A 144,179-nucleotide genomic window follows, 5' to 3' on the forward strand; every position below is an offset into this window, starting at 1 on the left:
GCATAATTATTAAATTTGCTTACAGGAACTAGTCATCAGGACACCTCTGCTTGGTTGTAGTTCCAATGCCATGTACCATTAACCCCGGTCTAGAAAGCCCAGAATAACGGTCGAGAAGATTCGTCGTGCTGATAGGCCATGGCCCTTCGAGGCTGTTGCGCCATGGTTTCTTTTATGTACGATTAACATGATTGATAGACTTCTACTTTTTAAATGGACAACCCTGACATAAGTGTATAATGTCGTAGTTTAAATTATTTCATTCTGATTCTCCCTCAATAAGGCATTTATTTGGTGAGTTTTGAATAACTCCTATAATATACCGTATATTTTAAATTCTACAAATATCAAACAATTGGTGCAGGCATAGACGATTTTCAATTGGAATTTCCTATAAATTTTAGCACCACGTTCTGGAAGGGATTACCATCATAAAACTGGAATGTAGAATACAATGCACAATGGCATTTTGAGTGAGGTTTACAAAATGGAAACTTCTCATCTGTACACGTGTTAGTGTTTTAAACTAAACTAACATTCAGCTATGTTCAAACACTTTTCAAAAATAAATAATTTCATAGAAATAATGTTAAAATACAATATTCTCCAACATAATCACACTTTACCCTGATTAATGTACGCAGTCTTGTTTCCACAAAGGAATGACATTTGTTTGACGATACCTTATCATCTCGAAATAGGAATACATTTGCAGTACTGTATATTAGAGTTCAGTATCACCAATGGGAAATATACAGCTTTTTCGGCATAGGCAGGTTATTTATTTATAATAATAATAACAATAATAATATCCTTACAACAACTATCGGTTTTATGAGACGCTGGGAAGCCAAAATTTTGTTCTGAAAAAAAGTTCTTCAAAGTACCAGTAAATCTACAGAAATTAATCTCTGCATATAAGCACTCTTAATTGCAGGTCGGCTACCCCGAGATTCAATTTTTCAATATAGAACTCGTTAGGGGAGCGTTTAACCAACTGAAATATACACCTAGTTAGGTTATTTATCCCCTCCGTTCGATCGCGCAATGCTCATTTCTGTTTTCAAGTAGCTGTGACTGAACTGAATTGTCGTTGGGTTAAGAAACAGAACTCTTTGCGTTGTTGTGAACTAAGAAATACATATTGTTAGAGATCAATGGCTATCAAACAGCCACTTTCAGTGTTGTGTCCTACAGGTGAACACAACGCTCAGCTCTATTTTCAAGTATCTGTGTACTGAGTAGCAGTAATGGCGTATGCCCTCCGGAGAGGCCTGATTAAGTCTTTCAAGTTGATGGCCTTGGGCAACCTGCGTGCCTGTGAGGATGGGTCCCTACATAGAATGGAATCTAATGGTGGAGACAGTACAAACATCCCATCCTCAAGCGAGAGGAATTAACCAATGCTGGTTAAAATCCCTGACGGGAATCAAACTCGGAAACCCTTGGACCAAAGACCAACTTGCTAACCAGATACCCACGGAGCCAGACTATGGATTGAGTAGTCGTTAGGCTAAGAAATAGAATGTCTCCCCATCTTTCCTTTACAGTGTTGTGAACACACACACACATTGCTAGAGATTAACTGTGGAATAATGGCTTGCACACAGCCGCTTTCAATTCAGCCCTCGCCCTTTACCAACTTCATTCTAAATATAAAGCGCGGCCAACGACGCGACAGGTTAAACTGAATTATGAAACATATGATACACACGAACAAAATAATATAATATTCAGCCGCTTTGTTTTCAACAGCATTGCCATGCAGCTTTCTCGAATTAGAGGGTGCCCAGAAGATCAGTCATACTAACAATTTTAACAATCTCAAATGCCCTGACTGGGAATGGAACAAAAAACTGTTTAGAGAGTATATATGGAGGATTACACAGAGCTGACAAAGAGCCATGACCAAGAAGTACGGTGTGTATATATACAGTAAACCACGAGCGGTTCTATGGAACAGTGTACAAAGGTGGTGTTCATATCTCCGGTAATGATAAGAAAATAAAGGACATGCAAGCAGAGAAATTCTTGGAATACGTACTGCGCCCGCGAATAACTTGTTCAGCGAAACCTGGATTATCTGTAGATAGTAGATGTTCGAATGTGTTCTGGAGAACAGCGCGAAGGTGAGTACGCTCTTTATTCCTATCCTCGTCCTAGCTTGAGAGTTACTTCGTTGGAACACTTTATAATAAAGTTATTTTCTCTCAAGAGAATTTAAATACCCGATTCAGTTCGTGGTTAAAATTCAGATTCTCTGCAGACCAAAATGAACTTAAACGTAAAATATTGCTCTTCTATCAAGTGTTTTATGAGTATAACCACAGTGGAAAAATTAAATTACATGATTTAGGATGTTCTTAAATATGCCAAGTGTGTTATACTTCGGGAATGAGATCTCAAAATTGATGAAAATGTTCCTCTAAACTAACGCGCGATCCACAGCAACAACAACAATAATTCCTAAATGCAATGCGGTTTTCTTTTCATCTATTTATATGCCAAGTGTATATGACGATCCCACCTGCGCGAAGGAACAATCCTGCATATTCTTAAGTAAATAACAAAAAGGTCATGTAGGTTCGGAATGTAATTAAGGTTGGTTCATTACGGCGTAAAATTTATCAAAAATATCTTGGCAAATACCTCTTGGTAAAAATATACCTTAATTCAAAGACTATGCATGTTCCGGTCAAACTAAGTCCTTGCTAAATTTACGCCAGACTCAGATATTACTGTTAACAAAGGGGAAATGATTGCGTGGTAGTCTTTCAGAATTTCCTAACTATGACATCAGTTCCAAAGGAAGAGCTTCGTGACTACACTCATAACCCTCACAAGATCCTTTCCACTCGTTAGAAATATCAACAGTAATCGTTATGTTGGTCATATCCTGAGAATTCGTGAACGAGTCAGTTAATCCAAGGTGTTACCGAGCAAAAATGTGCATTTATTAAGATTATACAGTACAGTATATAGTCCCTCCATCAAGCAAGAGCATGCGGTTATTCATTCAAGTAATGATCACACACAACGTTGCTTAATTTCATAGATCACATGAGACTCGTCCTTCAATACACCGTGAACAATTGTGGTTGGTATAGGAAAACAGAAGATAAAAGTGGACCACATGTTGGACACAAACAAAATAAACTTCGTGCCGTATCACTTACGGACAAATCGAATCATTCGATTATTTAACTGAACTTAGAAATAGGTAGATACTTTTTCGGTCTTGTTAAAAAGTGTACCTTCCAACAAATTGACAAGGTAGATATGCCTACTTATCTCCCTACTATTCACAGAGGAAATGGAATCAAATATAAGTAACAAATTAAGCACAAACCAATAAATCATACTTTGTCAGAATGGTACTTTACGGAAAATTAATATATTTTGGCGATCGTTCCTTTCTCAGAATCAACTAACTTTTAAGACTTTCAGTGGAAACCGTAACATTGTGTGTTTAACTTACAGTCATTCTACCTGTGCATTTTACTAAGAATTCTTGTGGTTGAGCCGGTACGTCTTTTAACAAAACCGGCGTGAAGGTGTATCGTAAACGTTGAATAAAAAAACCATTAGTTGATTGCCCGCTCCATGGCTAAATGGCTAGCCTGCTCGCCTTTGGTCTAGGGGGATTCCGCGTTCGATTCCCGGCCGGGGTGGTGATTTTAAACTTAATTGGTTAATTCGTCTGGCTCGGGTGCTGGGTGTTTCTAATGTATTCAATATTATAAATCATATTAGGCAAGATCCCATCCTCACAGACATGCAGGTCGCCTACAGACCGTCTACTAGGGAAAGACCTGTGCCAAGCATTTCCGAGGCCATACGCCATTATTATTAGCTCGTTGAACTATAATCGTAGACGGTTACAAACACTGAAAAGTCCGTGTTTTTAGATATAAATAGATTTATTTTCATTCGTGACCTAAAATTAATAGGAGTATTTGCAAATTCGTCCAGATCTTCGTCCTATTTTCAGTCCTGTTGAGGTCATAACCAATTTAATTTACACAGCCAGTTTGTGTGTTCGTTTACAATTTATTCAGAAAATTCGAGCCAGATACTGCTAATCTTACTTTAAACTTAACTAATTAAACAACTTCGAATGAAATACATCCCCAGATCTTTTTCATGTGTATATTTTGTTGTTGTTATAGGTTTATCTGAGTAATTTATCACATTAATTTACCGAGCCAATTCATCATCCTGCCATCTTCAATTTTATATTGCGGAATTTTTACTTTATTTTATGAATCTACTGTATTTTACTGGATACAAAAGCGAAGACTCCCACTATCTTCTCCAGCCTCTTATAGTACGGATATATTTCTTTACAACAAACAAATCATTAAAAGGCAAATATTCTACATTTTATTCCAGAGGTTTAGTATTTGAGCTCGAAGACAGATATGATGTGCTACAGAGAAGTATGCCCAGCTTTCAGCGCTTTCGGTTGATAATATTTTAATTGGAGGTGTACTCAGAATGTGCTTTAAGTTGAGTCAATAGAAGAAAATTAAAGAAAATAGAGACTGGATGTAATGTAGAAGATTCTTTAGGAATTTGTATTTTCACACTGACAGTCATTTGTAGCCCATCTCTGATCAGGATTTTGATGACTAGAGGAATACACGGTACCTTGACCGCAAAATTTCTGTCACAGTCTTATGGTTCTCAGTATCTGCACAGTGATGGATTCTCAAATGTTAGTGTCTAAAGATACATCAGCCTTGAAATATTGTTCAAATGAAACTGAAGGAATTTGTTAAAGTGTTGTAGACTCTCTTATCGCCGAACAAATACTTGTCACCTCCTTATAGACCGTTCATATGTATTGTGGTACATTTAACATGATTTCAAAACCAAATCTTCCTCAAATTTTGTGACAAAACCTGTAATACTTATGAACAAAGGTGAGAAAAGTTGGACGCCCTCGAGACTAGAACCTACGCGTTCCCGGCTCTTTTAGGCGTAAGAGAAGCCACCCTCCCTTAGTACAACCATCACTTCAGAAAATCACTTTGTCAAGTCAATGAGAACGTCATTAGATCAAGGCGACGTTTCAAACACAGACTGCACCTGATTCGAGGGCGACCATCTTTCGATCTTACCTTCACTTGAAACGATATCTTTTAGAGTCGTTTATAGTATTTATTGTTGGACATAAAGCCAAATAGCTTACAGTCTCGTTAAAATTCGATATCGAAAAATAAATTATCGATTTAGACGTTTTCTTCTTTATGTTCAGTTTCATCACTATTTAAGTGTCCCATTCCCTGTGATCCACTGATTTAGGGATGAAGACTTGCTCGCAAGCGAACTATTTCTACAGTCATCGATGCTGTAGGGTCGCTCCTGAGAGCATTTTCAACTGTTACCACAAGTTGTGAAAGTGGTTGGTCTACGGCGTGACGTCTTCTGGAGGTGGTATTGTGAGGTTGGCAGTGATCATACGCGGTTGTTTCGTCCTCCATCTCCGACGAGACAGGGCGTAGAGCACACAGCCCGTTACAAGGGCTAGCACAGGCAGACCATACATTAGTATGAGCTGGAAGGCTCTCGCGCTGAACGTAATGTGGTAGAACATTCGTTGGAGGTAGTACGGCATGTCGTCCAGACCCTGAGAAAATACAAAATTCACATCACTTATTAGTTTTATTTTTTACAATTTGCTTTACGTCGCACCGACACAGATAAGTCTTATGGCGACGATGGGATAGGAAAGGCCTAGGAGTGGGAAGGAAGTGACCGTGTCCTTAATTAAGGTACAGCACCAGGATTTACGTGGTGTGAAAATGACAAGCCACCGGAAAACCGTCTTCAGGGCTGTCGACAGTGGGGTTCGAACCCACTATCTCTTGAATTCAAGCTAATAGACGTGACCCAAACCTCATAGCAACTTGCTCGGTAAATCACATATCTGTGAAGGAAGTCTTTTCCAAGATTGCTACTCTTTTAACGACCTCAATGACTATACTAACCACCTTCCACTCCCTGCACGTAAATACACTGCAAACTTAAACCTTCTCAAGCAAGCAAGAAAGCTTAGTTTCACGTGGCTGTTAATATCGTGATCGCAGCCGTGGGACGTCCAGTTTTACATGCAATTCTCACGCATTGACCGGGATACGGACCGACATTGTTCTGTTATGTGTTGCTCCCTAATTAAATAGTTCCTAGTATTGTTCCTTAACGTGAGGTAAACTCGGTCCACTCAGACGCCGCACTCCGTATGACCGGAAATTATGTTCCACAATAAATACCTTGTCTTCTGTTGTGAGATCCGTAAGTGTAGAAGTCAATATAACATTGGATTCACATTATATACATAGTGGTCGGAAACACAGTGAACCGTGTATATGAGCGTTAGAGGGATGTATCAGTGTTCTCCGGGCTTGTAGGCCATGGTCCAGGATGGTCCCGACGTTTCACCGAAGACTGCGTTCGGCATTGTCAAGGGTTCCGACTGACTCCGATGGCAGCGAAGTTGTCAGTGGAATGAAGTGACAGACAGACCACGCGTCTCAACGGATATGTGGGCGGAGCCCAGATCCTTTGAGCGAATTTAGCCCATCGACCTTTCGGTCTTGAGTGCTGCTTTCGACAATTAGGATATGGACAGAATGGTTGTGGGATGGTGGTGGTAACTTTGTAAGAGATCGAATTGGTCAGAGTGTGACGTACACCCCGAAGGGTAAGAAAAAGTGGCCGTGGATCACTGATGACAGAGTCTAAGGATATCATAGTTACCCAAAATGGGAGTGAGCAGGTTGGTCATAACGGCTCAAAGCCTATGTAAGTAGAGTAAGGGAGGTGGTCATCCATCCAATCGGTGACCACGCCCAATGTTGCTTAACTGTCAGTGAGATTTAGGAAGTTGTTGTAGCGTTCAGAAGAAAAAGAGGAGGATGTAGTGAGGGAGGAGAGTTGGCGAGGCAAAATTCTTGGCGGGATTATACTTGGATGGTGAGTTAGTGAATATTAGTGGGGGATAATTGGCTACAGGGTCTCGGCTACTCGATCGACCGAGGGGACTATATTGGAAGCAGGGGAGGGTTGATGGAGTGATTGGGGGCATGACACCCCATGAGGTTAGGGGGCCGAGCAGGCAGGCCTCCGACGACTGCCAGCCAGCAGGGCAGCCGACGGAAAACCCACCCGAAAGGGGTTCCCCGGTCCAGGGGGCCATGAATTGCTCTAGGGTACCAAGGTAAGTCTCCTCATCACGATTCCATTGGTAGTCGGCTCACGACCACACTCGAGGGTCTCCGAATCCTCAGGATACCATGGGAGAGGGGGATGAGCCCCCTCATCAGGGATCCTTTAGTAGTCGGCCCACGAGTCCATTCGAGGGCCTCCGAATCCTCAGGATACCATGGGAGAGCGGGGGTGAGCCCCCTCATCAGGGTTCCTTTGGTATTCAGCCCACGAGTCCATTCGAGGGCCTCCGAACCCTCAGGATACCATGGAGAGAGGGGTGGAATAACAGGGCATGAGCCCCTAGGCCGGGTGCGGAAAGGGGGGGATAGGAGGGAGCGTAGGACACATGGGTGAAACGCGCTTGGCGGACCAGACAGGATGGCAAACTGGTGCCTGAGTCGCGACAGGGGTAGTTTTTTGTAATTCCACCTCATTATATAGTGCAGGCTACGGTACGCTGCTCGCCTAATAATCCGCAATGCTGTGGGGGCGGTTGGCGGTTGGCTGTTCTTCGGCCAATGGTTGAAGCATTAAGGAGCCCGATGTACATCGACCTGCTTTGGCGGAGACAGACAACTGATCATCCGTTGCTTTTTCTGTTCTGCTTCGACCATCGTGTCCTTCAGGATTTAAGGATTTCAGGACTGGAAACCAGCTTTGTTTACCCTTCAGATTCCTGCTGCCGGTGTGCTTCAGGATTTCAATGGCCTCAGTGAAACGTCGGCAGCATCACATGCTCCTTAACCACGGCCTACAAGCCCGAAAAACACTGCTATGATTGTAGAGCCGGCCGTGAAAGCCTCAATTGCTATGTGTTAGAGGATTGGTCATACTGGTAAATAATTTGTTAAAATAATGCGAGAATCCTATGATGGTAGTGTAGTAAGTGAAATCGATCCAAGTGCAGCAAAGTTGGGGCAATGAGTTCACCGTTGCGATCAAATGTATTATGTATGAAAGAAGTGAGCAATCGGACGAAATCATCATCTTACATCAGTTCGTTTTCAAATTGACTCTGCCTTCCGGTAATGAAAGTTGAGTCGACTCATGATATCTTAATCATTATTTGTAAGTAACAGACGTGAAAGTAGTGAGAATGATTTCTGGTTTAAAAATGAGAGAACAATGGCAGAAGGGACTTGGAATGAGGAGCTAAGACTAAGATAAGGATGAATTCGATGAATGAAGCTTTGTGTGTAAACCGGCTTTATGAAGGCATGTGATGCGAACGGATGACGATAGGTTACCTAAGAGAATAATGGATTCGACCATAGAGGGTAAGAGAATTATAGGGAGACAAAGAGGACGATGGTTTTATACGGGTCTCAAAGTCGAGGATTGGGGAAGCACTTAGATCATTCACAAGGGTTTCCTTGCAGCCTGAATGCTGAAAGACATATTATATCTACAAGTGATAAAGTACTTACGATAGAAGCCCACGCTATGGGTAAGATGATGCCGTCTTCGAAGGCGTCCAGATGTTGGATACCCGATGCCTTTCGGACCATGATATTAATCTGAACTCGGCTCTGTCCCGCAAGTGGCACTCCAAGTTTCTACATACAACAGAAAGAAAGCTGGGTGAGTTTAAGAACATGAAGATGTAAAAGGTAACAAAATAGCAGTGTGATAAGTTGTTGTATGGGATCTCATAAATTCAGTCCCAAGCACCCTTATCAAACATGAATTTGCCCCCGGCGGTCACATGAATTCGCCCCGGGATTTCCCATTTCAACACATGAATTTAACCCTAGCCATCATGACAGAAGCATTGTTGCGATTTCCAACAGGCTTGGTGGGACGTAAGAAATATTATTTTAAGAACTATGGTATTTTCACTTTAAGAGCCAAAGTTCATAGCTCTCCAAACTAGTGCCCTATTCCAAGTAAAAAAAAGAGTACATTTAAGGCCAGAAAAAACTCCCAACTTCATTAAATAGCTTCTAACAAATGAGGGAGGAAGAGGGTGAGACCTAAATTCTTGGTGTAAAGAGTTGGACTTTAATTTCCGGCCTTTCAAATTCTACAGTTACAATAGTCAAAGAACAAGAATAATTTGTAAAGCAGCAGGAAGATAACTACAGTATTACTCACCGGATGCATGTCCACGTAAGAGTCATGTAGTTCAGGATCTGGTTTCAGACCATCAACAGCTTCCAGTAAGATCGGATCTCCAAGGTAGAAGTGTGGGAAGGATACCATGATAGGCGCATCTAGGAACAAACACAAAGACTCGTTGATAATTTTCTTGAAATTCCTTTCATGCAAAATCACTTACCATTACTACAATTGCAGGGCCTAAGAACGTCATGATCATCAGTCCCTTGAAAGTTTTCTTTAGTTTGCTATTACAGTAGGGTCTAATATCTGTACTAGCGTGCTATCAAATTACAGCAAAGCAGTTGTGATCAACGGTATTTTATAAGATAGCTTCCTGGGCGAAGCTATCTTTACATCGTCTGCCATCAGACCAACTTTACTCTACGGGAGCGTAGGCTGGGTGGACTTAGGAAATCTTGTCCACAAGTTCGGAGGAACGGACATGAAAGTAGCGAGGGGATAAATGCTAAGTTAGGAATGAATGGATGAAGTTACACGTATAAACCGGTTTTAGTGGTGGGATTAAAAGAGGCGAATGCAGGTGAATGCAGACGAATATATTATATATATTAAAATGTATTATTATTATGATTATTATTATTGAACGTGCGGTTACGGTCGCGCAGTTGTGAGCTTGCATTCGGGGGGTGGAGGGTTCGAATTCCGCCATCGACAGCCCTGAAGATGGTTTTCCGTGGTATCCTATTTTTCACGCCTTAATTAAGGCGACGGACACTACATTCCATCTTTTCCGTCGCCGAAAATCTTCGATGAGTTAACGCGACGTAAACCAGTACCAAAATAATAATAATAATAATAATAATAATAATAATAATAATAATAATAATAATAATAATAATAATCATCATCATAGTAATGATAGAAAGGTATAGCCTCAGCTACCAGGTCATACATAGGCTGTGTAAAGTGGCATCAGCTAGGCGGCCTGTGTCCCAATTTCGACGTTCCATTTGTGCAGCCATCTCGCAACGAAATGGGATTCAGCTGGACGGTTACTGAGTTAATTGGGTTAGGTAAACTTGGAGTGGGAACAATAATGACACAGAGTCCCAAGATGTTTGTCTACTCTTTAAAAATTCGCCTCTTGTTCGAGATCATATCTATGACGTTGGGATCAAGAGTCGACACCCAATCGCTGATCAACCGTGACAGCTTGTAACAATAACACTGAGAAGAAGAAAAATAATCTGAATAAATGTGATCAAAGGTAGGGTGTGGTAATGCTTTCTTGAGACATGAAATATTCATTCACAGATTTGAAAGAAAGTGTTTTGCATGTGAAAATAATCGAAAATGACTTATATTACTGTTGAATCCATAGTTTTCGGGGTTTCTGAGATGAATAGTGGCACTCCAGATGATATTTAAGTCCAAGTTCAGCATGAAGGGTCATAAGGGGTGAAACAAGAAAATGTCCAAAATGACCGAGTTTATGTATGTATGTTCCAGCATAGCTCTCGACCAAACTTGGTACACATATTACTTACTGTCTGTAGCAAAATACTATGGGAGTAGCACCCCTACGACCAATGTTCGTGTCGAATCGTCGAATCCATATTTTTCGGGGTCACTGAGATGAATTGCGATGCTCTGGATGCCTTTAATCCAGGTTCAGCCTCCATCGGCATGCGGGTCAGAAGGGGTGAGGACGAAAATGTACAAAATGACCAAGATTAGTATTGAATTCACCGTTTTCAGGTTAGCTAGGCTGATTGACGACAGTCCCAATGAGAGCTGGAATCATGTACATAATATTTACACTGACTGAGCAAATGTCATGGGATAGCGGAACACTGATGCGCAGGTGTGTTGTCTGAGCACCACACGCCTCCTGTGCCAGCGGCAGTTGTATAGGAGACCTGGAACGTCGTCGTGAGCTGACACCGTTCGAACGGGGTATGGTGGTCGGTGCCCGACGGATGGAAAGTGTGATTTCGGAAGAAGTGCGGGAATTCGCCTTCGCACGATCAACCGTGTCCAGGGTGTATCGTGAATGGTTGAATGCGGGTGTCACCGTCCACAACAGACGAACGACCGGCCGTCCGACCACCCTCGATGACCGTGGCCGGTGACATCTGAGACGGATTGTCAATAGTGACAGACGGGCAACCGTGCAACAAATCACGGCTCAATTCAGCCGTGCTAGACATGTCTCCCAGTGGACAATCCGTAGGAACATGGGTTCTATGGGGTATGGGAGCCGGCGCAGCACACGGGTGCCACTGTTAACTCAATGGCATCGGGCACAACGACGCGCATTTGTCGCCAGTTACCAGGGATGGACAATGGAACAATGGCGTAACGTGATATGGTCGGACCAATCACGATTTCAATTGCACCATGCCGATGGGAGGCACCGTGTATGGCGCAGACCACATGAAGCGATGGATCCCGCCTGCCTCGAAAGTGTGGTCTGGGGCGCTGGTGTCTCTGTTATGGTCTGGGGTGCATTTTCGTGGTATGGAATGGGCTCCCTAGTTGTTCTAGAAGAGACTTTGAACGGTACACGGTATGTTCAGCTGCTCGGAGACTATCTGCACCCATTTTTGGCCTTCCAGCGCCCAGCCGGTTCTGCGGTGTTTCAAGATGATGACGCGCCGCCACATCGCTCCCACGTCGGCCGGGAATGGTTCGAGGAACATGCAGCGGAGATCCAACGACTGCCATGGCCACCCAGGAGCCCCGATATGAACCCTATCGGGCATATCTGAGATGTCCTGGAACGCAGGCTCCGTGCCATGGATCCTGCACCCACGGACAGACCAGCATTGGCGGCCGTTCTGCAAACGATTTGTTGTCAACTGCGTCCAGAGGACTACCAGGGACTTGTCGACTCACTTCCACGGAGTCTCACTGCAGTTCGCAGAGCCAGAAGAGGCTCCTCACGCTATTAGGTGACTATCCCATGACATTTGCTAAGTCAGTGTATAACGCGACGTGTAAATATATGCATTAATCACTAGGATCAACTACTTCCCAAGCAATCTGAGCTGCCACAAGAACGAAGTTCCACTCGAAACAAAATAATCTAATACTTTAAATTAAACCCACAACAATAACTCTAAAGCTACAAAATAGTTTCCTAAAACGGACCGAGTTGCTGCGCGCTTTGGTTCACGTAACTGTCAACTTGCATTCGGGAGATAGTGGGTTCGAACTCTACTGTCGGCAGCTCTGAAGGTGGATTTCCGTGGTTTCCTATTACCACACAAGGGAAATTCTGGGGTTGTGCCTTAATTAAGGCCACCGTAACTTCCTTCCCACTCCTAACCCTTTCCTATCCCATCGTCGCCATAAGACCTATCTGTGTCAGTGCGACGTAAAATAAATTATAAAAAAATAAGTTAATATAATATCAGTCGACATCACAATAAACAAATCCACATAAATTCACTTCACACACAATTAATAGGTAATACAAATCCGAAAATGAGACGTTTAAAATGTTACCCGGGCAGCCCATGGAGCAATTTTATATCAAGACGCGGGTCCTCTGGTTAATATTAATACACAATATACTAAGCAATAATCAAGCAAGAATAGTGGCACAACGCTAGCGTTCGAAGCGGAAGCTGACCGAACTATCACTTCCGCTTCGAACGCTAGCGTTGTGCTACGTCCTGGGGACCATCTGGTGGTGAATGAACGTACCATTTCCATTTCTACCACCGCCTCCTATAGGAGGATCGAGACGGCGGTGATTTCTACTTCTATTATAACGTTCCAAATTCAAACGTGTCATTGTTTAAGAAGCCTTTCTCGTGGACAGTCGAGAATTCTTCTGAGGACGCAGAGCACAGTTTTCTGCGAAACGTCAAGAATTTCACCTTATTTTCTTGACACGGCACAAGCCCAAAAGTCTATACAATATCATGTCTGTAAGTACGGGCCGTGAAAGCATTAATGACATTTTTTAGTTATGGCATGCACCATGTGCAAAGGGAATCACTATTTTGATCTACAAAACTGTCATGCATAAGTATAACTCCTTTCTTACTTGCGAAAAATCACGAATGTCGTGATACCACTTCAGCATACTGATCATCGTCAGTCAAGAATATTGAAACTTCTTAGTTGTGAATTATTTGATTGAAACTCTGTGAAAATTTGATGTAATATATGCTAAATTTTATCATGTAGAAATACCTGTTAATGTCAGATTTGATCTGGTGTCTTAGACTTTTAAACTTTGCTTTCTTGAAAACGTTCATTTCAGAGTTGTGTCACTATTCTCACGGAGGTGTGAAATCACCTATCCGATAATGAGTTACAATCAACATGATATGTTACTATTCACGTCCAACTGAAGTCACACAATACAAAATACTTCTATAGCAACGGGAAACTACCTCACTCCTCATTTCCCTAGTATTCCTCTTCAGTGACGCCTAGGCTATCTATGACAGCTGTTGGCGGAACTGTGGGGATCAAACCAGCCTTCGGGATGAATACCCAACATACATATATTGAGAAACAGTCTACTAATATTAGTTTAGCAACGTCGTGGACACGGAACATCAATGACTGATAATTATACTCACTGAAAGCACAAGGTGAGGCGTTGAAGACCCCAGAAGGTGGACAAGACTCGAGATGTGGATGGCAGTAGCAAGCATTTTCTGGGTTCTTGTCAGGATGATCGAATACATTCCGTGGCTGATGGAAACGAAGTGTGGGAATGTCATCGTACACCTACAAGTAACACAAATATAGTCCTGTAAGGCCATCCATATAATATTTAGGATCGAGACTTTCTCTCATCCATTCATATCCATGAACACTAAAACCAAATTGTAACCCTATATTGTTCTCTGTGACATATTTTTCACAGAAAGTAATAATAATGTTGCTGATTTCAAATTACAACTTTTGAATTTCATGTAGGTCCCGTATTGAAATTATAATGTACAGAGATTCAATTCTTATAAAATAATTATATTAATAGATCCACCAATTCAACACTTATCGTGTTGATTATAATAAAAGTTCCTTAAAACACTAGGACATGTTTCAGCCTATAATATTTGGCCATCTTCACCTGTAATCAGAATTAGTAACTCGTGTCCTCATCCCGAGGTGGTGCAGCTCTTTTCAGGCACACCCCCATCGGAGGTGAGCTGCATGTACCATTTCAACCACATACCAGCACTCCTGCCATTCTTAAATTTCTGACAGTACCGGGAATCGAACTCGGGCCCCCAAGGACGGCAGCTAATAACACTAACCGTTACGCTACGGAGGCGGACGTAATCAGAATTGATCTAAACACTTTAAAAAGTGAAATAATTAAAAGATGCATATAAATAACAAACATACTAGGCCTGCACATTGATTTTGCAACAAAAAAAGAGCGTTCAGGTTTTACTGCATTTATTTACTCATTTTATTGCAAAAATCAATGAGTAGTTTCAATATGTTTATTTTTTATATGCATCTTTGTAATGACATTTCCCCTAAGTATTTAGATCAATTTTGATTACAGCTGAAGATATTCAAATGATAGGCCGAAAGAACGTTTATTATAATAATGTTATTGGATTTACGCCCCACTAACTACTTTTACGATTTTAGGAGACGCCGAGGTGCCGGAATTTAGTCCCGCAGAAGTTCTCACGTGCCAGTAAATCTACCGACATAAGACTGACGTATTTGAGCACCTTCAAATACCACCGGACTGAGCCAGGGTCGAACCTGCCAAATTGGGGTCAGAAGGCCAGCGCCTCAACCGCCTGAGCCAGTCAGTCCGGTGAACTTTTATTATAATCAAAACGATAAGTATTGAATAGCTGGACCTATCAATAAAATCATTTTATAAGAATTGAATCTCTGTACATGATTTCAAATTTTTAAATTAACATAGAAACACATATAGCATTTATTGGTTAAAAGAAAGCCTTGAAAATGAAATGGTGTATGGCTTTTAGTGCCGGGAGTGTCCGAGGACAAGTTCGGCTCGCCAAATGCAGGTCTTTCGATTTGACACCCGTAGGCAATCTCCGCGTCGTGATTAGGTTGAAATAATGATGAAGACGTCATATACACCCAGCCCCCGTGCCAGCGAAATTAATCAGTTAAGGTTAAATTTCCCAACCCTGCCGGGAATCGAACCAGAGACCCTGTGACCAAAGGCCAGGACGCTAACCATTTAGCCATGGAGCCGGACAAAGAAAGCCTTTGTTCAAGTTAACAGAAATAGAATGTCATGGACAATGTCTTTCAACAAATCATAGACAGTTTATATCATCATCATCATCTGTTTACCCTCCAGGTTCGGTTTTTCCCTCGGACTGAGCGAGGGATCCCACCTCTACCGCCTCAAGGGCAGTGTCCTGGAGCTTCAGACTCTTGGTCGGGGGATACAACTGGGGAGTATGACCAGTACCTCGCCCAGGCGGCCTCACCTGCTATGCTGAACAGGGGCCTTGTGGAGGGATGGGAAGATTGGAAGGGATAGGCAAGGAAGAGGGAAGGAAGCGGCCGTGGCCTTAAGTTAGGTACCATCCCGGCATTTGCCTGGAGGAGAAGTGGGAAACCACGGAAAACCACTTCGAGGATGGCTGAGGTGGGAATCGAACCCACCTCTACTCAGTTGACCTCCCGAGGCTGAGTGGACCCCGTTCCAGCCCTCGTACCACTTTTCAAATTTCGTGGCAGAGCCGGGAATCGAACCCGGACCTCCGGGGGTGGCAGCTAATCACGCTAACCACTACACCACAGAGGCGGCGACAGTTTATATAACATGCACAATTCCAACCTTGTCTCAATAAAACTAGGTATGCAACAGACATAACGGAACCTAATTAGCAGAGTTGTGGACCTTAATCTCGGTTATTTATGATCTATATGCATACCGTAATAGAAGAATGCAGACAGACAAGACATGATTCCTTACAAATTTACAGGAAAATTAGACAGCTAGATGCCATATTGTTTGCCGATGATTTAGCATTGTTGGCAACATCGGGGAAAAAAGCGCGAAGATCTGTACTCAGTATTCTTTAAGCCTCTTCAAAATTCAAAATACATCAGGGGACACGTTTACTGTATTAAACCTTCTTAACCTACATGGCCTACAAGTAAAACATTCTGAAATAATTCTAGAAATCCCTAACATGTCTCATACTATATATCGGTACCATCAAGTAATTAGTAGGATTAACCCAAAAGTGAAGTTAAAAATTTATTTTTTCCATAAGATGCTACTTACGGTTATGCGACAAGTTTCAGAGGATAGTAAGAGAGATTAGTGGTGGCGGTAATTGTGGTTTTGAGAGGAAGTAGATCTGAGAAGTCACCCTCTCTTAACAATCAGAGGAAGACATGGAAGAGGTTCGACATTTTGAAGGATGAAGTTTGCTGGCAAAATATAAAGTGAAGGGCCTCAAAGAGTAGGAGCATAAAATATTCTTTAGGCTTCGCAAAATTAATAGAATCGCAGACAGAAGAGAACAATAGTTTACCAACGGAGGTCAATTAGAAAATATGAAAGTGAGGAGCCCGGCACAAGGAAGTAGAAGTCAATAACAGACATAGCAAGAATCCCCATGGTTGCCAACCCACGCTACCAAGCTAAGAGCCTCTGAATATAAGAGAATAAGCTGATGTTATATGAAGTATTTTAAATAAAAATCAAATTTTACGTATAGCACAGTGTTGATAGTCTGGGTTAACTGAAGGTATTGTTTCCGTGTAGAGCAATTATCTTACTCTGTCCTTGAACCGCGCGACAAGGCGATACTAAATGTGTGAGTGGTAGAGGCCAGTGTAATAACAATGCAAATTTGTTTAACGTTCCCTCATTGCTCTAGGTTCTGGGAGACGCCAGGGTTGATGAGATGATTATGATAAATCCATTTTGAAGAGATTATACACCCACCTAACAAATTACTCATTTCATCATGATTCAGCCCTAGCGTCACACAGTTTTTAAAAATTTAACGAATCTTCTATTATCCGCAGAATTCCACCCTATTGATCGGATATTCGAAAGTTTATTGTATTTTAATTACCTGTCCTCATCCTTACGCTTCACTCTTCCTACAAACAGATCGATAGCACTCTTCAGTCAGGAATATGATGACCTAACGTTATAGCAATTTAAACGAAACTAAATTTCGAACAAGATTACTCAGTAATTCAGTACTTGGCCACTGAACTGTCAACCCAGTTCTCGTTGTTAGACCTATGCCAGAACTCTGCTCTTACAAAACAAGCAAGTGAGCTGAATTGTTACGTAATACTTTATATCGTGCAGAAACAGAATTGGAGTGAATAAGAAATGATTAATAGACTCACCAATGCCAGCACGTTCAATAAAATCCTGAATTCCCAACGAGCTAGAAAGAGGACTATAGAGTGGCTATTGGACCGCCATATTTGAATCTACTTGAAAGCCACGTCCGCCATATTGTAAGCGACCAAATCGAGTGGGCTTGTGACGAAGCAAGTACAGAGGCTGCGGGAATAAATACCATTTCACAGTTTTCTTTATTAGGGAAGCACTCAAAGATGCGCAATGTCTGTTTAAAAGGACATTAAAAAATACAAGATACAGGCTACGTACTTACATATTGTATAAAGAAAGAAAATTAGCGCATTTCCACTAGTCCGAATTACAAAACAAATCACAAGACATTGCCAAAAATTTAGACCCACTTACAGGGAATGAAAATATAGAACAGAAAACCTTGAGCAAAGCAATATAACAACATCGAGAAATAATTCATATAACTTTAATAATAATAATAATAATAATAATAATAATAATAATAATAATAATAATAATAATAATAATAATAATAATAAATTCTGATATCTTTCCATTTACCTGGAATTGGCATTTTGTATGGATTTAGCCTAATTTTACCACCGGATGCCCTTCCTGACGACGCCAACCCTAGGTGGAGTGATGTATTTACTATTGCGTGCTTCTGTAGTGGTTTGTAGAATGTTCTGTTGTGTGTAGATGAAGAAGGTTATCCAGTCCCGGATCCAGAGGAATTAACTGTCGACTACCAGGTTAAAATGCTCAACCCGGTCGAATCTGGTGCCCTCTGAACCAAAGGCCAGCATGCTGATCATTCAGCCAAGAAGCCGGACACTAAACAACTTGGCAGGTTAGATCCTGGCTCAGTACGATAGTATTTAGGTGCTCAAATCCCTCAGAACTCCTGCGGGACAACATTCCGGCACCTCGGCTTATCCGAAAAAGTAGTTAGTAGGGCGTAAAACTAATAATAATTTACGAAAAATAAGTATTCTAGAGCCGTGGGGTACAAGGTTTGAAGTGAACAATGGTGTAATAAAGTATCCCTTAATAATAATAATAATAATAATAATAATAATAATAATAATAATAATAATAATAATAATAATAATAATAATAATAAAATAAGAATTTGTAGGATAAACAATTTGAAATAATTGCTAAAAAAGAGAACAGTTCTTCTTGTGATAATGATCTTAAATCACATAAGTTAACTTTCCTGAATAATTCACTTCGATTATCTTTGGAAGAAGATTATGGTAACGCCGATTTTTTATTTGCCTTATGTAGCACCCACTCAGACACGCCTTATAGCTACGATGGAATAGGAAAAGGCTAGGACTGCGAAGGAAGTGTCAGTGGCATTAAGGCACAGCAGCCCCCGTATTTGCCTGATGTGAAAATGGGAACCACGGAAAACCAGCTATCAGTGCTGTCGGCAGTGGGATTAGAACTCACTATATCCCGAATGCAAGCTAAGAGCTATATACCGCGAACCACGTAGCCAACTCGATCAGTAGTAGTGGTGATGTAGGACTGAAAGTCCTCATATTACTCCGTATCGTTGGCAAAGGGGATGAGGTGACTAGGAAATTCTAAATATTGTAGGTGTGGCGCTGGACAGCAGGCGTCTTGTAACATCGTTGTTCACTTTATATTTATTTTCAAAATGCTGGGGAAATGTGCTCTGTAGGATACAATGTAATAATAAATAGTGGTATTGGTTTTTCGTCCTACCGACTACTTATTACGGTTTTCGGAGAAGCTGAAGTGCCGGAGATTTGCCCCGGTGGAGTTCCCTTACGGGCCGGTAAATCTACTGACACAAAGGTAACCTATCTGAGCACCTTCAAATACCAAATACAAGAAAATAAAAGTAGGCCTAATGTACACGTGCTGGATTGTGCTACACAGGCAACGTAATTCTGCTAATCGCCCAAAACTGTGTACTTTAGTAAAAAAAGAATCTTATCTAAAATATGATATTTATTCTTCGTGTTTTCTCTACAATTTATGCAATTGCATGCCACACACGTAGAGAGCATATTTTCTTCGATCTAATCTATTAGAAGTATCGCACTGTATGCGGAGAAATTATATGAATGGCGCTTAAACTATGGAGTCGCTATTTCGCCTTGGCACCACCCAGAGCACTGTAGCAGCCATGTTAGCCACTCTATAGTCCTCTTTCTAGCTCGTTGTGAATTCCATACACCTACCAATCGACTATTATGTAAAGCATTAGTGACGAACTTTGTCTTGACTCAATTTTTAACTGGTCATGGAAAATTTAAATCGTATTTAGAACGCGTTAAACTTAATGTTTCAGACGGCTGCTTAATCTTTTGTGGATCAGTTCAGACAGTGCATCATTTGATTTTTGAGTGTCCAGTATTTGAAATGGGAAGATATTTTTTGCAATGTCACCTGAATGGTTGTAATCTGGAATTTTGTAAACTACTGTATAATGTGCTCAAGAGACAATGTTGTAATGTGCAGTTTCTCACATTCTTTAACAAAAATGTTTGTAAACTAAATTAATAAGAACATCTCTTTGTTGTGATTCTAAACTATAACCCTAATATACCTATGGTAAAATAGGGTTCCTGTATTTTTGGATACTAAATTAATTAATTAAGTAAATACACCTACCAAGAAACACAATATTCAATGCTATAAAGTAAGAAATGGACAGAAAAACTTTACAGATTTGAAAACAAGGTTTCCAGTCCTGCCAATGAAAATGGTACTTGGAGAATAAAGAATAACCGAGAACCAAGAATAATCTCCACCAAACTCGATATTGTAGCAATTCCAATATTAAGGGGACTGCGTTGGATAATTAATTCATTGGGGATAGGCTAATCTACCAGCCTAGGAGTATCCCAAATAATAATAGTCGGAAGCTCTAGTGCTCTCTCTGTTAGTACGGCAGGAAATGATCGTACGCTCATTCCGAGAATGAAATCACATTGGAGAATAAATTCTCAAAGTAATAATTAGTTTTAATTAACGTAAAACATGTACTGTCAGTTCTATACCCGAAGGCTGGTTAGATCCCCAAAATTTCCACCATCAGTTGTTCCTAAAAGGATGTTATGGGAAGATCAGGAATAAGCTAGTTCCCTGTTACTTTCCTGCCTGGGACAGAAAGCGATATTATATATCTGCCAATTTCATCTAAATAGATATACTGGTAGACTCTAAAAGATATTTTCAAGCTAAATTATCACGGAGGTTGTCTACTCATACATCAGGCACTTAACACCGGCATGTGAAAAATCATGCATAACAATACTTAAAGGTGGTGGTGCCACCGTATCGTGACGTCCTGGAAGTGCCCAGTTCCATATCATGTGTGATCTGACACCTCGAGAAGTGTTAACACCGTCTATGCTGGTCGTGAATTATCGTCATCGTCTTTCAAACGGGACATGGCAGTGGGGGCCAGATGGATGGAACATCCTATTGTGCGGACATTTAACATTCCTCGATAGATGGTGTAACGTGTGTATCGCGAACGTCTCATGGAAGTCGTTACCACCAACATTGAACAACGCAATGACGACCACAGATTTATACTGATCGCGATTAGCAGCGTCTGGCTAGAATTGTCGGTGGTAACAGGCAAGCCACACAGGCTCAAATCAATTCATATTCAATGCAGGAGGTACCAAACACACATCCAGCAGGTCAGTGCAGAGTTCTTTAATGTCAGTAGGATAGGGGAGCAGAAGACACACACAACTGCCTTCGTTACCACCACTATACAAAGCACATTGTGTCACCAGGGTGCGTGAAGTTGCTAATTGGATCCTGGAGGACTGGCGACGTGTACCTTGGGCCGAAGAGTAATTGTTTCAGTAATTTCAAGCTGACAGTAGGGTTCGGATATGGCACAAGTCCCATGAATCCATACAACCCAGTTGTCAACAAGACACCAACCTGGCGATATCTCCGTAATGGTGCGGGGTGTGTTCACTTAGTATGGGTTGGATCCGCTGATCCATCTGAACAGTAACTGCTACGACGAACTGCTTGGTGACCACTTGCATCGCTTCACGGAGTTCATGTACCACTACAAGGATGAGATACTCCTGCAGGATAGCGAACCATGTTATCGGGCCCATATTGTCCAGAAGTTCGAGGAGCGTTCTGGAGAGTTTCAACTACTGCTGCAGCCACCTCGTTCGCCTGATATGAACCCTGTCAAGCATTTATGGGACGTGGTGGTGAGGTCCATTCACACCCAAGACGCTGTACCTATAAATAGCAGGAAACTGTGGATATCTATCCAAACGGTACGGGTCAGAATCTATCCACAGGTTTTTCTTCCACTTGCAGAATCGATGTCACGAGTTGCTGCTCTTGACCGAGCTAGAGGAGGGTCTACACGATACGAGATCTCTACCCCATGACTCTTCGCATTTCAGTGCATGGTGTCGAAATCGGAGACAAACAAACAAGGGAAAATTTGGTTTAGACCTGACAGATTTCAATTACAATCAGTGAATGATCAATATTAACATATCCTAAATTTCATAGTAATAATTACTTTGCCGAAAAATGAACGGTACTGTTCTTAATTAATTGCTGAAAACTTGCTGGCGCCTCGGAGCTGTTAGCTGGTGATGATGTAGAATGACCTTGGGCATGTACTGCAGAAATATACTGAGAGTTGTATTTTAAGCTCACATAAAACACACTATAGCGAAAATGAAAATGTGATAATACAAAGAAAAGTTCACGCTCTACAAACCTATTTTACTAACTAGCACAGTATATGAATATATCAAAATATTAGGGGTTTTAATATTTCTGTATCGTTTGTAATGAAAGCTACAAATATTGTGAAGTATGAAATATTGTTAATCTGTATAAAAACAAGCATTGTAATAATATTTTACTAGCAATAATGAGGAAACTCTTGTATTCCTGTTCAGATTACTCATCTTTCCATGCTATGGACAGCCTATGTAACAACATTCTTATGTCTTAACTGATCATCCTATCAAGTGTCGTTAAGATCGGTCCAGTCCAAATCCAACAGTTTTAATACAGGTCAATGAACGAGACAAATTTATTCTAGCCCATACCACAAGACACACTACACAGAGATGGAAAAACTCTGTTAAGGAAACTGCTGACAGCAAAACTTCCAGATGGTAAGAGACCATCAGGACGACCAGAAAGTGGAATCTGATCCAGGAACAGTTTGGGGTAGACAAGGAGAGGCATACAATCCAACACATCGGAGGCAAATATTGAATGAGACCAGGGACCAATTGAGGTCCACATGACTACATCATGCTGATAGTGGTAGTGTTGTTGGTGTTTATGATGATTGTGATGACAAAGGAGGGGATCTCCAGTTTTACATGGAATTCAAACTACGGTAATGTGACACTTCATTTCATAAATCCCACTTGCACGGCCGGAATTTGAACTTCAGCCGCGCTGGTGATAAATCCGTGATGATACCACTCAACTTCAGCCGAACCACCCCCCCCCCCTCCCACCAAAATTGTAATGAGATGCCCGGTTTAGGTCCGGCCAGGAATAGAATCCAGGACCCTTGGACCAAAAGTCGGCATGCTAACCAGTTAGCCTAGAAGCCAACAAGGAAATGTGAGGGTTGCTTACCGTGGTGTGCTCCTTGAAGACAAGAGGGAATCGTCTACACATTTCCTGATTGTAGATATGGAGAGTGGAGTTGGTGTTCACGAGGTGGGGTGGAAACATGACTCCTTCAGTACCATCAATACGATTGCATTCGTCTGAGTTCCAGAAGTCTATTCTCTCCCGGCCATTGTAGCTGCTGATCACTCCCAGCTGAGTGATGTCAAACTGTCCACTGTTGATTGTCACTCGCTTCGATGAAGTGCCATTCCTCTGAAACATCAATACCAATATTATCACATTTTTTACAAGTTGCTCTACGTCGCACCGACACAGATAGGTCTTATGGCGACGAAGGTATAGGAAAGGGCTAGGAGTGGGAAGGAAGCGGGCGTGGCTTTAATTAATATACAGTCCCAGTATTTGCCTGGTGTGAAAATGGAAACCACGGAAAACTATATCCAGGGCTATCGATAGTGGGGTTCGAACCCACTATCTCCCGAATGCAAGCTCACAGCCGGGCGTCCCTAATCGCATGGCCAACTCGCTCGGTACTATAAGAAAAGAAGAAACGATAAATAGATAGTGTCCGCGGTGTTATCCGATGTGTTGATGGCATGCAACGTCTTCTTACTAGGCGGGGAGGTGCATGAGTTGAAATGAATAAATTAAATTAAACACACTTCAAAACTTAAATCTCGTCGTATATCGACTTCTGGGATTTCAAACCCAAGGGGCTCTTAAATTTGGGGCGTGAGTTGGCGACCACGAGTCCTTTAGCTGGATCCTGCCATTGCTTCCACTTGCTTGTGCTACCATCCTCACTTTCATCTATCCTATCCGATCTCCTTTGGTGAACTCTTGTCCTATTCAGACTCTGATTTTATTAGAGCATTCGAGCCCTAGGGAGTCGTTCATTTTCACGCCCTTTGTGGCCCTTCCTTTCTTCGGCCGGTACCTTCATTTTTCGAAGTGTCGGACCCCTTCCTTTTCTTCCTCTGATTAGTGTTTATAGAGGATGGTTGCCTAGTTGTACTTCCTCTTGAAACAATAATCATCACCATTTTAGGGACTTCGATATCGTATTCGAACTTCCATCAGCATTACAGGTGGCGCCGCCATCGCCGCCAATATCCATTACTTGCACATTTGTAGTAGGCGCTGACTCAGCTGTCGTTTTTAGTTTCTGTCTGTTACACCATCAGCCCGAAGGCTGGTTGGATCTTCAGGTGGCATCATCAAAGATTATGCAGTTATAGGGTAGTCACAAAAACCTATAACAGCGTCAAAATGAGGCGTACTAAGCAGGATGAGAAGTGAGGTAGTTTGCCATTGCTTCCTCGCTGGACCAGGAAGTGCTATAATAGCTCGACTGACCCTATGAGTAGCACATTTCATAACACTCAGACGCCCTATTTGTGCTCTGAATGTCGTTATTCAGCACCACCCGTACCTCCAGTTGTATTTATTTACTCGAGTCAGAAGCATACAATTGAACTTTTTTGATTTGGTTTTACATTACAATTTAGTAACAATATAATAGAAGGAATTTTACACGTATATGCCAAAATGGTATTAAATAGTCTTTGCCCAGAAGCGAGCAACTGCGACTGCATTTCCTTGTGCCTTGAGCAAATCCTCCTCACTGCAAGAATCAGTAACTTCCATATTGTCCGAGCCATGAATAAGACTGAAACTTCGGTGAAAGCTACATTTTGTTCCGGCCTGGGGCCGGAGATAGATGAAAAGGTACTACATCCATCAAGAAATGGCAACAGGTGGTTGAAGTTTCTATCACTCCCTAAATTTTCTACAACTTTCCATGGATGGTTCCTAGATGCTATTTTACTGTGTAGCCTCTTTCTGTATGCATTCACTTTCTTATTACAGGCGTATTTAGACATTTTTTCCTGAAATATGCAACTTAAGCATCTCAATTTTTAACCATGAAATTCAGTGTGATTCGTGATTTTATTTAGAACGATTTAAATGTTTTAATGTGAACCCACTCGCGCACTTTACGTCGAGCTACAGTAATTTTACCCTCGCGGTCACACGTGATTTATGTCCATACATGGTGGCCATCTTCCTTTGTATGGTGACGTCATCTATTCCAGAATGGCCGTTTATTTTCCTCAATTTTGAATGGCATATGACCTGATCGAATATCTCTTACACTATCGGAGTTATAAAGACTTGTTTGGTACATACAATTTTGTTGCTTCACCACCCCCATTCGTACCGATTTATATGATGTTGCACTTCAAAATATACCTTCTTGTGTTAAAGTTCCCGTTTAATCATCAAGAAAATCCCTTTTCGCGGCCCTATATCTTATTATTATTATTATTATTATTATTATTATTATTATTATTATTATTATTATTATTATTATTATTATTGTTGTTGTTGTTGTTGTTGTTGTTGTTGTTGTTTCGTTTCATCCTCTTTGCGATACGTTGAATCAATCACTTCTTTGTGAGTTGTTCCTTTCTTAGTGCCCAGTATTTATTCATTCCTTCTGATCTTCGTTTCCTCTCTTCTTCCGAAATAACAGGCTTGGCTTTTAGTGTCGATTTGACTTGGAACCTTATATTTTCATCTTTAGTTATTACTTTAGTTCTCGATAGAATAGTGAATTTGTTGTCATTTTTTAATTCTACTATGTCTTTTTCCGTTTCTTTAAACCAGTTGGGTTTTGTTTTGCGGTTACGTAAGAGGTCAAAGATTTTTTGGTTAATCTATTAGAATTCATTCTGAGAAGATGACCGTAAAAATTTATCCTACATTATCTCATAGTATCTGAGAGTTTTTCAATTTTCTTGTAGAGCGTCTCATTCTTTATGCATGTTATCTTATTGTCCTGAAATTTTGGTCCTATGCTCTTTCTTAAAATTGTCTCTTCTTTTAGCTCGAGTTTCTTCATCTGGCCTTTGAAGTTCATTGTGTTTCTGCTGGGTATAGTGCTTCTGGTTTAATCATTGTTCTATAATGTTTGATTTTTGACCCCCATGAAAGAGATTTCTTGTTGTATGTATCTCTTGTTAGTTATTTACGATTGGTTTACTCAATAGGCTTCAGTAGGTGTACTTACCAGAATTATTTTATTTATTTATTTATTTATTTATTTATTTTATTTATTTATTTATTCAATAAGTCTTTACAAAGTTATTCTCCCCTTTTTTTTTTAGACTCTAAGTTATAGGGAATGAACGAGTCAAAAGCAGGTTAAATATATAATGTAACATAATAAGAAGCGGAACCGTCAACTTGGTCCTTAACACAAAATAGCAACTCTTAAATCACGGCAATCGGCAAAGTTACCAGAATTATTTGTTAAGATCAGTATGTACACCACTCTCAGTAGCGTAGCCAGGATCGAGCGATAAGAGGGAGGGGTTATAGTTACAAAATAATGAGAGAACATAATGAAGGTGCTTGTGTGTGTGTGTGTGTGTGTGTGTGTGTGTGTGTGTGTGTGTGTGTGTGTGTGTGTGTGTGTGTGGTGCGCGCATGCATGAGTGTTATTATAGGAACACTGATATAAGTAAATTATGTTCATATCCAGATTACAGTACCGGTACACAACAAAATCTTACATTAAAATACAGAACCAGAAAAATATGATCAAAATCAACAGTTTTGCAACGAATGGTATGTTAAAATTACAATCTAAAATCCAACTTTCGAGGATCCTTAGAAAATAGATTCATGAGATCTGTTGATATTAAAATTATGTTTCTGTGGATGTTCAATGAGTCGACTTTCACTGGTTTATTGTCAATTTATGATTATTTTCTTTTTCTAAAGTTAAATTGGGGTGGGGTCTAACCCCTAGTAACTCATGATCCCTTGGCTACGGCCCTGAACCCTCTTTTGTGATTTTCTGATAGATTTCTTTTTTTTTTTGCTAGTGGCTTTACGTCGCACCGACACAGATAGGTCTTAATGGCGACGATTGGATAGGAAAGGCCTACGAGTGGGAAGGAAGCGGACGTAGTCTTAATAAGGTACAGCCCCAGCATTTGCCTGATGTGAAAATGGGAAACTACGGAAAACTATCTTCAGGGCTGCCGACAGTGGGATTCGAACCCAGTATCTCCCGGATGCAAACTTACAGCTGCGCGCCTCTAACAACGCGGCCAACTCGCCCGGTCTCTGATAGAAATACAAAGTGCCTAAAATTATTTAAAACCGGACTTATTTGGTGATACTAAGATCCTTATCTCTTCAACAGCTAGTAATTATTCAATCACGAGAAGAATGAAATCGAATTGTTAATAATACATTATGATGATGATAGTAGTTACCGTCACGAAGAGGCCAAAGCGGTCGTAAGGTATTTCTTCTTTGAGAGCCAGCACGGTACGTCCCACAGTGAAAAGAGGGTCGTTGTAGCCCCACAGGAGATCCTTGATGTTCACCGTCACGAAGGGCTTGGCCTGGATGGTGTTGAGGAGGGCTGCAAGGCTCAGCTTCACCAAATAAAACTGGTCCTTCATGGTGGAGACTGCACTCTGCAACACGATTTATAAACAAGTCAGCGGAATGCACGTTATTTAAGGAGACAAAGAAGGCAGCGCAGCAGTACTACTGAGTAAACCAGACATGACAATTCAGGGGATCTCCGTTATATACCCTTCACTTTAATGGTACCCTACTCAATTTTTACTCAACAATCAGCCCCTAGTACGTGATAACTGACATACTTGTTTCAATAACATGACACTGAAGAGCTATTAAGAGAGATAATCATGGTCAAGTGATAGACGAACGAGAAGGCTACTTACAATGAGGGGAATGTTGGGCACAACAACTTCATCCAATTCAGAACCGATGCTCTTCTCCGGTACGAACTCGTAACTCCGACTCTCTTGGAATGAAATCGTACTATTTTTATTGAACACCACGTTGACCTTCTCTAGCTTCTCTCTAAAACAGAAAACAGGGAAAATGTTAACTACATGACACTCTAAACTGATATAATCAGCCTATTCTTGTTTTTTTTTTTTTTTTTTTTTTTTTTTTTTGCTAGTTGCTTTACGTCGCGCCGACACAGATAGGTCTTATGGCGACGATGGGACAGTGAAGGGCTAGGAGTGGGAAGGAAGCAGCCGTGGCCTCAATTAAGGTACAGCCCCAGCATTTGCCTGGTGTGAAAATGGGAAACCACGGAAAACCATCTTCAGGGCTGCCGACAGTGGGGTTCGAACCTACTATTTCCCGAATACTGGATACTGGCCGCACTTAAGCGACTGCAGCTATCGAGCTCGGTATATTCTTGGTCTAAGTCACTAAAGTTCATTCTATCAACTTCCCAACGACTGACGACATTATTTCATATCTGTCAGCTGAGTGACCCAGACAGTAGAAGCGGTTCTGACGGGTTCAATCCCAGCTCAGTTCGGTGATATTTGAAGGTGTTCAAATACTTCAGCTTCGTGTCGGTAGATTTACTGCCATGTAAAAAATTCTCGGCGGGCAAAATGTTGGCAGATTGGCGTTTCCCAAAACCAGAAAAGGCGTTATTGGGACGTAAAACCAATATTATTACTATTTCTTACCTGAAAAATTTTAAATGCAAAGTTATTTTTACGGACTTCAAATGAGGAGTATCTGTTCAAAACGTGCTGTTCCCACTTCAAACAAAAATCGGTATTTCGTCCAAATGCTTTTCAGTTGAATACTGTCGAATACCATGAGCAATCCAAACCAAACAACATGTAATTAGTTAAAAGTAATACCATTCCCGATCACGGGTATGTTCCATGTGCCTTTTATTGTACGTCCCTTGCGTTTCCCGACAACTTCCTTATGGTGGAAATAGCACCTTTTGGCCGATGACCTTAGATGTTAGGCCCCGTTAAACAACAAGCATCATCCTCATCAAGCAATAGCAGGCACTCCTCAAAGGCTCGCAAATACATTAAGATAGATTATTCAACGATCTTCGACAAAAGGTAAAACAAACAAATAAAATAAATAAATAAATAAATAAATAAATAAATAAATAAATAAATAAATAAATAAATAAATAAATAAATAAATAAATAAATAAATAAATAAATAAATAAATAAATAAATAAATAATATCCATCAACAAACATTCATTTATAACACGACTCTCGTTTTAAGATTTCGATATAGCAGCTAGCTGAAAGTGAATTATTCTAGAACAGAGGAAATCAATTCTAAGCGACCAGTACTCGATACAAAACCAAAGTCATCTCCCTACAGGCCATGAAGGCCCTTGGAGGGGTGGAAGGTAAAGGCTTCCACCATCCGTAACCTCCGCACTTGATGGGGTAGAGTGGTTAGCTCTACGCCCGGCCGCCTTTGCCCGTAGGAATTACCCTGGTACTCATTTTTGGTGTAGGCTGATTGAACCTCAGGGCCATATGCACCTCCGGAAGTGGAAATCTCATTTCTTAAATTTTACGACTTCCTGACGGGGATTCGAACCCACGTCCTTCCGGGCGAACCGAGCACGCCTTTACCGCCTCGGACAGGCAGGGCATTTTATCCACGTCCGGGTGTCGTATTCATCTTAATACACATCTTCATTTTCTTACAGCCAACATACTACCAATCATCACAGAAGTACACTATATTCAATATATATCCCTCCACATACAGTTTTCGTCGGGAAGGGTTTCCGGCCGTAAATCTGGGCTTAATACGCACACATAGTGCCGATACAGATAAATGGGGAAAAGACGAAGAGGAGGAGGAGGAGGAGGAGGAGGAGGAGGAGGGGGAGGAGGAGGAAGAATTTCCTATAAAAGCTTTTCTCGTTTTCTTTCTAAATGTCCTAAATACGATGAGTTCTGTTACACAAGTTTTGTACGAGAATTCCCTGTCTGACAAATAACTTTGGTGTCTGACCGTCACCGGAACTGTGTAATATTTAACTGGAAGTGCAACATTCATTTTATTGATATTAATATCACTTCCAGCTCAGTCAAAGGGAATGTTACGTTGTAGAACAGTGCTAGAGTAAAGAGAAGATAATTAGACACTTAAAAGACGGCTGCTACTGTTTAAAGAGTAATTATTGCGGGGTCAAGTGCACCATTTTGAGAGGGCCACTGTTGATCTGGGTCGCTCAGCCGTATCTTCTCCACTACTTTATGGGCAGTGTTATCAGAAAACCTGATAGAGCGGCAACCAGGCACAGAAACCAGCTCAGCGGGCTGCCTAACTCTAAGGCGAACGTAATTTCTACTTCGTCTTCTACACCGTTTACGAGCATCTGGACGTGAAACTTGCATGTTCCACGGCCCATTCGTAGGTTTGTATCTAAACAACTATTTGTTCCCCAAGACTACCAAATGTGTATCAGCTATTAACGTAAATTAGGAAAAAATGTGTGAATAATATCAACTGTCTATTTCCCTTACTTCATCAATAGCGATATAAATTGCAACAAATCACATTAAGAAATTAACATTTTTGCTTCAACTTCGTTTAATTTTCATGGCAAGATATCATTCTATGCGTTATAATTCTTCTTGTACAAGTTAATAACACTAGTACCTACAATGAGGACTTACAAGTACCCGGATATTTCCTATCGCCTCGTATGCCGTGAAAATATGGAATAATAAGAGCAAAATCGAACTATTTCCCCTGTTAAAATGGTCCCTCAACAATAAAATACAATCTGCAGGAATGCCGACAGTGTACTCCCAAATTCTTGCCACAAGAACATTACTTACATGTAAGTGTAAGGGCCTATCTCTTCCACTCGGGCTTTCTCCTCTCCTGCTAGAAAACTCTCCATGTTGGTGTAGTTAAAGATGTACACTCTAAGGACTGGCTGTACTGGAGGCTTCCTCCACCACTCGAACGCTTGTGAGTTGTTCTTCAGGACCAAATTCTGAAAGAGTAAATTAATTGCCGCTTAGAATGTTGTCTTACATCGATAAAGATATAACACTTGAGAAGTCGAGGAGGATAATATAATAATGTTACTGCTTCCACATACAGAATGATATTCGATGTAAAAAGAAAGAAAATAGTAACCAACCTTAGGTTGAATTTTGGGTCGTTACATGTATGATTGTGAATCATGTTCTCTTGCAAGAATTGCTCTGATTTCAAGCCTTAGAACTTCTAAACATAGTTTATAGTTCCAGAATAACCCCCGCTGCGGATCAGTGGTATAATGCAGGCCTCTGGATCCAAAGATCGCGGGTTCAAACCCGGCAGAGGTTGTCGAATATTTGAAAGGATGGAAATATTCCATTCGGCTCTCCATGTCGTACGATGTCATCATGTAAAATATCTGTTGACACCCTGGTGCTTACTCGAGAAAATTAATTAAAATTCAGCCATAGATTGCCCAACAGAGATCCGTTTCTCTACCTTTCGGCAGAGTAGAAATTGAAATTGTTACGCAGGCAGCCTTAATTGCGTCAGATCAAAACGCCTGCACTTGGTAGCTATGGCCATATTATTATTATTATTATTATTATTATTATTATTATTATTAGTATTATTTAGTAATACTAATGCCAGTCCTGCGTGTTCTATTCCCGGCTAGGCCAGGGATTCTTGCCTGGATCTGAGGGCTGGTTCGAGGTCCACTCAGCCTATGTGATTACAATTGAGGAGCTATCTGACGGTAAGATGGCGACCCCGGCCTAGAAAGCTGAGAATAACAGCCGAGAGGATCCATAGTGCTGACCACACGACACCTCATAATCTGCAGGCCCTTAGCGGTCACTTGGTAGGCCATGGCCCTTCGGAACTGTTGCGCCATGGGGTTTGGGTTAATAGTAGTAATACAGTAGTTCCAGTATACAGTACCTACTGTCGACAGCCCTGAAGATTGTTTTCCGTGGTTTCTCATTTCCACACCAGGCAAATGCTGGGGCTGTGCCTTCATTAAGGCCGCTCCCTTCCCACTCCTAGGCCTTTCCTATCCCATCGTCGCCATGAGACCTATCTCTGTCGGTGCGACGTAAAGCAACTTGTAAGAAATAGTACTACAGTAAGTACAGGTCCAATTCGAAATATACCGAGTCTCTCAAATATATCGAATGGTCACATATTTTGCGTGTGCAATACTACAGTGGCGGATGTAGCATCACCGTAAAATTGTTTATAATACTGCTGCATGCTGTCCTTGATAATATGCAATATGATATTGCTAATCAAGACCTTTTGTTTCCTTTTTCGTAAATGATAATGCTCGTAACTGTGCATCGTGCATTTCTGGAAGACATGTGTATAGTGTGTATACAAATTCCTAATACACACTATGAGATATTTTAGAGGAGACCAAGTAGAAAACATTTTGAATAAGAACTTGTGTCTGGGAACGTACTGCTTCCCTGCTACACCAACATTCGCTTAAATATCCCGCGTCTGCTGCCTTTATGTACGTCGTTGCTGCAGTGCTTCACTGAAAAACAATGCAGCTGTTGCTCTAACGTAACAATACATCACATTGATTCACAATTCTCTAATTGTTAAGAAATCAGATAAAGTAGACTTGGTAATAATAGGAGAATACGTAGTTCCCCATGGTATGTCACCGAATTAAAGAATATATGATTGAATATACAGTAAACATATCATGGTATAATCGAATTCTCTGACACTATTTTCATTAATAGTGTAATTATAGTAATATCTATGAATAAGAAACCCTATTCCACAAGTAGCAAGCGTTTTAAATGGGTATAATTTTATTTTATACATTCGTAATTCCTGTAGACATTAAAATTGAAAATATAATAGTTAATGGAATTATTAAGTTACTTTTGTTGAATTGGCATACCTGAATATGTAAAAATCAAATTTACTGCATGGACAACTGTCTTCCATTGCAGAAGACTGAGCAAAAAATAGTTAAAACTCTTATCTTGGTTATCGATATTTAGAAACATGAACTGTGAATGAGCTCTTGTGAATTTACAAATATATGTGATCATTGACCACCAATGCTTATTCTCATGCTGTTTTTGAAATATGTGTCAAAATATTTGAAGGTATTTTCATTATTTCATAAAAAGAATGAGCATTTCACTTTCTTTTCTTAACATAGTTCATATTCAAAACACAGTGCCCAACTTAAGGATATGTTTTGCATGGTGGATAAGGCTGCACCCATGACACAAGTAATTAAGAATATCACCTGTCCATTATACACAAGGCCATCAAGAATGGTGGCAATGGTCTTTTAATACGTACCTCATGTATAGATGACTGAAAAATGTTAGTTCCCCAGAGGAAACCTGTTCCAATTAGACTGAACACGAACGTGAAGATCAGAAGTATATAACCTGAAACAACAAGAAATGACAATAAAAGTGATTATCCATTATTAAATCGAATAAATAGTTTCAAATATTCATTATACACTGAGTGGCCAAAAGTCGTGAGAAGGGGTGTCCCACTAGAAAATGTGCCGTGTATGACCCCTGAGCGTTGCTGCTAGCTGTGGCATAGCTGAACAGTCTCTTACATACACCAGTGTCGTGAAGATGTCAACACGTCGCGAGTTAACCGACTTTGAACGTGGGATGATCATCGGCTCACGGCGCATGGGTCATAGCATTACGGAAATTACACACGAATACGGGTTTCCGAGGTCAACAGTGTCGAGGGTGGATCTTCAATATCGCAGAAAGAATGTTACCACCTGCATAAACCGCCGCACGGGAAGACCACAGGTGTTTAACGAACGGGCATCACATCGCCTCCACAGAACCATACTGGGCGCTTGATGGGCTACTACGAGTCAGATCACCCCCCCCCAGTTGAATATTGGAAGTCAGGAATCCATTTCTACCAGAATTGTAAGAAGGCAACTGCACCACATCGGCTTCACCTACTCATGTCCCGTTGCTGACACCTCGACACAGAGCTCAACGACGTGCATGGGTCTGCGAACATCAGAAATGGACCATGGAACAGTGGCGGTGTGTGGTATGGTCCGATCAATCCCATTTCCAGTTGTATCGAGCTAATGGGCGCGTGAGAGTATGGCGTATGCCCCATGAAGCTATGGATCCTCCGTGTCAACAAGGTTGTCTCCAGGCGTGAGGTGGCTCAGTTCTGGCCTGGGCGGCGTTCTCACGGTCGCAATTAGGCTCCATTGTCCGGCTGCTGGGAGCACTGACAGGTGCACGTTATGTGGACATTCTTTAAGACCATTTGCATCCGTTTCTGGCCCTAGAGTACCCTGTTGGAGATGCCATGTTTCAACAGGACAATGTGCCATGTCACTACTCTGTGGTGGCACGCAGGTGTTTGGAGGAGCACGACTATGGATTGGCCCTCCAGATCCCCCGATCATAATCCAATCGAGCATTTATGGGATGCTGTCGATGGTGTGCGCGCTCCATGACTACACAAGACCAATTATGGTTAGCAGTGCAAGATGCGTGGTTCCAGTTCTCTTCAGAACGATTTCAACACCTTATAGAGTCGATGCCTCGCCGTATTGCTGTCATTTCGAGAGCTCGCGGAAGATCAACTCCTTATTAACATCACATTCAGTGTCTTCGCATGACTTTTGACCACTTAGTGTCTATGCATAAAGAAATTCTCCAGAATGTGAATGTCCCTAACGTGTACTCTCGTACAGTCTACTATGACGTCCAAGTGACACGTTATGATAATTCTCCTCCTTTACTTCTGTCCATCAGGCCTAGGAAATATATCATGGAAAGTCCACTCCACCGTGGGAATCGTACGTCTGAGTGGTTTAATCCAGTGCCATGGATAATTTTAGACACTCTCCCTCCTCCTGAAAGTGTGCTTTCCTCTCATTGTTCTCACTGCTGAGATATTACATTTTTCAATTAGAATTAAGAGCAATTATTTCAGTGGTATTCCGGAAATAATAGGCTACTGCAATACACACACACACATTCGTGCATCCAGCACGTTATGTGGACAATCTTTCAGACTATTTCCATCCCATCTAATTACTAATTAAATAATTAGATATCATTCACAAACAGGAAACACACGGAACTGTTGACAACCATGTTTTATGCCTCTAAACATCAATATCGAAGTGTCTAGATCAGGGCCTCTCAAACGCCCAAAATCGCACGCGTGCAAATCGAGGCACAGAGACTCCGTGCACAGTGCATCGGTCCGACTCAGCTCTACTCGGTTTGACTCGGATGGTGTAGTGTGCTGAGAGCGACGAAGCATTCGGTGATAGACGGCTTGTTTGTCAGTGAAATAGATAAGCGCAAGACAACAACATAATAATCGAGCAACCTGTTTCGAAGAAAGCAAAAACTTCCGAAAGTCCATTTCAACCGAACTGGGAACTTTCATATTTTTTGTCAGTCGTGACGATAAAGGCAAATGCTTAATCCGTGGGACAATAATTATGTGATAAGTTAATCAAATAGAACTCTTTTCCAATACAAAGGCTTTGTTCAAATTCTACGAGAATTTGTGGAAGGAAGATTTTCCTAAGCTGCATCGAGAAGCAGCTAAGATTATGTCTACGTTTTGTTCCATATGCATATGTGAAAGGTATTTTTTCCTGTTTTGACTTGTACGAAAACTAGATGGCGTACGAGTAAGCCTATTTCTAATTGTAATTTAAAGAAATGCTGTCAGCCGGTTCCTTGTTCCAGGCATAACTGATATCGTTGCAAAGATAAACGAAAAGAGCTAGAGAAGATAAATTGTCTGCTGAAACCAAATTGAAAGAAGAGTGTTTGAACACCATTAAAATTGTCCCATACAACAGTGTCACCGCTCACCGCACATAAACATTTCGCAGTGAGGGGAGAATCAGCGGGGAACGTGCAGAAGGCGAAGAGAGGCCGAAAGGGTGAGACAGGTGTAGGGGAAGTGGAGTGAGGGTTTGCACTCTGATCAACCTAGTGAAGTCGTGTCCTGCACCTTGCGCCGTGCAGTGCACGGGCGCATGCACCCTGAGTGGCCCTGGTCTAGATAATTGGAATAAGTGTATAGATTTGTCCTATTCTCATCAACACCCATCTTTTCTCAGCCCCCGAGGATTTCGTTTCTACTTCCCAGCTTCATCGAGACATTGTGCACCAACACTCATTGAAGGGCGCTTCAGTTTCGACATGGGACATTTAGTACAATAAGAACACCGAATATAAGCGGGGAATGGAAGAGACTGAGTTCATGTATTTCTTTTACAGATCGAGTAGGCTGCGCGGTACAGTTCGCGCAGTCGTAAGCTTGCATTGGGAAGATGGTTTCCCCGTGGTTTCCCACTTTCACATCAAAAAATGCTGGGATGTACCTTAATTAAGGCCACGGCTGCCTTCTTCCCAGTCTTAGCTGTTTCCTACCCCACCTCCGCTGAATACGTATGTGAGTTAGGGTGACGTTGAATCACTAGCACAAAATGTATTCCTTTCATCTTCCATTATTTCTTCGCTTCACTTGATCTGCTGCTTGATTGTTCTTCTCAATTATGAAAAGTTTACTTGCCAAGCCATTCGAAACAGGTTTCATGTCTTATAAATGCGCAATGAGCAGAAAGAATAAAAATTAACAAAATAACAAACATCGCGTCTTACAAATCCGAACTGAAAATTATATTTAGAATCTCGAGAGTCTAAGTTGCTTTTAGGACTTGTTATGGACTAAATGGGGGCGTAGAGCTAACCACTCTACCCCAACAAGTGCCGAGGTCACGGGTAGCGGAAGCTTTCCCGGGGCCTTCACGGCTTGAACAGAGATGACTTTGCTTTTATTGACTAAATGGCATGATATAGACGTAAATTATCACACAAAACCAGTAAAATAAGGTAATCGAACCTGGTTGTGTGAACACACCTTTCGGTGGAATGTTGTTTCTACGTATTTGGGGAATATTAAACAGCTTCCACTTGTTTTTGGAAACCAGTTTAAGAAGGAGCTTAATGTTATAATCAAGGGCAACTGCTACGCAAAACTGTCGATTAGTAATTAAACGTTCAGAAGAAGGGAAGGGTCTTAAGTTCGCCATATTCAAGACATCGCTGTTCATTCTCATGGCTTTACATATGCTGTTACTGTAGATGATGTACGACAGTAAACATGGTAGCCAGAAGTATTATGGTTTGGAAATGAAGAAAGTATAGAATAGCAAATTCTATTACCATGGGACATGCTTTGAATGACATCAGCTAACAACAACAACAACAACAACAACAACAACAACAACAACAACAACAACAGGGATCTGCTCCTTGAGGGGAGGCGGGTTTATGAATCTTTAGAAAGAGAAATAAGACTCAGCGTCTGAGACTGGAAAGGTTCGAGTCTCGTATGCCTGCTTGCTTGAAGACAGTGGAATCTTGACGTCATCGGATGGGAGACGGGCAGATGGTACGCCAACTTTTCTGTCACATGCTGGACTTTTGTAGTGCAGTAGTGATAGCGTTTCAGTGGTGCAATTGTTTTAGTTGTTTTGTAAATATATAGCAGCGTACAGTGTTATTATCACATTCTCTTAATTTCAAGAGATTAATTATCAGCATTGTTTAAAAATAATGATAGGCCTACACTATTAATATTTACCTTAAAAGTTGATTGTATTAATAAAAAAAAACCAAACCCCATGGCACTACAGCCCTTGAAGGGCCATGGCCTACCAAGCGACCGCTGCTCAGCCCGAAGGCCTGCAGATTACGAGGTGTCGTGGGGTCAGCACGACGAATCCTCTCGGCCGTTATTCTTGGTTTTCTAGACCGGGACCGCTATCTCACCGTCAGATAGCTCCTCAATTCTAATCACGTAAGCTGAGTGGACCTCGAACCAGCCCTCAGGTCCAGGTAAAAATCCCTGACCTGGCCGGGAATCGAACCCGGGGGCCTCCGGGTGAGAGGCAGGCACGCTACCCCTACACCACGGGGCCGGCGATTGCATTAATAATATGTGTTATTATTGTATGCATGTATGTATATATGTATGTATGTATGTCCAACCTTGTCCCGTTTCTCTACGGGATCATGTATGAAGTGAGATGAATCTTCGTAGCGAGTTTTTGCGACCGAATGCCCTTCCTGACGTCAACCTCATCAAAGGAGTTAATGAGATGAAATGAATAGCGTGATGTATGGTATATAATAATAAATTATTAATCAAATTAATAATACTGTACCCTGATAGAAAATAAGTTCAATCAAATGTAAAATAGTTATATTAGTTCATTGATCATTTAACTATCAACATAAAAATTTGTCTACGTGACTAGTTAAAAGACAACAAACTCTTTTTAAAAATCTAATTTATTCTGACCATGCCGTCACGCTACATCACTGATACTTACAACGCATTCACACAAAAATCACAAAAAATACAAAATATGCCTTATAACATCCCTTTACAAGAAGCATAGCGGAGTCACAAAGGGTTAAATAATTTGTAGAGACAAACTCCACTGAGCGTGCACTAGACGTCACCAAAGAGCGATTAATTCTTTGTTGACATTCCCTGCGTTCTGATGAATGGAAAAGAAACCAGCGATAAAGAGCTTTGAATGCAGGGTGACGTCATTGGGAGTCTCACGACCACACGTCGAAGCACAGTACGACCTCCGTAATGTACATAGGATACAATTAGCAGAGCAGCTGGTGGAGATAAGAGCGACTTTGCACCTTGACGGTTGCATGTATCCATCTATATATTTTCGCTTAAGAAACAATACCGCGTATCTGACTATGCTCTTCGTATCCATTATTTTCCCTAAGTCTGGTCACGCCTCCTAGCCACATATGGATATGCAGTCTATCAGAACAATTTTCCTTTTTTTAAGTTGCGTTACGTTGCACCGACACAGATCTTATGGCAACGATGGGATAGGAAATGGCAAGGAATGGGAAGAAAGCGGTCGTGGCGTTAGTTAAGGTACAGTACCAGCAAATGCCTGCTGTGAAAATTGCAAACCACGGAAAATCATTTTCAGGGCTGCCGACAGTGGGTTTCGAACCCACTATCTCCCGAATGAAAGCTCACAGCTGCACGACCCTAACCGCACCGCTACTCCCTCGGTAGAAAAATTTTCGTTGTGTTCATTTTCCTAATAATAATGCTATTTGCTTTACGGTTTTCCGAGACGCCGAGATGCCGGAATTTAGTCCCGCAGGAGTTCTTTTACTTGCCATTAAATCTACCGACACGAGGCAGACGTATTTGAGCACCTTCAAATACCACCGGACTGAGCCAGGATCGAACCTGCCAAGTTGGGGTCAGAAAGCCAGCGCCTCAACCATCTGAGCCACTCAGCCCGGCGTTCATTTTCCTATGCTGATGTGGGGAAACGAACCTTACTGTACCGTGCTGTAGGAATGTATGTTTGCATGACGAAACTGTGCACCCCTATAGTACAATTCATTTAAGGTTCATTTTCCTTTATACATAAGCAAAGGAAAATGAACACAACGAAAATTGATCTGGCGGATAGCATATCCGTGGTTGGGAGGGGTGGCCAGTCTTAAGTAAAATAATGGATAGGAAGAGCATTGTCAGATACGTAGCATTGATATAGGCCTATTCCCAAATCTATATATTAAATTTTTTATGAAAACTAAAGTCAGTCAGTACGGCCATTCTATCCCGTCGATTTCCTACATTTTTAAACTGAAAGGTATTCATGCACAGATATGTCGTCAGGTACTATAAATCACTTAACATCCGCCTTCCTCAAATTATTTGATTTATCAATGTTCTGTCTCTTTGAAGCAATTATATCTTTGGTTCTAATTGAGGTACTCAGTTCGTTTTGGTCTAAAAACACTCAGTGGATCAAGTGCTTTCTTTTGAGGTAATAACTACTTAAATTGGTAGATTCTGAGAAAAGTTATGAGTACATTTGTCTCCATGGCGAAGATCTTTGAAGGACTTTTTAACAGTTCGGCGCGTAGTGTTGTTCCAAGGAACGTTTAATTCAATTTCCTTGTGTGATGTACTTTCAAGTGTTTTATTGACATTATATTACTGTATATTGTATTACCACAACAGATCACGTGTTTTATTTCATTAACTCGAAACTTCCCAAATACTCCGTGAGGATAGTAACGAACAACACCATACTTTGTACATTGCGGGCGGAGCCTGAGGGATACTGCTAGTTCTTTCATAAATTGAACCTTACTTGGTGCAAGACGATTCAATGCGGCGTTATTCAACTGAAAGGTTGTGTACGTAAGTTGATTATTTTGTTTTATGTTTTACACGAAGGTAACAAGAGAGATTGCTGATGTACAGATGGGAACAATGGCAGGAGGGTACTCGGAATGAGGAGATAAAGATTAAGTTAGAAATGTGCTCACTGGAAGAAGCTGTGAATATAAAGCTGTTTCCGTGTTGGGGTCATGTGAGACTGATGAAGGAGGATTGGTTACTTGGGAGAATAACAGACTCGGCCATGGAGAGTAAGAGAAGAAAAGGGAGACTAAGACGACGATGATTACACTCAGATGTTAACTATTTTTAGACATAAGAAGTAGAGAACTAAACGAAGCCATGGAACTGGTTGCAAATAGAGTATTGTAGAGGCACATTAATCTTAAAATCTGCTTTACTTCGCATTAACACAGATAGGTCTTATGGTGACGATGGAATATGAAAGGTCTAGGAGTGGAAAAGAACCGTCCGTAGCCTTAATTAAGCTACAGCTCTAGCATTTGCCTGGTGTGAAAATGGGAAACTACGGGAAAAAATCTTTAGGGCTGCTGACAGTAAGTTTCGAATCCATTATCTCCCGAATGCAAGCTCATAGTTATACGCCCCTACCCACACAGCCAACTCGCTCGGTCATATAGTTAATGCACAGAAGTTTGCAGACTAAATGCTGGAAGACATTAATAATCTATAATGAGGATCTCTGTGGTTACTTATGTAATGTTATGTAAGTGTGTAGGTACGTAAGATATCATTAAATTATTCTACTTTAGCCACTCCTTTCTTTTCTAAGTTCTTCGTGGTCATTTTAAAAGATACCATTACGTATGTAATTCACATTCTTGTTTAGCTTTATACTACTTCATTATCATCATGAGCACAAAATATGATGCAATTCTCATTTAACTTTGTCGAAATTTGATTATTGATTTCGAAATTAAGAGATTTCAAATACTGTAGATTAATTTAATACGAATTTTTATATGAGGAATTAAGCCAACAAAGCAATATTTTTAAAACTGTGAAGAGTGAAATGAAAATGAAATGGCGTATGGCTTTTAGAGCCGGGAGTGTCCGAGGACATGTTCGGCTCGCCAGGTGTAGGTCCTTCGATTTGACGTCCGTAGGCGACCTGCGCGTTTTGATGAGGATGAAATGATGATGGAGACGACTCATACACCCAGCCCCCGTGTCAGAGAAATTAACCAATGGTGGTTAAAACTCCCGATCCTGCCGGGAATCGAACCCGGGAACCCTGTGACCAAAGGCTAGCGCGCTAACCAGTTAGGAATGAAGTCGGGCATTGTGAAAAGTGATAATTCACGTTTCGGCTTATTTAAACAAAATTTGCAAGAGAGATTAAAACATTCTTCTAATAAAATATTTACAATTTGCATTAACTTGTGAGTTTATATAACGAGAGAAAATTGGTACAGAGTATCGCTACGAGTGTCTAAATGTGACGTAAAAGTTGGTAAATACAGAATTAAGATAGTGAAAATTGTTGAACAATAGAACATATCTCCCCTAAAAGTGCAAGATTTTTAATTTTGTGTAATTATGTCAGAAATAATTTTCTAAATTAATTCCAGTAATTTTATACCAATTAGGCCTGAAGGAAATTATCCATTCTTTTACAGGCTTACCAGCAGGCCGCAGAGTTAACAAAAACGAAGAAATATAAACGTATGATAATTCAAAGGATGCGATAGTGAACATGTAAACGAACACAAGAGATTGGTGGAATTGGTTATTATATCAAGAACACATCAACCACGTCGAAGTGGAGTAGGTAATGTCATCTTCGTACTGGCCATGAAGTCCCATGGAGGAATGGAAGTTAAAGATATTCATATCTAATTTACTCAAGTGACCTCACCACCGAAGTTGGTTCAAACTCACAATATCATACACTGAGTTCATTCCTAACTTAACCATTATCTCCTCACTGCGAGTACCTTCCTGCCATTGTTCCCACCCGTTAGTGCCAGTAATTATTCTCGCAACTTTCATGTCTGTTACTTCTAGCTTATGAACAAGATGCCCTGAGTAAATTCAACTTTCACTACCGTATAGCAAAGTCGGTCTGAAAACAGACCATTGTAAAGATAATTTCGTCTGAGAGCTCGTTTCCTTCTTGCTAAATCTCAACTGCGAGCTTAATGTATTAGCTTTCCTACATCTGGACTCGATTTTACTTACTATAACACCATAAGGGATAAATACTCGTCCTAATTACTAAAACTGATTTACTTGTTTGGGTATCGTGTTTCCCTGCCATCATATCTCTTAGGGGTAATCCTAACTTATATTACTTTCAACTTGTAAATGTCCGACTCGTTGGCTGAATGGTCAGCGTACTGGCCTTCCGTTCAGAGGGTCCCGGGTTCGATTCCCGGCCGGGTCGGGGATTTTAACCTTAATTGGTTAATTCCAATGGCCCGGGGGCTGGGTGTTTGTACTGTCCCCAACATCCCTGCAACTCACACACCACACATAACACTATCATCCACCACAATAACACGCAGTTTCCTACACATGGCAGATGCCGCCCACCCTCTTTGGAGGGTCTGCCTTACAAGGGCTGCACTCGGCTAGAAATAGCCACACGAAATTATTATTAACTTGAAAATAGTAATTTTCGTATCACACTCGTTGCATTTCTTTTCAAGTGCCAAGATTGTAGATTCAAGCTTTCACTAGGCCCTAACACCAATTCGTCGAACAGCTTGCTACATTTCCATCCACCTGGATCTCCCTTGGGATTTTATTTAGAAGACACTTATGAAAAGTTAAAATAATTTCGTTCGATTTGGAGACTGATCATACACCGAAAACGAGCACTACTTGGGGACTGATGCATTAACTGCAAGGAAGAATTGGAACATGGTCACCAGAAGTTACTGAGAAAATAGACTTTGACTCCTTCAAGTAGATTCCATGAACTTGCTGTGAACGAACGCCGGTGAGTGTTATGATCAAGGCCAAGACATCAGCCTCAATCATACTTGAGTCTGACCTTTGTTGTGTCATATGCGCCTCTCCGTGAGCTCAATCTTGGCACATGTCATCTGTAACCAACACCACAAATGTTCTTTAATTACTCAACCTACAATTCATCACATTTCCGACCAAATATATCACCTTTTATAAAACTTACCACAGAAATCATCAGAATGAGTCTGAGGAAGTAGGCGTGTGTTCGATTCACCCGGAAAGACATGGGTTCGATTACCCGTTAAAAAACAAGGAATTTAGAAACGAGCTATATGGCCGAAAGGTTTGCTCAGCCTTCAACAGAAGTGAGTACAGGCTTAATTCCTGGAGACAAAGGTGGCTGGGTATAGACCTAACCGCTCTATTCCACCGGTACCCAGGTTATGAATAGTGGAGTCCCTTATCTTCCACTCAATCAAGGCCCTTCATAGCCTGTAAGAATATGGCTTTAACTTTGCTTTAAGCTTTCTACATCGCATTTCATCGTTTAGTAAATGCATAGGAAGGCGCTGAAGTCTGGAGTGGATGCAGAAAATGACGACCAACATCACAATTAGTAGTCTACAATTCACAAATCCCAGAGACCATAATCGTGGGTTGAAATTCTCAACTTTGACTATGAATCTTTTTCTGGTTCGTGAAAAAGATCACATAGCAATGAACGCAAGTATAAATAAAATACTAGGCATAATGATGTTCAAGTTTTGCTTCTATATAATATATCAATCAGTGAAAAATAATATTATTTTTATTATTGCTGATATGATGATGGTTCGGATAATGGGAATTGTTCTACTTATTCATGTCCTTTTCTTCTTGTTTCTGATGATGGACTTAGTCTTATTCTAGACCTTCAGCTTGATCTAAATTCTATTATTACACTATTATTCTCACATGTTAATCTTGAGAATATTCCTATTGCTGATCTTTACTTTATCGATCGTAATTTGACCTGGTTTCTGTTGGTTTTGATCTTGATATTACTAGTGTCCTTATTCTTTGCAATTAATTTACTGTTCAAGTATTTATTGCTGAACAAACAGTCCTCCGTCCAATACATGTTATTATTCACATCAGGTTATAAATTAAAATTAAATAATTAAAATAATTAGAATAAGTAAAATAAATTAAATTCTATATCCACATGGGCCTTGAACAACTCCTTCTCGGAAATTAATTTACTGTTAGCTTATTCTCTTCCTTGGTTTATCTGTTTTTGTTGCCTCTATTTATCTTGTTCACGTACATTTTGGTCTTTGCGTTGATCTAGATTGCGTTACTGTCATTCTTGTCCTTGTAGCCGGCACGGATACCAAGCAGTAGTACGTACTATTTCGATATATGGATTAATGCGTAAGCTTGCAGTTTTATGTGACTGTTTATATCGTTATCAAAGCCACGGAATATCCTGTTTTACATGGAATCCGAACCAAAGGGACATGATGTTTGATTTAAAGAGCCCCACACTAATTGGCCGTAATCCGAATTATGACCACCTTGATGAGGAGCCAGTGACTTCATGGATGAAATGTGTCGCCAGAGACAACTGAAACCCTACTTCATCTAGTGTAGTCTGGGTGAAACAGTTTACTCCTGGAAAAGTGGAAATATTTGAGACTTACATTGATCACAATGGTGAAAGGAAAACGAGAAAAATGACGTTTATTTTAAAGTCTGGTGCTCTTCCTACGATTTTCCCAAACCTTTACAATTAATTAATCAAGCCCAGTCCCTTCGCAATAAAAACTCGTGATGACGGGCGTAAAGAAGAGGAGGAAGAATTTCAGAAACTTGTTGAGCAAGACAAAATTGTAGACCTTTTATACTTAAAAAGATTGTAAAACCCTCCTTGCTGACTGTTTAGGAAAGATATGGTTGACGGCAAGTAGTGAAAATTAATTTCTATTTTACAATCTGTCAATCAATGAGGTACCAAAGTTGAGGTAGCAATAAAAGTACCCCCTGTGTGGGGGGGACGCAGACGAAGAATACACCAACGGTATCCCCTGCCTGTCATAAGAGGCGAATAAAAGGGACGACCAAGGGATGATCATTAGAACATGAGACTACTTGCGATTAGTATCATTGCAGAACATCGTGGGTCGACGTTACTTGCGACTAGTGCCACCTTGCGAGGAAAACCATGGATCTACGTTACATAGGAGCAGTACCATTATGCGAGACGTTGCTTCTGATAAGTGTCATCGTGTGCATTCCACCGAAGGGTTCCACTGTGTTCAGAACGACTCTGTGTTACCTATGAGTACAACAGTACAACTTTATGAGAACCACCATGGGACTACGTGTTTGTGATCAGTGCCACTATGTAAGGAATACGATGGGTTTGTTTTGCCTGTGGGTGCTACCATAACGTGGTAATTTTGTTCTATTGTGGCTGGGATTTTACGTGATACCCTCAAATTTAAAATGAAGGACAATCTGAGTATTCGTTTGAGGTGAGAGTTTGGCTGCCACCGAGGCACGGATTACAGAAACCAACCACCAAATATTATGCACCTTAATCAAAGTTGTATCAATAATTTTGAGATACAACCAGTAAGTGGTGATACAAGTCTGGAAGGACGGCACTTATTATTCATGAGCGCCAGCGCGGCTCTTCAGCTGATAACCTCCAGTTCAGGGGTCTATGAACAGTCCTGCCTCCGGATCCAAATGATAACCCTCAGTAGAGACACAGCAGGCCAGGAGATATTACGATGTCATTTGAACTCCTTTAGTGTTGACGAACTCGCAATTTGATTACTTTCGATAAACTCTTACCATGTTCAAGTCAAGAAGGTGGATAAATGAAAACGAAAAGATAAGCAATACATTCTACGTACATTTACAATTTACATTTACATTTACAATAATATACAAAAGTTGAAAACTAGAAAAGCGGCTGGAATTGATAAGATTTCTGGGGATATACTAAAGACAATGGGTTGGGATACAGTACCATATCACCCACGTCTAGGACTTGTCCATCGGATTCTCAAAATTATTCTCATTGATAATATTGTAGAACAGGATGGCGTCGTCGTCCTCGTCGTGTGATATTCAATCCTGCACCTGGTTTGCTCCCCGTTTGGTTCGGTCTTTAGCAACACATTTCTTGCATCCGGGAGATAGTAGGTTCGAATCCCATTATCGGCAGCCCTGAAAATGGTTTTCCGTTGTTTCCCATTTTCACACCAGGCAAATGCTGGGGCTGTACCTTAATTAAGGCCACGGCCGCTTCCTTCCAACTCCTAAGCCTTTCCTATCCCATCGTCGCCATAAGACCTATCTGTGTCGGTGCGACGTAAAGCCCCTAGCAAAAAAAAAAGCATCACATTTCACCATATCACAACGTCTCAAACCTGCGGTCTCAAGGAATGTTTCGTAGTCTCCTTCCAGGGCACTTCTCTGATATTTCACCTTCAATCACTTCAGTCATCAACGTTCCATCCCGAAACCATAAGCTGCCTCTTTCCTATCGGACCGAGCAACTGCCACGTCTCTTGAACATCATCTAGCACATCAGCGTTGCCATCATCTTTGTCCAACATAGTTTCTGCATTCAACGCCGACACCACGTCTCGAAAGTTTCCATCCTCCTGATGTATGTCTTACTGAGCGTCCATGTTTTAGCAGAATAATGCGTCTTCATTATGCATTTGTGTAGTAGGCTGAGAGACATTATACTTTGGTACAACAGGAATTGTCGTCACATAATACTTAATTTGCCATAACAGTTCGTGTATTAATTTCATGATGGCTTTGCAAGTGTTCTATGATAATATGGCGAAGGTATGTTTGAACTGAGCTACGTGCTGTACTGGCTCGCCAACTACCTGCACTTGTAATGGGCGCGGATTCTTTCTCTCCACCATCATTTTTGTTTGAATGATGTTGATTTTCATTCCAAATAAGTGTATATAGACGGGTCCAAAAAATGTACTCACTGTTCGATAGTCCATATGTGGAAGGCAGTCTCCAGGAAATGCCACGTGCTTAAATGAGCAATATGTGCCCACAGAATTTGGTTTCATGCGCAATACTCTTCTAAAAGAACATTCTGAGAAGCCATTGGTCCTGTCTAAGACAGCTACGGCAAGCTTAAATACCACCAGAACTCATAGAGTGCAACCGCAGTAGTTCAAGACAGATGACGCAAGAACGGCAGGTCTAGCGAGCAGAGACTAAGCACAGCAGTGCGGCAGATACTACATGACTAAGTCCTAATATAACATTTGACTCTCATCCAAATATTTTCATTCAATAAATGCAGTCACAGGATAGGACATCGAGCGAGTTGACTACGCGACCATGTAGATGTCACGTTGCATTCGGAAAATAGTGGGTTCGAACCACTATGTCGACAGCCCTAAAAATGGTTTTCCGTGGTATGCCATTTTCATGCCAGGTAAGTGCTGGGGCTGTACTTCACGCAAGGGTACGGTCACTTCCTTCCCAGCCCTAGCCCTTTTCTACCCCAACGTCACCGTAAGGCCTGTCTATGTCAGTATGGCATAGACCTAAAACAAATAGCGAGTTTTTTTATACTTCAGCGTTAGTTTATGGTATATTTAAAAATAATAATTGATATCTAATGTTTCAGGATAAAGATCACCAGTGCGGCGTTGGAGATTACCTTCAGGAAAGCCACAGGGCAAGGTAGGGTGCGTTTCAAAGTACTTGAGTTGGGATGAGAGCTACTTCTCTGAGCTGATTGACTGTATAAAGAGAGTTTATCTTTTATTTTATCTGTTTGTGGAACGTATGGTGTGAAACTACAGTAAAACCCCATTGATATGCACCTCAGCAAACTTTACTGTACGCGCACGTTTTAGTGATAGATCTTTGTACTCGGCTGAGGAGTAAGAAGGGAGCACTGCCGGTTCCGGTAATACTGCCAACTCAATGGAAATGAAATCTGAATTGAATCGATAATATGATCGATCGATATGAATTTTCTAAACCTTTATTATCTTAACGCCAACAACTGTGTCACACACACAATATATAATACTATATAATATTTCCCGATGCGAAACGTGTTCCTAGCATGAATTCTATAGTTTGGCTTTGCTCTGTAAACAACAACAGTACGAGTACGTAAAGTGTACGCCAGATGTCGCACAGCGATCATAAGCGACTCTTAGTTTGTGTTTCATAGGTTGCCAATACGAATCTCGAAGATAACCGAAGTCGACCGATTCAGCACTAGAGTGTAAATCTATCGCGAAACATTGGAAAACGTTTCTTCTGCAGATTGAATACCCTTGTCATCTTCACCTTGGGTACTGTTTTGTACAGTGCATATATATTTTAGGTTGGGAATATGAGACGAAGCGACCAACATATATTAAAGCGACCTTACTGTAGAATAATAATAACTGGTACGTGTAAGTGAAAGCTCTATCGCGTTATGTTTAATCACGAAAATAAAGTTTGCGTTATAAGGATACTGAAAACCAACGATTCCTGGTTCATTGTGAACGAAACGAGGTAACAAACTTAGACGACGAGCAAATAAGAATTACGATTATAAAGTGTATAACTTTACATTTTGCGTCTGATCAGAATCTGTTTCATTCGTTCGTAGTTTATTCATCCTTTCTTCCTCGGAACATCACTTTACTGCTGTGTATTCTTGTGTGCCGGCCCCGCTGTGTAGGGGTACTGTACCTGACCCCTGCCCGGCCAGGTCAGGGACTTTTAGCTGGATCTGAGGGCTGGTTCGAAGTCCACTCAGCCTAGAGCCCGGATTATACGTAATATCAAAACGGGAAATATGTACATAAATATGTAGTTAAATATGTAACTTAATATCTAAGCTTTATTTGTAAACAGAAAATGAAAAACCCGCAAAAAAGTTAAAAGTCCAGATATTATTCAACCTCTAGATTTCATTTGGAGGCACAGTTAATAACTAACTAGTTTTCCAAATTTTCTGCGGACATAGAATGCCTTCTGTGTGTTAGGATGTTCTTTTATATAGAAAAATACCTTTCAACTGCACCTGAAGTCACTGGTGTGTATTTCAAACTGCCCGGTATAGAAATATTTAATTGTAGACTTGCTCAAGCAAGCAAGCAAGCTCCTTATTAAGAGAGAAGAAAATTGATCTCGTCAAACACAAATATGCTTATTAGAAAAATGTTTACGAAGACTTTTGTATGGAGTGTAGCCCTTTATGGAAGTGAAGCATGGGCAATAACCGAAGAAGACAGAAAACGAAAAGGCGCTTTTGACATATGGCATTAAACCGAGGACTGGCGAAGCGATCACAAAAGAAGAGTCACTAAATCTGAGAAGAGAACAATTTGACAAAGTTTGTGCAGCTCGAGACACCCAAGAATTGCACCATCAACATAGCTAAGGGATGCGATTCTCTGACAGAATACCTCACTTTAAATTATTACATTATTTTTAGGTGTTAGAGACGTATAGTCTTTTAAAACTATTTTCATGTTTTTAATTAAAAAACTTAAATCGATGTAAAATTAGTGAAAGAAAGAATTGTTTCCTTTCAAATGCGCTGTATCCTTCAAAGTATTTAAAATATGTAATTTTAATCAAAATATTTATTATGCATGGAAATATGTAAAAAATATGTAACTTTAAGCTCCTGGAATAATGGTCCTTTTAGTGTGATTCGCCGACATTTTAGTTTTTCTTGTAGCTACGTGCTGTACATGGGAATAGAACATGTGATTACATATAATCCGGGCTGTATGGATTACAATAGCGAAGCTATATGACGGTGACATAGCGATGCCAGTCTACAAAACCAAGAATAAAGGCCAAGAGGATTCGTCGTGCCGACCACACGACACCTCGTAATCTGCAATCCTTCGGGTTGAGCAGCGGTCGCTTGGAAGGCCATGGGGTATTCTGGTTATTTCCATTTGAGTCTTCATAGTCGTTCCTATAATTTGAGACCACATTTTTGCGTACTCCCTGCTACGTCTTATAATCGTTAATAATAATAATAATAATAATAATAATAATAATAATAATAATAATAATAATATATTATTATTATTATTATTATTATTATTATTATTATTATTTAAATTTCATGATTTATATTTTTTTATTTTCGTAATTATTTTTGTATCAAACATATATTACGGTCATCACGGCTTTTAGCCCTGTGTATCTGTTTAGGGAGCAAAACCAGTTAGATAAAAACTGTTGTCATTAGGTATTTTGTATAGTGTATTAATTTAGGTAGGGAATATGAGACGAAGTGACTAACATCTATGAAAATCACCACACTGTAGAATAATAATAATAATAATAATAATAATAATAATAATAATAATAATAATAATAATAATTGTGGGGTCTAGGATGCTGATTAGTCTATTGATTTGAAGCCACCAGGCAATTCCCTGGTTGAGCCTCACCATTGAACATCTCGGCTTGAGAAGGGAATTAGGAACAATAGTTCCAGTAAAACTGACACGAACGATTGGGTTCTAATTCACGTTTCTTGCAAAGTTATAAACAGTAGCCACCATGACCTGTGAGTAAATACAGTCATCAATATTTTACAAACATTCCACGAGAACCAACACATGATATTTTTTATAGAATATTCTGCAAAAACTGTCTTGAAGAATGTATTTATACAAACATGTCCATAGCCCTGTAGTGTGCATGTGGTCCAAGGAGATTTCCTGATACAGGGTAACCCCACCTACCACCGACAACTATGTGCGATCTTCCACTCAAGTACTGACCATTCTCGAGGTGGCCTAATTGTGGAATAGGTTCATGTTGACAAATGTTTCAGGGCAGCTAAGAGATTGACGAATACTTCTTGTTTTGTATATTGCATATTAAATATGTAACATGTCGCATACCTAGATACATATATTTCCACCTTCACTCACACCCATTCTTGCCCTCAGAGGTCACGGACGTCCAGCGGAATGAACCGATCTTATTAACCTCTTGGCGCGTCGCGAGTAGCAGAGAGGCGGTCCGTAAAGAAGCGAGCGGCCAGTGAGCCGACCTCTACTCATGTTAGCCTCTAATTAAAGTGGAGAAGACTAGCTGATTCAACGTGGTGTGTAAATATTTTTGAGACGTCCGTAATATTGGTAGACGTCACTCGCTTCCTGAAACATCCTATTGCTGTAAATTATTCAGCGAGAGAGAGAGAGAGAGGATATATAAAAGGACGAAGAGAAGAAGGCTTTTATTTATTTATTTATTTATTTATTTATTTATTTATTTATTTAGGGATGCAAATATAATTGGAATATAAAGAGATAAGATGGAAAAGAATAGGAAATGAAAAAATATTTTCTTTCTTTCTTTTTCTTTCTCGTAACACAATGCGACATGGGGTGCCAAATGGGCATTAATTCTTTCTTTCTTTCTTTCTTTCTTTTTCTTTCTTTCTTTCCCTTCTTTTTTCCTTCCTTCCACGAAGGTAACGACTGTTTCTCTCATATATAAATACACATGCATATATAAATACAGATTCTAATAATTATTAAAATCTGTGTATGTGCTGCAGTTATGAGCCCTTGGTTACTCTTCATTTCTGTGAAGACAGATCAATAGCAGCTTCCATTTCAGAGATATTTGGGATACAAGTTTTAGATGATTCACTCTGTGTGAATATTGTACACACAACCAGCAGGACTCTGTGATCTTAAGGCATTGTATTTTTACTGATTCAATGTTCCGCTCTTCTCCCGCCGTTTACCCTTATACCAAACGTCAGCTAGTGTGTAGGAAATGAGTAGGTTTGTGTTACATCAGTTACTAGCAAGCTACCTCTCGGAAAATACTTGCTAAACCCCACCCATCTACTGTGAATTTTCTTGAGTGTTACAAACTACAAAAGCGTAATTGTCGGCATCAAAAGAAAGAAAGAAAGAAAGAAAGAAAGAAAGAAAGAAAGAAAGAAAGAAAGAAAAATTTACTCTGCGCTAGTTTAGGAGTTGGTATGGGAACTTCCCATCCAGTTAGACCGGCCTGATTCCACGTTCTAGCGCAAATTTAAGACCGGTTGGAGGGTCTGAGAAAAAGCACACTCAGCCTTTCGAGGATAAAAATAATAATGTTATTTATTTTACGTTCCACTACCTACTTCTGCGTTTCTCGTAGAAATAAAGATGCCTGAATTTTGTTTCGCAGGAGTTCTTTTGGGTGTCAGTAAATCTACCGATACGAGAGTGGCGTATTTGAGCATCTTCAAAAATCTACTAGACTGAACTGGTGATGAGAACCAGTACTCCACCCTCTGAGCCATTCAGCCAGCGGCTCTCCAGTATGTGCAGTGCCACTTGTAGAGAACATTTATGTATCTTTCTTGCCAAAGCTCTCTGCTAGGTTATATTTGCCAGGCGTGTGAACATTTCAAATAGCCCTGCCGCTATGTTTAAATAGTTTAATATAAAACGACGGAATATTATTTTGTATAATTTTAATTCCTTACTGAATAGACTCACGATCTTGTTGTTATTGCTGCTGTAAGATAATCATTATCAGTCCAACCCACGATCTCTCAGTGACAGGCCACTTGACCCCCCCATATTTATCGTTTATCTGATTATGTATATTCTGAGAAGGAGGATGTTAGAATAACATTACATCACTTTTGTCGTTTGACTCCGTGGATGAATGTTCTTCGAATTAGGGGGTTCCAAGTTATTTGTTTTACGTCGCATCAACACAAAGAGGTCTTGCGGGAACGGTGGGCTAGGAAGGAAGCAACCGTGGCATTAATTAAAATACACCCTCAGCATTTTCTAGGTGTGAAAATGGGAAACCACGGAAAACCATCTTCAGGGATTTGGATAGTGGTATTAGAAGCCAGTGACAAGACCCAAACCCGTTGCTAACTCGTTCGGTGGGGTTCCTAATTAGACTCCAGGCCGAGTCATTGGATTTTAATCGTGTGTGGTGAATTCATGTGACTCAGAGACTGGGTATTCGTTCTTACACCAGCTCATACAAAATACACTACAATTCCCTCCTCAACACTGACTAACAATTCTCTTCATCATCTTCTTCTTCTTCTTCTTTACTACTAATTTTCGCAGGTATCTGGTGAGAGCAAGATGCCCTCTTTGCCGCTAACCCTATATGGTGTGATATATTCTCTACTGTGTGTTTATGTTGTGTATAAGTGAAGATGTGTACTTAAAAGGCTTCAGATCTAACCAGAGATTGCTAAAATCCCCAGCACAGCCGCGAGTAGAGTTCGGGAGTCCTCTGAATCGGAGGCCACTATGCTCATCATTAATTAATATTTATGAGCCAGGAAAACAATTTATTTCGCCTTGTTCTCTAACGTGTCAGTTTAAAATTGCTACACTCTTTAAGATCCCCGAGAATGGAATATAAGTTTGGATAAAAATAGGCCGCCTCTGTGGTGTAGTGGTTAGCGTGATTAGCTGCCACCCCCGGAGGTCCGGGTTCGATTCCCGGCTCTGCCACGAAATTTGAAAAGTGGTACGAGGGCTGGAACGGGGTGCACTCAGCCTCGGGAGGTCAACTGAGTAGAGGTGGGTTCGATTCCCACCTCAGCCATCCTGGAAGTGGTTTTCCGTGGTTTCCCACTTCTCCTCCAGGCGAATGCCGGGATGGTACCTAACTGAAGGCCACGGCCGTTTCCTTCCCTCTTCCTTGCCTATCCCTTCCAATCTCCCCATCTCTCCACAGGACCCCTGTTCAGCATAGCAGGTGAGGCCGCCTGGGCGAGGTAGTGGTCATACTCCCCAGTTGTATCCCCCGACCAAGAGTCTGAAGCTCCAGGACACTGCCCTTGAGGCGGTAGAGGTGGGATCCCTCGCTAAGTCCGAGGGAAAAACCGAACCTGGAGGGTAAACAGATGATGATGATGATGATGATGATAAAAATAGACAGCACGAAAAGGAAGTCGACAAAACTAAACCCATGTTTGATATCACAATTATTATATCTTCTGAATCGGTTTAATCCGAAGACATTCGCGAAATAACAAGCGTACGATCTCACATTTTAGTTCTAGTGATATCTCTTCATTGACATAGGATCTCAAGCGGATCCAGCTTGGACCCAGCAGGCAGCGAGAAAACCCCAGACCATCCAGCTTGTCTCCTCTTTGTCTGCTAATTCACAGCAATCACGTCATTGTATTTCATTTACGAGACTGCACACGGCATTGGTTGTTACAGGCGGTCAGTCACCAGACCTTGTTAGAAGACAGACGCTTAAGAGTTACAACTAAAAGACTTTTGACTAAAGACGAAAGTAGATACTTCCTATTCAGATTGGGTGCATAATGGACGATGCTATTTGTACCGAGCAGAGCACTTGACATTTTCGGGGGCTTTCTCTATATCTGTAAAAATATTTCATAGTGGTTATTTTTATTAGGGAAAAAATAATATGATCTTAAGACGTCAAATATTTTTGCTCTGACACCATGGTTAACTAGTTCGAGTCCCGTTGCTGGAAAACTTTTGACCATCAGAATGTTAGTCGGCATGGTAGAAGAAGTGTTGGTACATAATTTCTAATCACCAGATTGCGTGCAAAAACCCTGAATTCAATTCCAAATATATCATCAGTATTCATATGAAAGGAGGGCATATGAGGCTTTTGATGGCAATTCATCTATCGGATGGACACGTTAAGCCATGAACTAAAACGAATAAATTCATTTTTGAGAATAGAATCATGCCACGATTTTATTGAATTTAGTGCCAGCCCTAATTGATGATGATGATGATGATGATGATGATGATGATAAGAAGAAGAAGAAGGAAGCGGGTTTTTTGACATTGCGTCATTTAGGTCTGCTATAGAATCTGAATTATACTATATAACGTGGACCAGTGTTATCTCGGTTAAGTGATAACCCTGTAATACAAAAAAACTTACTGATGTGAATGCTTGTGTTATTTATTATGGTACAGATTTAGTTTTCGATCTCCTTTACTAATATTAAAATCAAGCAAGCCAATTGCAGCTGACGTTTTTGCGCGACTGTTAATATCGTGATCATATCCACTGAACGTAGAATTCGAACCACATAGGGGCGACTTCACATTTCAAGAATCCCACATCCACCGGCCGATAAATTGTGTATTACAGTTGCGATTTCATCTCGGATAATGCGGAACCGCGGTTGATTGGATCCTACTGTGGACCAGAATTCGATACCAAAATAACAGAGCATTAGAAATTTGTCGTATGAAGGGAGCCAGTAAATTTACTGGCACTTATTTCTCACAGTCAACCCACTGCACCAGGATTCGATACCATAACCTTAAGACCTGAATGTGAGTGATTATTCAGTCGTGTTAGTCAACCGACCGAAACAGAAAGAAATAAGATCATTGTGCGTCTTTATACACCCTTCACCGAGCGCGATAGCTGCAGTCGCTTAAGTGCGGCCAGTATCCAGTATTCGGGAGATAGTAGGTTCGAATCCCACTGTCGGCAGCCCTAAAAATGGTTTTCCGTGGTTTCCCATTTTCACACCAGGCAAATGCTGGGGCTGTACTTTAATTAAAGCCACGGTCGCTTCCTTCCCACTCCTAGCCCTTTCCTGCCCCATCGTCGCCATAAGACCTATCTGTGTCGGTGCGACGTAAAACAACTGGCAAATATATATATATATATATATATATATATATATATATATATATATATATATATATATATATATATAAACACCCTTCTTGATAGAAAATGTCCACTGTCACAAAACTTCCATTTGAGTCTCGACAAACACCTTACCGCTACACAACCCCACAAGTCTGTCTACGTCACAGTTCGAGTTTTACGACTGCGGATTAATAGCGCCTATAAAATGGCGAGTGGTGTACTCGCGTGTAATAGCACACACATTTGTGATAAGGCACCGAGTACTCCCATTACTTATTTTAAAGGTGACCGTGACACTTCCTCAGTGTTTTCATCCTGAGTAGTAGTAGTATTTTATTTATTATCATTGAACTTAACAGGCCAGATACATGTTCACAATGAAAACAACTTACAAGAAAAGGAGAAACACGAGACTCCCTGGGCATGCCATGAGGTCCATCAGATACTCCGGAAACGTGACACTCCCTCGGGAGGATCACCACAGCAGTCATCCTCAGTCCCTACACGCCACGTCCATTGACCCGATGGACATTAAAAAGTTAAAAAATAACAAAGTCCGCCTCTGTGGTGTAGTGGTTAGCGTGATTAGCTGCCACCCCCCGGAGGCCCGGGTTCGATTCCCGGCTCTGCCACGAAATTTGAAAAGTGGTACGAGGGCTGGAACGGGGTCCACTCAACCTCGGGAGGTCAACTGAGTAGAGGTGGGTTCGATTCCCACCTCAGCCATCCTCGAAGTGGTTTTCCGTGGTTTCACACTTCTCCTCCAGGCGAATGCCGGGATGGTACCTAACTTAAGGCCACGGCCGCTTCCTTCCCTCTTCCTTGCCTATCCCTTCCAATCTTCTCATCCCTCCACAAGGCCCCTGTTCAGCATAGCAGGTGAGGCCGCCTGGGCGAGGTACTGGTCATACTCCCCAGTTGTATCCCCCGACCAAGAGTCGGAAGCTCCAGGACAATGCCCTTGAGGCGGTAGAGGTGGGATCCCTCGCTAAGTCCGAGGGAAAAACCGAACCTTGAGGGTAAACAGATGATGATGATGATGATGATGATGATGATGAAAAATAAGAAAAAATAAACTAGCGACCTACTGAATAGTATTAGTAGTAGTAGTAGTAGTAGTAGTTTTGTTGTTGTTGTTGTTGTTTCCTGCTTTGTTGGCTTCGGTTCGGTTACCACCTCTGTCAATAATTCACTCATCCGGGTAAATAACAAGAGAAGTAATGAAATGGAAATGGCGTGTGGCTTTTAGTGCCGGGATGTGTCCGAAGACTTCGGCTCGCCAGGTGCAGGTCTTTTGATTTGACGCCCATAGGCGACCTGTGCGTCGTGATGATTAAATGATGATGAAGACGACACATACACCCAGTCCCCATGCCAGGGGAATTAACCAGTTATGGTTAAATGGAGCCGGACAACAAGATAGGTCAAAAGTTAAAAGTTCTCAGAGGAGGCATTTTTATGTTTTTAAACAATACTAAATCAACGGTTCACCAAATGTTGTCAAATCGTTATATGAAACAGCTTTTGAAGTGATGGTTTATGTTGGATTTTGTTTAATTCAAGAAATGAATGAAGTATCTCTCTTTGGATTGGAATGAAACTGACGTGTTCTTTATTGACCAGGAATTATTTTCCTATATGGCCCTCCAAAATCTAAAGCATGTATGTCACATGTGTGTATTGTTTGCTAGTAACATTTAATAGCTCTCCTTAACAGAAGCGGCTGTGTAAATCCACTGTCAATAATTCATTTACAAGATAATAATGCCCACGACTACAGTAATCACAGAAAATGTGTTGCACATGAGACAAACTGACTAATCTGGTTGAATCCACTTCTATTAACAATATTCAGAATATTGACAAGATGTCTGGTCCTTACGGGGAACTGGTTTGTATTCTGGAATAATCGGGAAGCAAAATTTGGCTTTTTCAGCATTATGATGAAATAACTTATCTTGTTAGTGCCAAAGAATGGAGAGCATTGAACTTAATATGTTACTGCAAAAATTAAAAGAAACGAAAAAAATTAACTTATCTGGTATTTCTCCAGGAAGAGCGAATTTAAGACTGTAATGGAAAGCAGTTAGTATCAAGAGCCAGAGAGAGAAGACAGTTAGGTTATAAATCCTACTCTTGACCATACTACTAATAATAATCTTATTGGTTTTATGTCCCACTAACTATTTTAACGATTTTTGGACTCGCCGTTGTGCCGAAAGTTTGTCCCTTAGGCGTTATTTTACGAGTTAGTAAAACTACCGCCACGATTTGATTTGATTTGATTTGATTTGATTTGATTTGATTTGATTTGATTTGATTTGATTTGATTTGATTTGATTTGATTTGATTTGATTTGATTTGATTTGATTTGATTTGATTTGATTTGATTTGATTTGATTTGATTTGATTTGATTTGATTTGATTTGATTTGATTTGATTTGATTTGATTTGATTTGATTTGATTTGATTTGATTTGATTTGATTTGATTTGATTTGATTTGATTTGATTTGATTTGATTTGATTTGATTTGATTTGATTTGATTTGATTTGATTTGATTTGATTTGATTTGATTTGATTTGATTTGATTTGATTTGATTTGATTTGATTTGATTTGATTTGATTTGATTTGATTTGATTTGATTTGATTTGATTTGATTTGATTTGATTTGATTTGATTTGATTTGATTTGATTTGATTTGATTTGATTTGATTTGATTTGATTTGATTTGATTTGATTTGATTTGATTTGATTTGATTTGATTTGTTCATTTATCATCAACAGAGTTATTAATTATCAAATTACAGATGATATAATACATTCAAATAATAACAATATTAACAGCACTTACTACTACTACTAATTACAACTAAGCAATATATACTATATACATATTTACAAAAAACATAAGGAAGAAAAAAAGACATGAAAACAGAAAATTGTTTATACATCTGAAATGACCGAAGGAAGTATAACTTTCAGTTACAAAATACGCAGAACAAGATACAAGAAACACTCTGTCTATGAAGTGTCCATAAGATGTCTGCGAATTTCACTAGCTGACGAGTGAAATACATCCACTATCGCGCTAATTTCGTTCAAGGATCTTAGGGCCTGCATAAACCAAGAGTTCCTGTGTGATTTCGTTCTGCACCTGGGTAAGTGAAAGGTGACAGCCTGTCGGGTGTTGCGGGAAGGAACATGAATTGGGAGCAACTGGAGTAAATTGGGACAGTCAAGGAAATTACCGATACATTTATGTAAGAAACGTGCATGGACATACCTGCGCCTAGTCCTAAGAGACTCAATACACATGTTTGTACAAAACAAATCATAATATATCGATGACAGCTTGATACCCAAACACGTTTTACTGATCCATTTCGAGAATCGGATCTGTACTCGCTCTCATTAACTAAGTATTGCTGTGAGGGGATCCACACTTCAGAATAGTACTCTAGACTAGATCGTATAAGCGAGAAATACAGTGTTTTAAATGGGACAACAGGTTTAAAACTCTTGCAATATCTTTTGAGGAAGCCAAACGTTTTAAATGCCTTGTTAACGATATTTAACACATGCTCATTGAAAGATAGACCATTTTGATTACTAAAAATAACACCAAGATCGTTAATTTTATTAACACGCTTCACTTCTTGATCCTTTATATGGTAATTGAATACATTAACTTGCAATTTTCACTGCACTTTGAAATATTTAGGGTTAAATGCCAATTTTTGCACCAATCACTAATATTATTTATATCAGACTGTAACAATTCACAGTCACTCATCTTTTCAATCACCCTGTAGATTTTAAGGTCATCAGCATGGAGCAGGTAGTTGCTCGAATGGATTTGTGGTGGCAGATCATTAACAAATAGAAGGAAACATAAAGGTCCCAGTAGTGAACCTTGTGGAACGCCAGACATAGGCTGATAAGGACGAGAAATTGTACCCTCGTATATTACTGAATACCTCCTGTCGTAAAGATAGCATTTAAACCATTCAGGAGAGCTTCCATGAATGCCATATGCTGACAACTTAGTCAGAAGAGCATTATGCTGCACAGAGTCGAAAGCCTTGGAAAAGTCCGTGTATACGGCATCAACCTGCTTGCAATTGTCCAGAGCGCTAGATATGAAGTGGGAGTACACAGCAAGATTGGTGGCAGTTGAGCATTTCTGGACAAAATCATGCTGGGTAATATTAATTAAACCACTGACTGAACTGTACAAGGCTGTGTATACGACTCTTTCCGCTACTTTGGAAATGAGTAAAAGAAGAACTACTGGTCTGTAATTGACAAATAAATATCTGTCACCTTTCTTAAAGACTAGAATAACATATCCTTTCTTCCATTCGGACGGAAAATTGCCTGTACGAAGAGACCAGTTCGTTATCGTGACAAGTAGGGTTGCCAGCTCCTCAGCACACTCACGCAACACAGTTCCTGGAATGTGATCTGGACCACAAGACTTCTTCGTATCCATCGACTTCAAGATGTTGCAGACTTCCGATGCCGAAGTTACCACTGATGATAAATTAATTTCCACCGGGCGAGTTGGCTGTGCGCGTAGAGGCGCGCGGCTGTGGGCTTGCATCCGGGAGATAGTAGGTTCGAATCCCACTATCGGCAGCCCTGAAGATGGTTTTCCGTGGTTTCCCATTTTCACACCAGGCAAATGCTGGGGCTGTACCTTAATTAAGGCCACGGCCGCTACCTTCCAACTCCTAGGCCTTTCCTATCCCATCATCGCCATAAGACCTATCTGTGTCGGTGCGACGTAAAGCCCCTAGCAAAAAAAAGTTAATTTCCCCTAATTGTTCGGTGTGAGAATTACAGGGAACACAGGGTGGATGGAAATTTTTGAAAGTGTCAGCAAAATTATCCAGAATTTCTTTCAGTGAGTTAATTTCCTTGTCTTCATTAATCATCATACAGGGTAGCCGCCTAGATTTTGATCTGCAATTAATAAATTTCCAAAATCTCTGTGGATGTCTGATAATATCTTCCTCAACAGACCCGACATAATCCCTATACTTTCTCCGCTGCATTTGTGTGTATTCCTTTCTTAGCGTCGCGAGGCTGACGTATTTGAGCACCTTCAAATACCATCGAACTGGCCCGGGATTGAACCCACCAACTTGAGCTCAGAAGGCCAGTGCTCTACCATCTGCGCTATTCAACTCGGCTACCATATTACTTCCCACTCTTCAACTTCGAATGAATTCTGTAATGGCGTGCAAATATTGGAGCTCGGGGTGACATCTTCAACCGCATTACTTGGCTTTCTTCACTAGGCCCTCTGCCTCTAGTGTCAGAGAGTTCCTCATTTGGTCTCATGAGGCTGTAGGGTAGTTACAGCAAGTACAGTTTACTTAAAATCAGCTAATATGCTGTAACGACTCTACATCAAAATATACTGTAAACTGTTTTATATTTCAAACTATCTATCGTTCCTGTCGTTGACGGGGTAGTTTTGGTATAACTGCACAGTGATACCATCAAGCGGAGATGAGTTGCAGTAGAATAGACTGTGTAATATTACAAGTTTTAGTGACTAAGGACATTGTATGCCATGTGCAGCTCATTGGCTGAATGGTCAGCTAACTGGTCTTTGGTCCACAGGATCCCGGGTTCGATTCCCAGTCCGGTCGGGGTTTGTAACTGCGTATAGTTCATTCCTCTGGTTCGGAAACTGGTTGTTCGTGTCATTACACATCTTCATCTATACAAAATACATCACATTAAAAGCCACGACAGAAACACACAATACTATAGTGAATACAACCCTCCACATAAGGTTGGCGTCAGGAAACGCATCCAGCCGTAAAACTAGGCTGAATCCTTACAACGGCCAGGATGGGGGGAAAAAGAAGAAGTCGACGACATTGTAGGCCATCACATGTTGTATTCTTCCGATTCGGTGATAAAGCCGAGGCTTCCAAACCCCTCTACTATCATTGCTTTTTCAACTCATACTCGAGGGATTAATTTCCTTCATGTTTACCTTCTCATTTCGAAAGTTTTCCCGATCAGTAAGGGGCAATGATCACGCGTTCCTTCAGCTTCAAAAACAATCACAACCACCACTACCATCAACTTGTTCGTTATCATGATAACTGAACAATATTTCCACGTCAGAGATACTCGCCGTTGATAGACTTGGCAGTTAAAACCTAAATTCTTGATTATCTCCATTATTATAGCTCATACGGTAAGAAGTATCAGACCAAGTGAGTTGCCCGTGTGGTTGAGGGCGCGAAGCTGTGAGCTTGAATTCGGGAGATAGTGGGTTCAAACCCCACTGTTGGCAGCCCTGAAGATGCTTTCTTTCCGCGGTTTCCCATTTTCACATCAGGCAAATGCCACGGCTGTACCTTAATTAACGCCACGGCTGCTTCCTTCCCACTTCTAGCCCTTACCTATCTCTTCATCGTCAGAAGATATATCTGTGCCGGTGCAACGTAAGGCCAATTGTAAAAGAAGTATCAGGCATAAAGGATTATTGAAAAAGAGTTTATGGTGGATTGTTTTTTGTTTTCTTATTCTTCTTAATCTGTTTACCTTCCTGGATCGGTTTTTCCCTCAGACTCAGCGAGGGATCCCACCTCTACCGCCTCTAGAGCAGTGTCCTGGAACTTCAGACTTTGGATCGGGGGATACAACTGGGGAGAATGACCAGTACCTCGCCCAGACGGCCTCACCTGCGATGCTGAACAGGGGCCTTGTGGAGGGATGGGAAGATTGGATGGGACAGGCAAGGAAGTGGGAAGGAAGCGGCCTCGGGCTTAAATTAGGTACCATCCCGACATTTGCCTGGAGGAGAAGTGGGAAACCACGGAAAACCACTTCCAGGATGGCTGCGGTGGGAATCGAACCCACTTCTACTCGGTTGACCTCCCGAGGCTGAGTGGACCTCGTTCCAGCCCTCGTACCACTTTTCAAATTTCGTGGCAGAGCCGGGAATCGAATCCGGACCTCCGGGGGTGGCAACTAACCACTACACCACAGAGGCGGACTTTATTTTTGTTTTATTTAGTTTCATTTTCTCGTGATTTAACGCCGCACTATCACGTTGAAGGTTTCCGGGGACGCAAGGATTCCTATGTTCACATACTTGTATTTGTAACATCCTAACATTCCTTCAATTCATGAAACAAAAATTTTCTGCATATAGCTTAGTGCATTCTCCGGATATCCCTGAACTTAAATACCGAGTTTAAAAAAGTCTGTCCTGCTGTATTCCCGAGATCTTCAGACAAACATCTGGGCAGACAGATAGACGTTTTTTGTTATTTCTTTCACTTCTCATCAATACAGACAAGTCTTATGGCGACTATGAGATAGTAAATACCTAGGATTGGGAAGGAAACGAACGCGTCCTTAATTAACGTACAGCCCCAACATTTATCTGATGTGAGGATGGGCAACCACGGAAAACCATTTTCATCACTGCTGACATTGGGGTTCGAACCCACTGTATCTCGAATGCAAGCTCACTGCTAAGTGGCCCAAACCGCATAGCCAACTCACTCGGTAGGGAAAAATGAACTAAGCCTGTTTTCGACTTAAATAAATAGACTGTAATCGGGAGATAGTGGGTTCGAACCCTGCTGTCGGCAGCCCTGAAGAGTGTTTTCCGTGGTTTCCCATTTTAATATCAGGCAAATGCTGGGGCTGTACCTTAATTAAGGCCACGGTCGCTTCCTTCCCATTCCTATGCCTTTCCCATCCCATCGTCGCCATAAGACATATCTGTGTCCGTGCGACGTAAAGTAAATAGCAAAAAAAAAATAGACTACGAAGTATGAGGCCAACATTTTGAAGTGTACAGACAAAATAATAATTTTATTTATATAGATGCATATTTTTTTAAATAAGAGTGAAAAGTATTTCTGTGATTCGTGAAACAAATATTTCACTACTGCACTTAGCAGTGAGCTTGCATTCGAGATACAGTGGGTTCGAACCCCAATGTCAGCAGTGCTGAAAATGGTTTTCCGTGGTTGCCCATCCTCACATCAGATAAATGTTAGGGCTGTACGTTAATTAAGGACGCGTTCGTTTCCTTCCCAATCCTAGGTATTTCTAATCGCAGAGGTCAATGATATCATCAATAGCCATCCGATGGTCGCTAAAATGTGGCCATTCATTGCAGATTCTCATAACCTTTAATTACAGAGATAAATCTTTCTCTGTCGCAATACACAGCGATTCGTTCTAGGAAATAGTGTAAACATGATTTTATGTCAGTTCGAAAGTTCAAACTTAGAATGAATTGAATATTTGTTGTGAAGTAAATACGAAATGGCTAGACTATTAGATAACTCCCAGAGATATGAGTAAAAATCATCCGTATATGAGTGATGGTTTTCCATCTCTTTCGTTTGAGACCTAGATGATGAGTTTCTAAGTTGAACGCGTTCTTCTCAGTATTTCAAGTACGCTACGAACAGTCTACTTCCCTTCAACCAGGACATAGTCATTTTACAACTTTTCAATAATAATAAGAATAACAGTATTCACTTCATGTTCCACTAGCAAAATTTACAGTTTTCGGACACACCGTATTGCTACAACTTTGTCTCTCAGGACACGAGACTAATGTAACTGAGCACCGTAAAATACCTGCGGTCTGAGCCGAATCAAACCCGCGAACTTCAGCTCTGAAGGCCATCTGTCTATCGTCTGAGCTACTCACCCCTGCACAAACATTTTTTTTCAGGTCGATAGCCATGCATTTTTAATTTATCATATAACGTGATTTGTCCAGAATGGATATCAAGACACTCTTCGGCGGACATTAAATACTGTATGAAAGATTCCGACAACAGATTCTGTATATTTTGAGCAAGAGTATCAAATTCTTACTGTGAAAGCACTAATGAAGTCATCCATATTTTTAAAAAGCCCGTTTGTTCTTTACGATTTTAAAGTTGAAACTTGTCTTTATTTGACCTTCGTTATTATATTCATATTGTTCTTATCTCTGCTATTATCATGTGCAGTGTAGTATTTTAATTTTAAAGATGATGACAAGACTGAGGTTTTTGATTTTGTTTAATTTGCTTTACGTCACACCGACACAGATAGGTCTTATGGCGACGATGAGGTAGGAAAAGCCTAGGAGTGGGAAGGAAACGACCGTGGCCTTAATGAAGGTACAGCTGCAGCATTTGCCTGATAAGTTTTATGAAATTAATCAACATATACTTCGAAAAAAAAAATTACGATTTAAAAATAAACTATTCCAAGGCACACACCCCTTGATCAGCCAAGATGGGTATTACAAATATTGGAGTATCACGTGGTCAGCGTTACGTCATCCCTTCAATCGTCTTTCTCGACTGGATTCACCACCTCACGTAGCGAACAGTTTCTTAATCTATCTCACAAGGTTGAGTGAACCTCGTTATCCATGAATAAAATGCCTTGAAGGACTGGGAATCGAATTGAGGGCCCACAAGTAAGACGCAAAGATACTATCCTCAAATCACAGTGTTGGTGTTTTTATTACTGTAAGAAGAGAAATTTGTTTTCAGTTTGACTAACTTGGATATTAACAAACATAACGTAAGTATATACTTATATTTTGATTAAAAGGAATTTTTAAATAATAATTCTTCTTATAGAAAAGTTGAAATGAAAATGAGTAGTGCTGAAACTAAAAACATGATAACGCAAGCCTAGTCGAAAGTCTGTTCAACCATCGACACGTCTTGTGACCGAGGAGGACGTGATGTAACAAACTGTTTGTGAATATTAGTCATTATCATATTCGCTATCTTTCGGCTGAACTTGGCGTTGTCTTGGAACAGGTTTCAAGATTGACCTTCTGTAGAGCTGTGGCCGGTTTAGGCCATTGATGTGAAGATATTAGTGTACCACTGTCGCCTGACAACTGATGTCCATTAGCCATGCGTCAGAGGCATTTGATACAGCGCATACAGTAGCTATAGACCGAGCGTACATTAGAGTACACGGCGTTAGTGTGAGATCAAGGATAAAATATAAAACTTTAACTCTTCTAACCTCCATGACGTCGTCTTAATCTATGACACACACACACGTTTCTAGGTCTCGCCATATTGAGGGAACACGGCCATCACTGCATCATACATTTACGGTTTCACGCATGAATAGTTTCAGTCCTGCTCTCTTAAGATACTCAGACCTGTGAGCTATGTCGTGATCTTAAAGAATAATATTGTTTTTATTTTATCTCAAAGAGTAGAATAAAACAGTCCTCCTCTGTGGTTTAGTGGTTAGTGTGATTAGCTGCCAGCCCCCCGGAGGCCTGGGTTTGATTCCCGGCTCTGCCACGAAATTTAAAAAGTGGTACGAGGGCTGGAACGGGCTCCACTCAGCCTTATGAGATTAACTGAGTACAGGTGGTTCGATTCCCTCCTCAGCCATCCTGGAAGTGGTTTTCCGTGGTTTCCCACTTCTCCTCCAGGCAAATGCCGGGATGGTACCTAACTTAAGGCCACGGCCTCTTCCTTCCCTCTTCCTTGTCTATGTCTTCCAATCTTCCCATCCCCCCGCAAGGCCCCTGTTCATCATCGCCGGTGAGGCCGCCTGGGCGAGGTACTGGTCATCCTCCCCAGTTGTATCCCCGACCCAGAGTCCGAAGCTCCAAAACACTGTCCTTGAGGCGGTAGAGGTGGGATCCCTCGCTGAGTCCGAGAGAACGACCCTGGAGGGTAAACAGATAAAGCAAAAGCAGAAGCGGTCGCACTATAGTTGACAGGTTTAAGCCAAGTAATCACTCAAACCCATGCCCGGCTCCTTCCCTGAAAGGCCAGTTCAATGACCTTTGGATGAGAGTATTCTGGGTTCGATTTTTGGCTGGACTGGGGATTGTAGCAGCGTCTTGCGCGGGGACTGGTTGTTTGTGTTTCTCTTAATACAAACATATTTATTTACATACAACACACCACACTACCAAAGCCCGCAGAAACATCAGTACTTGAACACATAGCCCCGCAAACAATTGGTGTCAAGAATGGCAACCAGCCGTAAAACTGGGCTTAAGCAACATGCAGTGTCGAATCCACATAATTTGAAATGTTCAATAACAAAGCACTTCAAACTGTACAACAAGAATAGAACATTTTCTCACACATTTCCCGTTGCGAGTTTGTTTTGTTTTCTTCTTACCCTTTTAACTTCGAACTAACACATTTTTAAACTTTCGCTGACGATGCGGTAGGACTGGAAAGGTAGTGGGTGTATCTTTAATTAAGTGACAGCCCCAGAATTTTCCTGGCATGAAAATGGGAAACGGCGGAAATCATCTTGAGGATTGCCGACGTCATCACCACTAATTTTTGAGCGTCGTGATCCCAATGATTTTGTCTTTGCTTGTCACATCTCTACTGTAGCTTCGCCATCCTGGACGGCTTTCCTCAGGGCACATAGGAAAGATAAGCCTATGACAGTATTTACTCTTCCCCTCTCCCCCTGTGGGTGGGGCGGTAGAATAACACCCACGGTATCCCCTGCCTGTCGTAAGAGGCGACTAAAAGGGGCCCCACGGGCTCTGAACTTTGGAGCGTGGGTTGGCGACCACGGGGCCCTTAGCTGAGTCCTGGTATTGCTTCCACTTACTTGTGCCGGGCTGCTCACTTTCATCTATCCTATCCGACCTCTCTCGGTCAACTCTTGTTCTTTTCCGACCCCGACGCTATTAGGTTTGCGAGGGCTAGCCCTTCGTGGCCCTTGTCTTACTATGGCCGATATCTTCATTTTTCGAAGTGTCGGATCCCTTCCATTGTTTCCCTCTGATTAGTATTATATAGAGGATGGTTGCCTAGTTGTACTTCCTCTTAAAACAATAATCACCACCACCACCTTTACTCTTCCCATCCATGTGGTTGCAGTCCTTCTCCTTGGTTTACTGCCATCGACCTTCCCTTCTACGATGAACTCTAAATTTTCTCCAGGTCGTCTCCTGATGTATCCAAGGACTGAAATATTCTTTAATTGGTACGAGAAGAAAGTATTTTTAAAATCTCCAGCTCCTGAGCCATGGACGCATTGATTCTTCTTGCGTTCCAAGGAACAAGTAGCATTCTACGCTAGCACCACATTTCAAATGGCATCGGTGGGCTTTTGTCACAAATCTTAACGGTCCAGTTCTCACAGCCATATGAGAAATCATATAATACAAGTGTTTCAATGAGACGGATCTTGGTAATGCCCTGTTCTGTCAGATTTTCTTAATAGCAACTCATCCTAACAATATCATTCTCCGTCTCTCTCTCGGAACTTCCCATAGCAACGGCCTGTAACTGCTGACAGTGAGGCCCAAATGAATCACTTCGCGAATGCAAGCTTACAGCTATATGACCAGTGCCACATGCCCATCTCAGTCCTTGCCTAGGAGAGTGGTCTGAGAATTAGTACAAAATCACCGCCAGTATCAAATTTGAGACATTTCAGGAACTTAAACCTGAGTCCTCCATCTTACGAAAATAACTGAGAAGATAAGAGCGTAAAATACCAACTGTCATTCCTCTTCAACTTCAGGAGAGTGAAAGGATGGGATGTAGTACAGAGGCCATTTCCTTTCAAACTGAAGTCCCATTCAAAAATGAAAACTAAATATAGACACCACAGCTATAGTTATCAGACAGAATCCATAAGCATTAATAACATGCCAGTATTAGCCATTATTTACAAAGAGGAAACGAGAAGTAAGAAAAGAAAGGAAGGAAAGAAGGAAGGAAGCAAGAATTTTATTTATTTATTTATTTATTTATTTATTTATTTATTTATTTATTTATTTATTTATTTATTTATTTATTTATTTATTTAAAGTTTCGGACCATCTCGTCATATTTTGGATGTTTTTCTACCTCCTCCACTTGATCGGACATACAACCATGGAAAGATCAACCTGCTGGCTACACGGTACATGCCGTAAGATTGTATTGGGGAAATAGTGGGTTCAAATCCCACCGTAAACATCTCTGAAGGTTTTCCGTTGTTTTATTTAAACCAGTGTTATGGGTGCTACCTTAGCCCTTTCATACTTCAACGTTGCCGAAAACCTGTGTTAGTGCACCGCTGACGTAAGGGGACCTTTGTGCATTTGAACTGTTGTGCTTCTTCATAATTACTATGTCTACCATTCCACGTTTTGCTTGCTTTGATAATAATCTTGTATTTGTATAATTTATGTATCACTCGTTATCTGTATTCCGTATGATCACAGCAAATCCACCAGTACCCCTGCTGCATGCCAGAGTGTAAAGAGAAATGTTCAGTTCGATAACTTCCACAAATTTATACTGCTGTGTCTTGAATCAAACACCAAGAGGTGCGAAATAAAAATAATAAGGATAGTAATAGTTCAGCTCTTTCACTAAATGCTCAACGTAGTGGCCGTCGGTCGAAAGAGTCCTGGGTTCTATTCCCAGGCGCATATGGATTTTAACCGAGTCTGGCTAATTCTTAGGACTCAAAAACTGGGAATCTATATTTATTTTAATAAAAACCTATTCATTTCACAAAGAGCACTGAATTATCAACCACCAGAGAAACAAATAGTTAAATACATCCACCCATACGGTGTTGCCATCAGAAAAAGCATGCGCTACACATCGCACTCGCGATCGCACAAGGGTTTAGAAAGTACCACAATGTCAATGTAGTGAGCTTCATCTACCTTTCAACTAATTACCACTATTTTAACAGTTTTCGGAGACACCGAAATGCCAACATTTTGCCTCGGGAGAGTTCTTCCACCTTGTAGCAAATCTACCGGCAATAGGCTGGCATATTTGAGCAACTTCAAATACCACTGGACTTAACTGGGATCGAACCCACCTACTTGTGGTCAGAAGGCCAGCTCTCTGCGGTTTGAGCCACTCATTCGCCTGGTTCGGAGAGAACGTTGAAGAAGAAGAAGAAGTTTCGCAGCCCTGTTTTTCTGAAGGTGGTGCAGCTCTCTTCGGGCATATTTCCAATGTAGTGAGCTGCATCTACGTACCTTTCAACTATGAACCACTACCGGTACTTCATTTTGCTACCAAAGGGGATATTTTGAATTTGCCGTTGTTTTATTTTCGACGTATAGAACGTGGTTTATTATTGTGTGAGTGACTGATGTACCGCCTCTGTGGTGTAGCGGTTAGCGTGATTAGCTGCCACCCCGGAGGCCCAGGTTCGATTCCCGGCTCTGCCACGAAAATTTGAAAAGTGGTATGAGGGCTGGAACGGGGTCCACTCAGCCTAGGGAGGTCAACTGAGTAGAGGTGGGTTCGATTCCCACCTCAGCCATCCAGGAAGTGGTTTTCCGTGGTTTCCCACTTCTCCTCCAGGCGAATGCCGGGATGGTACCTAACATAAGGCCACGGCCGCTTCCTTCCCTCTTCCTTGCCTGTCCCTTCCAATCTTCCCATCCCTCCACAAGGCCCCTGTTCAGCATAGCAGGTGAGGCCGCCTGGGCGAGGTACTGGTCATTCTCCCCAGTTGTATCCCCGACCAAGAGTCTGAAGCTCCAGGACACTGCCCTTGAGGCGGTAGAGGTGGGATCCCTCGCTGTGTCCGAGGGAAAAGCCGACCCTGGAGGGTAAACAGATGATGATGATGATGAGTGACTGATGTACGATAACATCTGCTGCTACTCAGATGTCTGTTCTGTGTGTACTTAATTCGGGTAGGAATGGGAAGGAATACCCCGTGCAACATCCCGGAATATTTGATTGAACCATTTCAAGGATGCACGAGGCCGAGATTCAAAACCTCTTTCCTCCACACATACTGGTCTGCAATTTAACATTCTGAAATAGCCTCGCCGATAACATCTACAATGGTATAATACTAAAACTACAACAACTAGATTGTATTATGCAACCAGGAACCAACATTCAAAAATCCTTATTGTCGATCGACCTTTCTTTTGTCAAAATTATTTGGATAGCATTTATGCTGTCCCGCTATTTATGATCTCCAAACCACCAAATTCCACATAAAATGGCATTTTTTAAATTTTGCAACGAAATCCAAACTATAGAGGATTCAATAGTGAATCGTAAAACTCATGCATGTAAAGCAAGAGTTAATTGGCTTCATACCAGAGAAATGGTTCAAGAAAAAACTGCCGATATCAGTTTTCATGAGAAAAATGTATTGATGTTCCCACTCAGGAAGTTAACATAGAAAAGAAAACGCTGGAAGGCGTTCGTTAGGAGAACGTTGCAACCACTATGCCCACTGTGATCGAAGATATACAGTAGATGTATTCAACACTCCTTTGTATTTCGATGAGGAAGAAGATGAGTAGTGTTCAGCGTACACAACTGTGATCACGAAAGAAATCTGGTGCTTGTGCATCGTGTATGAAAATCCCAAGTCAATATATCCTGAGTTGTTTTTATATGTTGTGAAAACAAGAGATTGCGTACTCGTAGAAAAAAATAGTTTTCTACTATTCTTCTAATACTGCGTATCCTTGCATAATATAATGAATTTTGTCGGCCATTGTCGGGAGTAAGTAGAGCGAGAAATCAACCATCAGAATCCAACGCTTAAAACAATTAGTTAATTTGTAACAAGAAACCAGGGAGCATTTCTGTTAATACAATAGTACTGAATTGACTTGGTGAAAAGGAACAGTTTAAATTATTTAGCAACCATGTATCTTTTTTGTCACCATTAGTGCTTATGTAGAATGTATTTTTTTAACAGTTCACTAAAGTTCATTTCTATCGGAAATTTGGTTGATGTGGTTTGGTAACTTGGTGTATAACATATTCCAGATATAAGTCGATTCCTGCAGGGAATTAGGATATTAAATTATATTATTTCCCATCGATCCAAGACAAATAGAGGAAAGCATTTTCAAAAGGGAAGGTCTTATACGAACTTAATTTCTCAAAGGTTTAGTAAAAGTATATATTAACTTCATCATATACCCTATCATGTATTCATCCCATCTCTACAAACAGTCAGAGATTCATTCATTTCAAGATACATTTAACTGCATACACAAATGAAAATGAAAAGTTATATTATAAGGTAAGGGGCTGCCGGGTCGAGGTGGTAAAGGCGTGCTCGGCTCGCCCGGAAGGACGTGGGTTCGAATCCCCGTCAGGAAGTCGTAAAATTTAAGAAACGAGATTTCCACTTCCGGAGGTGCATATGGCCCTGAGGTTCACTCAGCCTAAACCAAAAATGAGTACCAGGTTAATTCCTGGGGGCAAAGGCGGCCGGGCGTAGAGCTAACCACTCTACCCCATCACGTGCCGAGGTTAACAATGGTGGAAGCCTTTACCTCCCACTCCTCCAAGGGCCTTCATGGCCTGTACGGAGGTGACTTTGAATATTATAAGATAACAGAAATTTTTATCTAGTGGCATAACAAACAAACATGCATACAAAAATTGAAACTGTGCCTATTTTTAATTTTTGATTGTCCATGACGTTATGAAATCGAAGAATAGGAGAGAATTAACAAACTAGGTAAGTAAACCAATCAATAAGCTATTACGTTATTTTCAATTATGAATCAAATACAAAAGATTAACTAGGCTATATCTATGAATTCCCTACTGTATGAGAAATATCAAGTTCATACGAATATACCGCGATATGGCTGAGAATGATACTCTGCTGGTGTACGTTTTTTCAGTCTAACAGCTAACAGTTCCAGCTTCATTTGATAAAGAAAGCCTAAGTGTCACTGAAGAGGTACGGTGTATTAAGAACAGGAGAATTAGCTTCCCATTGCTTCCCTCCATGTGCCAGAAGATCCTATTTCACAGCGATAAGTCAAACCTTCTGTAAAGACGCGCCCACACATTCACCACAAGGGTAGCCTCGGCTAGCTACTTAACTTCTGAGTTAATTAGTTTATCACCTTAATAGCCATGTGCACTAAATAGACGCCATTTCCAAAATTATGCTTTGATCGAAATCAGTACGATGTTCAGCGGTCATTTTGGATTTTTTAATTTTATGTTTACTCATTCCAAGCAAAATCTGTAATGTTACCTTAATCGAAAATCGTAAAAAATATTTTAATGCTTGATCTCAAGTAAGGACGGTATGTAACAACAACAACAACAACACACGAGCACTCGCTACTACTTGAGTTTGACGACCCCATCTGCCTGAAACGAAACATCAGCCAGTGCTGCGCTCTTAATGTTTCTATCTGGAATATAATTTCCAAAACCCGATGGTTGGCACCGCGTTGAGGACGTAAGTCAGTATTGATTCAACCCTGACTCTATTACCTGTGTTCTATAGCATGTATAATGGCATTGCAGTGATGATAATATTCCCCTCTACGTGGATTCGAATCAATTACCTTCTGAAACCACAACCTAGAGGAGAAAAATACCGTTAGTGATATTTCTTACGTAATGTTGTACGACTACCCTCGAGCGAGTCAATAGACTTGTACACAGCTGGTGTCACAATCACCGATTAGCAGAAAGGAGCACAAAGGTTTATCTGACGTAAGATGTTCTTCTCAGAGAGTGCGTATTATCAAGAACAAGAATAACGGCCATATATGCGTCTTCATTATGGATAGTGATGCCTTTTAGCGTTCAGTCTGCAAGCCCCTTTGAATGAACAACCCTCTATTTATGGCTACCAGAGTGGTATCTTCCATTTGAACTTTTCACCTTCATTAAGTTCGACTCGTTGGCTGAATGGTCAGCATACTGGCCTTCGGTTCAGAGGGTCCCGGGTTCGATTCCCGGCCGGGTCGGGATTTTAACCTTAATTGGTTAATTCCAATGGCTCGGGGGCTGGGTGTGTGTGGCGTATTCAGCATTAGAAATCATCCTAGGTAGAGCCCTCATCACCTAATAGGCCGTCTACGAGAAAAAGACCCACACCAGGACTCTCCGGAGGCCATACGCTATTATTATTACCTTTATTAAAATCTGAGTTTGTTCATCGTCTCCTGGGTTACCCTAAGCTTCTTTTTAACCTTCCAAAACTACAGTCCATTATTTTCCGGCTTAAACTATTTCCCACCACTGATGGCAGTTTACACGCTCAGCTGCATCGTTCGAAATAATTCCTAACATAGCATTTAGTTTTTCAATACAATTACCCTCCCGCCATTGTTCCCATCCATTTGTACCATCAATATACCCAAGAGATTCGAGAATACGTAAAATGACACAATAATCTAGAGATGAAGTTTGCACAGAATAGGAAGACATTGAGGGCTGCATCAAACTGGTCTATGGATTGATGATTCAAATAATAGTAACAACAGCAACTACCTCTACTACTACTACTACTACTGCTGCTGCTGCTGCTACTACACAGATATTTCTTCTAGTGGTTTAACGTCGTGCCAACACATTGAAGGTTTTCTGCGACACAAGGATTGGAAAGGGAGTGGCCGTGGCCATAATTAAGGTTTTGGAGGACCTTGAAATGAAGGAGATGGATACAGTGCAAGTTTTGAAGGCGGAGATCACAGCATCAGAAATTACCACGAAAATTTAAATCTAAGAGAAGAAGAGCAGTGTGTGATCAAAAAGATAGGGAAGAAGATGATTAATACCAACCAGAAGCGTTTTTAGGTATTTATTATGCATAAAGTGAGTTTGGGTGACAAATTTTTACTTTAAACTCGATTTACTCGAAATGCCCAGTTACCTAACAGACAGCTGGTTTATATCTACAATAAATTTTTATCATATGTACAGAATAGCACTCTAATGCTGTAGATCATCTGAAAACACATTTCCTTCCGAAAAATTATTTTTTAAACGTCTGACTTTCTTGAAAAAACTGGAGCTCCTGTTAAAAGTTCACAACCTTTCAAATACCTTTAAGTGTTTGACGATCAGTGTATTGAAGACGAATGACTAAACATCTTGTAAAAAAAATCTCAATACTCAACAGACCCTGAGAAATGGGGCATTTATATCATTATTTTAACATTAGTAACATAGGGCATTACGACTCCCCTTAAGAGGAGATCGGTTCTCCTACGTCGTCAGTATTACAATTGCTAAATGTATTTTTAGAACATTTGCAACTAGAACTTCCAAATTTTCTGAGGCGCTTTTAGCATGTGTTGTATGTTTAGCGAACTAACATGAAGGTACATGTATGGTTAAATTAAGTTGATGTATGGTTTCTTATTTCAAGCAATGTTTAAAAAGAAAAACTGCATATATGTTTGACTAATTCAAGAAGTTAAATTATTTTATAATTTTGGTTTAATGGCTTCTCGGGATCGCTTTATAGCGTCTGTAAAAATGTTAACATATTGAAGTCCACGCCCGACCTTGACTCGGGCCATGTAAAACGCTCGCGCGCCTCGTCGGGGAATTTACTGTTTTTTATGGTGTTGATTTGCGTCGCCATCAGTAAACTACATAGATAATTAAATTATTTGTAAATACGATACACGCGGTATTGCACGCAATATCTTCTTGCGCCACCTTGATATAAAATGAAGCAACTGTTTTCCGTGTGTTATTATGTTATTCATAAATGGAGGATGAACGTTGCTCAACGTCCGCAGGTTTAACCTTCTCATTGCCCTGCGTAGTATTAATCGGGCAACAGCGATCTCACAGCCAGACTACACATCATTGTGATCTCCTGGCTACGATAATGTAGAGTGCGAAAGTTTCTTTTCAGACCCAAATACAATTCAAGGAACTTGGACACACTATTCGAATTTGTCAGTTAAATATTGAAGGCATAAGCAGATACAAATGCCAATGTTTATTCAAACTATTATTGGACAGTAAAGTCGGTGTCATTACCATTGCCTCAGGCGAAGAGAGAGAATTCCAGACTACCAAATAGGTAGTGCTACTTGTCATCGTGCGTATGGTGTGGCCTCGCATGTTCGTAACCACTTAGAATAAGGTGCATTGCTCTCACCTACCAATGATACATACTATTGCAGTCAAAGTAGCTGACACTACCATCATCAATGTTGAGAAATCCCCTGTTTCTCTATGACCAACTCATGGTCTCCATTCACATGATCATCTGTCTGTAGGCCTATACCTGCGTGACATTAATAGTCACTGTTCCGGGGTATCCGTGGAAAGCAGAGGTGAAAGAAGGTGATGGGGTGAATGGGTCTAACTACGATGTCAAGAATAGATTTAAAACTTTAACAAAGGTTACATTTCTTTTAGAACTTCAAACTTAACAATTTTTCATAACAATATTACAGGTACAAATAGCAATCATTAAACGAGATTGGGAAAATTCCTCAGTTCAGAAGCTTAACACTTTGGGCTTTAAGCCTCTAGTTTTACAATTTTACAAGAGGAAGAGGTATTATTTAATGAGGGGCAGAAGTCCCCTAATTCAAGATCACTTGCTCCTTAAATCACAATACCTAGCCTCCTAGAGGCACACTTTACAGTAACAAAACTTGCGAAAGAGCTAACAGGCTCTTCGTTACTTTCAGCCTCCTCGAAGCAATCTCAAAAATCTTACACTCTCTGGCCTTCCATGGCCCAACTTACAATTTGAAACAGGGGTATCGCGTACCCAACCTATAGGGCCTTTGTGGAAAAGAACAGGTTAAGTAAACGGTCCGAAACACAAACTAAATGGAGACGAACTGCGTTCCGAGATAATGAACACCTAAAAAACCTAAAGGGCTCTAGGCCGATGAAACAGGGGCTATTCCCAAACAACTGAGGTGACTCGTATAAGCTTAAATTAATTCATTACGAAAAGGAAGGAAAACGGTTACAAAACGTAGTCACCTCAAATCAAGATGAAGGGGAGCTCGAGAGGGTAATTCACTCTCTATCCCCGATTTACAGTTAAAGATTTTATCAAGTTTATACATTAGCCGGAAGAAGTTAAATTTTAGAAAAACTAGGTTACATAGCTAAAGAGTCGGACCTTTCCCTCGGGTTAAACTGCGGATGTAGCAAGAAAGAATCGAGTTGTGTAGCCTTATAGATGTTCAGCTGACCGATGAAAGAGGCCGCCCGCCTCCTGCTTTGACACACACACTCAGTAAGATGACGATCAATTAGCCAATAAACGTGAAATGCCGCAGTTTATAAACCCTCAGGGAAGGTTTGAGATCATTCAAGACTACACCAGCCACACCCTCTCAATTTAATTGGTCAATTCAAAAGGTAACACTCAAAATCGAACAAGAAACCTGTGATAGGTGGAAAATTAATTACAGAAATTAGGGATTGGCTAGATTCAAAACAGGCGGAAATCTAAAGGAAATATTGCCAACCCAAAAATAAATGAACATCAATCAGTGAAAGAAACATAGAAATACAAAACTTCTTTAAATGATAAGTTCTTCTATCTTGCACCAGGGTGCATAACCATAGTTTTTAGTAGTACCAACTGTAGAAGAATGTCCATACTTCTTGATGAATGGCAAACAAAACAAGGAAAAAATCACTCAGTTTAAGCAATTGCACAATAGCAAAATTACATCCTATTTCTGTGGTGACATCTTCTGAGTAAAGTTCTAAGTTGGTGTAATTTCAGTTTCACTGGTTTACCACTAGAGGAGTTCATTTAGGCGCTAATTTTGAATGCGCGGCGTAGAGGTGTGCCTCCTGGTACAGTCACCATGAGGAATGGGAATACAACAATCATGATACAAATAAGGAAAACCTGATGAGCTGGGCTGAAGAACATAATTTATACCCTGTCTTTGATGCAAAAGACATTTTAATTTACTTCGCGGAAATAGGAATTCATTCCAGATCTATACTTTGTGCCGAAGAATGATTATAGACTTCCTCTAATCTACACGCGGTAGGTTCTTTCGAATTCTCCTCAGAGTCCACATCGAGCTGTGATCCTCGAAATTGATGTCCAAATACCACTTGCTACCTCCTTTCCACTACTATGCTGGGATTTTTGAAAGCTAATTGGAAAGCTTTTTCTTGTGATCTGGATTAGTGTATATTGTGCATGTGCATGTGAAAATTAATATAAATTTTGTTGGTGCTATCATTTCAACAGCTAAAAATCAAATTCTAGAGAAAACAGAAAGCAGTACATCCTTGAATGGTCAGAGGATAGTGAAAGTTTATACCACGAAGATACGGGAGAAAAGGAAATTGTAGATGGATTACTGCATATATTGGATAACTTTGGAAGCAAAATTGGTCCGAAACTGTAGAATATTTGGATATTAAACAATAAAGTAGAAAGGCATGATCTGTTCTTCGAAAACTCGGAGGACAAAATCCGGTAGTCTGTGATAAGCATGCGATGACTCCAAACAAGATTGCTGCATATATGCTTTCTGTCAGAGCAGCTCGAGATAAGAAGCACACTCAGTAATATCAAGAAACAAAACTAACCATACTGAAGTCCGGACCCGCGGTGTAGGGGGCAACGCGTTCGCCTGTCACCCGGTGGCCCCGGGTTCGATTCCCGGCCGGGTCAGGGGTCTTTAATTGTAATGATTAATATCCCTGGCCTGAGGACTGGGTGTTTGTGACGTCCTTAATCTTCCTTTCTTCACACACAACAGTCCACACTACCGCCATTCCAATTACGCTCAGGTTCATACAATATGGTGCCAGTAGGGGCGAAAGATCCACATGGGTCGACCCAAGCTATTCCCATCCAATCTCAGCAGATGAAATTGATGCAGCACTGAAGGAAGTCAAATCTGAAAATATTCCAGGCTTTGATGGAATCTATACAGAATTCCTGATCAACTATTCTATCAATGCTAAGTTTTGACTTTCCATGTTTACCACAGATCTGATAAAAACTGGCAGATTACCTTGACTAGTCAAGCAAACAAAAATCAATGCCATCCTGAAATCTAGTATACCTAATGTCCGACCAGAGAGCTTTAGACCGATTTTATTATTGAGCGTAGGTTACAATCTTGTGGAGAAGCTCATCTTAAATAGATTTTCCTGAGAAATGTTGAAGCACATCCTCGAAGAGCAAGCAGGATTCAGACTTGGACGAAGCTGCACAGATCAGGTACTATCACTAACAACCCATATTGAGATATGAATCCAGCACCCTCTAAAAACGTAAGTAACTTTCATTGATCTCGAAGCTGAATACGACACTGTGTGGAAAGGTTTGTTGATGAAATGGCGTATGGATTTTAGTGCCGGGAGTGTCCGAGGATAATTTCGGCTCCCCAGATGCAGATCTTTTGATTTGACTCGCGTAGGTGACCTGCGCGTCGTGATGAGGATGAAATGATGATGGAGACGACTCATACTCCCAGCCCCCGTGCCAGTGAAATTAACCAATTATGGTTAAAATTCCCGACCCTGTCGGAAATGGAACCCGGGACCCCTGTGACCAAAGGCCAGCACATTAACCATTTAGCCATGGAGCCGGACGGTTTGTTGATAATACGTCTCATTAGCAACATTCTGAGTGACGCATTTTTCAGATTTGTTATGTGTAATAACAAGAAGCTCAACAATGGATACCACCAGGATCATCAGTCTCCTCATGCTTAGTTTATACGTCTAAGACATGCCTTAAATAGTTTCCAGAAAATTTGGATATGTTCATGAATGGGCAAAAGATGCTCATCACACAAGTTTAAAGAATACGGAGGATATACTCACGCAGGACTTGACCATACTTGAAAATTATTTTCTACAGGTAAGGCTCCAACCAAGCATGAACAAAAGTATTGTAACAATTATTATCCATCTCAGTAATAGAACGACGAACAGAGACTTACAGGTGTAGTCCAGTAACAAACGTTACCGAAAAGCAGGTATCCCAAATACCTGGGTGTTATACTAAACAGAAACTGTACATATATATCTTTATTTACTGTTTACAATTTGTTTTACGTCGCACCGAAACATAGTTCTTATGGTGACGATGGGTAAGAAAGAACTAGGAGTGGAAAGGAAACGGCCGTGGTCTTAATTAACGAGATTCTTAACGACTACGGCATCAGTTTAATCAGAAGATCCCAGTATTAAGTTTTGGAATGAAAATCTATAAATCTCAATATCTGATAATTTTAGTGTTACTTGTCACTCCAACTGTATTCATACAATCATTCAGATTTTCATGAAAATCAAAGTGGCGATATAGATGTATAAAGACATAAAATTCATTGATATGTCGTCCCCTGCCAATAACATCTAAGTATTGTACATCATAAACGTTATTGCAGCTTCGAATTACAAATGCAAGTTTTTCATGGGGCTCACTCATATTTAATATCCTAACAATTTTATGTTCAGCCCATCTCATAACACTCAGTCCCGAAAATGATATCGTATAAATTATGGCGGATATTTTAAGTCAGGCATTACTTGCTTTAAATGGAATAGGCTAGCTCGGTGCCCACCAGCACGGCCAGTTATTGTGCTATCTCTGTACTCGGGAGAAAGGTGGGTTTGAATTTCCCCTTGGCCATCCTCGAAATGGTTTTCAGAGGTTTCCCTTTTCAGCTCCAGGAAAATGATGGGATGGCTTTTTTCTTAAGGACAGGGCTGTTTCCTTCCCATTCCAAGCCCATGCAAATACAACTACACCCACAGCGGTTCACGTATTTCAACCCACGAGATATACAGGGAAAGTAGATAAAGAACTCGGACACTCCTGGCACTAAAAGCCATACGCTAAAAAAAACTTGGTTGAAATATGACATTTCGTTGAATTGTATGCAGCCATCTTCAAGTGAAGCGAACTTACAGACAGACGTTTAGAACGAACTGATGGCATATTCTTTTCATTCACTTGACGCAAAACATTTGTTTAAATAAAAGTTCAGAAGACCAGATGTTAAATTTATTACATCTTCATTCACGTTGAAGTAGCATCTCAGGAGTTTCTTAATTGATGTCAATGACCTTAGTCTTGTTTTCTATGTACCATTTGCTTCTATACAAATTTCGATACTTACGGTTACGTTGACTTAGGCTACTTTAACATTTCTGTATAATTTCAAATTAGGATATGTCAAATGTATTTTGTTGAAAACTCATGAACGGAAAGTAAAAGTATGCTTGCAGTTCTACGTGTCTGTTGATTTCGTGATCATAGCCATGGGATCTCCAGTTTTACTTGGAACACGAACCACAGGGATATGCTTTTTTATTTCTAAAACCCTACATTCATTGACCGGAATGTGGGCAGCGGAAGACAATGCCATGAAGGAGATGGTTACAGACATACTTGAAGTAAGTATTCTTAAATACAATGATGTCACGTATTTCACTGAGGCAGAAAAAACGAAAATGAAAAAATGTATTTATATAATCACTTTATCTATGCGTAAACTCTCACACCAAAATACACTGATCTGAAATCATGGGAGTACTACCGATTGGATCGAGAGCTAGTGGCGTGATGGTGACACTTGACCCTTTCTTGCTTCTTTACCATTATCTGCAGTGTACGTCATACGCTGCTTCCAATTGACAAGATGAAGATACTGCTTCGGTATATCAAACCCTCTACTACGTATATCACAAACTCGTGAAGTCATTTATAAAGTGAAGATACGTAATCAGTAAGACGCATTAAATATTTATTAACGTGGTGCCAAATAATATCGACAACATTGCAGCAATAACTATAAAATTATTATTATTATTATTATTATTATTATTATTATTATTATTATTATTATTATATAATTTGTTGGAGCCATCAAGTACCACGTTAAGTCTTGTTGCATTTGACACTGAATTTGGCCTTCTTTAGAGCCCAAATTTCTCTCATTCTTTGTGAGTGGGCCTGCTTACGCTCCTCTGTCCAAGGGGCACCGTGTCTTCTCTTCGGTTGCTCGTCTCGATTTAGTACGTTCGTCAATATTTTCTTGCGGAAGCGATCTCTTTTAAAGGCGTCTTCAGCTGAGATATGTAGCATTTGCAGGTCTTCTTTTGGTATTTCTAAATCAGGGTATTGTGGTTTTGGGGTTTGAATCAAAATAGTGAAAGATTTCTTTAGTTAACTTTCTTCCGTCCGTTCTTTTCAGATGACCGTAAAATCGTGCCCGTCTTTTTTCTGATTGTGTCGGTAATTTTCTCTACTTTGCTGTAGACTTCCTCGTTGGATCTATTATTATTATTATTATTATTATTATTATTATTATTATTATTATTATTATTATTATTATTATATTTACTTAGCGAGTTATCCGCGTGGTCAGGGGCACGCATCTGTGAGCTTGCATTAGGGAGATAGTGGATTTAAATCCCACTGTCGGCAACCCCTGCCGTGGTTTCCCGTTTTCACACCATGCAAATGCTCCGCTCTAACTTCATTAAGGCTACGGCCGCTCCCTTCCCACTCTTATTCCATAGTCACCATAAGACCTATGTGTGTCGGTGCGACGTAAAGCCAATTGTAAAAGAATAATAAAATGCTTAATATCCCTTCAATTGCTATAGATTTTCAGGGAGTCCAAGTTGTTGGAATTTACAAACAGCGTTACTACTAAAACCAAGCCAAATGTGACAGTGTCCTCAAAAATGAAGAAATGAAAACAAAAGTTATACATTCAGTCTGTTATTATAAGTCTATGTAAATCTCTAATCGTCGCTAATTTATCCTATGCTCCCAAACAAAAGTAATAAAAATACCCGGTGTGTTGCATCAAACGATGGGCATTAATGATCAGGATACTAACTCTCATCTAGCGTAACATAAAAACATCAGGTCAGCCTTCTATGGAACGGCAATTTTGCCAGCACAGCCGCACAAAGCCGTCGGTACAGTATTGAGAATTGCGTGCACGAAGGTTGGCCTACATCTAGGGGCTATTGACCGACTCATTCTTGTGTAGTTGCCATCGACCCGCCAAGCACAATCACGTTATGTCACGTGATACACCTGACGTCTACTCACACTCGTTAACAGCAGGCGTCCTGACTTCCTTGACGCTGCAATTCACTATTACAAATAATAAATACTATTCATACAAGGCTATGCAACAGAGCTTTTGCAGCCAGTCGATACCGAAATGGATTTGGGTTCAAAGTATCGTGCTGCCTTTAGTACACTACCATGTCAACAAAACTCTATTTTATTGCAAGTCGTAAATAAATATAAATAGTCCCGTTCCTCGGCCGAATGGTCAGCGTAGTGGCCTCCGGTACAGAGGACCTTGGGTTCGATTTCCGACTACGCTAGGGATGTTAACTGTGTATAATTAATTCCTCTGGCTCGACGACTGGGTGTTTGTTGTTATGCTATTATTTTACATCGCATGATACAGATAGGTCTTATGGCGACGGTGTGATAGGAAAGGGCTAAAACTGGAAAGGACGTGACTGTACCTTAATTAAGGTACAGGCCCACCACTTGCCTGGTGTAAATATGGGAAACCACGGAAAACCATGTTCAGGACAATCGACAACGGCGTTCCAACCCACCATCTCTCGATTGCAAGCTTACAGCTACGTGACACAAGCTGCGTGGCCAACTTGCTCGGTCTGAGTGTTAGTGTTCGTCTCTTCGTCTACACACAACACACAACACTAACAACCACCGCAGCAACATGCAAAATGGATAAGATCCCTCCACATAATATTGGCTTCAGGAAGGGCAACTGGCCGTAACACAGGGCCAAATACATACTCATTGCTGACTCCAAGAAAATTGGAAAATCTGAGAAGCATAAGAAGTAAATCAAGTAAATAATGTATTCCTATCCATTCCATCGAAATTCTAGATCAAGGCATTACATTCAAGTGAAAATCAAGGAGTAGGAATTTGCTGACTACTGAATCGTATCCCACTAATACGGGGCGACAAGTATTACATTATCATAGAGATATAATGTGGTGACAGCCGGGAGGAGTGATGCGGCAATCTCTTACCCGGAGGCCCCAGATTAGATTCCTGGCCAGGTCAGGGATTTTTACCTGAATCTGAGGGCTGATTCGAAAACCACTCATTGTAGGTGATTACAATAGAAGTGCTATCTGACTGTGAAGTAGCAGCGGCGATCAAGAAAGCCAAGAATAACGATCGAGAGAATTCGTCGTGCTGACCATACGGCACATCGTATTATGCAGGCCTTCGGTCTGTCGGTAGGCCAAATCCCTTCAGGGCTCTTGTGCCATGGTCCTTGGCTGTATTAATGCAGGAAAATTGTCAGGGTAAATCTCCAAAAACCGAAATTATCTTCGCTACTTTTCCAATCAATAATTTTGCGTGCCTGGAGTCCATCTGTGTCGAAGAAATGTCCGTGCGAGCACGTATATAGCAAAGACGAAAGAAAGGAGCTTGACACAAGTTAAATTAAAGAAATGCCACTTCACATTCTCAAGTTATTGTTCATTTTTGTCATTTTGATGTAAATTACTTTAATGATCCTTATTTCAGTCAATTTGATCCAAATATTTTTACATGTTATCGTTCAGTTTACCAGCATTATCCTATTACATTGACTGTCATCTTTCTTCTTTTTCGTAACCTTTCTCTTCAGCCAACACATACGTGAATTAAGCCTATTTTTACGGTCGGGTGCTCTTCCTGTCGCCAATCCTTTGTGGAAGGATTTATTCACTAATTTGTGTTTCTGTTGTGGTATGTGGTATGATGTGTTGCCTGTGACAGAAAGTATGTATTCAGGCGATTACAAATACCCAATCACCGAGCTTTGCCTGCTGTCATTTCTTGATGAATACAGTACTTTTGTATCCATCTCTTGGCACAGGCCAGAGTAAAGTGTAGCTTTCACCGAAGTCCCAGTCTCATCCATGGCTGTGACAATATGGAAGCTGCTGGGGTATGGGTGGTGCTGAGTAATGGCATTCAGAGCACTAGTGCATCTGAGTGTTATGAAAGGTGTTGCTCATAGGGTCAGTCGTGCTGCAATAGCACTTTCTGACCCAGTGAAGAGAGCAATGGCAAACTCCTCGTCTTGCCTAGTACGCCTCATTCTGGTGCTGCCATTGGTTTTTGCGGTTTCCTTATAACCGCATAACCTTTGGTGGTGCTATTTGAGGATCCAACCAGTCTCTGGGCTGATGACCTAACAGACAACAACAGACAATCACCGAGCTGGATGAATTAACCAAAAGCGGCCAAAATCCCTGGCCCACCCAGGAATCAAACCCAAGGCCCTCTGAATCAAAGACCAGTATGCAGACCATTCAGCCAAGGAGCCGACCCATTATATTAACCATCATAATAGTCAAAAATACACTCAGAGAAAACTATAAAATTGCGGACAATACAATAACACAACATTCGTCTCCAGCTGGAAGAGTTCTTGATGCAACTTGAGTAGGCCTACATGGTGAAGGGAGGATTTTTGAACTAAGCATACTAAACTCGCGTTTTCATTTATGATCTCCAGATGGCATCATTTCTGTTTAAAAACTTTGAAAGGTATCAGTTACTTAAAGTTTAATTATTTGATCAACTGTTTGTGAATTTCTAAACGTTTGATTACAACTAAGGTAATATTTTTAAATCACCGACTCTAACCCTAATCTTGTGAACAGTGGATAAAGGACACCGCTGCATCTGCTTCAAAAATCTCCGTTTGGACCAAACCAGTCGTATGATTAAGTATGGTCCATACATTTCGACCAAATAAGTGGAAATGCGAGTGTACTGTTTCAAAGAGAACTCACCTCGTCAGTCAAGCTGGGCCTCTTAGTTGTAAAAGACCCTGAAATATTTCAAAATATATTAAGTGTATTTATTTGCATATTTGTCTGATGGTCCTCTTAACATTCAATTCAGGACCAACACTTCAAGTCCATCGCTACGAACAGGGAATGACACATTTCAGACTGTTAATAATGGAGTTATAAAAGTTAGGAATTAGATAATTCTTGGAAATAACTTGCCCGAAATAACAGCCGCATTTACACTGATATTCTCCACTGCACCACATTGGAAAACCCTCTATAAATCCCTTGTTAGAAACAAGTAAGATAAATGTACACAGTTACAAAAAAATTAGAGGAACATGTTTGTAACGTCTGGTATGTGAACGTTAATTTGGTACGTGGGGTTCCAATAGTTGTACAGCATACCTTGAGACCTTAGCTACTCAGGGTATGTCAAATCGAAGTTATACTCTATCTTTAGGCGTAGCCATCATTAAAACTGTCAGGTGACCCCTCAGAACAAAGTGAATAGCAGTGCGTCCGTGTGTCGTTGTGAGGTACACGGACTATTGCGGTCATTTAAGCACGTTGCATGTCAACCAGCACATCTCATGAGACATATTAACGTGGTTCAAGTCGCAAGAGCCGTCACCTTGGTCCAAGAAGGATGGACTTTTTCGCCGTGATGCTGCAGATCCCATCGTCTCTCCGTCAGTTATTCAACGCTTGTGAAATCGCTACAGTGAGACAGGCCAGTTCACAAGGAGGGTTGGACTAGGTCGTGGACGCATGACAGTCACACAGGATGACCGATATCTGCGTTGCGGCGTCGTTCAGCAACTGCCAGAGAACTGCAACAAGACCTCAGGAGAGTCACTAGAGTCACGGTGTCTGACCAGACAGTAAGGAACAGATTAAGAGAAGTGTCCTTACGCCCAGACGTTCTGTTCGACTGTCCCGTTTAACGCAGCAACATCGCGCAGCTCGCCTTCTATTTGCCCGTACCCACGTCAACTGGCAACTTCGCCAATGGAGACCTGTGTTGTTCACAGACGAGGCCAGATTTCCCCTGACACAGCGTGATGGACGTCAACGTGTATGGAGACGCCGTGGTAAGCAGTACATGCTAAATGTTTTCCAGGAAGGCGACCGATTCGGACAAGGTTCTGTGATAGTATGGGGTGGCATCAGTATTGATGGCCGTACGGATCTTGTCGTCGTCCGTGGTAATCTTACCACTGCGGGGTACATCGAGCAAATACTACTACAGCATGTGTTGGTTGCTGCATACAGTGTTGGCCCTGAATTCGTACTCATGCTCGACAATGCCAGGGCTCATGTAGCGCACATCACCAGAGCTGTCTTGCGAGAACTAGACATTCAAAAGATGGAATGGCCAGAAGTGAGTTCCCACATCCCCATCAAGCATGTGTGGGATAGGCTTGACAAAAGTGTTCGTGGGCGTCCTGTTCCACCACAAACTTTCCAAGACCTCGAACAGGCTCTCATTGAAGAATGGGACGTGATACCGCAACGTGACCTCCGTCGAATTATACGGAGCATCCAACGTAGGTGCCAAGCTGTGATAAGTGCTCGTGGAGGATATACACCATACTGAAGCTCTCCAACTGTGATAAAAATCGACTCTGGAGGACTGTTATCACTTTGTTTTCGCCCCTCTTCGGACATTTCCGTTTGTTTTCTGAAACTGAAGGCGAATCCATCGATTTTCTTCTGTATATTTCAACGGTAAAGGATAAAGATTTAGTTGGCAATATATATGGGTGTAAGGTATTGTTTTGTGGAGCATGGCATACGTTCAGAAACATGTTCTCCTAATATTTTTGGACTGTGTATTTGATTTTGCTAAAGGGGAGTAATGCAGCACATATAATTGAGGAAAACTTACCCTAGCCTAAGAATAAAACACCAAAATGTATGTTTTTCTCGCATATTAAATCTATATTGATAATGTGGTTCAGTCAACTTAGATAAATGACCTGAACAACAAGAAGGAAATACTCGAAACATTTAAAGCATAGCAATGAAAGTAATATACAGTAATTTACAATTCTAGAGGAATGAACGGACTATATATTGATTCTCATGTGCGTTACTCTGTAGTAAGTCTCGTAACCAATGCAGATCATATCTACTTAGAAACGCTTTTCATTTTCTTGGTTTGAGCATCTCGTATATTCCTAATTTGTTCTACTCTCATTAATGAGGGTAACGATGCCCGTGACTTTTATACTATTAAAATAAGTCACCATCATCATCAACTTGATTCAGTGTATCTTCATTAGTGACTGGATAGACCAATTTTCAATATTTTTAAACATTACATTTCAAAGATTTCTATTCCCACATTACTTATGACCACGCTTCCATGCACTGACACGCTCTATGTAACTACGCCTCGAATGATTTCCCTATTTTTGTCTAAAGTGATAAGCATTAACATTATTATTATTATATTTTTTTGCTAGTTGTTTTACGTCGCACCGACACAGATAGGTCTTACGGCGACGATGGGACAGGAAAGGGCTAGGAGTGGGAAGGAAGCGTCCGTGGCCTTAATTAAGGTATAGCCCCAGCATTTGCCTGGTGTGAAAATGGGAAACCACGGAAAAACATTTCCAGGGCTGCCGACAGTGGGGTTCGAACCTATTATCTCCCGAATACTGGATACTGGCCGCACTTAAGCGACTGCAGCTATCTAGCTCGGTTATTATTATTATTATTATTACTATTATTATTATTATTATTATTATTATTATTATTATTATTATCAACAGCATCATCATAAATCTAATATACTCGTATATCATTTACAACGAAAAAACTCTCATAGTTGTAACACCCTCACGTTCCAAACAATACAATTTACTCTGAAGAATTGTGATTTTAAAAATATATCTCTATACAAGAATGAAAAATGATGGCTGGCTGGCTTCCAAAATGACATAACATCTAAACCGCGGGACGGAATTTCACAAAATTCTGCACAGACATTTGCAGAGTGATGTCACATGACTGAGCATGTTTTATTTCAAAATATGAAAAAAAAATTAATCCTGGTGCTATCGGCCCCGAGGTGCCATTGGCCTACAGAGCAACCGCTGCTCAAACCGAATGCCTACATGTAAGAGGTGTGTTGAGTTCAGCATCTCTCGTCCGTTATTCTTGGCATTCGAGACAGAGGCCGTCATCTCACCGTAAGAGGCAGAGACGCTATCCCTTCACCACGGGGCCGGCTCTAATTCAAAATAAAAATATATAAAATATAAAATATATAAAATATATAAAATATAAAAATATATAAAATATATAAAATATAAAAATATATAAAATATATTATTTGCGAAATTGTTGGTAAAAATCACGAAATAGCTTATTCCCAGACCAGGTAACAATGCTACGTTAATATAGCAATGATTTCCTTTTGCTATTTGTTTTACGTCGCACTGACACAGACAGATCTTCTAGCGACAATAAGATGGGGCAGGTCTAGGATTAGGAAGGATGTGACCGTGGCCTTATTAGGGCAAAACCCCAGTAAATGAATGCTGGGAAAATGTGAAACCACGGAAAACCATTCTCGGGACAGCCAATGATAGGGGTTTCAAACCCACTCGTCTCCAGAATGTAAAGCTAAGCTCCATAGCCGTAGGGCGTTAACACGCGCGCGCATTCCTTAGTAAATAATATTTCGTCACTGACCTGAGATTTCTAATAGGCAAAACAACAAGGGCGTTAAAATCTGCAAAGCTATTCAGAAATCTGGAAGAAATTAAAATTTACGACCTCCGTTGTATTTTAATTTATCATTTTAAAACTTAATAGGAATTTCAAATTCTAACCATCGTGCATTTACTTCGGTAAATTTGACAAAAAATATCCAAGCACATACCTGTAAGATTTATATTAATCTCGCTTTAAAGCGTTAGAAAAACGTTGCATAAATGTTTACAGACTTTGCCTTATCATTTTATATACCCATAGAGCAAACAAGCGGTTGCTGGACTGTCGGATAAAATTATCCTTACATCGGTTTGTTTTCATTTAGCTTCGAATGTTGTTAACAGTGCATATATTATGCTATTTTTGCTCACCGCTAACTTCTTCTTCGGTTCGGAGCCTGTCTTTCCACCACTCTTTACCAGCTTCTAATATTTCCTCCTCTCTTTTCTATACTCTCCTCCACTGTATGCAACCACCTTTTCCTTGTGATCTCTTCCTGGTGGTTTCTCTATAAATACTTTCTTTGAAACTCTGTCTTTTCCTATTCGCATAATGTGTCCATAACATTCAGCTTGCTTGTTTCTTCCCTGCCCTATAGTCTTGATACTTCAGCACACTTTGTGACCCCTTCATTTCAGATTTTCATCTCGACCGTCTGAACTCTACATTCTTCTCACTTTGTTGCTGATCATGTATCTGCTGCTTATGTCAATATCGGTACATAATGGGTCGAATACAAAACTTATTTTTACTAGTTTGAAACTTCATGGTTCCTAAGAGTACCTTTTCAGTCTCCTCACTTATCTTTCCATCTTCTGTGAATACAATTCAGTATCATTTGAAACTTTTAACAACTTCTATTTGTTTTGTATTTGCTTCTATCTTCCCCCTTCCTTCCTTCCTTCCTTCCTCTACACTTATTCTTACGGTAAATTCTTCTATCACCTGATTCCAAACATTAACTTGTACTTACATTTAATTCCCCCTCCCCATATCACTATGTTATCTGCTATGTTTCTTCCCAGCACTTACACTGGTGTTCTCCAATACATCATATTGGGAAACATTCCATAAGCCCCTCATTAAAAATAAATAAGTGATAATAACATTTATACAGTTGGAGTTCATATGAACATGAACTTAAAAATATAACACGAACATTTTTATGCTAATCTAAACGATTTAAATATTAGGCTGATTCTCCACCCTAGTGAATTCTTGGTATGAGAATCACAGGAGGCCAAAATGTTATTCATGCGAACTAAATATATATTCAGTAAAGTTCGTAATATTCCAGTCATTGAATAGAATTATTAGTCAAAATTATTTTAGAGAATCTTGTAGAACTGGATACAGACAAGTAGACAAAGTAAGAAAATGTCACACCTTAAGAAAGAAAATCTTGGCTAGTAGTGATTTAACTTGTTTGATATTTTGTTATTTTGTTTGTTTGTTTGTTTGTTTGTTTGTTTGTTTGTTTGTTTGTTTGTTTGTTTGTTTGTTTGTTTGTTTGTTTGTTTGTTTGTTTGTTTGTTTGTTTGTTTGTTTGTTTGTTTGTTTGTTTGTTTGTTTGTTTGTTTGAATTAACAATTGTGAGCATTTCAGAAGTGAATGACAGGAAGGAGGTTCAGAAAGTCTCGTCCATAATTGTAGTACATACGAAATCCTCTCTTTTCTCTCTCTCTCTCTCTCTCTCTCTCATTTCAGCACCTTCGTAAAAAGTAATCATCCCACCGAGCGAGTTAGCTGCGCGATTCACCCCATATAGCTGTTAGTTTACATTCAGAAGATGGTGGGTTCGAATCTCGGAAGCTCTGAAGATGCTTTTTCGTGGTTCCTATCTCCGGAACACAACATCACAACTACACTTAATTAAGGTCACGGTCGCTTTCTTCCTAGCCTTTTGTTATCCTATCGTCGCCATAAAACCTATCTGTGTCGGTGCGATGTAAAGCAGAATTGTAAAGCAAAATCCTTCAGAGATATTTCGTTGCCATCATTGACTCTGTCTGTTAAGTATTTAGCCTGTAGGCTGATTGGATCCTTAGATAACGCCGCAAAGTATAGGTTATAGGCAAACCGTAAAACACGGTGGCAGCGCCACAATGAGGCTCATAAAGCATTTTGTGTAGTGAGGTATTTTGCCATTGTTTTCCTCACTGCGCTACAAAGTGCTTTGCTATTGCTTGTGAGTAACTTACTCGGCATTACTTAGCAGCACCCACATTTCAACAAAGTTCATATTTTGATGAGACGGATACTTCAGTGGAAGATACATTATGAGTTGATCCATGCCAAGGGAAAGATGCAAAATTACTGCAATAATCAAGGAATAGCTACAGATTATACATTGAGTGATAGAAAAATTTCCATAAAAGTAATTTAACTGGACATTCTATATCGATGATTGTGGTTTGATACCCAGCATCACTGTTTGCCATTGCTTTCTTGCTGTTTGCTTTACGTCGCACCGACACAGATATGTCTTACGGCGACGATGGGGGAGGAAAGGCCTAGGAATTGGAAGGAAGCGGCCATGGCCTTAATTAAGGTACAGCCCCGGCATTTGCCTGGTGTGAAAATGGGAAACCACGGAAAACCATCTTCAGGGCTACCGACAGTGGGGCTCGAACCCACTATCTCCCGATTACTGGATACTGGCCGCACTTCAGCGACTGCAGCTATCGAGCTCGGTGCCATTGCTTTCCTCATTGGACCATACAGTGCTAGACTGACCCTATAAATAACACCTTTTATTATGATGTATGAAGGATGACATACCGTCCATACCTCAGCAGCTTTTTTTACGTCCACAGCCATAAATGAGGCAGACTTCAGTGAAAGCTACATGTGCCAAGAGACAGATGGCAAATCGTACTGTCAACTGAATATCAAATGACATTAAATTGCATCCAGAGATCGAAGTTTATCTCACACCATGACACATTCTTCAGTGAAATTCCAACTGCATGGACATGTTCAATTACAAGGCATAAGGTTATTATACCCATTATCATAGAAAATCACATCAGTTAATTAAGAGTGAGAGGGAGGAGCTATCAATAGAAGGGAGCGAGGTGATTTATTAAGTAGAGCACCTTGTCAAGCCCGAAGGCCAAGTTGAGAAATCATTATAATTTGAATTAATTAAGTTATTTTCCAACTCAGGAAGAAAAAATTCTGTGGGGAAATAGGACTTGTTGTCCATTTCTTGGCAGACTCGTCATTTCACGTACCATACTTACTGAAAGTGATTAACTCAAATTGTAAATGTTATGACGTCATGAAAAAGTTCACATTTCGATCTCGCGTCCCACTGTTACTGAAAACCACTATAGTCAACAGTCTGTGTCTTAGAAAAAAAGGGAACCGGGCGAGTTGACCATGCGGTTAGGGGCGTGCAGCTGTGAGCTCTTGCATCCGGGAGATAGTGGGTTCGAACCCCACTGTCGGCAGCCCTGAAAAAGGTTTTTCGTGGTTTCCTATTTTCACACCAGGCAAATGCTAGGGTTGTAGCTTAATTAAGGTCACGGCTGCTTCCTTCTTACTCCTAGCCCTTTCCTATCCCATCGTCGCCATAAGATCTATCTGTGTCGTAAAACAGCTTGCGAAAAAAGAGCAAAAAGGGAGCCGTTATCCTCGGGAGCTACTTTACGCCTGCATTCCAACATATTTATACATATTTATACGACCTGTACTACCCTGAGCATTCGTTGCGCTACCTCATTCTTAATTGTGTCCGGTTCCACGGCTGAATGGTTAACGTGCTGGCCTTCGGCCCAAGGGGTTCCAGGTTGGGGATTTTAACCTTCATTGGTTAATTCTAATGTCTCGGGGTCTGGGTGTGTCTTCAGCATTAGATTTCATTATACAGTAGATAGGACCCCATTTCCAAAGACACGCAGGTCGCCTATAAGGCGTCAACTCGAGAGAGCTGCACCAGGCTCCTTCGGAGGCCATACGCCATTGTTATTATTATTATTATTATTATTATTATTATTATTATTATTATTATTATTATTATTATTATTATTATTATTATTATTATTATTATTATTATTATTATTATTATTATTATTATTATTATTATTATTATTATTATTATTTACCATACTCACTTTCATTCCACTGAATTTGGACACCCGAGACTTTTTCATGCGGGAAGATGAAGCGAAAACCCGCAAGGGTAACTCAATATAGGCTATGCAAGTCCTGTAGAAGCAGGAAGTAAGCTTTCTCTCTATCTGCAACCTTGGCATTATGTATGATTAATATAGTTAGTTCTGTTCCCTAGTAACCATTTCTTTGATGGCTAAATAAACCCTAGTACCAAGTACGTCTCCAATAGTAGCATAGTTAGTAGCTATGTTTCTAAATTTCTTGACTTCCTGATGAAGAATCAAACACGCGACCTCCTGGTTGAACCAAGTTCGTTTTCCACCATCCACCTCGTCTAGGTAATCCTATTTTGAAAACGCTACTCTGCTCTGGAGGAGTACGTCCAGTGTTCGCTCATCTTGCAGGAGAAGTGAGTACCAGGTTCATTCTTAGTTCAAGAGCGATCGGTCATCGAGCTAACCACTTTGATTCATTGGTGTTGAGTAAAGAAATGTAAAGCCTTTACCTTCGCTTCTTGAATGGCCCTTATGTCCTGTACGGAGATAGCTTCACTTCGATTTTCTAAATTTCACAAATTTCCACCGAGTGTCATCGTGAGTGGCTCCTTACCAAGGCGCCCCGTGGTTCGAATCTCAGTCAATAAATATGAGATTAGTATTATATGAAAAGTCTCGTCCTTGTAGTTCCAAATCCACGTAAAACTGGAGGTCCCGTGACTAAGTTATGACCACATCAACAGGTACGTAGAACTCGAGGTCCAGTAGCCACGATCACGATAACATCTGTCACGTAAAACTTGATTGCTTTCAGTTTGCCCAGTACTCCCGTTTGTCGTCAAGATCACCCGACTTACTGAAAACGTTAGCTCCCGCTGTGGGTCACTCCTAGAGTGTTGGTCTTTGGAACCTGAGATAGCAGGTTCAAACCCGAAAAATATTGTAGAAGATTATTATTATTATTATTATTATTATTATTATTATTAATTGAAAACAGTGGTTATGTCGCTCTTTTCTGTTTTTCTTGCCTTAGTTGCGGTTCATAGGAAATGCCTGGCAAGTGACCAATCTTTTCTTTTCTATTTCCATATCTTCTTTCTTCGTGTCTACGATGATTCTCTAGAGAATGATACCTGAAAATAGCCATGCACCTTACTTTAAGATTAGTTTCCGACTAGCATATATATATTTTATAAGCAGATAACTAGTGCACTTAATTCTTTTTGACCATTACAAAATATTTCGGAAATATCTCCCTGTTCATCAGCTGAGAAGAATAATTTTTCTCTGCAGGAGAATGGTTTTACGTTCAATGAAGACGCATTTGGAAGTCGTATATTTAATTCCACGTTGCCTTTTCATTATTTTCCGTCTTGGGCTGCATTTTACGTTTTCGTAATTACTTTCCTTTTCCATCTCTTTTTCAAACTCTACAGCTTTCCAGCCCAGTTGCGAAAACGTGAGAACACAATCCACAAAATGCCTAGTTACACAAAAACCTTCGCGTTCCTTATCTTCCAATAGATGCTTATTCCCACGAAAACTATCTGACCGCAAGCTCGGAAGAATGCACTTATTTCGAACGATACAGCACGCCTAAGAGCATTCCTTTGCTTCAACATTCTCACCGAGCATTTTTCTCAGAACTAATGTCGGAAAAGAACAATAGTAATGATTAACAGAAGAGTACAGTTAGAGTGTAATTTCTTAAAATTCGAATGAACAAATTACATGTACAGCATTGAGAACTGTGCGACATCGTCCTTAGCATTTTCAGCTGCAATTTGTTTCCCGGCAATTGCGTGGAAGACATTTAAAATTAACAATGGCATTCCTGTAGTTGAGATTTCTTGGAGAAAATTGACGTCCTGTCACAAAAAATTGTAAATTTTCTTGTTTTGCTGTTCATATTTGGTGCACTTTAGATAAAAAATAGACATAGTAAAGATGAGTATTTATAATTTCGTGTGGCTATTGCTAGCCGAGTGCAGCCCTTGTAAGGCAGACCCTCCGATGAGGGTGGGCGGCATCTGCCGTGTAGGTAACTGCGTGTTATTGTGGTGGAGGATAGTGTTATGTGTCGTGTGTGAGTTGCAGGGATGTTGGGGATAGCACGAACACCCAGCCCCCGGACTACTGGAATTAACCAATGAAGGTTAAAATCCCCGACCCGGCCGGGAATCGAACCCGGGACCCTCTGAACCGAAGGCAAGTACGCTGATCATTCAGCCAACGAGTCGGACGGAAAGAAGAGTGAAATAATGCCATAGCTTTTTCAACTACTGTTGTTGTTGTTATTGTTGTTGTTGCTGTTGTTAAATATTTACAAACTTCGAGCTTTATCACACACATGTACTAATGTTTTTCTGATGTAATAGGCAAAACTCATATGCTTATGAAATTCATGGTAAAGTAACTCCACACTCATGAGTCTGGGGTAGAATAAGGTGCACTGGAACACAAAAATGCTATCCAAACCTTTTTTTCGAATGTACTGTATTATAAAATCGGAAGAGCAAAAATTGTGCTGGTGAGCTGATACGATTCTCAATCTTTATTAGAGAATGCCGTTGATCTAAATTTTGGCTATTGAGCCTGTAACGGTCCATATCTTCAAAGCACATCTGAGAAGACACATTGACAAATAAATCTTGCCTTTGAGTTCAAGTGTATAAATGAGGTAATAATAATCATTTCGTGTAAGAATTGGTAGTCTGGTACAACCCTTGTAAGGCAGACACTCTGAGGGGTGTGGCGACGTCTGCCGTTGACAGGAAAATATGTTGGTGTGTTGGTGAATAGTGTTGAGTGCGGTATATGAGTTGCAGAAATTCTGGTGACAGTACAAAGCAAGGGAATTAACCGTTTAAGATTAAAACCGCTCAATTCGTCCGGGAATCGAACCTGGGCCACCAAGGAACGAAGACCAATACAGTGACCACTCAGCCATTGAACCAGTACAAATGTGTATTTTTACTACTAAGATATTGGTCTGTTATGATCTGTCTTCGTTATCACATGCTCAGTGCCAAGACATCTGAAATTCAGGTTCCCTTTAGAACAATATAATCTTGATTGAACCTTATAACTGTTGAGACAAAAATCACCGGAGACACCTGTGCGAGCACTAAGGGATCTCCGTTCTAAGCAGGGCCAGGATTTTGATGACCTAAAAATGTTTGAAAAATTATCTATAAAATGGCGGGAAAATCCAGTAAAATGATACAAAAACTTTTTAAAATGACATAAATTTTTAATGAAATGTTACAATCAATTTACTAATCGACTTGGTATATCCTGTATTTATCTTTTAGACATCGTAATAAGCTTTTGGGCTTTTGCCGTGTCAAGAAATGAAGGTGAAATTCTTCACGTGTCTCAGAAGAAAATCTCGATTGTTCACGAAGAAGACTTCTCCAGTTGGAGCTGTCTCTCTCGGAACATGGACATTTCCAAGAATTAAATGTTGAATAAAATTTCTTTACTCCCCAGATTGACAAAGCGTTGTGAAGATTCTCAAATCTCTGTATTCATCCTCAATTAAACTTGCAATAATATCCAATACAACACGCATAAATGCTTAAAAATCATCAAACATGTAAGAAAATGACTCGGAAAATATGAAATACGAATAAATTGCATTAAATGACCAAATAAAGGCGTATAATTTAATTAAATTACCTAAAAATACAAAATGGCAAAAAATGACAAAAATGACCTAATAAATTAGGGAATGTGCGAACTATGATCAGGATTTCGGTACAAGTTAGCAATGTCTGTTGTGAACCAATTAAAAGATGACATGTCATTAAAATCTTAGCCCTGGTTATAAGCCATGGAAATCTATGGAAAAGTTGAAGTTAAAGAATTCCACTATTCGTAACTTCGTAACTATTTGGGAATGAGGGATTATCGGTATACCAGGCTACATCCTCCACCACTCACTCCCATCCCCAGAAAATAACAAGGAACTCAGTTCTGTTGGAAGGCGAGTTGTCATTACTTTTCTCACGCAGCTAGTAGGCCTAAGTGTTATTGCAGGTCACTGATTGTATGAGAGGTATTTTCCACAACATCCAGAGGTAGTGACAACGCCCTGAATGCCATTCCTTGCTATCTATAGACAATAGTAAGACATTAAAAATACATTTATTTCTGCCTAGTGTCATGATACAGATGTAAAGATACTGCGTCCATTCAGATTTGATAACGGGCCAAACCTCATGGCTCAAGAGTCCGTGAAGGGCCTTGGTTTACAAAGCGATCGCTGTTCAGCCCGAAGGCAATGCAGATTACGAGGTGACGTGTGGTCAGCACGACGTATCCTCTCGGCCGTTATTCTTGGCTCTCTAGACCGGGGCCGCTATAGCTCATCAATTCTAGTCACTTAGGCTAAGTCAGAGTAAGAGGCAGGCACGCTACCCGTACACCACGGGGCCGGCATTGGCAACAGACAGATCACAATATTTATGAACTCGTAAAGAATCGTGAAACGTATCCCTCTAAATGCAATGTCTGAGAATGGAATATTAAACAAGAGCGGCTTGGTTTTGATTGCGAGTTGGCCGTGCGCGTAGAGGCGCGCGGCTGTGAGCTTGCATCCGGGAGATAGTAGGTTCGAATCCCACTATCGGCAGCCCTGAAGATGGTTTTCCGTGGTTTCCCATTTTCACACCGGGCAAATGCTGGGGCTGTACCTTAATTAAGGCCACGGCCGCTTCCTTCCAACTCCTAGGCCTTTCCTATCCCATCGTCGCCATAAGACCTATCTGTGTCGGTGCGACGTAAAGCCCCTAGCAAAAAAAAAAAAACTTTGATTGCCATTCACTACCTCACCTCTCACACACAATTCCAACGGCACCAGATTCTATATGATGCATACTGCAGTTGTTAATTTTTTATGATTACTACTGTTTTATTGCTATTCTCACTCTTGTTGACTTTGTTGTTGTTGTTGTTGTTGTTGTTGTTGTTGTTGTTGTTGTTGTTGTTGTTGTCAAACTTCATATTCATGAGAGTAATGTACACGTACGTGTAGAAAACTATAGACAACTGAGGATATGTTACACGTGTGTAATTATTAATTTTTTAGACCAGTGATGAGTAAGAAACCCACGGCTCAAAATGTTTCAATAAAGAAGTCTCAGAACGTTTAATAATTCAACATATAAGGAACCTTTTCTCAAAACCTATTTAAACCAGAGATTTAAAACATTTACATATATACTGTACATAGACATCTTGCCTTGAAATTGAAATGATTCTTCCTTATAAAAAGTTAATTTTTGTACTTTCTTTCTGAATATCAAAGTTTCACATACCAGTTTCTCAGGATTTTGTCCAACAAAATCTTCAATATTTGACCAGTCACCAAAATATAATTTCAAAAATACAACGATATGGAGGAAACTAGGAAGCTTCTAAGCCCGCATAAAAAAACTGGCTGAGAAAAGTTCCTTACGTATTAAAAAAAATCTTACGGGAAATAGCAGTTTAAGTACCAGCTTTAGTGGATGAATAATAATTAGTACTCTTTTAAAAAACTAATTTAAAAATATTTCCATTTGAGATATTAAGATAATTTGTACACCATATCCAAGGTAAATTATCACAGATTCAGAAATCGAAATAAATAATTAAATATCTTCATAAATGTTGATGTTCCATACGTCCAAAATCAAATATGCATAACCCACAATACCAACAATCTTACAATGAATCTCAACTATACGAATAAAATGTCTCTTTTCAAAAGATCATTATTCGAATAGTGGCCACCATGGTGAAAAGCTAGTGAAGATTTGATGATTTACTGGGACAGAATCAATCCTTTTTAGGCTACGGATCGACTGACTGACAGCAAAGAACAGGACTGGTTGTAGTGATAGATCTATGTACGCGGCACATACCTGTAATGAGAAGGGGCCACTGGGGAAAATACAAACTGGCTGCTAACAGTGCCAATATTTATAATTCGGAATATAGCAGCTCCCCAGATCAGTCGTAGAGTGCTTGACTAAGGAGGTAGATTCAGGGCGTATGATTCCTAAGAGTATCATTATTACTTTTAATATGTTAATAGTATAATGTTAGCTGTCGATTTGCATTCGGGAGATAATGAGTTTAAACTTGGCTGTGCGGTTAGGGGCGAGCAGCTGTGAGCTTGCTTCGCAAGATAATGGGTTTGAAATCTAATGTTGACAGCCTTGAAGATTTTTTTTCCGTAGCTTCCCATTTTCACAGCAGGCAAATACCGGTGTTGTACCTTAATTAAAGCCACGGTCGCCGCCTTTCTAGTCCTTACCATTTTCTACTCCCATCCGCCATAAGACCTATCTGTGTCGGAAGGCGACGTAAAGTAAATTGTTAAACAAAAGTTTAATTGTGATATCTACTTCAACGAGAGAAAAGTAAGGATTTGTTCACATTAAATGCCGTACATAGTCAAAATAATACGGGCTAACTCATCGATACATTTCAAATATTCTAGTGAGATATTTTGGTTGTGGGTTTAGTCTAATTATTTGTTTCAAACCTAGGCATCGTCAACTGGCGATGATTATGATAATAATAATCATAATGTCCGCCTCTGTGGTGTAGTGGTTAGTGTGATTAGCTGCCAACCCCGGAGGCCCGGATTCGATTCCCGGCTCTGCCACAAAATTTGCTAGGGGCTTTACGTCGCGCCGACACAGATAGGTCTTATGGCGACGATGGGATAGGAAAGGCCTAGGAGTTGGAAGGAAGCGGCCATGGCCTTAATTAAGGTACAGCCCCAGCATTTGCCTGGTGTGAAAATGGGAAACCACGGAAAACCATTTTCAAGGCTCCCGATAGTGGGATTCGAACCTACTATCTCCCGGATGCAAGCTAACAGCCGCGCGCCTCTACGCGCACTGCATCCGACAGCCAGTCCCCTTCTCTCGTACCTAAACACAACTTACTGCGTTGGGAGTCGATCCCGAAGTATTGAGTTTAACAGCTGAGCACTGAAACTATTTGCCCGTCTTACAGGTGTTTTGGATCATGAAGGTGAGGCAGTGTCTCGCTGTAAGTACTGACCACCTGCGAATGGTGGCATAGAATACTCCTACGCTATCACCTGGTTGCCGTAATAGGCTATTAAAAGGGCGACTCCCAGGAGTCCTGGGACATGATGACCACGAGTCCACAAACTAAGTCTGGCATTGTTACTTGTTACTTGCTTGTGCCAGCTTCCTTTCTTTCACACCGAGTGAACTGGCAATGAAGTTCGGGTCGCGAAGCTGTTAGATAGTGGAATCGAACCCCTCCACTGGCAGCCCTGAAGATGACTTTTCCGTGATTTCTCATGCTCACACCAGGCTGTACCTTAAATATAGTAATGGCCGCTTTCTTGCCAGTCCTAGTTCTTTTTCCTCCCCATCATAGACGCCCAAGAGATTTTGTTTACTTTGCCATCTAACACGTCTAGAGTAAACCAGAGCATCGGAATTGACGAGCAGGCAGCCAGATGGCGCCGAATTAAAATGCCTGCACACAGTAGTTGTGTCCATACGATTATTATTATTATTATTATTATTATTATTATTATTATTATTATTATTATTATTATTATTATTATTATTATTATTATTATTATCTTTCTTAGTTCGTTTACCCTCCAGGGTTGGTTTTTCCCTCGGATTTCGCGAGGGATTCCACCTCTACCGCCTCAACGGCAGTGTCCTGGAGAGTGACACTTTGGGTCGGGGGAATGCATCTGGTGAGAAGGACAACTACCTCACCCAGGTGGCCTCACATGCTATGCAGAACAGGGGCCTTGTGGGGAGGGTGGGAAGGTCGGAATGGATAGGCAAGGAAGAGGGAAGGGAGTGGCTGTGGCCTTCAATTACGAACAACCCATCATTTGCCTGGAGGGGACCATTTTCACAGCAAGCAAATGCTGAGGCTGGGTCTTAATTAAGGGAACGAATGCACCCTTCCCATTCCTAGCCCTTTCCTATCTTCTCGTTCCGGAAAAACTACTTCAAGGATTGCTGAGGTGGGAATAGAATACCCCCCCCCCCCTCTCTACTCAGTTGACATTCCGAGGCTGAGTGGAGTCCGTTCGAGCACTCGTACCACTTTTTCGAATTTCGTGGCTGAGCCTGGAATCGAACCCTGGCTTCCAGGGGTGGCAGCTAATCACACTAACCACTACACCAAAGAGGCGGACATTATTATTATTATTATTATTATTATTATTATTATTATTATTATTATTATTATTATTATTATTATTATTATCTCCTCCCCATCGTAGCCTAAAGTCTATTAGCCAACTGCCTTTCTTTCTTGTTTACGCTTGTACTACTCTTCCTGCCCCGGCCGTTTCTTTCACCGATATATTTCTTTCTGATTAGAATTAAGAGAGGAGTCCGCCTGTGTAGTGTAGTGGTTAGCGTGATTAGCTGCCACCCCCGGAGGCCCGGGTTTGATTCCCGGCTCTGCCACGAAATTTGAAAAGTGGTACGAGTGCTGGAACGGGGTCCACTCAGCCTCGGGAGGTCAACTGAGTGGAGGTGGGTTCGATTCCCATCTCAGCCATCCTGGAAGTGGTTTTACGTGGTTTCCCACTTCTCCTCCAGGCGAATGCCGGGATGGTACCTAACTTAAGGCCACGGCCGCTTCCTTCCCTCTTCCTTGCCTATCCCTTCCAATCTTCCCATCCCTCCACAAGGCCCCTGTTCAGCATGGCAGGTGAGGCCGCCTGGGCGAGGTACTGGTCATACTCCCCAGTTGTATCCCCCGACCAAGAGTCTGAAGCTCCAGGATAGCCTACTGCCCTTGAGGCGGTAGAGGTGGGATCCCTCGCTAAGTCCAAGGGAAAAACCGAACCTGGAGGGTAAACAGATGATGATGATGATGATGATGATGATTAAGAGAGGATGATTGCTCAGTTGTACTCCCCTTAATATAATAACCGCCACCACCTTTCTTCTTCCTAACGGGGCTGCTAGCTGAACGACATCGCACTAGCTACTCACTAAGGTGGCTAATGTTTTTAAGGTTCGTATCTCGACCAATTCACGTGGAAGCGTGAAACGAAAATGCACGTCCCATTGGTATGGATTCACCATCAAGCGCTTTGTTATGATCACGATGTCAACACAAACACACACACAGCGAATTGGTTGCGTGGTACAAGCCGCGTTGGTGTAAAATTGTTTCCGGAAGATGGTGTGTTCGAATCCCATCATCGGCAGGTCTGAGTCTCATGTTTTCCCATTTTAATAATAATGTTATTTGCTTTTACGTCCCACTAACTACTCTTTTTACGGTGCCGGAATTTAGTCCCGCAGGAGTTCTTTTACGTGCCAGTAAATCTACCGAATGCCTTTGCTGGCAAGATGTAATGTTTACAGTGCGCTATGTCTTCTGGTATGGGCTAGAATAAAATTGTTACTTTCATTGACCTGTCTCAGTCTTATACTTGGCTTTGACAATATGAAAGTGGCTGAGGTATGAGTGACGCTAGTAATGCCATTCCTTATGCAGCCAGTCCCTGCTATGAATGGTGTGAAAATGTCTCTCATAGGGTCGGTTGGTGCAGGCATTTCAGTGGGCCTGGCATACTGATGTGCAATAGCAACTTCTGGCTCGGTGAGGAAAGCAACGGGAAACTACCTCACTTCTCATTTCCCTAGTACGCCTCTTCAGTGACACCTAAGCCATTTATGACAGCTAATGGTGAACCTGTTGAGGATCCAACCAGCCTTCGGGCTGAATACCCAACATACATACAAATCTACCGACACGAGGCTGACGTATTTGAGCACCTTCAAATACCACCGGACTGAGCAAGGATCGAACGTGCCAAGTTGGGGTCAGAAGGCCAGCGCCTCTACCGTCTGAGCCACTCAGCCCGGCTTTCCCATTTTCACAGCAAGCAAATGCTGAGGCTGTGTCTTAATTAGGGTAACTAATGCACCCTTCCCAGTCCTAGCCCTTTCCTATCTTCTCGTTCCGGAAAATCTGTTGGACTTACATTGACGTTAATCTAGTAGCAAAAGTAGCAAAAAGCCTATTCATGCTGTTTGTTTATGCTTATACCTACTCCCGAAACTGGCAGATTTCTTCATGGTATATTAAGACGTCAAACTCACATACATGCAACCAGCAATTAACAAATGCACTCCTGGGATGTTAAGACACCAAACTTATACACATTCAGACATCAATTAACGAGTTCCCGTCTGGGATGTTAAGACGTTAAACCCACACACATGTAATCAAAGAGGACGTACCGGTGATGCGAGATATATTGGACCGACAGCACCCTCGCTTCTGCTCCTTCTTCTGCCTGATGAAGCTGTTCTTGAAGATAGGGGTGTACTTGAACGTCTTGCTGATCCTGAGATCCGCACTCAGCTTGCCTGGGGAGTCCGACATCGCGTGAGCTACCGCAGGACACACTGAGGGAGTGAGCACTGCAGTTTGAATGGAGCACAGTAGCCGCGCGATGACCGACTCATTTATTTAGCTCCACCTCACGCATGCGCACCACGCACCATCGCTATGGACATCAGGGTGTATTTACGTGTACACACATGGTCGTCTTACAACTTGGTGAATCCCTGTTGTGATATTAAATAGCAAATTAAGTATCAATTAAGTATGAAATTTTGATACTTGTCAGACGTTCTAACTGACACACTGGACCTTGGACTGGGTACTGGAAAATAATTGGCATTCACTCCAGAATTGGTTATGCCCACTTTAGAAGGATATTTTCCAACAGATTTTAATCGTGAATCCCTGGAAAATGCCGCAGATGATACTCGAAATTAGTAATGTAGTTGAACGTCGGTGGTGGCCCCATAGTGTAGGGGTCGTGTTTATATATCTTTCTCTGAGATCCTGGGTTTGATTGCGAGTGTGGCCATCTTCTCAAATATATTACTTACCGAGCTCGATAGCTGCAGTCGCTTAAGTGCGGCCAGTATCCAGTAATCGGGAGATAGTGGGTTCGAGCCCCACTGTCGGCAGCCCTGATGATGGTTTTCCGTGGTTTCCCATTTTCACACCAGGCAAATGCTGGGGCTGTACCTTAATTAAGGCCACGGCCGCTTCCTTCCCATTCCTAGCCCTTCCCCGTCCCATCGTCGCCATAATACTTATCTGTGTCGGTGCGACGTAAAGCAACTAGCAAATATATATATATATATTACTTGACTTTCTTAACAAGTATAAAAATTTATTTTATTTTGTAGTTTTACGTGACTCTTGATATCGTAATTTTGGCGACGGTATCTCCAATATTATGTGGAATTCGAACAAATTTGATCTGATTTTTTGTTTCAAAAATTCCACTGTGCAGATCGGATTGGCGAGAAGGTAGTGACAATGTCACCCTCCTAACATGACCCAGTCTAAAAGTAGAGAAAAATTACTTCAGGTGTGCGTTGATTGCCAGATAATAATATGTTGTTGAATAGTTGTCTATACCTCTTGCAAAATCAGAAATGCATAACAGCCTTGTTTAGTAGTAAAATTGTTATTGTCACATTTATTGCTAACACATGTTCTTTTCCTTGGATGAATGCCCAGCGTACCGGCCTTCGGTTTAGTACACATCATTTTCTACACTCAGCACATCACGCTACCTACTCCCGCAAAAAACACGCAGATGGGGTTGCGTCAGGAAGGGCATCCGGCCATAGAAATGGCCTAAATCCATATTAATGCCGACCCTAGATAATTAGAAAAAAGCAAGGACTGAAGGAAAAAGGTTTTACTACAAATGCCGTTTAATTAACTGTGTAGGCCCTATTATGTATACTTTTTTTTATTATGAGGGTTAAGACGTAATTTTGGAAAAGTATTGAAATCCTGAAAGTTAGAATTATTGATCACAAAGCAATCCCTTGTACCAAACCTGGAGATTTTATGTAGCCTTAAAGCATATACAATACAGCTCATATTATACAGTACAGCAGTTACCAAGTTCACACAAAAGATATGTTGCGTGATTTTTATCAAGGAGTTCTTACAGACATACATGGACGAGGTCGATGATATAGTAAGTTTCAAGACCGTTATATAAAGCAAAAGCAGTTAAAGCAATTAATAATACTAACAATAATAGTAAACTAAACTCGTGTCCTCATCCTGAGGTGGTGTAGCTCATTTGAGGCACACCCCCATTGGAGGTGAGCTGCGTGTACCATTTCAGCCACATACCAGCCCTCCTGCCATGGGCCCCCGAGGACAGCAGCTAATAACACTAACCGTTACTCTACCGAGGCGGACGTAATAATAATAATAATAATAATAATAATAATAATAATAATAATAATAATAATAATAATAATAATAATAATAATAATAATATCCCTTCTCTGTCACTTTTACCACACCCTGATGGGATCAAGGGTGCGATCTATGCCTGACATCAGGGGTTGGTCGAGTTTTACGACCGGATATCCATCCTGACATTAACCCTATATGGAATAATAATAATAATAATAATAATAATAATAATAATAGGCCTAATAGAGCCTCCGTGGCTCAGGCGGCAGCGCGTCGGCCTCTCACCGCTGGGTTCCGTGGTTCAAATCCCGGTCACTCCATGTGAGATTCGTGCTGGACAAAGCGGAGGCGGGACAGGTTTTTTTCTCCGGGTACTCCGGTTTTCCCTGTTATCTTTCATTCCAGCAACACTCTCCAATATCATTTCATTTCATCTGTCAATCATTAATCATTGCCCCAGAGGAGTGCGACAGGCCTCGGCAGCCGGAACAATCCCTATCCTAGCCGCAAGATGGGGGCTTCATTCATTCCATCCCTGATCCGGTCACTGAGTGGAAAACAGGTTGTAGGTTTTCATTTAATAATAATGTACGGGTTGCGTGTCTGCCTCGTATTCGAGGACCCTAGTTCGTTTCCCGGTCAATCCAGATTGGCTGGAACGGGTTTCAATCAGCCTCGTGAGAACAGCTGAGCAACTGCCAGCCATAAGAAGCTGCATCCCGGTCACGAAAGCTAAGAAATAAACCTAAGGATGTCACCACGCTGACCCCGTGGAAATTCAAAATCTGCAGGCCATTTGTCTGGGCAGCAGTCATCCTGGCATACCTTAATCCAGAATAGACTGTTGTGCCACGGGCTTGTTTTGTTGGTGGTCATATAATAATAATAATAATAATAATAATAATAATAATAATAATAATAATAATAATAATAATAATAATAACAATAATAATAATAATAATAATAATAATGCTAGAGCCTCCGTGGCTCAGACGGCAGCGCGTCGGTCTCTCACCGCTGGATACCGTGGTTCAAATCCCGGTCACTCCATGCGAGATTTGTGCTGGACAAAGCGGAGGCGGGACAGGTTTTTCTCCGGGTACTCCGGTTTTCCCTGTCATCTTTCATTCCAGCAACACTCTCCATTCTCATTTCATAGCATCTATCAGCATCTATGGTGACCCCATCGTACTGACAGCCTATATATGCTTCATTCATCACATCCCTGACCCGGTCAATGACTGGAAAACAGGTTGTAGGGTTTAATTTTCAATAATAATGCTATTCGTTTAATACACCTTCAACAATTACCGTAGATATAGTTTCCGTAATTTTGTCCCACAGAAGTCATATAATGTGCTGCAAGCCATCGATATGAATTTAAACAACCAATGTCAGCCTTCGAAACAGAGGGTCAATGACAAACTGACTGCGCCACTGAGTTGGCAGTCACTGTCATTATCTATACACTTCGTATATAAAATTGGATGTTGGTATGTTTGAAGCTAATAGACTCAAAAATTACTGGACCGATTTCGCTGAAATTTTCACAGTTTGTTCTTATTACATCTGAGAGGGATTATGAAGTGGTTTGAACGAAATGTGATTGGCAGTTCGGCACTAAGGGGTGAAAAATAAAATAGGGGAAGATAAGCAAACCGCAAGACAAGTCCGATCAGCGGGTTGCCTACCCAACAGTATGTGAAGATTAAGATGTGTTCTTATTTCTGCTTTTATCTTGAAAAATTACTGTAGGGGCAAGAAACCCCTAAAGGAAGGGGGTAAAACTTAAAAATTCGAAAATGACGATATTAGTGACGAATTCATGGTCTTTGGGGTAGCTGAGATGAACTGTGACACTCTGAATGCCGTTTAAGTCAAAGTTCGTTCCCAATCGGTGTGGTACTTAATATGACTTACTGTTTGGGAAAGAAGACTGTAGGGTAAAAGACACATACGGGCGGGATCGTACAACTCAAGATGTTACAAACGTTAAAATTGGTATTTGGAATCTTCTTTAAAAATAAACACATTTTATTTTTATTTTTGGAAAACCCATAAACTATTTTATCGGTATTAAATGTTCATAAAATTATTTAAATTGGCAGGAAAAACCATATGACTACGACAGGCATATCGAGATGAGTTATCTGACCTGCTGTGGGTCCACTAGTACTTTATAACATTTCACAGTTATTCACCTGGCCGTGCGCGTAGAGGCGCGCGGCTGTGAGCTTGCATCCGGGAGATAGTAGGTTCGAATCCCACTATCGGCAGCCCTGAAAATGGTTTTCCGTGGTTTCCCATTTTCACACCAGGCAAATGCTGGGGCTGAACCTTAATTAAGGCCACGGCCGCTTCCTTCCAACTCCTAGGCCTTTCCTATCCCATCGTCGCCATAAGACCTACCTGTGTCGGCGCGACGTAAAGCCCCTAGCAAAAAAAAAAAACAGTTATTCACGCCCTTGTTCAGCTCGATGGCTCAGTGTTCTGTGTCTTGGTGTTCGGGCCTCAAGATCCCAGAATCGAGTTCCAACTGGGACGTAAATGTTTCATTCCCTTGACTCGAAGACTGAGTGTTTATGCTGCCCTGAACACACAATTATTCCACACGTCAACACTGGTGACTTCACAGTTTCCATTGAGCCCAACGACAGAGGAAACACTCTTCAATCAAGGAATTAAGGAACCACGGCCCAGTTTATTATGATCACATTTCGTTTTGACTTCAAGTCAAGAAATAACTCGCCCTTTAAACTGAAAATAAAATTTCCCAACAGTAATTTTAAGAAGCTATTTGTATATGCATTCAACATGTTAAACACAGAATAAATTTAATTAATTAATTAATTAATGCTCTCGGCTTTACGTCCCACTAACTACTTTTACGGTTTTCGGAGACGCCGAGGTGCCGGAATTTATTCCCGCGGGAGTTCTTCTGCATACCAGTAAATCTACCGGCACGAGGCTGACGTATTTGAGCACCTTCAAATACCACCGGACTGAGCCAGGATTGAACCTGCCAAGTTGGGGTCAGAAGGCCAGCGCCTTAGCCGTCTGAGCCACTCGGCCCGGCAGAAGAAATTTAATCAACAATATTGTTATTCTCACCACTAATGTAAACATCACATCACACTTAGTACCTTAATGTAATCAACAGACTTCGAGTCCTGAAGCAAGAATTTTATGGATCCACCAGTACTGATTATTTTAATGAAAAGTTAACATAGCTTAACAACAAGAGAGCTTAAAACTTCCATTTTAACGTTCACAATTTATCATCCAGGTTTTAAATTTTATGTTTCATCTCGTGATTTTTAGCTTGTGTCTCACCATTTTTATAAATTTATTTTACCTGGTGTATATAAGTAATTACGCTTTGCTATTGGCTTTACGTCACACCGGCACAGATAGGTCTTATGGCGACGATGGGACAGGAAAGGGCTTGGTCTAGGGCCGACAGCAGGTTTCGAACCCACTAACTCCTGAATACTGTATACTGGCCGCACTTAAGTGGCTGCAGCTATCGAGCTCGGTAGTAATTTCTCTAGCTGATGATCTCCCCTAGGGGATGAAACCTCTACTTGTTAAAAGTAATATGTATTGAACAGGCGGATCCTTTAACAGAATATTTGAGTGTATAGTATTATTAAATATTTCAAGTTGAGGACGTTCATGCGGAGAATAGATTTTTACCATCAAGACCTCAATCAATACGAAGACATTAGCAGTAGGAAAGAAAGTGATCATGACATTCGTAGACTTCAAAACAGCATACGACTCCACAGACAGGAGCACAGTAGATTAAATAATCGAACAGATGATAAGACTACAACACTTACCCAACAAACATTGACAAACACCCGATTGCAGGTTAAATTTTTGGGAGAACTATCAAAACCCTATAAAAATAAATACAGGTTTAAGAAAAGCGTATGGTCTCCATCCAATCTTATTCAAATGTGTTTCAGAGAAAGTTATCAGGAAATGGCGAAAAGAAATGAGCACCGAACTCGATAGCTGCAGTCGCTTAAGTGCGGCCAGTATCCAGTATTCGGGAGATAGTAGGTTCGAACTCCACTGTCGGCAGCCCTGAAAATTGTTTTCCGTGGTTTCCCATTTTCACACCAGGATAATGCTGGGGCTGTACCTTCATTAAGGCCACGGCCGCTTCCTTCCCACTCTTAGCCCTTCCCTGTTCCATCGTCGCCATAAGACCTATCTGTGTCGGTGCGACGTGAAGCAACTAGCAAAAAAAAAAAAAGAAATCATTCAGTTCAACTTTCCGAATTGAATTAGATTAGCTTAAATTTGAATGCCTCGTATCTTGCATAGAACTTTCAAATTGCACCCAAGCAGATTGAAATCCTCAAGGAAACAGCAGAAAAATCGGGATTGAAAATATATTTTGAAAAGACGGAGTATATGAACATAAGCGCCACAGATCCATGCTGAACAACGAAGACCAAGCATCGTGACATGGAAAGGGCGAGGAAATTCAAGTACATAGGTGAGATTCTTACTCCAAACATCAATGAAAAGACAGCTATTGAAGAATGGGAAAGAAAAATGGAGACGGTATTCACACTACGTCAGAAAATTTACAGGGCCGATGACCTTCGATGTTAGGCCCCTTAAAACAACAAGCACAAGCAGAAAATTTAAAAAATTGAAACCACTCTCCTGTCAGGCCAAATTCAGGCATTACAGTACTGTAGTCAAACCTGAATGCTTATATGCAGCTGAGACAATAGCCAACACCGACTCTCAGACGTGGAAAATAAAGAAAGTAAGTTCCTTAGAAGGATTATTGGAGCCAGGAAACCAGCAAATGAATTTACTTTCCGCTTAAGACCAAACCAAAAACTATACCAAAGTTTTGAAAATATCACAGTCACAATGAAGAAAATAATATGTGTGTATTTTTCTATGGATTCATTAAAAAGATGGAACCAGAAAGGCTCGCCAACAGGATTCTCACTTTCCAGGAAAACAGGAAAACGCAACTACCATGAGTGAAAGGAGTCCATCTGGATCTAGAAAAGTGTGGAATCAGGGCAGAAGACGTACGAGAGAGAGGAGTCTTCAGAAGAAAAGTTGCGGAGGTGAATGATCTGTCTGACGAGAAAACGAGAAAGAACAGAGTATTCTCGGCAGAAAAATGAGCACGAGTAAGCCAACGGATGAAGGAGTACAGGCGATAAAGGAAAGAGATAGAGAAGTTGAGAAGATTATGGAAGATGTGTAATCGCAACCCATGGGTGGTTGAAACGAAACTACTACTACTACTACTACTACTACTACTACTAATAATAATAATAATAATAATAATAATAATAATAATAATAATAATAATAATAATAATAATAATAATAATATCGGGGGTACACATTCTCCGGGAGCCGATGACCTTCGATGTTAGACCCCTGAAAACAACAAGCAACAAGCAACAACTTCTCCGGCCAGTTAAACTGCGCGCCGTCTATAAGGCCATCTAGGTAATCTGCCTTGAACTGATGTTATACATAATAGTTTGGTTTCCAACTGTGAGATGTCTCTACCATCGGTCTAAGTGCCCTCTCTGGCGAGATCAACGATGCTTAATTCTTAAGGGAAAGTTAATTTTTACTAGTGGCTAACCTTAGTTTTTGAAGATTGTTTTGTTCATGTATCAAAGTTCTCAACAGTTTAGCTGCTTCCTTTTTCAATAGCTAACAACCAATCAGAAAATGGTAAATATTTTCGCTAGCCAGTTAAAATTGGGGGTGTGTACTGAAATCCAGCCTATCTGTAAAGATTTCTGAAAACTTCCCCTCGAGATACTATAAAAGCTGGGCGCTTTGGGGCCGAATGATCATCTTCATCGCTCCAGTTTAGTGGGTCCGCCGTGCTCTTCGGGGGCAGGGGCTGCGGTCAGGGTTCGGAAAGCCCAGCAGCTCAAGGTAATGGCAGAATTTTCTTAATATGTGATAGCTTTGGCAGATAGCTTGAGAGGAAGGTTTCAATCCTCTTTTATTTTATGTACATTTCTAAACCTGGTGTTTTAAATGTTAAATTTTCGGCCCAGTATGAGGACTCTTGGTTATTCCCTAATGGTAAATATGTAATGTAAGGTAACAAAGAGTGATTACCCTCTGTTGATTCCCATTCAAGATGGTATGGGGTGACTGAAGTTACTTATGGTCTAAAATTCTTAACACTCTTTTGGTATTTAATGTTTCTCATTTAGTCACCCCGTCGGGGAATAGGCTTATCCTCTGTATCTTTTGGCCATAATCCCACTTAGATTTTTTTTAAACTTCTAGAAGGAGTGCATGTGTTTCACTCTTATGAAATAGTGTACCTGTTCAGAGCTATAATGCTCATCCCCTTGTATATTATTATGGTGATTATTCTCTCAAGCTTTGTACCTGATGTTTTGGACTTTAAGTCATTGTTGTTGGAGCTGACGAGCTCATTATAAGTTGCTATTGTTCTTTTAGATCTTCTATTTATCAAATTTCAAATTCAGAAAAAAAGAAAGAAATAAAATTTCGAATTTCGCTATGTTAACTTATTCTCTAGTTAATTCTTTGTCCGTCCCCGGCAACTTCTAACTCATCTGTGATCCACGATATCCCCGTAATAATAATAATAATAATAATAATAATAATAATAATAATAATAATAATAATAATAATAATAATAATAATAATAATAATATATAAGAGGTCTAGAATGACTTTCATTTTTCTCACACTCGTTTTTCTGTCGATTGATCGGAACTCTTTATCTCCCCTGTGAGTGGAGTCAAATGCATGTCGTAAAAGGCTACTAAAAGGGGGGAACTACCTAAGAATTTGTACTCGCTCTCTCACCTTCTAAGCCCAAAACCAAATCCATGATTCTATGTTTTTCCGTGTAGCGGAGAAAAATTGCGAGTGTGAAGTGTTTTCTTCTTCTACTTCTTATTCTTATGCTTAATCAGTTTACCCTCCATATTTGGTTTTTCACTCTGACTCAGCGAGGAATCCCACCTCTACCGCCTCAAGGGCAGTGTCCTGGAGCATGAGATACAACTGGTGAGAAGGACCAGTACCTCGCCCAGGCGATCTCACCTGCTATGCTGAACAGGGCTTTGTGGGAGGATAGGAAGATTGGAGTGGATAGACAAGGGAGGAGAGGAAGCGTCCGTGGCATTAAGTTAGGTACCATCGCGGCATTTGCCTGGAGGAGAAGTGGCAAACCACGGATAACCAGTTCGAGGATGGCTGAGGTGGGAATCGAACCCCCTCTACTCAGTTGACCTCCCGAGGCTAAGTGTACCCCGTTCCATCCCTCGTACAACTTTCCAAATTTAGTGGCGGAGCCGGGAATGGAACGCGGGCCTCCGGGGGTGGCAGCTAATCACACTAACCACTACACCACAGAGGCGGACTGTGGTTAAATTTAAAGGGTCATTTTCTCATTAAATAAGGGTCAATTTCACAATCTCTTGGACACGCATCCGTTTATTTTTCACGTACATTAACCCTCCAAAGTTGAACGAAATTTGTGACCCCATAGCTATGGCCTTCCCTTGTGAGTCAGAGTGTAGAGTGGGGTGATGCCAAGGTGCACCGTTTGGCATAGACATGTATTTACAATAAAATATGGTGAAAGAAGTGGGATAATAACAGTTCCAGGTCAGAGTGTGAATCGCCTCAAATGGCAGTATTTATTTGGAATGCTGTCAGAAGGATAAGGCACTGACTCGAAATACAAAAGCTGAACATCTTCTTCAACATCTGTACATAAGGAGATTCACTCCAGTCGACGAACAAATGAAAGCTTGCTGCCTAGTGATGTCGACCTCACCATAATCTTATATAGTAAATACCAGCAGCTGCACCCGTGACTGACAGGGTAGTTTGTAACAATAGCAGCAGTAATGCAACCTAGGTGCGCGGTAGTAGAAGAGACAGAGCACACAACATTATTGACACTAGTCAGTCAGCCTAATGTTATTGTTGATTAGTTCCAGGGCCTCCCTGTGATGATTAGTGAGTGTCGCCTTCCGCATTCCAAGATCGCAGATTCAGACACGACTAGCTAGAAGAAGAAGAAAAAGAAGAAAAATGGCGTGTGGCATCCCTAGATGCCTTGTACGAGTCTTTTGAGTTGACACCCTGTAGGCGACCTGCATATCTGTGAGGATGGGACCCTACCCAACACGAATTCTAATGGTGAAGGCGGTACAAATACCCAGCCCCAGAGTCACACAAATTAACCACTAAAATCCCTGAACCCGCTGGGAATCGAACCCGGGATCCCTATGACCAAAGGCCAGCATGGTAACAATTTAGCCACGAAACCGTGCATTTCCTAGATTATTGGCAATTGTGTCAGTTATGGTTAGATTAGATCTTTCACAAAGGCTGTCGTGACATAAATGTTCAATAATTTTAAGTGTAAGTCTTCCTTGAATCATTTCTAGATAATACTGACCGTTTTCAAAACATCAGCAAGAAATCATTTTAAAAACCCTCTTTCGTCTTTGAACATCGTAATATCAATTGGATTAGCATCCAAGTTAGCACAATTGTAAAATAGGCTATTAATTATCGTTGCCATTGTTGTTACATTGTTATTGTTAACAATTATAAATGTATTGTTGATAATACTGTTGTTTTATGCCTTTGTTATTTTTATACGTTTTTAAAATTATTATTATTAGTAGTAGTAGTAGTAGCCTCCGTGGCTCAGGCGGCAGAGCGCCGGCTTCTCACCGCTGGATTCCGTGGTTCAACTCCCGGTCACTTCATGTGAGATTTGTACTGGACAAAGCGGAGGCGGGACAGTCTTTTCTCCGGGAACTACGGTTTTCGCTGTCATAATTCATTCCAGCAACATTCGCCAATATCATTTCATTTCATCTGTCATTCATTAATAATTGCCTCAGAGTGTGCGACAGGCTTCGGCAGCCGGCACAATTCCTATCCTTGCCGCTAGATGGGGCTTCATTCATTCCACTCCTGACCCGGTCAAATGATTGGAAACAGGTTGTGAATTTTTCATTATTATTGTTGTTATTAGTGTAAAATAGCCTCCATAGGCTATATCTAATAAATAAATAAATAAATAAATAAATAAATAAATAAATAAATAAATAAATAAATAAAGTCAACTTTCGTGAACATCGCGAGTCTATGATGAGCGTCAGATGGCTACGCGGAGTTCCGTACGGCTTGTTATTTGTGAAATGAACTGCGCTGTAAGAGGTCGTGTTGGTAAACAGGAATTCGACGCGCCGCGAAAGATCGTGAGTAAAAACTGTGTCCAGTGGAAAACTAAAACCCTCGTAAACTTGTAAATAGCAGTTTAATAAACTTACCTAATAGTAAAACATGCTACGTGCGGCTCCTTGGCTGAATTGTCAGTGTAATGACCATCGTTTGAGGTGGTGGTGGTGGTGGTGGTGGTGGTGATTATTGTTTTAAGAGGAAGTGCAACTAGGCAACCATCCTCTATATAACACTAATCATACATACATACATACATACATACATACATACATACATACATACATACATACATACATACATACATACATCATTATAGTCTGTTATGCCTTTCAGCGTTCAGTCTGCAAGCCTCTGTGAATTTACCAAACATCGCCACAATCTTCTATTTGCAACTAGTGCTGTGGCCTCATTTAGTTCTATACATCTTATCTTTAAATCATTAGAAACTGAGTCTACCCACCGTCGTCTTGCTCTACCTTTACTTCTCTTACCCTCCATAACAGAGTCCATTATTCTCCTAGGTAACCTATCCTCCTCCATTCGCCTCACATGAACCCACCACCGAAGCCGGTTTATGCGTACAGCTTCACCCATAGAGTTCATTCCTAAATTAGCCTTTATCTCCTCATTCCGAGTATCCTCCTGCCATTGTTCCCACCTGTTTGTACCAGCAATCATTCTCGCTTCTTTCATGTCTGTTACTTCTAACTTACGAATAAGATATCCTGAGTCCACCCAGCTTTCGCTCCCGTAAAGCAAAGTTGGTCTGAAAACAGACCGATGTAAAGATAGTTTCGTCTGAGAGCTGACTTCCTTCTTACAGAATACTGTTGATCGCAACTGCGAGCTCACTGCATTAGCTTTACGACACCTTGATTCAATTTCACGTACTATCTTACCATCCTGGGAGAACAAACAACCTAATTACCTGAAATTATCAACCTGTTCTAGCTTTGTATCACCAATCTGACATTCAATTCTGTTGGATTTCTTACCTACTGACATCAATTTAGTCTTCGAAAGGCTAATTTTCATACCATACTCATTGCACCTATTTTCAAGTTCCAAGATATTACACTGCAGGCTTTCGGCACAATCTGCCATTAAGACCAAGTCGTCAGCATAGGCCAGACTGCTTACTACATTTCCACCTAACTGAATCCCTCCCTGTCATTTTATACCCTTCAGCAGATGATCCATGTAAACTACGAATAGCAAAGGTGAAAGATTACAGCCTTGTCTAACCCCTGTAAGTACTCTGAACCAAGAACTCATTCTACCATCAATTCCCACTGAAGCCCAATTGTCAACATAAATCCCTGTGATTGATTTTAATAATCTACAGTAGTATAATTGGATGGTTCTGCGGCCTCCTCCTCCTCCTCGCGCGGCGCGGGAAATTTGAATTCTGGCGGGAAATTTGAATTTTGGCGGGAGATTTGAATTTGTCAACAAAGCCACGTGCTTTTTGACAGCTGTCATCGACAACAACGCATCGCTAACCTCACTGCTGCCATCTTGACGGGCCTAAACCTCACTAGTACAAACTTAACCTAACTAGCGTGAGGTAAACAAAGCCACGTGTTTTTTGACAGCCACGTGCTTTTTGACAGACAACAACGCATCGCTAACCTCAGTACTGCCATCTTGACGGGCCTAAACCTCAGTAGTGCCAACTTAACCTAACTAGCGCGAGATAAACAAATCCACGTGCTTTTTGACAGCCACGTGCTTTTTGACAGATTTGTAAACAAAGCCACGTGCTTTTTGACAGACAACAACGCATCGCTAACCTCAGTACTGCCATCTTGACGGGCCTAAACCTCAGTAGTGCCAACTTAACCTAACTAGTGCGAGGTAAACAAAGCCACGTGTTTTTTTGACAGCCACGTGCTTTTTTTGAAAGCTGTCATCCGCCATCTTTAAACCACAAAGCACTGTGCTGCCCTCTTGCGTCACCTGTCAAACGTAGTGCTGCCATCTTGACGGGTCTAAACCTTAGTGCTACCAACTTAACCTAACTAGCGCGAGGTAAACAAAGCCACGTGTTTTTTGACAGCTGTCATCCGCCATCTTTAATCTATAGAGCACAGTGCTGCCCTCTTTAGCTACTTACCTTTGAAATGTGGTGGCGGATAATTTGAAAAATGCTTTTGACAGCAGCCATCTTTGTGCACCATGCTGTCCTCTATAGCTAGATACCTGTGGTGGCAGGCAATTCCACATGACAGCAGCCATCTTTAATCAAGAGAGCACTGTGCTGCCATCTTTAGCTAGATACCTTTGAAATGTGGTGGCGGCAAATTGAAAAATTTCACGTGCTCTTGTTTGGAAACAAATTCACGTGCTTTTTTGACAGCTACCATCCGCCATCTTTAATCAACAGAGCATAGTGCTGCCCTCTTTAGTTTGAAATGTGGTGGCGGCAAATCCCACGTGCTCTTGTTTAGAAACAAAGCCATGTGTTTTTTTGACAGCTGTCATCCGCCATCTTTAATCAACAGAGCATAGTGCTGCCCTCTTTAGTTTGAAATGTGGTGGCGGCAAATTCCACGTGCTCTTGTTTAGAAACAAAGCCATGTGCTTTTTTGACAGCTGTCATCCGCCATCTTTAATCCAGAGAGCACCATGCTGCCCTCTTTATCGTAGTAGATGTAAATTCGTCACCTGTCATCCGCAGTGCTGCCATCTTTAGCTAGATACCTTTGAAATGTGGTGGTGGATAATTTAAAAAGAGAAATTCTACAGCAGCCCTCTCTCGACGCTAATTGCATAAGATGGCGGCTATACATGACTCCTTAAGGGTGCTTACGCAAGATGGCTGCTATACACAGGTTCTTATGAGACGCCCTTGGGATGCTTGCGCAAGATGGCAGTTATACATGGCTCCTTATGAGATGCCCTAGGGATGCTTGCTCAAGATAGCGACTGCTCTTATGGGACGGCTTAAGTGTCCTTGCACAAGATGGCTTCAGACGCCCTAAGGATGCTTGCGCAAGATGGCGGACACAAGATGGCGGCTATACACAACTCCTTATGAGACGCTTTAAGGGTGCTTGCGCAAGATGGTTGCTACTCTTATGAAGAAAGCTAGCTTAGAGGCTAACGTGTCGTGCTAGTTCGATTCATTAAATTTAGGGCTTAAATGCAAAATGTTAAATATATCGAAAACGGTGCACCGTACAGCAAAACGGACAAAATTTTTCTGCCTAATACCTAGGTTCGCAGTATGAGGAACAAGAAAACCATAGTCTAATGATGGGATCAACGGTTCGGTTCCTACTTAGGCCCTTTGACATTTGCTCTGTTTTAGCTTGTATTGAAGCGAGTCGTCGTAACATGATCAGGTCTAACTATGGTAGAGAGTATAACGTACCGTGCTGGTTCGATTCATTAAATTTGGAGGCTTAAATGCAGAATGTTAAATATCTCGAAAACGGTGCATCGTAGAGCAAAACGGACAAAATTTTTCCGCCTAATACGTAGGTTCGTAGTATCAGGAACAAGAAAAACATAGTCTAATGATGAGATCAACGGTTCGATTCTTACTTAAGCCCTTTGGCATTGGCAGCTATCTATTTCTACAAGATGGTGGCTGCTCTTATGAGACACAAGATGGCTTGAGACGTCCTAGGGATGCTTACGCAAGATGGCGGACACAAAATGGTGACTATACATAGCTCCTTATGAGACAGCCTAGGGGTGCTCGCACAAGATGGCAGCTACTCTTATGAAGAAAGCTAGCTTAGAGGCTACTGCGCAAGATAACAGCTGCTGTTATGCATGTGGTGGAGGGCAATTTGAAATTCTATGTGCTTAATCAACAGAGCACCCTGCTACCCTCTTTAGCTGAAATGTGGTGGTGGATAATTTGAAAAATTCTTTTGACAGCTATCATCTTTAAACAATGGCGACTATACATAGGCTGTTAAGGCCTTATCATTCTCCTCCTCCTCCTCCTCCTCCTCCTCCTCCTTCTCTACCTCCTCCTCCACCTCTTATGTCAAGGCATAGCTTTATATCGAACAAGTTTAAACCTGCATCGCGAAGGCAAGCGTGTGCAGCGATAACATTATTATGCATGTTTAGACTTTCGAAACATAAGAAGAGTAGAATCAAACGCTGTACTCGATACGACATGTGATCAGAACATTGATTGATGCGTTCAGAAAACAAAATAAGTGATCAAGACTAGAATCGAACACTGTACTCAATACATCATGTGTTTAGAATATGTCGGGGGATACCCTTGTTCTAAGAAGATAAGATTGAAACATAACAAGACTAGAATAGAACACTGTAATCGATGTTGCTAACTTCAACATGTGATCAGAACATTGATTGATGTGTTCAGAACACAAAATAAGTGATCATGACTAGAATCGAACACTGCACTCGATACAACATGTGATCAGAACATTGATCGATGTGTTCAGAACACAAAATAAGTGATCAAGACTAGAATCGAACACTGTACTCAGTACAACATGTGTTTAGAACATGTTAGGGGGTACCCTTGTTCTAAGAAGATCAGAATGAAACATAACAAGACTAGAATCGAACACTGTAATCGATGTTGTTAACCTCAACATATGATCAGAACATTGTTTGATGTGTTCAGAGCAAAAGTACAATTTTGATGATTTGCTTAGTGTAAAATCAAAAACTATGGAAACACACTGTGCACATATCGCATAGCTAACTCGCTCAGTAAGCAATATTGCAAAACTACAACTTCAATGATTTGCCTAGTGTAAAAATCAAAAAACACACTGTACCCATACTGCGCAGCTAACTCGCACGGTAAACGATATAGCCAAAGTATAACTTCAAATTATTTACCTTCCATCATTCGTCTTGTGTGAAAATCAGTCGAACAAGTTATCGCATAAACATGTAACATGAAATATCAGTCAATCTGTTGGCATGGGTTACAAGCATGTAGCTTATGCGGAAAGTAAAATTAAACAGAACGCTAGTGCTATAAGAAATACTCTGCTTACATTTAAGTCCCTAGCTGTTGAACAAGTTATTACATAAATATGTAACATGAAATATCGGTTCGGAAACATATTGTTTCAAGGATGAAAGGACTCTTCCTCCTCCTTACCGCACATTCCTTGTAGGGCTAAGGGGCTAATGGGCTAAAGGGCTAATGGGCAAAAGGGCTAAAGGGCTAATGGGCTAAAGGGCTAAAGGGCTAAAGGGCTGAAGGAGCAACAACCTCATCGATCGCTATCAGCAAGAACGCTTGTACTTTGTTAAGTGTAGAAAATTAATCTTTATTTGTAAATGGTTTCATGTTCAGAACAAGGAACAAAACCTAGGGGTTACGTCTTACCTAATAAAATCCCCGAGGTGCGATGAGTTACGTTTTTCGAACTAGTGTTTGGAACACTGAACTTTTCAAGATGATAGCAGAGAGTTTAGCAATGTTCTGTTGTTGGATTATAAATTCCGCGCTACAACATGCATAAGGTGGCAGCCTTGAGGTTTACTGCCGTAAAGATGACAAGAGTGAGGTTAACAATGTTCCGTTGTTGGATTTTAAATTCCGCGCTATAACATGCAAAAGGTGGCAGCCTTGAGGTTTACCGCCGTAAAGATGGCAGCAGTGAGGTTAGCGACGCTCTATTGTCCTTCAAAGTGAGGTTAGGGTTCGTCAAGAAGACAGCTGTCAAAAAAAGTACGTGGCTGTGTTTACCAAACAAGAGCACGTGGTCGTGACGTCACGGTCACGTAATCAATCCTTAGCTCGACGTCGTTAAGAGCAGCATTAGGATTAGCTATGCTCAAAAGTCTTGGGGACAGAGAAGCAGTATGAATTGCAATGTTTCAAAGTGTGTACACATCACCTATCGATTTTGCACGCATCGACTCTCGTACTAAACTTCTTCCGCTAGATTGTGCTGCTATCTTAGCATAACCTATACTCGTGACCTTAAAGTACAAAGAATAGCTATGTCTCAAAGCGTGTACACGTTACCTATCGATTTTGCAAGCATCGACTCTCATACTAAACTTCTTCCGCTAGATTGTGCTGCTATCTTAGCATGTCCTTAAGGTAGAAAGAATAGCCATGTTTCAAAGCGTGTACACATTACCTATCGATTTTGCATGCATCAAATCTCGTACTGAACTTCTTCCGCTAGATTGTGCTGCTATCTTAGCATAACCTATACCCATGAACTTAAAGTACAATGAATAGTCATGTTTCAAAGCATGTACGCATCAACTATCGATTTTGCATGTATCGACTGTCGTACAAAACTTCTTCAGGTAGATTATACTGCTATCTTAGCATAACTAAAACGCATGAACTTAAAGTACAAAGAATAGCTATGTTTCAAAGCGTGTACACATCACCTATCGATTTTGCATTCATCGACTCTCGTACTAAACTTCTTACGCTAGACTGTGCTGCTATCTTAGCATGTCCTTAAGGTAGAAAGAATAGCCATGTTTCAAAGCGTGTACACATTACCTATCGATTTTGCATGCATCAAATATCGTACTAAATTTCTTCCGCTAGATTGTGCTGCTATCTTAGCATAACCTATACCCATGAACTTAAAGTACAATGAATAGTCATGTTTCAAAGCATGTACGCATCAACTATCGATTTTGCATGTATCGACTCTCGTACAAAAATTCTTCAGGTAGATCGTGCTGCTATCTTAGCATAACTAAGACGCATGAACTTAGTGTACAAAGAATAGCTATGTTTCAAAGCGTGTACACATCACCTATCGATTTTGCATTCATCGACTCTCGTACTAAACTTCTTACGCTAGACTGTGCTGCTATCTTAGCCTAACCTATACGCATGAACTTAAAGTACGAAGAATAACCATGTTTTAAAGGGTGTACACATTACTTATTGATTTTGCATGCATCAAATATCGTACTAAACTTCTTCCGCTAGGTTGTGCTGCTATCTTAGCATAACCTGTACGCATGAACTTAAAGTACAAAGAATAGCCTTGTTTCAAAGCGTGTACACATTACCTAATGATTTTGCACGAAACGACTATCATACTAAACTTTTTCCACTAGATTGTGCTAAAATCGTGTAAGTGTGCTGCTACCTTAGCAAAACCTATCGATTTTACATGCATCGACTATCGTACTAGACTTCCTCCGCTAGAGCATGTAGCAATCGCTTTTGTGTATCCCTAACCCATGTGCACGAACTTAAAGCACAAAGATGAGCTATGTTCTAAAGCGTGTACACATCACCCACCGATAATGTATCGAATATCGTACTAAACTTCTCCTGCCAGAGCGTACGACTATCGCTTGTGTGTGCACGAACTTAAAGCATAAAGAATAGCAATGTATAAAAATCTTCTAAACAAAGCAGCAGCATTAAGTATAGCCATGTTTAAATGCGTGTACACATCATGTATCTATGATGCACGCAGTACTAAACATATTCCACTATAATGTACAAAGTTCGCATGTGTTTGTGCTGTATCTTAGCATAGCCTATGTGCATGAACTTAAAGCATAAAGAATAGTTATGTGTAAAAAATCTTGTGAACACAGCAGAATGTTTACTACGTAGGTGTAGACATTGAACTTTGCATGCTGAGGCAGCATACTACGTGACCGTGACGTCACGACCACGTGCTCTTGTTTGGTAAACATAGCCACGTGCTTTTTTTGACAGCTGTCTTCTTGACGAACCCTAACCTCACTTTGAAGGACAATAGAGCGTCGCTAACCTCACTGCTGCCATCTTTACGGCGGTAAACCTCAAGGCTGCCACCTTATGCATGTTATAGCGCGGAATTTAAAATCCAACAACGGAACATTGTTAACCTCACTCTTGTCATCTTTACGACAGTAAACCTCAAGGCTGCCACCTTATGCATGTTGTAGCGCGAAATTTATAATCCAACAACAGAACATTGCTAAACTCTCTGCTATCATCTTGAAAAGTTCAGTGTTCCAAACACTAGTTCGAAAAACGTAACTCATCGCACCTCGGGGATTTTATTAGGTAAGACGTAACCCCTAGGTTCCATTCCTTGTTCTGAACATGAAACCATTTACAAATAAAGATTAATTTTCTACACTTAACAAAGTACAAGCGTTCTTGCTGATAGCGATCGATGAGGTTGTTGCTCCTTCAGCCCTTTAGCCCTTTAGCCCTTTAGCCCATTAGCCCTTTAGCCCTTTTGCCCATTATCCCTTTAGCCCATTAGCCCCTTAGCCCTACAAGGAATGTGCGGTAAGGAGGAGGAAGAGTCCTTTCATCCTTGCAACAATATGTTTCCGAACCGATATTTCATGTTACATATTTACGTAATAACTTGTTCAACAGCTAGGGACTTAAATGTAAGCAGAGTATTTCTTATAGCACTAGCGTTCTGTTTAATTTTACTTTCCGCATAAGCTACATGCTTGTAACCCATGCCAACAGATTGACTGATATTTCATGTTACATGTTTATGCGATAACTTGTTCGACTGATTTTCACACAAGACGAATGATGGAAGGTAAATAATTTGAAGTTATACTTTGGCTATATCGTTTACCGAGCGAGTTAGCTGCGCAGTATGGGTACAGTGTTTTTTTTTTATTTTTACACTAGGCAAATCATTGAAGTTGTAGTTTTGCAATATTGCTTACTGAGCGAGTTAGCTATGCGATATGTGCACAGTGTGTTTCCATAGTTTTTGATTTTACACTAAGCAAATCATCAAAATTGTACTTTTGCTCTGAACACATCAAACAATGTTCTGATCATATGTTGAGGTTAACAACATCGATTACAGTGTTCGATTCTAGTCTTGTTATGTTTCATTCTGATCTTCTTAGAACAAGGGTACCCCCTAACATGTTCTAAACACATGTTGTATTGAGTACAGTGTTCGATTCTAGTCTTGATCACTTATTTTGTGTTCTGAACACATCGATCAATGTTCTGATCACATGTTGTATCGAGTACAGTGTTCGATTCTAGTCATGATCACTTATTTTGTGTTCTGAACACATCAATCAATGTTCTGATCACATGTTGAAGTTAGCAACATCGATTACAGTGTTCTATTCTAGTATTGTTATGTTTCAATCTTATCTTCTTAGAACAAGGGTATCCCCCGACATATTCTAAACACATGATGTATTGAGTACAGTGTTCGATTCTAGTCTTGATCACTTATTTTGTTTTCTGAACGCATCAATCAATGTTCTGATCACATGTCGTATCGAGTACAGCGTTTGATTCTACTCTTCTTATGTTTCGAAAGTCTAAACATGCATAATAATGTTATCGCTGCACACGCTTGCCTTCGCGATGCAGGTTTAAACTTGTTCGATATAAAGCTATGCCTTGACATAAGAGGTGGAGGAGGAGGTAGAGAAGGAGGAGGAGGAGGAGGAGGAGGAGGAGAATGATAAGGCCTTAACAGCCTATGTATAGTCGCCATTGTTTAAAGATGATAGCTGTCAAAAGAATTTTTCAAATTATCCACCACCACATTTCAGCTAAAGAGGGTAGCAGGGTGCTCTGTTGATTAAGCACATAGAATTTCAAATTGCCCTCCACCACATGCATAACAGCAGCTGTTATCTTGCGCAGTAGCCTCTAAGCTAGCTTTCTTCATAAGAGTAGCTGCCATCTTGTGCGAGCACCCCTAGGCTGTCTCATAAGGAGCTATGTATAGTCACCATTTTGTGTCCGCCATCTTGCGTAAGCATCCCTAGGACGTCTCAAGCCATCTTGTGTCTCATAAGAGCAGCCACCATCTTGTAGAAATAGATAGCTGCCAATGCCAAAGGGCTTAAGTAAGAATCGAACCGTTGATCTCATCATTAGACTATGTTTTTCTTGTTCCTGATACTACGAACCTACGTATTAGGCGGAAAAATTTTGTCCGTTTTGCTCTACGATGCACCGTTTTCGAGATATTTAACATTCTGCATTTAAGCCTCCAAATTTAATGAATCGAACCAGCACGGTACGTTATACTCTCTACCATAGTTAGACCTGATCATGTTACGACGACTCGCTTCAATACAAGCTAAAACAGAGCAAATGTCAAAGGGCCTAAGTAGGAACCGAACCGTTGATCCCATCATTAGACTATGGTTTTCTTGTTCCTCATACTGCGAACCTAGGTATTAGGCAGAAAAATTTTGTCCGTTTTGCTGTACGGTGCACCGTTTTCGATATATTTAACATTTTGCATTTAAGCCCTAAATTTAATGAATCGAACTAGCACGACACGTTAGCCTCTAAGCTAGCTTTCTTCATAAGAGTAGCAACCATCTTGCGCAAGCACCCTTAAAGCGTCTCATAAGGAGTTGTGTATAGCCGCCATCTTGTGTCCGCCATCTTGCGCAAGCATCCTTAGGGCGTCTGAAGCCATCTTGTGCAAGGACACTTAAGCCGTCCCATAAGAGCAGTCGCTATCTTGAGCAAGCATCCCTAGGGCATCTCATAAGGAGCCATGTATAACTGCCATCTTGCGCAAGCATCCCAAGGGCGTCTCATAAGAACCTGTGTATAGCAGCCATCTTGCGTAAGCACCCTTAAGGAGTCATGTATAGCCGCCATCTTATGCAATTAGCGTCGAGAGAGGGCTGCTGTAGAATTTCTCTTTTTAAATTATCCACCACCACATTTCAAAGGTATCTAGCTAAAGATGGCAGCACTGCGGATGACAGGTGACGAATTTACATCTACTACGATAAAGAGGGCAGCATGGTGCTCTCTGGATTAAAGATGGCGGATGACAGCTGTCAAAAAAGCACATGGCTTTGTTTCTAAACAAGAGCACGTGGAATTTGCCGCCACCACATTTCAAACTAAAGAGGGCAGCACTATGCTCTGTTGATTAAAGATGGCGGATGGTAGCTGTCAAAAAAGCACGTGAGTTTGTTTCCAAACAAGAGCACGTGAAATTTTTCAATTTGCCGCCACCACATTTCAAAGGTATCTAGCTAAAGATGGCAGCACGGTGCTCTCTTGATTAAAGATGGCGGATGATAGCTAACAGAACTTTTCAAATTGCCCGCTACTACGTGCTTAAGGTAGTAGCCATAAAGAGGGCAGCAAGGTGTTTAAGGATGGCGGATGACAGCTGACGAAATTGCCCGCATGATAGCAGCACGGTGCTCTGTTGATTAAAGATGGCGGATGACAGGTGTCAAAAAAAGCACATGGCTTTGTTTCCAAACAAGAGCACGTGGGATTTGCCGCCACCACATTTCAAACTAAAGAGGGCAGCACTATGCTCTGTTGATTAAAGATGGCGGATGGTAGCTGTCAAAAAAGCACGTGAATTTGTTTCCAAACAAGAGCACGTGAAATTTTTCAATTTGCCGCCACCACATTTCAAAGGTATCTAGCTATAGATGGCAGCACAGTGCTCTCTTGATTAAAGATGGCTGCTGTCATGTGGAATTGCCTGCCACCACAGGTATCTAGCTAAAGAGGGCAGCATGGTGCACAAAGATGGCTGCTGTCAAAAGCATTTTTCAAATTATCCGCCACCACATTTCAAAGGTAAGTAGCTAAAGAGGGCAGCACTGTGCTCTATAGATTAAAGATGGCGGATGACAGCTGTCAAAAAACACGTGGCTTTGTTTACCTCGCGCTAGTTAGGTTAAGTTGGTAGCACTAAGGTTTAGACCCGTCAAGATGGCAGCACTGCGGATGACAGGTGACGCAAGAGGGCAGCACAGTGCTTTGTGGTTTAAAGATGGCGGATGACAGCTGTCAAAGGAAGCACGTGGCTGTCCAAAAAACACGTGGCTTTGTTTACCTCGCACTAGTTAGGTTAAGTTGGCACTACTGAGGTTTAGGCCCGTCAAGATGGCAGTACTGAGGTTAGCGATGCGTTGTTGTCTGTCAAAAAGCACGTGGCTTTGTTTACAAATCTGTCAAAAAGCACGTGGCTGTCAAAAAGCACGTGGATTTGTTTATCTCGCGCTAGTTAGGTTAAGTTGGCACTACTGAGGTTTAGGCCCGTCAAGATGGCAGTACTGAGGTTAGCGATGCGTTGTTGTCTGTCAAAAAGCACGTGGCTGTCAAAAAACACGTGGCTTTGTTTACCTCACGCTAGTTAGGTTAAGTTGGTACTAGTAAGGTTTAGGCCCGTCAAGATGGCAGCAGTGAGGTTAGCGATGCGTTGTTGTCGATGACAGGTCAAAAAGCACATGGCTTTGTTTACAAATTCAAATCTCCCGCCAAAAATTCAAATTTCCCGCCAGAATTCAAATTTCCCGCGCCGCGCGAGGAGGAGGAGGCCGCAGAACCATCCAATTATACTACTATCTACCTTTAATTCCATAGTCCCCCAGTATGGCGAACACCTTTTCCCTTGGTATCCTGTCATATGCTTTCTCTAGATCTACGAAACATAAACACAACTGCCCATTCCTCTCGTAGCATTTTTCAATTACCCGGCGCATTCTGAAAATCTGATCCTGACACCCTCTCTGTGGTCTGAAACCACACTGGTTTTCATCCAACTTCCTCTCAACGACTGATCGCACCCTCCCTTCCAAGATGCCAGAGAATACTTTGCCTGGTATGCTAATCAATGAGATACCTCGATAGTTGTTGCAATCCTTCCTGTTCCCTTGCTTATAGATAGGTACAATTACTGTTTTTGTCCAATCTGAAGGTACCTTACCAACACTCCATGCTAATCTTACTACTCAATGAAGCCATTTCACCCCTGCCTTCCCACTATACTGCTTTATGGCAATGGAGTTTATTTACCATCCTTTCCACTTCCTCACGTGATATTTCACCAACATCATTTTCCTCCTCCCCGTGAGCTTGGCTGTTTGCAACACCACCAGGGAGCTTTCCTTTTACGTTGAGAATATGTTCAATATATTCCCTCCACCTCTCCAGTGATTCCCTGGGAACACTAATCAGAGAGAGAAAATGGAAGGGATCCGACACTTCGAAAAATGAAGGTATCGGCCAAAGGAAGACAAGGGCCACGAAGGCGTAAAAATGAAAGACTCCCTAGCCCTCACAAACCAAATAGCGTTGGGGTCGGAAAAGAACAAGAGTTGACCAAGAGAGGTCGGATAGGATAGATGAAAGTGAGGAGCTTGGCACAAGTAAGGGCCATCGTTTCAGAGAGCCCCGGATTTGATTCCCGCCCGGGTTGGGGATTTCTCCTGGGTATGGTTGAATCTTCTAGTTCGGGTATTGAGTATTTATTTCTTTCTGTCTTAATACACATCTCTTCATCTACACACGACACACCATACTAGCAACAACCAGAGAAATACGCTATCGCGACTACATCCCTCCACATAGGGTTGGCGGCAGGAAAGGCATCCGATCATGAAACTGGGCCTAATCCACTCCCAGTAGCGAACCCAAGAAATTGGGTAAAGTCCAGAAAGAATAAGAAGAAGTAAAACACGCTAACTCTCCAAAAATTGCTTTAATTTTGAAGGACCACAATACCATAATACATACGCACATACACACAGATAAAAAGAGAATTCGATTCATGATTTTTTTATTTATGGATACGAATGTATTCATCAAAGGTCGAACAAGACAAATCCTCTTCACGATCGATGCTCACATACCAAAAGTGTAGGTGATCATGACGATAATTCCAAGGGGCATAACAACAAGATCATCAGTCATCTTACAACAATGGAAGAAGGCTAGCGCGTCGTATCGTACTGAGTGGCATTGTCACTGGCTTCTCACTAAGGCAGTCACGGTCGGAATCCCACAAAATGTATGTGGATTTTTAAAAATGAAATGTTAAATCCCTTGGCTCGGCTTCCACATAATGTTGGAAGTACCATAGCAATTATCACCATACCAACAGTCACGAAAAACTATAAGCTTGGTTTTGGAAGAGTAAGGATTTGGATTCTCTGCACATTCAAGGAATTAACTCTATAGATGATCGTTTAGTGCAATAGGTAATATTTCAGACATTTAAACGCATGCTTTAGATTCGATTTCCGTCGTATCCATGGACGGTGACTGGAGATGAGATCATTCACCGTCATGAAGACAACTGAGAAGCTGTCTGATAATTTTAGACAGTGATTTCATTAAATATAGAAGACACAGAGAGTCTGGAGGTGGCGGGGTATTTATCTCTGTGCGAAAGAACATAGGAAGTTGTTTAAAATCGGTTGATGAGGATCAGAAAATGCCAAAAGACAAAATCACCTCCATACAGGCCCTTGGAGGAGTGGCAGGTAAAGGCTTCCACCATTGTTAAGCGCGGCACGTGATGGGGTAGCGTGGTTAGCTCTACGCCCGGCCGCCTTTGCCCCCAGGAATTAACCTGGTACTCACTTTTGGTGTAGGCTGAGTGAACCTCAGGGCCATATGCACCTCCGGAAGTGGAAATCTCGTGTCTTAAATTTTACGACTTCCTGACGGGGATTCGAACCCACGTCCTTCCGGGCGAAACGAGCACGCCTTTACCGCCTCGGCCAGGCAGCCCCTACACGAAATGCCACCCCCTTTCAAATAATAGGAATATGTAGGGCGCCTGGTAGCAACTTCTCGGTATTTGATAGGCTGTACGATGTTACGTGCTCAGGCAATAATATGCAAAAATGTTTTATAATTGCAGGTGACTTAAACCTTCCGTACATAAACTGGGTTGTATGTTGATTATGGACACCTCGGTAATAGTCTCGATTGCAAACACAGAATATTTGGGAAGAGTGCCAACTCGTTCCAGGGATTTCCTTTCCTCCCCTCTTCCACCCGTCTTACTAGTCCAGTTCTGTTCTAGCAGAACGTTAGCTCTACCACTGTGTTGAGTTTTTAGTTCGTTTGCTTCTTTCTGTTCATTAATCGTTGTTGTGCTACTATGGAATTTATTGATATGGAAAAGGTAAGCCATGTGCTTTATTACAGAAAATGTAGAATTAGTAAAAATTATGTTACCACATAAATTTATTTGAAGAAGAAAACTTTTTTTTAGAATCTATTTTACGTTGCACCCACACAGATAGCTCTTATGGCAACGATGGGATAGGAAAGGGCTAGGAGTGGAAAGAAAACGGCCCTGGCCTTAATTCAGGTACAGCCCCAGCATTTGCCTGGTGTTAAAATGGAAAACCACGGAAATCCATATTCAGGGCTGCCGGCAGTGGGGTTCGAACCCAATATCTCTCCGAAGAGGAAAAATTTGTATATTTGTTTGTAACGAATAGACTAAAAAACTACTGAACTGTTTTTAAAAATCACTTCACCTATAGAAAGCTACGTTGCCAGTGAGTAACATGGGCTGTATTTTATTTTCAAAACAATTCGAGGTGGGGGACGACGGGAGGAGATATAAAAAAGTATAAAAATAATAGGCTAATATAGACGAAATCGAATTTGTCGTAGAAGGACGAGACAAAGCTCATTTTAAGCCCCTTGACGCAAAGAAGTAAACTCGGCAAGCCATACGGGCCCGAAAAACCAATCAATCAATACTGATCTGCATTTAGGGCAGTCGCCCTGGTGGCAGATTCCCTGTCTGTTCTTTTCCTAGCCTTTTCTTAAATGATTCTCCGCGTTGATCGTACATGTAAGAGTGTAAGCAGCCTGTTTGTCAAGCTGTACACGATACATGTGGACCTGGGAAGTAGTGAAAGTGAAACTAACATCACTCCTATTGTATTTGCACGCAGTGTCTGTAGAGGAAGATTCAGTAAATAGAAATGACATCTCTTTACAAGGAAAACTAAGAAATCAGACGAAATGTAATAAAATGCCCTGCCTTAAGATTAGAGAGTGGAGTCAAGCTCAGCCGGATGTGAAATTAACAGAATCCTTCGACTATTTTGTTGAGCAATGGCTGCTGAATGAGTCTATCCCGCTGGAGATGTGAAATTGTTTTAACGTTAAACACAGAACAAACAATACCATTGAAGGATGGAATTATAAAATCAATAGTGACATTGGAAGGCCTTACACAAGAACAAGAGATCTCATCAGCTGTCTAAAGCTGGAAGCAGAGCATTCAAATCATTCAGTTATGTGCATAGGCTTAAGTTTGGAAGGAACTAAAATAAAAGAAAGTGCTTTTATAAACTGAATGGAAGAATGGCTAGAAGCCTAAGGAAGTAGGGTAAGATTGCCTAATTTCGTGATAGTTTCTTTCAAATGTAATTTTTGAAGATTATTTTCCTACTTTGTTCCATAACACCGTGATATGTGCCCTAACTCTGTGCCTGTCCCTTACCCGGATGACCCGGGTTCGATTCCCGGCCAGGTCAGAGATTTTTACCTGCATCTGAGGGCTGATTCGAGGTCCACTCAGCCTATATGATTACAATTGACGAGCTATATGACGGTGAGATATCGGCCCCGGTCTAGAAAGCCAAGAATAACGGCCGAGAGGATCCGTCGTGATGACCACACAGCACCTCGTAATCTGCAGGCCTTTGGACTGAGCAGCGGTCGCTTGGTAGGCCACGGCCTTTCGGGGCTGTTGCGCCACGGGATTTGGTTTTGGTTCGGTATCCCAATTCCGTGAGACGTTTTCTTATTTCGTGTTACTTACATCAGTAACTAAATGTTATATATCAAAAGGTGGCTCTTTGACTGAGTTACAGTTTCATGTTACAAAGTACATGAAATTATATATATATATATATATCACACTGTTGGTTTTCACATCAAAATGTTCGCTGCCTTTCATTACATTGTCTTTGAGAGTAGACCATGGCACTTTGAAATATTTCGAAGCCCTGTATATAGACCAGTGTTCCTTTCAAACTTTCTTGGCAGCTAGTTTCATAGCCTGCTTTTCATACTTATTTTCAGAAGTAGGCTTAGCATATCCTGGCCCAGAGATGTGCGATTCGTTGGTTTTACCCATAACGCCTCTTTTTTTTAGCAGTAACTGAAAATAAAATGAATGTAATATAGACGTGTGTAGGCCTGCGTGTAGGAGTTCATCACATTTCTAGCGTTACAATTTTAATTTCAGTTTATAACATTTTCACACACCCTGTAGTGGAGTAAATTCGTCTTGAAATTTATATTGACACTGAGTGAAATTATATGTTTACAAAATAACAGATTCCATTCCAATGCACAGCATTAAAAGTGAATTATGTGTATGTAGGGAGATATTCTCTGACGATAACATGTATGAGAACAAGGCAGAGAAAATAAAAATAAATCACGAAACTCGAAAGAATCTACTGTTCTCTAGAGAAGTCTATGAGTGAAAATAATAACAGATCTGGAAAGCCTAAATCTTCATCTATCCGCACAGACATAATATCAAAGCATATATTGTTATATTTACCAAATAACGTTTATCAACGATCTGCCGAAAAGTGAATGAAGGTTGTTTGTGGACGACTGCATAATATACCGAAAAATACCGAATGCCAGCGATAAGCCGATATAAATATACTCCATAAGTGGGCACTCGATAACAGAATGAAAATAAATTCTCGAAAATGCAGTCTCATAACAATGGGAAAGAAACATAGGTAAGGAGACTTTCAATATTGTCCTGGATGGGACGCACTGGTAGAGAGTGCAAAGGCGCAGGGCTATACATAACTCATTAAGCCAGTACCGGAATATAGAGCAACCGTATAGGATCCATACCAAACAGAACTCATTAAGGAACTTGAGATGGTACAGCGAAAGGCTGCAAGATTCGTGTTCAACGATTTCAATCCTCCAAGTAGTGTGACAAGTATGATAAAAGAAACTTAGATGGGAGACATTGGGGGCCAGAAGAAAACTAACGCGGTTATGTGCCATGTACAACGCCTACACGAATAAGCTAGGAGGAGAATTGAACAGTCTTCTAGCTATCACTACTGATCTGCATTTAGAGCAGTCGCCCAGGTGACAGATTCCCTATCTGTTGTTTTCCTAGCCTTTTCTCAAATGATTGCAAAGAAATTGGAAATTTATTGAACATCTTCCTTGGTAAGTTATTCCAATCCCTAACTCCCCTTCCCATAAACGAATATTTGCCCCAATTTGTCCTCTTGAATTCCAACTTTATCTTCATATTGTGATCTTTCCTACTTTTAAAGACACCATCCAAACTTATTCGTCTACTGATGTCCTCCCACGCCATCTGTCCACTGACAGCTCGGAACATACCACTTAGTCGAGCAGCTCGTCTCCTTTCTCCCAAGTCTTCCTAGCCCAAACTTGGCAACATTTTTGTAACGCTACTCTTTTGTCGGAAATCGCCCAGAACAAATCGAGCTGCTTTTCTTTGGATTTTTTCCAGTTCCTGAATCAAGTAATCCTGGTAAGGGTCCCATATACTGGACCCATACTCAAGTTGAGGTCTTACCAGAGACTTATATGGCCTCTCCTTTACATCCTTACTACAACCCCCAAATACTCTCAACCATGTGCAGAGATCTGTACCCTTTATTAACAATTATATTTATGTGATTACCCCAATGAAGATCTTTCCTTATATTTATACCTAGGTATTTACAATGAACCCCAAAGGGAACTTTCACCCCATCAACGCAGTAATTAAAAGTGAGAGAACTTTTCCTATTTGTGAAACTCACAACCTGACTTTTATCCCCGTTTATCATCATACTATTGCCTTCTGTCCATCTCACAACATTACCGAGGTCATTTTGCAGTTGCTCACAATCTTGTAACTTATTTATTACTCTGTACAGAATAACATCATCTGCGAAAAGCCTTACCTCTGATTCCACTTCTTTACACATATCATTGATATACAGGGTGTTAGGTGTATACCTGCAGATATTTCTTCTAGCAATAGAGAACGATGTGACGAACCACTATATATCAAACTTTTAGAAATTCTCGGAAGTTATTTTCGAGAGCAAAGAGATACGATGTTTTTAGAATAGGTAGTATGCCTTGTTCTTGTGAATGAATAGCTTCCCTTTGAAACAGGCGAGTCACGCGCCATGCGTGCCAAACTGGTTTCTGTTTATGTTTACGTACAACAGCTGAACGCTTCCTATGCAGTGCACGAGATGTTACGTAACATACTTGTCAAACTGGTTTTATGTTTAAGAGCAACTGAGCTACGATAACAGCTGAAGGTGGCTACTACAGTAGCGTATGCCTTGTTACGTTACATTCTCGCCAGAGTGGTTTCGTAGTTGTCAGTATTCAGTTTCCGTCTTAGGGGCTTCAGACAACCCTGGTCATCGGTTTCGGACCCTGGATGTTCCGAATTCTCAGCGTTAATACTGGTTCATTTGCTGTTATGTCCTTTAAGGGATGGGATATGTGTGGTCATCAGCCCCGTGGTCTAGTGAGTATGGAAATGACCTGAAAACCTGAATCCGTGCGGGACCTGTACGAGCGTGTGATATAATTATTGGTTGGTATAGGCGCGCCGGGACGTGAAATACAGTAGATCCCCGTTGTGCATTGCGTAAAGGTACAAGAAAGATGGCAGGTCCTTACGCCAACGAAAGCAGTTATGGGATGCCCAAGTGAGTAGCATCGGAATTGAATTACCGAAACACATCGAACGTTTAGTTTCAAAGGAATATTGGACATGTTATACAACTAAATAAAATAAACGTACCTACATTTCGAGCCTCCTTCCGGGCTGAGTTGCTCAGACGGTTGAGGTGCAGGCCTTTTGATTCCAACTTTACAGGTTCGAACCTGGCCCAGTCCGGTGGCATTTGAAGGTGCTCAAATACTGTAGGTCAGCCTCGTGTCGGCAGATTTACTGGTACATAAAAAGAACTGTGCGGGACTAAATTCGGGCGCCTCAGCGTCTCAGAAAACCGTAGAAGTAGTTAGTGGGACGTAAAGCACTTAACGTTATTTTTATTATTATTATTATTATTATTATTATTATTATTAGGTCATTAAAAGCTGAAATACGTGGAAGAAAATAGTAAAATATGCGTGGTTTAAGAGGAAACAAGATGAAATGTATGTCACGTGAGTTAGCATCGGTCGCAGTAGTTACCTACAGATTACTATGCGTAAAGCGAGAACCAGGTCAAGCTCGTGGGGATGAGTCAGCTGTAATCTCGTATTGTGTATAAACATCAAACATACACATCAACAAATATAAGAAACATAAACAAGGTTACACGTTAGAGACATGTAGCTATTAACCTGAACGCCAGGCCGACGGTCGCTTTCATGAGTACAGATGAGTTATCAAATTATACACAATCCACAGATGTCGAACTTATCTAAGAAGATTCCGCCACAACTATATTACATTTTACTATGATGGTGCTAATAACAAATCGCAGCAGCAATTGGCTTTACGTCGCACCTACACAGATAGGCCTTATGGCGACGATGGGACTGGAACGGGCTAGGACAGGGAAGGAAGCGGCCGTGGCCTTAATTAAGGTACAGCACCAGCATTTGTCTGATGTGAGAATGGGAAACCACGGAAAACCATCTTCTGGGCTGCCGAGAGTGGGGTTCGAACCCACTATCTCCCGAATAATGGATACTGGCCACACTGAAGTGAAATGTCGTATGGCTTTTGGTGCCGGGAGTGTCCGAGGATAAGTTCGGCTCGCCAGATGCAGGTCTTTTGATTTGACTCCCGTAGGCGACCTGCGCGTCTTGATGAGGATGAAATGATGATGAAGATGGCACATACACCCAGTTCCCGTGCCAGCAAATTTAACCAATTAAGGTTAAATTTCCGACCCTCCCGGGAATCGAACACGGTACCCCTGTGACCAAAGGCCAGCACGCTAACCATTTAGCCATGGAGCCGGACTTAAGCGACTGCAGCTATCGAGCTCGGTAAATCGCAGCAGATTACGCTACTGCGTTTTGAGATGATGTCGGTAGAATACAGTATACCTGTTAAGACATAAGGCTGCAGTAGAAGAAGAGGAAGAAGAAGGTAACGAGAGCCACATAGTCAAGCAGCACACAGCTGAACAAAGTGCACATTAGTGACACAGACATAAGAGTGGCGTGGTCGCGGGAACTACAGTCGCATTCGTAACACTCTGTTGTAGAAAAATAATGAACTAACATACAGTACGGGCTCCGTAATTCCAGGTGGACGGTAACAAGACTATCTCGAATAGAAAAGTACGGATTTTTTTTTTGCTAGGGGCTTTACGTCGCACCGACACAGATAGGTCTTATGGCGACGATGGGATAGGAAAGGACAAGGAGTTGGAAGGAAGCGGCCGTGGCCTTAATTAAGGTACAGCCCCAGCATTTGCCTGGTGTGAAAATGGGAAACCACGGAAAACCATTTTCAGGGCTGCCGATAGTGGGATTCGAACCTACTATCTCCCGGATGCAAGCTCACAGCCGCGTGCCTCTACGCGCACGGCCAACTCGCCCGGTAAGTACGGATTTACGAACGTACACGAAAACGCCTGTGAACAACATAATGTACCTATGTTAAACATTACAGTACAACAGTTTAGAAAACAAAACATACAGATTGCATTAAAAGAAATGTTAAACTTTCCTTTGTAAATTAACAAAACACTCTAGGCAATCTTCTTAAGTTAAATGTTAACTTATAGTTCCTATTTCAGTAATGATGAATATAAAACGATTATTTTATTGAATATTTATTCGTGACGACGACGACGACGACGATGATGATGATGATGATGATGATGATGATGATGATGATGATGATAATTGCTGTCTTAATGTCATCGGCCCTTAAAACGCAAAGTACGGACGATAATTCGCATCTCTGACAGCTGTTATTCAGGTCAAGGTCAGACAGACCGGTTTCATGTAGGGGTGGGGAACCCGTCCAGCGACATCCCCGTCGCTAAGAACAGCAGACAACCAGCATGTGACAGGTCTAGTGCTTTTGTCGAACTGCTTACGTGGAATATTCTCCCACAGTGCGATTTCAATATCATGGTCTTTTGGGAGTCCAACTCGCCGTATGCAGAAACAACCCGTGTTGACGTGTACGCAAATAAAGTTTATTACGTCAACGAAAGAATGCATGGGATAAAATTTCAAAGTGAGTAGTATCGGAATTGAAATGTCAAAACACATCGAACGTTTTACTTCATACCAGTAAGGGACATGTTATAAACATACATTAATTAAACGTACCTTCCTTTCGTGCTTCCAACCGAAGAGAACATGTTTAAATGTAAATGAGAACCTTCTAGCTTACTGCTGATTTTGCAGTGCCTATTCAACGTATCAAAATAAACGTTGCCAGGCTGAGTGGCTCAGACGGTTCAAGCACTGGTTTCATGAACTTAGCAGGCTCGATCCTGGCTCAGTCCGCTGGTATTTGAAGGTGCTCAAATACGACCGCTTCTGATCGGTAGATTTACGGGCACGTTAAAGAATACCAGTGGACAAAATTCCGACACCGCGCGTCTCCATTGGCACGTGAAGATTTATTATTATTATTATTATTATTATGATTATTATTATTATTATTATTATTATTATTATTATTATTATTATTATTATTATTATTATTATTATTATTATTGGGCGAGTTGGCCGTGCGATTAGCTTGCATCCGTCGAAAAGCCACTAACAATATTATTATAAAAACTGTGTTAGTCTATTATTACTGACTATTATGAACATAAAAGTTAATCGCCCCACTCAAACTTCGTAGCTCGTAATCTGTCAGAAAACACTAAAGAAAATAGTGAACTTTTAACATGTCCGAATTATTATTAATAATATAATTGCAGACATGTCTCCGAAATTACCGAAGCATGTACTTACAAATTGTTTTACGTCGCACCGACACAAATAGGTCTTACGGCGACAGTGGGAGAGAAAACGGATACAAGTGGGAAGGAAGCGTTCGAAGTCTAATAAAGGTACAGTTCCAGCATTTCCCTGATGTGAAAATGGGAAACTACGGAAAACCATCTTCCCGGCTACCGACAGTGGAGTTCGAACCCACTATCACCAGAATACAAGCTCACAGCTGCGCGCCCCTAACCGCACGATCAACTTACTCTAAGCCCCAATGCCGGTCTGCGTAGCTCGGACGATAGAGCGCTGGTCTTCTGATCCCACCTTGGCAGGTTCGATGGCGGCTCAGTTCGGTGGTATTTGAAGGTGCTGAAATACGCCAGTCTCGTGTCTTTGGATTTACTTGCATTTAAAAACGTACTGCTTTACAAAATTCTGGCACTTCAGCGTCTTCGAAAACCGTGAAAATTAGTTAGTGGAACGTAAAGATATTAGTAGTAGTAGTAGTAGTAGTAGTAGTAGTAGTAGTAGTAACATTATTATTACGGACGTTTTAATTAAACGGGTCCGTTACATTACCTATCGGCACTTACTGCCCGGTAATTAGCCTTCTGTCCACCTCTGTGGTATAGTGGTTAGTGTGATTAGCTGTCAACCCCCGGAGGCCCGTGTTCCATTCCCAGCTCCGCCACGAAATTTGAAAAGTGGTACGAGGGCTGGAACGGAGTCCACTAAGCCTCGGGAGGTCAAATGGGTAGAGGTGGTTCGATTCCCACCTCAGCCATCCTGAAAGTGGTTTCCCGTAGTTTCGCACTTCTCCAGGCAAATGCCGGGATGGTACCTAACTTAAGGCCGCGGCCGCTTCCTTCCCTCTTCCTTGTCTATCCCTTCCAATCTCCCCATTCCTCCGCAAGGCCTACACAAGACTTTCAGCATAGAAGGTGAGGCCGCCTGGGCGAGGTACTGGTCATTCTCCCCAGTTGTATCCCCGACCCAATGTCTCACGCTCCAGGACACTGCCCTTCAGGCGGTAGAGGTGGGATCCCTCGCTGAGTCCGAGGGAAAACCAACCCTGGAAGGTAAACAGATTAGGAAAAAGAAGAATAAGCCTTCTATTAGAAATGCCCGGTGGCAATTCCATAGTAGACCGAACTCGATAGCTGCAGTTGCTTAACTGCGGCGAGTATCCAGTATTCGGGAGATAGCAGGTTCGAACCCCACTGTCGGCGGCCGTGAAGATGATTTTCCGTGGTTTCCCATTTTCACACCAGGCAAATGCTGGGGCTGTACCTTAATTAAGGCCACGGCCGCTTTCTTCCCACTCCTAGCCCTTTCCTGTCCCATCGTCGCCATAAGACCTATTTGTGTCGGTGCGACGTAAAGCATCTAGCAAAAGAAATCCACAGTAGCTATTGTTCCTTCGAGCAATGTTCACGCATGGCTGCAACTACGGTTTTTGAAATCTGTCTCATTAATAACAATATGACTGAATACTTACAGCCTTTTCTTTCAGTGTCCACCGTTCTTTCATTGACCTGAAAAGTTTATGAATAAGCATAGACAACTCGCATTGTTTATTGTCAGAAATTCATCGTAGACTGTCGGAATAACAGCACAGAAATGTTGCGCTCATTTTTCATTTACTTATTAACTATTTCCTTTCATTTTGTCAGGTTGGATCACTGAGTAATGCCATTGACGTCTTATAAATCACACACAACTACACAATACTTTATTCGCACGTATGTGCTGGTGCGTATCTTCGAGGTCACTGTAAGGATCCTGAGTACATTTCACACAGAGTACCCTAGACCGGTTTTCGAGTACAGCAAGTGGCCTGGCACGTGAGTCATCCTCTGCTACTTGCCAAGCCTTTAGGGGAAGTGCACAACAACATGTGTTGGCCTGCGATAAGAAACAGGTTCAACAAGCCCTAGACTCTGCTACTGTACTTCCACTACGCGTGGACAGAATGACGTAACCGGCATATCCTGCTACAGCCGTTCAAAACACATTAGGTCCTGAAATATTTGGCTCAGTTATGGGCAAACTAATAGGACAAGATAAAAAGTACATAGCATATATTGTGAGATGTCTTTTTCTTTGCAGACTAGCTTAATATCTGCACGTATACACCTAACACCCTGTATATATAAGAAAACATAAAGGTCTAATAATACTGCCTTGGGGAATTCCCCTCTTAATTTTTACAGGGACAGATAAAGCTTCACCTACTCTAATTCTCTGAGTTCTATTTTCTAGAAACAGAGCCACCCATTCAGTCACTCTTTTTTCAAGTCCAATTGCACTCATGTTTGCCAGTAGTCTCTCATGATCCACCCTATCAAATGCCTTAGATAAGTCAATCACGATACAGTCCAATTGACCTCCTGAATCCAGGATATCTGCTATATCTTGCTGAGATCCTACAAGTTGGGCTTCAGTGGAATAACCTTTCCTAAACCCAAACTGCCTTCTATCAAACCAGTTATTAATTTTGCAAACATGTCTTATATAGTATTAGTCACCTCCTCTATCTGGACATTATCCTTGTAACCAACAATCTTTACATACTGCTGACTGAATACTTCTGCCTTTTGAAGATCCTCGCATACACACTCCCCTTGTTTATTAATTATTCCTGCGACTAGAAAAGCCATGTTATATAAGCAGGACAGATCATCCGCAAAAAGTAAAAGGTGGATTGCAGAAAACTATGGTAAATATTCGTTTGTAAATCGGGGAATTGATTATTGGAATGCATTACCTGCAGCTGTCTTAGATCCTATTCCCAAAACTGTAAGACACTTCCAGAATTGACTCCTGCATTCTGTAATTTGTGTGTAAATTTCTATGTGATGGTGTCATGTTTCAACGCGGTGTTCAATCCACTGTAAAGACAGATATCACCTAGACAATATTTCCGTCCATGAACTCATGATCGGAGCTCGAGGCATAATCCCTAAATTCCTGTACACGGTCTCAACCGGACATGACTTCACGACATCCCTATCGCCGCAATGCGAGGTTCAGGAACAATATTCCGCAATCATCTATATGACATTTGAAGAAGCATACATCATGTCACATTCCATATTCATTCCAAATTTCTTCCTGAGTCCTGTGATGGTTATTTCTATTTGCCACACCAGCAAACTCACCAATAACTTAGAAGACAAAATACTGTGTAGTCGACATACTTTTGCCCTTGTGGCAGCCTCCTCATGGGGAAAGTTGTATTAATCAATAATCAATTAATTAATTAATTAATTAATCAATAAGGCATCTCAGTATACTGTAAGTCATAGTGTAAAATTTTGAAATACTTACGGTATGATATACTAACAATTTGTTGGATATTTTGATCCACCTTTTCAATACAAATTACAGTTTGTGTTGCTAAGTTGTAATGTTACAACACTAATTTACCGGGACATGTTTCGCTTTTATTCATAAGCATCATCAGCCTATACTATTGCCTGAAGGTTTGTCATTTTTGGGTTGTTGTTACAAATTTCATTACATTGAATGTAAATCTGATTTCAGTGATAACAATATTTAAAACAAGAATAATATACACATTAAAAATTATGACAATATGATCTGAAATGTTAATAGTATGGGCAATAGTATTGGCTGATGATGCTTATGAATAAAAGCGAAACATGTCCCGGTAAATTAGTGTTGTAACATTACAACTTAGCAACACAAACTGTAATTTGTATTGAAAAGGTGGATCAAAATAACCAACAAATTGTTAGTATATCATAGCATAGTTCAATACGGGTCTAATAATGAGATTAGTTACATGTAATATTTACGGTATGTGTAAATTTGTATATGAAGGTGTTGTAATGTTAAGTTGTGTGCGAATTCGTATATGATGATGCTGGATTTAGAATGTTAACCTAGTAGTATTTCTTGTAATATTTTCCTTCCATGGCATTGCTTGTTAGTACACTTGTTGTTGTTGTTTTTGTGTAATTATGTTTTACTTTACTTTATTATCACTCTGCCGTAAGTGACCATTGCCACCGGGATATTTCCCAATTACGATGTATTTGTTAATAATAATAATAACGCGGTTGTGAAAGTCAAGCAGTACCATTAAGTCGTTAAATCGACCACCTTACACCACAATACTGCCAAAATGGTGGAGTAGTAGCGAGGTTTTAGTCAGAGGTTCTCGGGTTCAACTCTCGATCTGGCGGAGTAGATGCTGGACATTACTCAGCTTCCTTCAGGTGTCTGTTGACTTAAGCCATCCACGTTTGATGGTCTATTAGTCCCCTTCTGCATCACTCGTTTTGTCATGTGATCGTCCGGTCTTCTCATGACATGGCCATACCATCTTAATCTGCACTCGGACAGCTTGTCTGCTATGCGCTTGATCTTGAAGCTTCCACGAATATTGTGTATTTTCGCTTTGCCTTATTGCTTGAAGGTGTCGACCTTACAATATATGAATGAATGAAAATCATAACGGTACAAGTGACATTTAAAAAAATGAGTTAAGTGCAGGATGTAACTCCGGCAGGATGTATCCTTTCACCAGCAAAGAGATACAGGTGATAGCTGTAATATTCTGCGCTCTAGTGATGAGTGGTATAACTACAAATAGCATGCTTTATATGAGTGTTAAGATGTTTAAATGCCTTTTTCTCTGAATGACCAAAATGCTACTTATACCGTTATAGTTTTCATCCATTCATATGTACAATATTTCCTGTCTGCTGGTCTTCAGTCCTGCTCTTTCTAGAGCGTCTCTCCGTTAGTGCTCTTAGATATTTACGTGGATAATGTCAGCAGCATACAGTATATTTCATGGAGATGAGCGTTGCACTCCAGATGCTTGATCATTTTAACCGTGAAGTGTTAAATCCACTGTCTCTACACCTCTGCAAGAAATTAGTGTGATGTTAAAAGACAAGTAGCAAAAAATAGAGAGAACATAGACATAAAAGTAACTTACGATTCTGTCTAATCTGGACGAAGTATTGTACGTGTATTAACATACCATCTACACTCCAATGCAAAAATATTTTATGACGTTTTTAATATGCACTGAAGTTGAAAATTACTCATTACCTAAAGCTATTAAGATAAACATTACTTCTTCCGAGAAACTCTCCGCCAGGCACGCATTAAGAGTAGTATATATAGCAAAGAGCTAATACACTCTATCGGTTTATAACATGGTTCTGTCCCGGGGTGATTAAATAGCAATCTGCGTGTGGCTCTGTTCTACGCAACTCTTGTCAGTATTTGCCTAATATGTTTAATGTGTTTCATAACGCTTTGGTGAAAGATTTGTGACCACATCTAGGGAGAAGCCTCAGTTTCTTGTGCATATAATGATGATGATAATAATAATAATAATAATAATAATAATAATAATAATAATAATAATAATAATAATAATAATAATAATAATAATAAAGTTTGATGTATCTCCTTAATACTCCTCAGCAGGATGATACTTCTGCACGCTCCAACTTCCAACCTGGAGGACCAAAGAGTCTGATATCTGGTTCACCATATCTTAATCCGGAGGACCCTACTACCGGTCGCCGAACATTCGCCTTTATCCTTGCCTGAAGAAGATACGATTCCTTACGTCGCCGATAGACGCTATTTATTTATTTTTCGATTTTAAGGTAGTTGTACCTACTCCACATCTGTGCACCACTTAATTCAGAATTACTGATCATTCATCTCCTTAATGGACTACAGACTAGCACTAAGGAACTAAAGGAATACTTCCTAACGGTGGAGTTATTTATGTATCTAGCTCCAATGCAGCACTTACCTATCTCAAACCAAATTTTCTAAATGTGATCACTCTCAGTGTCTGAACATTTTCAATTATGACCGACCGGGCTGAGTGGCTCAGATGGTTAAGGCGCTGGCCTTCTAACCCCAACTTGGCAGGTTCGATTCTGGCTCAGTCCGGTGGTATTTGAAGGTGCTCAAATACGACAGCCTCGTGTCGGTAGATTTACTGGCACGTAAAAGAACTCCTGCGGGACTAACTTCCGGCACCTCGGCGTCTCCGAAGACCGTAAAAGTAGTTAGCGGGACGTAAAGCAAATAACATTATTATTATTATTATTATATTCAATTATGACCAAGAAGCTAATGAATACCTCGTTACAATAAAGGAACTGGGAGTTACTACTACCACTTATGAAAATACTGTTGTAGATGCTATGTAAGCTACGGAGAGTAAGATCATTTGAAGACTGGTCGCCAGTGGTTTAGTTGGACCGGAACGGGCCGGAACGCCGTTCCGGAAAACATTTTCCCGCTTTAGAATGACGTAACATTTTTACATTCAGTAAGAAAATCTTATAATCCATACATAGCGCTGAAACGCCATGGGTGTACTCTAGCGGACTAATATTGAACCTTACGGTTTTATGTTCATAATTATCAGTGATTCAAAGGTACTATACAAAAATAATTGGCCCTGCACTTCTACTTTGGATATCTGCTATGGTGATGAGAGTGTTGGCAAACTTTTTCCACATGTCAGACAAGAGGAGGTACATTAATGCTTTTAGAAAGTATGTCGAGACCAAGGAAATTCCAGTGGAGCTGATGCCTTTAATCAAGAATGTACAGACTATTCCCATCTTTTCAGCA

At 40.9% G+C, this 144,179-nt stretch overlaps 1 protein-coding gene across 1 annotated transcript; it reads right to left on the reverse strand.

Annotated features, from left to right (window-relative positions):
- Positions 1–5,138: 5,138 nt before the first annotated feature.
- LOC136856839 (scavenger receptor class B member 1) lies at positions 5,139–103,796 on the reverse strand. The gene is made up of 10 exons (XM_067135010.2): positions 103,619–103,796; positions 33,419–33,510; positions 30,937–31,097; positions 28,009–28,150; positions 27,529–27,735; positions 23,243–23,491; positions 13,875–14,025; positions 9,307–9,425; positions 8,640–8,768; positions 5,139–5,632 (listed from the first exon to the last, which is right to left on the reverse strand). Exons 1-10 carry the CDS (start codon positions 103,761–103,763, stop codon positions 5,414–5,416), a joined length of 1,614 nt encoding a protein of 537 aa, XP_066991111.1. The 5' UTR covers positions 103,764–103,796; the 3' UTR covers positions 5,139–5,413.
- Positions 103,797–144,179: the final 40,383 nt, after the last annotated feature.

The sequence above is a fragment of the Anabrus simplex genome, chromosome 1 (genome assembly GCF_040414725.1).
Source record: "Anabrus simplex isolate iqAnaSimp1 chromosome 1, ASM4041472v1, whole genome shotgun sequence".
Classification (NCBI taxonomy): Eukaryota; Metazoa; Arthropoda; class Insecta; order Orthoptera; family Tettigoniidae; genus Anabrus; species Anabrus simplex.

Bases quoted from the DNA above. Each gene is read 5' to 3' on its own strand.
- LOC136856839 (XM_067135010.2), bottom strand. From the start codon at position 103,763: ATGTCGGACTCCCCAGGCAAGCTGAGTGCGGATCTCAGGATCAGCAAG. The intron at 28,151-30,936 runs GTAAGTAATGTT...TTTCTGTTTTAG, and splicing joins ATAGGCCCTTACACTTACAT to AGAGAAGCTAGAGAAGGTCA. The intron at 9,426-13,874 runs GTGAGTATAATT...GTTTGTTCCTAG, and splicing joins CGCCTCACCTTGTGCTTTCA to ATGCGCCTATCATGGTATCC.